Source organism: Salminus brasiliensis, chromosome 3 (assembly GCF_030463535.1).
Source record: "Salminus brasiliensis chromosome 3, fSalBra1.hap2, whole genome shotgun sequence".
NCBI classification, from domain to species: Eukaryota; Metazoa; Chordata; class Actinopteri; order Characiformes; family Bryconidae; genus Salminus; species Salminus brasiliensis.
The window spans coordinates 26,285,808-26,429,986 of NC_132880.1; the positions used below are offsets into that span (position 1 = coordinate 26,285,808).

At 39.0% G+C, this 144,179-nt stretch overlaps 6 protein-coding genes across 15 annotated transcripts; 1 reads left to right on the plus strand and 5 right to left on the minus strand.

The window, feature by feature from the left end:
* Positions 1-9,933: 9,933 nt before the first annotated feature.
* Positions 9,934-27,990, minus strand: LOC140551926 (zinc finger protein 646). 8 transcript variants are annotated; one of them, XM_072675730.1, is made up of 5 exons: positions 27,511-27,786; positions 20,041-20,125; positions 16,738-19,438; positions 15,143-16,282; positions 9,934-14,027 (listed from the first exon to the last, which is right to left on the minus strand). In XM_072675730.1, exons 3-5 carry the CDS (start codon positions 19,221-19,223, stop codon positions 13,031-13,033), a joined length of 4,623 nt encoding a protein of 1,540 aa, XP_072531831.1. In that variant the 5' UTR covers positions 19,224-19,438; positions 20,041-20,125; positions 27,511-27,786; the 3' UTR covers positions 9,934-13,030. The 8 variants fall into 8 exon arrangements, with proteins under 8 accessions (XP_072531831.1, XP_072531830.1, XP_072531834.1 ...); XM_072675729.1 differs by having other exon boundaries at positions 20,041-20,128; XM_072675733.1 differs by lacking the exon at positions 27,511-27,786 and having other exon boundaries at positions 9,934-11,918; positions 13,057-14,027; positions 20,041-20,914.
* Positions 27,991-36,462: 8,472 nt separating this feature from the next.
* On the minus strand, positions 36,463-39,819 carry LOC140551928 (keratin, type I cytoskeletal 13-like). Its single transcript, XM_072675737.1, has 8 exons — positions 39,289-39,819; positions 38,435-38,517; positions 38,148-38,304; positions 37,763-37,924; positions 37,398-37,523; positions 36,916-36,990; positions 36,676-36,824; positions 36,463-36,583 (listed from the first exon to the last, which is right to left on the minus strand). The coding sequence occupies exons 1-8, from the start codon at positions 39,817-39,819 to the stop codon at positions 36,463-36,465; spliced, it is 1,404 nt and encodes a 467-aa protein (XP_072531838.1).
* Positions 39,820-56,892: 17,073 nt separating this feature from the next.
* On the minus strand, positions 56,893-59,762 carry LOC140551929 (keratin, type I cytoskeletal 13-like). Its single transcript, XM_072675738.1, has 7 exons — positions 59,361-59,762; positions 58,529-58,611; positions 58,281-58,437; positions 57,995-58,156; positions 57,759-57,884; positions 57,344-57,570; positions 56,893-57,004 (listed from the first exon to the last, which is right to left on the minus strand). The coding sequence occupies exons 1-7, from the start codon at positions 59,760-59,762 to the stop codon at positions 56,893-56,895; spliced, it is 1,269 nt and encodes a 422-aa protein (XP_072531839.1).
* A 13,853-nt stretch (positions 59,763-73,615) lies between these two features.
* LOC140551930 (keratin, type I cytoskeletal 50 kDa-like) lies at positions 73,616-76,149 on the minus strand. Of its 2 annotated transcripts, none has more exons than XM_072675740.1 (7): positions 75,594-76,149; positions 75,086-75,168; positions 74,838-74,994; positions 74,525-74,686; positions 74,311-74,436; positions 74,001-74,224; positions 73,616-73,839 (listed from the first exon to the last, which is right to left on the minus strand). In XM_072675740.1, exons 1-7 carry the CDS (start codon positions 76,098-76,100, stop codon positions 73,710-73,712), a joined length of 1,389 nt encoding a protein of 462 aa, XP_072531841.1. In that variant the 5' UTR covers positions 76,101-76,149; the 3' UTR covers positions 73,616-73,709. The 2 variants fall into 2 exon arrangements, with proteins under 2 accessions (XP_072531841.1, XP_072531840.1); XM_072675739.1 differs by having other exon boundaries at positions 73,616-73,836; positions 75,594-76,129.
* A 4,764-nt stretch (positions 76,150-80,913) lies between these two features.
* On the minus strand, positions 80,914-83,398 carry LOC140551931 (keratin, type I cytoskeletal 50 kDa-like). 2 transcript variants are annotated; one of them, XM_072675742.1, is made up of 7 exons: positions 82,891-83,398; positions 82,384-82,466; positions 82,135-82,291; positions 81,822-81,983; positions 81,608-81,733; positions 81,298-81,521; positions 80,914-81,137 (listed from the first exon to the last, which is right to left on the minus strand). In XM_072675742.1, the coding sequence occupies exons 1-7, from the start codon at positions 83,371-83,373 to the stop codon at positions 81,008-81,010; spliced, it is 1,365 nt and encodes a 454-aa protein (XP_072531843.1). In that variant the 5' UTR covers positions 83,374-83,398; the 3' UTR covers positions 80,914-81,007. The 2 variants fall into 2 exon arrangements, with proteins under 2 accessions (XP_072531843.1, XP_072531842.1); XM_072675741.1 differs by having other exon boundaries at positions 80,914-81,134; positions 82,891-83,391.
* Positions 83,399-113,634: 30,236 nt separating this feature from the next.
* Positions 113,635-116,943, plus strand: eif1 (eukaryotic translation initiation factor 1). Its single transcript, XM_072674721.1, has 4 exons — positions 113,635-113,789; positions 115,420-115,583; positions 115,924-116,025; positions 116,243-116,943. Exons 1-4 carry the CDS (start codon positions 113,759-113,761, stop codon positions 116,285-116,287), a joined length of 342 nt encoding a protein of 113 aa, XP_072530822.1. The 5' UTR covers positions 113,635-113,758; the 3' UTR covers positions 116,288-116,943.
* Positions 116,944-144,179: the final 27,236 nt, after the last annotated feature.

Below are 144,179 nucleotides of genomic sequence, written 5' to 3' on the forward strand. Positions count from 1 at the left end.
AAGCTGATAGCCGGCCGTGTCAAAATTGGTACTTATTCAGTGGATTTGCGCTCATTGTGTGACGCATAGCAGTGGACAGCAGCGGGGCTGATGACGAGGGCGGTCTCGAGGACTGGTCTTGAGAATAGTCTCTGCTAGAAGGGGATGCGGAGTGGTCTTGGCGATTTATAAAGAGCGCCACAGTCATTCTTGGAATTTGAAGAAAGAAATGGTATGGCTGGTATTAGGAATTTTCAGTAAAGGAAAGTAATAAATCTGTGCAATACAAAGTAAAGGGCTTTCCACAACCACGCAGAACGATTGACCACAGATTCGGTGACCAGGAAAGACTTCACGGCCTGTTAGGAACGTCAAAGCGGCTTCAGCTCAGAACTGTTGCGGTGCCACCTGCAGTCTTTTCTCTCCCATCAGGGCAAAGGGGGGTGGGGGGCTGGGGCACAGGGCAGGAAAAATAATAATAATAATAATAATAATAATATACAAAACCCATTTCGTTCCATGGCGAAGAGTCTTAAGTTGTTTATAAAGGAGTTGAATCGATTGCTGCAACTTTGACTGGAATTGCAACTCGTGTCCCTTTTTTTTCCTGTGTGTGCGTGTATGTGTGCGTACTGTATTGTTCAAAAAAAGAGAGAAACTAAAAACCTATCTGTCTCTCTCTCTCTCTCTCTCTCTCTCTCTCTCTCGCTCTCGCTCTCTCTCTCGTACTGCTGTTTGCTGTTCTGTTTAGTTAGTGTGACGTGCCAGTATTCCCCAAACCCCATCCCCTAAACCCCTGCGCTATCTACTTCTACCCTTCTCTCTATCTCACTCTCTCTCTCTCTCTCTCTCTCGCTCCCATTTCTCCATGGATCTTTAAGATGACAACTCTATGCAGATGCTGTCTTTTATAAGTGTGTCAAAATTTTAAGTTGAAATAAGAGGAAAAAAAAACATGGAAAAAGACAAAACCCCGTCCAACAGACATTATGAATTGAAAAAAAAAAGAATAAAGAAAAAAAGGATTGTTCAGTGTAAAGCAGCTGTCCTGGTCTTTCCTGCTGTCCTCTGTCTCTCAATCTCTCTTTCAGGACGTCCCAACAAATGGGGAACTGACCGACTTGGCTCAGGGTTTTACTCCTCAACTCCAACTTCCGCTGTTTTAGCCAAGACAGCACCAGAGCCATTAACCATGCCAACGTTTTCTTGGTAGCTGCGGATCATGAAACATTCATAATTATACTACGTGATATGAAGTGATATCAGAGTCAATGTTTTAAATCAGTCTTTTGATGACTGATTTCTTTTTGTCTGTGTCGTTATCATTTGGTTGTTAAGATAGCTACATAATTACGTACAGCTGGATGACTTTGGCATTCTTTCTGTGTGCTGACTAACTTTATCCGTAGCCTTAGCCTCATTATTTTGAGGAAACGATTGACTATGCTTAGCTAACACGCCTGGTCATGTTGCTGACCTCATCCCTAAACCTTTTTATTTAGACAGGAACTTTATCTAATGTTGTTGGAGGTGAAGCTAACCCTCTTTATTTGCTACCTAGTCAGCTCGCTTGCTAGCTGGTGAGGTAGGTCACCTTTTGAGACCACAAGGAAAGATTTGACATGAAGCTTATGTGCGAGACTGCAATTTAGATATTGTATATATATATTTATATAATTATTCAGACAAATTTGACCTGAGCTATAGACGTACAGTGGTACAACTTAATAATTTCATTACAATTTCATATTAATAGCTTTAGTTTTCCCCAAGGTTTAAAGCCTGGATGAACTGGCCAATAGGAATGCTCTATGTAACTCTAAATAAATCTCTTATTTGACATTAACTTCCTTTGAAAATTTAGCAGAACATCTTCGCCTTCGTTAAGCCACCATTTTGGAGATACATGTTTTTCACCGGACAGCGACGGTATGTTTAAATGAAACACATCATTAAAGTTTACATTTGAGTTACTTTTTTTAGCAGTTTGGCTTCATTCACTCTCACCCAATGAGGGTTCACTTGCAAGTCCTCCCCTTGGTTTGCTGTCAATAGGGTGTGAATGCGCAGAACTGCGCCATCTGCTGCTTGTGCTTAAAACGCCGCCATTCAATTCACCATGGGCACGTTTGTCATAACAGATTAAACTGGACATTTTGTGAACTGGATGTTTTGTAAGCTCACAGCAGCTACGAACACAAGACAAGCAGGGTGTTTTATTGAGACGTATAACTGGGCAGATTAAATGTACTTACATATCCCAGTGCTGGGATGATGAGGGTTACACAAAATAATAAATGCATTAAATAATAAATACTTTTACCCCAGCTATTTTTTTCCCAGATGGGTAATGAATTAGTCTCTCAGCCACTGTATAAACTGTGCGTCTCCTAAAGGCTCCCTCAGTAGCTAATGTTGAGTTAACAGCAACTTTGGTGAGTCAGAACTGAATAGGGGGCAACATAACACCTTATGTACATCGTCCCCCGGTTAACTGTTAACATACATTTTAAACACAAATAGCAGGGTGTGACCTGACTGCTTTCATACCCATGATTCCTTAAAACTGGCTCTGCTGTTCATAGACAGCCACATTCATCATTTGTGTTGGACACAGATGGAATTTGGCCTCCGCCTTTAACACACACACACACACACACACACACATATACACTACTGAGCAAACACGCAGTGGACAGTAAGCACCTGTGCATTGAGCAGTGGGCAGCAATCGTTAGGGCACCTAGAGAGCAGGGAAGGCTAAGGGCCTTGCTCAAAGGCCCAACAGTGGCAGCTTGCTGAGCCCAGGAATCAAACCCAAAATCCTGTCATAAATAGCGCCGTGCTCTAAACGCTGAGCCAGCACCGTCCAATCCCTAAAATCTGTCCTTCACCACTGCCCTTCAGTAAGCTTCACTGTTACAGTTTTTCTTTAATGGCAGGGGAATGGCAACAAACTTACTAATTCCAATATTTTAGATGTAGTAGGTCTGCAGATCTTTGCTGCAGTCACAGTCTTCTGGGAAGGCTTTACACTAGATGAGGCCATCCCAACAATGGGCTTTTCTCTCTGCTGCGGTCAGAGAGGCCCTGTCACTCCCTGAAGGCGAACACAGAGAGGATAAGGAGCAGTTTCTTCCCACAGGCTATACAGGCTCTGAACCAGGACTGTAACTGTAACATCTTCACTGAATATTCTTTAATCACTGATAATGAATGTTATCAAAGCATTTCACTGCTAGTTGTACTGTGTGTGACTGTGTATGTGATAAACTTTGATTTAAATGGTTGTTGAAACACTGCTGTGAAGAGGATTTGATTGAAGTCAGCTCCACAAAAATGATTAGTTCCATTACTACAGCTCATCGTCCAAGGTAGTGGATGGAGCTTTATCTCTCCAGAGAACACAGTTCCACTGTTCCACAGTCTAATGTCAGTCACCTTATAGTAGCTCAACTCACTCATTAGAGGAGCTGTTCAGATATCTTTGAAGGAAAAGTGTACATAGCAGTGCACTTTCTACAGTCTAATAGCACTATAATGATACAAATAGAGGCTCATCAAGAAGAAATAGTCAAAGAACAATCTGTTATTCCTTCAAGACAACCTAGGTCCTGTTTACACTTGATCACTTCATCTATCTTGAGTATTAGGATTATATCTGGATTACAAATGCAGGTGTAAACGCACCCAAGGCGCATGCATCCATCTCAACAAAAGCCAGAGCTCCTTCATTACAAAGGGAACTTCTGGCCTCTAAAAATGAGCTAATTATATTTATCAAATGATGTTGAGGGGGGCCACTATAGTCAGGCTCATAATTTGGAGGATGAAGAGGCATTCAGGAGAAACAAGGTTTGGAACATGTGTTTTCCACAGAGAAAACACATGTTCATTTCAGTCAGGGAGAAATCCAGTTTAAACCTGGACCTCCTAATAGAGGAGTGAAAACACTCCCAGAACCAGGAGAAAGGCTGCTCCTTCAGTTCCGTTTGTGTGTTAAGCTAGTTAGTTTAATGAAGCACCAGTGTGGTTAACCTTCACATCCTCTTATCGGGTTTTAACATCCTCTTATCGGGTTTTTACGGTGCCAACCTTCTTTTTAATACAGAAACAGAAAACACAGGTAATTTGTCGCTGTATCTGAGCTGATGTCCGTATAACACACCATCTAGCATTCCTGTTTACAACCTGGGAAAAAAGGCTTTAATGTTTGGTTAATTTAGATTTTCTGTCGTCAACGAGAGCAGGTTGATTTAGCATCGTAGCAACAAAACAAAAAACAGAAGATGAGCATTGAGCACCAGAAGTGACATCTCATTCCTTGTGAACCAGAAATTTTACTCAGCGCTTGGCATTTCACATCGGATGTGACACCTGCTGCAAGGCCCAAGAGGTTTCTGTATTTCCTGTGATGGAAACACTGGAAACACATGGCTCTATTGTCCATGCCTTGCCTAAACAAACTATATGCACTAATACTGGCCACAGCTAACTATGCTAGCTAAATGACCTGTGAACAGACCTCACTGCTACTTACACGTGTTGATTTGGTTAGCAAGCTGTTGGCAAAATTGAGAAGTATAGGAGCGTATTGCTTATTGGTCTGGTGGAAAATGAGCTTTAGGGACGCAAAATGATAAGTTAACAGCACACACTCATATGAGTGTTTATTTTGGGTGAGAGTAATCCATGTAAAAAGAAAAAAAGATTTGAAGAACTCAAGAAATCAGGACTCATCAAAAAATCCCAATAGTTAATATGTCAACATAGTGGTGTTCATGTGCGTTCTTCAAATAAATATAATATTCCTGACTTGACTTAATAGCAGCCAAACAATTCAGTCGGACTAACCAGAGACACATTAGATTACGGAGTGTAAAAGCATGTAGTAACAATCCAGATACTAGTCAATGCTAGATGTACACAGTGTCATGGTGGTCTACTGTATCCAGTTGCTATCAGTTAATATCGGTATTTTAGTACATTCAGATCTAAATGTAACCCTACTCTAATCCTTATATAAAAAATATATCAGTAAATATCAGCAATGAATTTAATCTACATGAATGGATAACTAATTACAACAAATCAACTCATTTCCATAATTGTTTTAAACAGCATTCAAGACGATTTGAGCAGAATAGCTAACTGACATGATAATTATGATAATCATGAAATTGAGAGGTTGTGGGAATTCACTGAAAGAAATGGTGCCTAAATTAGACTACAAAAAAAGCCATCTTTCTGATTATGAGATTGTATGAGAATATCCTATTATTTTTTGTTTTTAGTGTAAATGTAAATGCTTAAAGCATCATCTTAAACAAGACAAATGTATCAATTGTACCGGATCGGTTATTTTAAGGGTGAGCGAGTTCTGACCCTTTGTTGGTGCTGCACCACTGGTATATTTCCAGAGATATTATTCCCAGTCTGCAGCAGTGAGGAGCATGCCGAGGCTAATCCATGATGGAACACAGGATGAAATTTTGTAGATTGCCTTTTAAAGAACCTTTACAATGGTTCTGAATAGCACCAAGTGTTCCACTACTGTATCGTAAATCAAATAACCTGATTTGTATAGAGTAAAATATAGCAGGCTAGAATGGTACGTTATATACACACATGGACAAAATTGTTGGTACCCCTTGGTTAATAAAAGAAAAACCCACAATGGTCACAGAAATAACTTGGATCTGACAAAAGTAATAAAAAATAAAAGTTCTATGAAAATGAACAAATGAACAAATGAAACAGGCCTGGACAAAAATGATGGTACCCCAGAAAATAATGTGACCAAAGGGACAAATCAAGATGTGTCCACTAATTAGCATCACATGTGTCTACAATCTTGTAATCAGTCAGTGGGCCTAAATATAGGGCTACAGGTAGTCACTGTGCTGTTTGGTGACATGGTGTGTACCACACTCAACATGGACCAGAGGAAGCAAAGGAAAGGTTATAAGACCATCTTCAAGCAGCTTGATGTTCCTGTGACTACAGTTGCACATATTATTCAGAAATGTAAGATTTTTGTAAGAGATTAACGGTGAACTTCAAGCTCAAGGAACATCAGTGTCAGATCGCACCATCCGTCGTTGTTTGAACCAAAGTAGACTTCATGGGAGACGACCATAGAGGACACCATTGTTGAAAACAAATCATAAAAAGCCAGAAGCCAGACTGGAATTTGCCAAACTACATGTTGACAAGCCCCAAAGCTTCTGGGAGAATGTCCTATGAACTGATGAGACAAAAATTGAACTTTTTGCCTATGCTCACAGATAGAAAAATGAAGCATATCAAGAAAAGAACGCTGTCCCTACTGTGAAACATGGAGGAGGCTCTGTTCTGTTCTTGGGCTGCTTTGCTGCATCTGGCACAGTATGTCTTGAATCTGAGAGGAAAACATTGGACTATTCTGAAGTGGCCTTCTATGAGCATCTTTGGAAGGAGCTGAAACATGCCATCTGGAAAAGGCACCCTTTAAACCTGAGACAACAGGAGCAGTTTGCTCATGAGGAGTGGGCCAAAATACCTGCTTAGAGGTACAGGCAATGTCAATAAGAGGTAGAGGTCTCATTGACAGTTACAGGAATCGTTTGATTGCAGTGATTGCCTCAAAATGCTCAACGTGCAACAAAATATTAAGTTAAGGGTACCATCATTTCTGTACAGGCCTGTTTCATGAGTTTATTTTTTTTAAATAATTCTGTTGAAGCATGGTTGAAAAGCAATGTCTGACTTTCATTGGTTAATTTTATAATTTTAAATAGCATTTATATTTATTATTACTTTTGTCAGATGTCACATTTCTGTGACCATAGTGGGTTTTTCTTTCAGTAACTGAGGGGTACCAATTTTGTCCATGTGTGTAAATAGTCACTACTACTAGCTGTGAGGCTGTATAAACATTTGACTGGAACGTTTCCAATCCACTTTTAATGGTTCTGCAGTAGTGGTCCACAGTTACACTCTTGATGGACATAAATATTATGGCAGTATTTGGGCTTTGAATAATTTTTGAGCTGTTCAGAATGAGGTACAACATACAACTATAATAGAAATTGGTGCACAATTTTTTTTTCTGAAATCAACACATGATCAATATAGAGACACAGCACACTTATTATTTGGTTCAATGCCTGGGGTCATATTTCAAGCATCTCGCTGGTTTGAGGTTATGCTGAAGAATTCAGAGGTAGCCCTTATTTATCCTTCCATCCCCTTTGTGCAACATAACAGTTCTGCGGATAGCAAAACCCAAAGCATGATCCTGCCACCATCATGCCTAACATTTTGTACAGTGTTCCTGGATCCTTGAATGCCTCACCTTCACTTCTGCAAACGGAAAGCTTTTTCTTTGTCCATGTGGTGCAAATCTTAAGCTTGAAGGTGCTGATTCTAGAGAGAGGGTGTAGACAGTGGCACTGGTGTTCCAGCAGTTTCCAGTTCATGGCAGGCCTGTGCCTTGAAGGTTCTTGGGTTGTTCCTGACCATTGAAACCCAGCTCTTCTCAGCTAAAGGTGACCATTTGGTTCTTATTTAAGACCTTGGCAATGTGGCTACACCTCCCAATAACGTGAGACATTTCTACTTGTGTAAATCTACAATCAATTCTTAGACTTCCCTATGCTGTTTTGTCAAACAAGCCCTTTATAGGTCATTTAAACACTGCCTTTAAGTCACTTTGTGTGTGTGTGTAGTGGTGCACACGCTGGACTGATATCTCTTCTTATTTGTTGACTACTGATATGAAATAACCTGACGATGATTTTTAAGCTTCATCAGTAATGTTTGCCATCTGGCAACCTCTGCCCCAGAAAGCTCTTCCCACCTTTAGTTTGTCATTAAAAGGTGGGCTTCCCAGTCTAGAGCAGGGGTGGGCAACGTACAGCTCCACCATATCCTAATGTTTGTAATTGCTGTAATGCCACTTTCACTGCTGGTCTCACAGCAACACAGACATGAGAATTTTGCGTCATTCGAGGGGCAATGGTCCTGAAAGGCACTGGACAAACCACACTAGATTGTGCAGGGCCTGAAAACTAGAGATGTTCAGATCCGATCCAGTGGACCGGGATGGGGGTCAATCCAGGCTCCACATCATATTGGATCCGGTATGGACTATTTTAATCCCAATCCAGTTCTGAGTCTTTGTTTTAACCATGGTGTTCGGAGAATCATCTGGTGGCCTCAAGGCGTCATTAACAGACATTATTCCCAGCCCGCAGCAGTGCGAACGTTCTCAGAAGGTAAGTACAAGAGTTGAGAGTCTGCAGTGTGGAGCTATTTTACAGTGGAACATTACAACAGACCATAATATCTGAAACTTTTATAAAACTAATCACTGAAGCGCTCCGTTTTACCAGCGGGAGAACCGCTCACTAGCACTGAGGAACGCATTCAGAGCCGAGTGGAGGCTAATGAAGATAATGCTAACACACACATGCTAGAGAAACCCCAATCATAGCACATTCCCCTGCGGATATTTCATATCAGCAGACCAACAACCCCTACACACACAACGTGACTGGACTGCAGTAATTTAAAGGAGCTGGGAGCTGATTGGTCAGGGAGGAGAGTCAGAATGAATTAGATGATTAAAACACAGTATAAAAGACATTTTTAGAAAAGTTTCTACTAAACTAAATCAGTCAGTTCAGAATGTCGCATTATAGAAACTGCTACTAAAAATAGAGATTTCACTGAATGTATTAATCAGATGATCATCCTATCTAAACTGTGACGGTAATATTTATACAAACAGAGATTTGGAATCAGATTGGATCAGGTTAAAATAACCTGATCAGGAAATCCCTCCCAAAAACTCATTCATTTATGAAAGAGTACACACACACACACACATGCAGTGAGCCTGCTGTGGCGCTCTGTGAATTTCAGTGTCTCTCAGAGCCCCAAATTAGAACCAAATTAGCCAGTAAATTAAAGTCTAAAGATAAAGTCTTTAAGATAAACAGGGAAAGGTTAGTGATCTGTTACCTCAGCTCATGACGAGCCATTCCAGTCTGTCCTTTTCACCCATGATTTAACCCCGAACACTCCAAGACTTATTACACACTAAGGTTTATTATTCAGCAACTGCAGGGACGTCTGTACAAACAGGCTGTTTAAGAGATTTGAAAGGGGTTATAGATTTGGCTTCCTTCTTTATCAGTCAGCTTGTAAAGAAAAACATGTCCAACAGACCCCCCCCAAAAAAAACACCAAACACTTCCACTGTTGGCCTCACAGCAATGAGTTTCACATCTTTCAAGATGCAAGCCGACAGCCACTGTACGCACCAGACCAATACCAACCGATAAATTCACTAAATGCTGAACTTTTCCAGTCCAATCCAATAAACATATACAAGTCGTGTAAATTAAACTTGACCTTAATGTTTATTAGCACTTGCATTCTGTCCTCTGCTATGCAGTGATATGCAGGGCAGTGGCCTTAAAACAAAGCAGAGTGCTTTATAGCACTGGATGAAATTCATCCAGTGTCTATTAGCGCAATCGCTGCTGTTTTCTATTGTAGCCTTTGAAGAGATTGGACATGGAATGGTATGATAATCCTAACACCTCTGAAGTTACTGGATCTCCTCAGGTTTAAAAGCATGCACAACCTCTACAAAACAAATGGTGAGATTTTTGTTGAAATCAGTTCCCTCATATGAGTTGCTGACCCTTGGCCTAGAGTCTACTGAGGCACTACTGCCTACTCTTAGCAAGAAGGGTTCTATACAGCACAGAAAAAGATTTGTTGACCCGTAACAACAGTGGAACCCTTTTTGGTGCTATACTGATAAGTTTTTTTTTTTTTTTTTTTTTTTTCAGTTTTTTCTCCATTGTAAAGAAACTCAATTTAACCAGGACACTTAAGAGGACATTTAAACATTCAAATGGTTCTTAGGATTGTAGGATGTTTTATTAAAAAATAAATAAAATAAATAAAAAGATTTGTATATATATATATGATAAATTTTGTTATGGCGACAGTATGCTTATCTAAGCACTGAGGATACTGTTAGTGCTTAATGAACACTGATCAGATGCAGGTTTCATTACAGATACTGTAATTAGACTGGATTAATTAGATGAAGAGCAGCAGATGTTGAATAAAAAAACAAACAAAAAAACCCTGTACGGGAGAGTTTCTGAATAGTAGTTTTTAAGTTTAATCATCTTTAAATATCGTGATGTAGTATTTGTACCATATCGCCCATCCCCAACCACACAGTTGCTGTCGTGGAAAAACCTTGTTTTTTCTATTTTCGCATTCTGACAATGGGAATTCACCATTTGTTCTTTGTATCGGCGGAGAATTTCCTGATAAAATGGACTGACAAAAATGTTTTTAATTGCCGCGGAAAAAAATATTACGTTGACTTTCACTAAAGATTTAGAAGGTTTCGCCTTTCTCCCGTAAAGCTGCCATTTGAGAGTTTTGTGTTAGTGTCAAAAATATTTACCAATCACACAACAATGTGAATTATGTTTTTTTCAGCTATTTATTTTCATTACTTGAGAGCATTAAGGTTATAATCCAAACAAGTTCTGTTAGGAAATGAATTATCAAAATGTAGTTTAAAAAAAGTGTATAGTCAGCAGTACATATATATGCATGAAAGAGGGAGGAGGAGAAAAATAAAGAGGGAAAAAAAACAAAACAAAAAAAACAAAAGGTTAAACTTACATAGTTCTTATTTTCGTTCAAAATCATTAATCCTTCCCAGATGAATGCACCTAAGTTTGTTATATAGTTTAGCTTCTTTTTCCACCCTAATCGCAGGTTATAAGAACATACATATATACACAATCTTCTTCCTGTGCTCTAGTCATATCACTTTTCCTTACGACTTCACTTTCACTCAAAATAGAATGGACTTACTAGCACCAGTGCTCCCTGGTAATATAGGTTCAATGAGCTTGAAATAGTCAAATGCAATTAAATAAAAAAGGATACTAATAAATATAAGGGATATTGTAAGGATGTAACAAAAACAAACAAAAAAGGGGTTAAAATAAGATTGCCAAAGTGATTGTAATTTTCACAAAACAAAAATAAAATAACAAAAATAAAATCATCCCTTAAAAATGTGAGCTTAATAGCACGAGACAGAGGCACATCCAATCTTGATGTGAGAAAAGGAAGGGCGGGGGCAGAGGGCGGGACTTTCACGACATCACGTGAGGAAGGCATAACAATACAGTGATATCTTTACACTCATCATACTGCAATCGGAGAAACACACATTGTTACAGCTCCCTGTCTATTGTACAAGGGGTTTAAAAGCATTTAACCAAAACAAAGATAAAAAAATAAAAATAAAATTAAAAAAAGAGAAGTGGAGATTACAGTCACTAAAACGAGTGTTCTTTAGGAGTCCTGTCATATCCTCGACTCCATGTCAATCATATATGAAGGATTCACCGGTCAAAACAAAGAGAGAAGGAAGCGTGTGGAACAGAGAGCTCCTACGACGGGCAGGTCCTAAAACTAGCGTCTTCGGTTATAAGGGTTAATATAAATAAAATGCATACTACAGTGATTCTTTTTTTTGTGGTTTTGTTTATATAAAAGTCTTCCTGTAAATAATACAGTCAGAAGTACGATACAATACAAGTTAAAACCAAATGCCAGTACAAGCCTATCAATATACATCGTTTTGCTTTTTCTTTTTTTTTCCCCCCATTTTTTTTTTATTCCTCAAAAGCACAACCTATTATTTCTATACACTAGCTACTCAGGTGCGGTGTTTGAAAAATAAGGGTTCTGAGCAACGTCTTGAGGGGAAACTTTATAGGAGGGAACACACAAAAACAAAAAAAAAACAAACAAACAAACAAAAACAATGCCGCAAAGAAGAGAACCCATATAGCGCAATGCTGTCATCTGCTGAATAATAAGGTTTGAAGCTCATCTTCGTGCTGCAAGAAACACACAAGTTAGAAAAAATTAGAGAACATCAGATGGGAGAACAAAAACAACAAAAAAACTAACAAAAAAACTAAAAAAACCAAAAGCAAAACACCCTTGAGAGTTCTACACAACATGGTGACTGCAGTCAGTTTTCAAATACGATCTATATACTGTCAGACCTAGCTCCTACACATACAAGTTGCTCAATGTTTTTTTTTGTTTGTTTGCTTTTTTTATTGTTATTCTTATTTTCTTTTTTGGGAATTTGACAGTGAATATGACTTCTTTGTATAATATAGAAAATATTGAACATTTTGCAAGGTGACCAAAGGGAGGATGGAGATGAGATGATGGAGGAGTCTTCATTTGATTTCAGATGCAAAACTAACCTCTTTGCCTCTACTGACCTTAATACTGAGGGTGTATAAATGGATGGATGGGTCTGATTCACTGAAACCAGCTGAATCTACAATGACCACTCTGGTTCTGCGAGTACTGACTCAAAATTGATCTTCCTCAATTCTGCTCACTGTGGTATAACTGAAAAAAAATCTGACCTATTGAAAGTCCAACATGAAATGCAGTCCTCTGTCAAGCAAGAGTTCAAGTTCGAGTTTAAAACTGTTATTCTTCAAGCAGTTTACGCTACATCGAGCGAGCAAATCACCCTAGATTCCAAAAAAAAAAAAAAAAAAAAAAAAAAAAAAAAAAAGAACAGAGGGTGGGTAAATCAAGTGAACGCCAGAATGCATGTAGGGTCAGCCGCAGTGTTTAAAATGGGTGTGGGGGGTGTGGTTTCTGTCTGTCTGAATGATGTAAAATGGTCTGTGTACCGAGTCCTCGTTTTACATATGCGAAAATGGAGGGACAGTCCTCTAAACCTAGACAACAACCTGCTCAACCGAAGGAAACAGAAAAAAGAAATTATAATAAAAAGAAAATGGTAGGAATAATTCACAGCCACGCCTCACATACTGTGCTAACTGCAGATGAGGTGAGAGGTGAGAGGAGAGAATGGGGGGTGGGGGGGGATAGGATAACTATTTGGCACCTCAGGAAACCTTGGCATTAAATCTCCATAACAAAAACAAGTCCTTCCTCCCCAACTCCAACCACTAACTTATATAAAGGGGCCCGAGGGCATACCCAAGAAGCTGGTGGCGCCCATGGAGATGGTGCTGGTGGGCGCCGAGCTGTTCCAGTGGACCTTCTGGTGGTGGCGCAGATTGGACTTGCTGGAGAAGCGCTTGTCGCACTGCTGGCATGAGAAGGGTTTCTCCTTGGTGTGAATACGCCGGTGGCAGATGAGCTGTGTTGAGACTCGGAAAGCTTTGCCGCAGTCCGGGCACTGGTAGCGCTTGGGCTCTGTGTGAATGCGTCTGTGGTTTTTGTACGCCATCAGGTTGGAAAATTCCTTCTGGCAGGAGTTGCAGAAGTAGGTACCCGCCTTGTGACTGTTCTTGTGGTTCAGCAGGGAGCTGGCGTGCCTGTAGCCGCGCCCGCACTGGTCGCACACGTGCGCCTTGCGTCCCGTTTCGTTACGGCCCTGCTGCTGGTGGCCGGAAGACCGGCCAGAACCGGGGCCGTGGAAAGATGACGTTTTGGACACATCGTTTGGGTCCAGTCCCTGGGCCTGCATCAAAGTTAGATCAAGTCCCGAGCCCCAACCCAGGTCAGAACTTCCGGACGAAACTGGTGGATGATGATGATGATGATGATGATGATGCTGCTGTTGCTGTTGTTGTTGCTGCTGGTGGTGGTGGTGGTGGTGATGGTGGTGCGAGGACTTGTGGCCTCGTCCGTGCTGCATTTCTAAGTGCAGCCTGAAGCTGGACTGGCTGGGGAAGCTCCGCTGGCACAGCGTACAGGCAAACTCACGTTCCTTCTGGTGCACACGGCGGTGGTTCTGAAGTTGGGAGGAGACGCGGAAGGCCTTGCCACACTCAGGGCAGCGGTGCCTTCGCGTCTCCGAATGGATGCGGCGGTGGTTTTTTAGGGCGAGCAGGTTGGAGTAGGTCTTGAGGCACACGGCGCAATGGTAGATGCCAACTGTGTGGGTGTTTTTGTGGTTCAGGAGGGAGCTGGCATGCCGGTAGGAACGGCCACACTGCTCACATCTGTGGAAAGACAAAACACAAAGGGGAGGGGCGAAATAAATCTCTCTTGCATCACCTAATTGTTTTCTCTTTTTACAGCATCTTATTAGTTACCCAGCTTTATCTGAATGCAAGTGACCCGTCATTAGACACTTGACTGAAATAAGGAACAACTAGTTGGAGAGATGAATACAGGTATATGATCTTGAATCCAAGCTGCCAAAACAAACAAGAGAACTGGCAAAATGTGCCAAATAAAAGGCACTGAATGGATTCAATTAAATTGCTAATATTCATAATAAACCCATTCTTTTTGCTGTTGACAAGGCAGCCCTTTAATCAATTTAGCTGGAAATGCAATATATGTACTGTTATTGTTGCAGCCTGATTTACACAAACCTGGTCATGAGAAACTGAACAGGACAGCCTGAAACAACACTACAAATTACTTGCTTGTATTTTAACTTACATTTGGTGTTAGTAAAACATTCACCAAAAAGTACATTACTATGTAAAACAGTATCAGACCTAATACGAACGATTCCACATTTTCGTCTACATACCAAATACAATGTGTATGAATAAAGCATTAAATGTGAGATTTTAAAATGAATTTGCACTCATGAACACACTGAAGTCCCATGACAAGGTCTGCTTGTTACTGACAGGCTTAAACCAACTGTTATGCCTGGGACCACCACATCCATAATCATACTGTCTCAGTGCCCTCCCTTATACCAGGTATTAAATGCCAAACATCAGTGCTTAAAAAAAAAGTGACAAAAGGTGACAATAGCAAACAACACACATTCAACAAGACATCAATAAGGAGGGATTCAGTGAGACAACTGTCTGTAGTGTAACACAAACACATCTAATTATTCAGTACATTGTTTACCAATTAAAAATGATGGTAGCCTAATATTCTAGAGTATAATGCTAACTGAAAGCAAAATGGGGTAACTTATCTGGTCTCCACTAATCATACTGTCCAAACTTCAGAAAAATCCGAATTCCGGCACGCGAATGGTCCCGAGGAAGCCGGATTGGAGATCATATACCTGTAATAGACATGTAGAAACCTGTGATCTTTACTAGTTCACTTCAAGAATCACGAACAACAGACGTAAACTCACGTGAACCGGCACTCTTCTCCCTCTCTTGTGCTTGAAGTGGCCTTCCTTCTGCCCTCGATGCCTACCTGGTTGTCCCCGCAGCGGTGCCTGGCCAGCCCAGAGCGACCCTGGAAGCTCTTCCCGCAGGTGGGGCAGCCGAAGCGTGTGTGGCCCTCCTCATGGACCCTCTGGTGGTTGCGGAGGAAGCGAGCCAGCCGGAAAGCCTTTCCGCAGGTGGAGCAGATGTGCCGCTTCTTCTGCGTGTGGATGCGCATGTGGTTGCGCAGCGCCATGTAGTTGGTGTAGGGCTTGTCGCAGTAGGAGCAGCTGAAGTTGCCGGTCTTGTGTGTGTTCTTGTGGTTCAGCAGGCTGCTGGCGTGCTTGTAGGAGCAGCCGCAGAGATCGCAGGTGAAGGGTCGCTCCTCGCGCTCAGGGGAGCCGAGGTCGGCAGCGTCCATGCTTAAGCTGGAACTGTTCAGAGAGGCCGAAGAAGAAGGGAGCTGGGCGCTGCAGTTGTGGGAGGCTAGATCAGTCGCAGTGGCAAAACGATCCGAACATCCATTGCATTCATAGCTGGGGGGAGGTGGGGGTGGCACGCTGGGGCCGGGAAGGTCCTTGCACAGCTGGTTGGAGGTGTGTGTTTCGAGCTGCCTCTGGTTTCTGAAGCCCCTGCCGCAATCATTGCAGGCAAACTTCTTCAGAGCGAAATGCATGCGGAGGTGGTTCTTCATCGCCAGCCGGTTTGGGTAGGTGGAGTTGCACACGTTGCAGTGATACTCGCCAATCTTGTGCAGGTTCTTGTGGTTTGCCAGACTGCCGGCATGGCGGTAAGTGCGTCCACACTGGTCGCAGGCGAAGGGGCGCCGGCCGCTGCCATCGTCCACCTGCTGAGCCCTTGCCCCGGCGTACGGCTTCTTGTAGCCTTGAGGTTGGCCGTAATTGGGTTGCATTTGTGGGTTTTGCATCTTTTGTGGGTCCCCCATCCTCATGGGCTGCATCTGGGATGGTCCCCCTTCATAGCGCGCACCGTTATGCTGATTCATGCTTTGCACTCGTTGGTCACGGACCCCAGTCTTGGCTCTGTGCTCTTCGTGCAGACGCAGGTGATTGATCAGCTGCTTTTGGATCTTGAAGGCTTTCCCACACTCCTCACACTTATGCCTGTAACACAAAGAAAAACACACAAAACCAGAAATATGAGACAACAATGTCAAAATCCTCTGTACCAAAACAAAACAAAAAAAACCCAAACAAACAAACAACCAAAAACAAAAACAATGCAGCACACAGCATGAACACTTTAACACATACAGAGATGACTACACAAAGACTCCAATGGGACAGATGTTATGAAATACAGATTCAGTGTTTGTATGTGCGCGTGTGTGTTTGAGAAAGAGAGAATGACTGACTAAGTGTGTTGCCCTCATCTTGTTTTTAATGGGAATATGAGTTGTACACACTGTTTTAACAGTCACAATTTGATTCAAATCTATTTCTTTTCAGTGATGACCTGGATAATCACAAGTGGGGAACTCATAATACATACACAGTCAAAGTATGCAAAGAGAACTACACAGTTAAAGTATAATAGGGCACATGCAATGCTGGCTAACCTCTTTAAGTCAAAATGAGTCCTCTGGTGGTTCTTGAGAGCCAGCAGGTTGTAGTAGCGTTTTTGGCAGACAAGGCAGCGGAAGACCCCAGTCTTGTGCGATTTCTTGTGGTTGAGAAGGGAGCAGGGGTGCCTGTAACCTCTTCCGCACTGGTCACACCTGTGGGGACGATCATCGGCCATCTGCCGGTGGTCCACACCACTGCTGGTCCCAGCACCACCAGTCATCCCTTTGGCTCCATTCATGTTTTTGTTCAGCGCTCCGCCTCTTGCCTTGCCTGGACACAGGTGAGTGATCAGGTGATGGCGATCTGCAAAGAACATGCCACAGTCAACGCAAATGTGGTTCCTTCCATCCATTTTGCCATTAGCATTAGAGCTGTTGCCCCCCAAGCCCTGCACGGATCCGTCCGGCCGGGGAGGTCCATGGACCAGCTGGTGATTGAGCAGGTCCTGCTTTCTGGTAAAACTCTGGCCACAGATACTACAGATTTGTAGACCGGACTCACTACCTTCTTGCCGCCTCCTCCACTCCTGCTCACCTAAGGGCGAGAGGGCAGAGGAAGGCCCTGCGCCTTGGTTCACACCATGGCTGCGCAGGTGGCTACGAAGAGCCCGAAGGCTGGCGTAATGGTTCCCGCAGACCGTGCACTGGTAGACTTCTCCGTCGTCATCTTTGCTGCTCTCCATTCTCTTGCCACTTCCCTGACCTCCTCCGTAGTGCTGGTCTTGTCCACGTCGCTGGCGATTGCCTTCTTTGAGGTTGGCGCTGCCTGCTGGCAAAGAGGCACCCCCTGAACCGTGGAAGCCCATGCCGCCGATGTAACCGTTGGACATACTGCCCTGATCAGAGCACATGTGCCTGTCTGCCTGCCGATGATTCTGTGGAAGCGGAGAGTGGCCGGAGTTCCCCTGAGCAAGCGAGCCATCAAATCGGTCGTGGAACTCGAGAGAATCCAGTCCACTGCTGTGGCCACCATCTGAAACAAAGTGGGCCGCGTCACCAAGACTGCCAGGCAGTGAGATGGGGGTTGTGGTGCCGTTTTCTTGGTTTTGAGAATGCACAAAACTTTGCTGGGAGTCAAGTCCTGTCATGGGCTCAGATGACAGCCAGTCGCCTTCGGAGTTTAGTCCCTGGGAGTTTGGCCGAGATTTGTGACTGCGGAGGTGACTTTGGAGGGCCGCAAGGTGAGGATACTCCTTGCAGCAAATGGTGCACTGGTAATGGCCAGTCTGATGGGAGCGCTTGTGGTTGACGAGACTACCAGCGTGACGATAGCTTTTCCCACACTCTTGACACTTGAATCTGCGGTCGGCGTCATCAATGGATGACGACTGCTGCGATCTGGACTCCCCACTGGGTGATGACACGGATGGCTGAGAGTTGGACCCTAGGCCATCAGAGCTTAGAATGGAGGGACCCTCTTGAGCATGGGTTGGGGGATGAGGTTCGTGGGTCAGATAATGAATTTTGAGGCTCTCCAAGTCAGGCTGTCCGGACCCACAGTAGGCGCAGGTGTAAATCGCATTATTGACAGGAGGCCCTAGCATCTGATCGTAACGTTTGTCAGGTAAGGGAGGAAGCGGAAGGGGGTCGCCAAGAGCAGGGGTGTATGGGTTGACTGCTGGGGAACGAACAGTGCTGAGATTGTGGGGTACTATCCCAGGGAAACTACGCGCCAGCCCCAGCGACGATGATGCAGCATTATGCAACAGAAGGTGTTCTTGAAAGTCACTCTTATTGGGCAAAGAAACCTGGCATAGATGGCAAAAGCAGGCGGCCATGTCATCCGTTTGGGGGGCAGGGGGGCGGGGTCCAGATGTCTCGGGCAGCAGGCTTCCCATGGACATTCCAGGGGGTTTAAACTTTGAATGAGTACGCTCATGAGCGTTGAGCGCTGCCAAATTGCTGAACTGCTTGTAACAGATAGCACACTTATAAGTGCCTTCCTGATGAGACTTCTTGTGGTTGACTAAGCTGCCGTGGTGTCGGTAGGTCCTGTCACACTGGTCACACTTGAACGGTCTGTCCCAAGCATCTTCGGATCCCGGCGATTTTTGCTTGTCGTGGTCGTGTCCCGTCATCATTCCGCTGCTGTTCAGGTGGCCCCGGAAACCTGTGTCAGAAAGATCTTGAGCTAAACCATAATCCCTATCTTCATCAACACCATCCTCATTCTCCTCTTCAGCTTGTGCACTAGGAGACAGAGTGTGAATGCGGAGGTGGTTCTTCAGCGCAACTGCATTGGGCAGTGTTCTGGTGCACACTGGGCACTGGAAAGAACCCATCTCGTGGGACTTTTTGTGTGAAGCCAAACTACTGGCATGTTTGAAAATGCGTCCACACTGTTCACATTCAAATCTGCCATTCCCCTCTTGGTGATAGTGGGCTTTCATGTGCTCCAGGAGGCTAGGTGTACTTGGGCATATCATGTCGCATTCTTTGCAAGGGAAACCCTTGGCACGATTCATATCATGCATAGCCATGATGAGAAAATTGAAATGGAAGGGGGAAATGTCCACATAAAATGATCCTCGAACATAGAAGAAAGGGGGGGCAATGTGTGATGCTCAGCTCTCTGCTTCTGTGGTATCAGCCATTTTACCTGGGAGGCAGATATTCTCTCCAATCAGCCTTTCAAATCCACTCGGTCACAGCAGTTCATAGAGCGTCTGGACAGATGTAGGGCACCAGATGGGAGCTGAGAAGATACAAAAGAAAGAAATACATCAAAACATTATTTTGAGGAATTTACTCACTTCTACAAGTAGCTGTTCAGAGCATTTGATAACAGAAAGTATCGTTGGCCGGACTGCAGAACACATGTTGTAAGATGTAATATGTGACAAAGCAGTGTTCAGGAGGATGCACCATAAACATTGAACATCTACAAGAAAACAAATCAAAGATTATTGTGCTAGTCAACTGAACAGAGATTTCACTGTAATTTAATTCAGTCATAGACTACATTTCATATTTACATTTCTACTGCTTTTCCTTCTTCCAACACCTACAAATACATTTTTATTAACAAGGACTGTAATTTATCTTTAAACTGAACCACTGAAATTAAGATTGTGAGAGTGGGAATGGTTCATTAACTATTTAGCATGATATCTAAATGTTGCAAAACTGCCTTAACATTTTCCTTAAAGACTGCGTGATTTCAGAAGAAGCTAAGCAATGATCACATTTCACTAGAATTTTTGATGTTCTAGCTACGTCCAAATGCACCATTAGTCCAAACTGATCCATGAAAATCCTATTGTGATAAATTACTTATTAACTTTCTAAATTTCTTACTTTTTAACTTTCTCCTCAAACCCACACGCACAATCCATGTCAAATCACTGGGGTTCGACACCGCGCATCACAGATCTGGAAGCTCCTACTTTAGAAAAGACAAAATAATGTCAAAGGCACTGTTGTGTGTAGTATGCATTATTTATAGCTACGTGTAAACATACTTTGGAATGAAAAGAAAAAGAAAAAAATTTATAAAGATTTAATCTGCAAACATTCAACAGTTTAGACGACCACAGCCAGAAACAAGACACCTTACAAATTCTTTATTGTTTTCTGAAAGCAAGTACAGCTAAACATTATTACATTATGAATAAATCAATTCATTACAAACCTGTATTATTATGCCTATCACTTGCCCAACAAAACATTATGTATGCCATACATTCATTTAGTCAATTATTTCAGACTCGGTTTTGTGAACAGTTCTGTGGAGTGATGCCAAGTGACACTGTTTTTTTAAGCCACTCAATCAGATATGTGAGAAGTTCTTCCAAAAGTTCCTAAAAATTCTTTAAAAATCTTGGCATAATGAGGACTAAAAACAATAAAGAAAATGAAAAAGAAAAGAAAATAATAATAAAATCACATTTGCATATTTCACTTGATTCTTTACAGGACTAGGGTTCTTCTGTGGCATTAGTCTAAAAGAACCTGTTGCGGTCTTTACCCCTTAACTGCACAACACTGACAAGTTGCCAAGTGACATTTATTCTTGCACTTTGTCATGAAGTTTGTATGTATGTATATATATATATATATATATATATATATATATATATGATGACTCCACAAACTCTTTGGCATTGGTATAAGCTGTAAATAGTTCTGATGTGAACAAAATCCAACTGCAACCAGCTATATATATATATATATATATATATATATATATATATATATATATATATATTCATCTGAAATGGGACGTGTGTGGTAAAACAAAACAGCAAAATGTGTTATAAAAGCTACATTTCCTTATTTTTATTAATTATCTTAGATAATGCTGATCCTTTAAAAAAAGAAAAAGAGTGCTTTGCATACCCCTCCATCGCACCCACAGCTAGCCAGAGTTCATTCACAAAAAAGTCAATTAAATACATCTGGCTTCAGCACTGTATAAAAGGATATCTCCCTTTTAAGACCATCCAAGCTACCAATGAATGCATCTTTGCATTGATTAACTTGGCCAAAACAACGGCTCAAGGTGACAGTGCTACCCCAAACACATTTCCAAAGTGGAATCTGTAAACTCAGACATCAGGCTAGCTAGCTTTAACAGTCCCTGGCTATCAACATGCAGAATATTTTGCATGCTATATTTGCAGCAAACATAATATTCATGCATTTTACATGCCATCATTTAATTGGAGCCTTACTGCTTGGTTCATGGGTTCTACAACAGAAACAGTGGTAAGTTTCATTAGACTTTACAATTCCTTCTGAAAACTTACAAATGGCTAATTACTCAGTATAAAGTTTTGTGCAAAAGTATAAGTCAGTCTTTAGAAAGTGTATCTCAGCAGTGAGCGCTTTCACCTGTAAAACATTAGAATAAACCCAAAATAACATACAGTCAGTGGTCAGAATGTGTTGTTGGTCAATAAATGTATGGATATCTTGGTTATGACCGTTAGAAGAACTGGTTAGGTTCCTGACTTCTCTGTGAACTCCAGTTACTGTATGGAATTGTTCAGTTCCACCAGCAGCTCACCTGATTGACTTTAATGAAGGACTGATTAGATAAACTATGTGTTTGGACAGGAACTGGAAATCCTGGCCTTCCTCCAGGTGGGAGCTGGAAATGGTTAAGCTATAAATACTCACACACTGAAGGCTCCTAATGGAATTTTTATTTATGTTTATTCTAATGTTCTACTTCTACTGCCCAGATAAACAGCTTCACAGCCTCTCAGAGAGACCAAGACTTCTAAAGTCATTTAAAGGTTTGCTGAATTTATGTAAACTCTGGAGAAAAGAATAAGTCATATACTAAAACCATCCTCAATTTATGCAAATCAAAGAGCAATCAAATGACCTGAACTACAGCAAATGAGAAATCACCTATTCATCCATATTAAATTATTTGATTTAAAGTGTACAGTTTCTCAAACCATCATCCTTGGGTCCTTGTTGCTGTCTCACCAATTTGCTGCATGAACACCTGCATGAACACCTGTGGTTTGTCAGGGAGCTTAGAAGGAAGATATAATTTGTTAAAGCAGTCAATGTTTTAGGAGTACAAAGTAAAATAAAACTTACTAAACAAATTGCAACAGAAAAAACCCTGATCAACTGGAATATTGCTGTGATTAAGCACTGAAACCACAAGGCAAAGGTTTTTGGTGGTATGGGGAAAGCACACATTCATTTAGTAGCTCTTAATATGCCACTTCAAAAAGACATAGGTTCCTCTTTGCTTATTTGTAGGATTAAATTATTTAAATCCACTGTCATTATATAATCCCATTAGAAGTTCAGGAGCATTACACAATAATTACAACAATCAAGAGGTAATAATCATAAGCAAAAAACAAACCCTCACACTCATGAATGCTTTGATGCACAGGTCCAAGCTGAGAATCTGCAGTATTAGCTTTCAGGACTACATTAGCCTTCAAAAACAGAATTGTTATACTGTTATGACTGTTATACTGCCCTTATCTTATTAATAACTGCCATATTGATTAGCAACCAAAATATACGGCCCATTAATTTTGTGAAAATTTGTGAATATTTGGAAAGGACACTGTTACCGCTTTTTTTTTTTTTTTTTTTTAAAGAAAATTAATTAAGTTCAGAGGATGCCTGTGTGCTCTCTGAATCTTTGGTCAGCCACCGCGCACTTTGATGCGCCCAAAATACAACAGAGACTGTTTGGTCGTTTCACATTTTGTTGATTTGTGCGTAATTTTAGCTTTCAGTTTAAAAATATTTTGTGTTACGGTTAAGTTTGTATTAGTGCTGTTTAACTGGATGCATTGCAGAAAATTGTGAATGAGAAAAAACACTGTACAGTGAAAATGTCTAAATATCACGATAACTTAATTAAGCGCAATTTGCCGTTTTCAGGCAAGGAATATAGTCCAGGCCCTTATACAGCCTTTCATTGTTTACAGGGTTAAAAAAATAATAATAATAAAAAATAAATATTTATGTTTACGTGTGGGTGATGCAGTGCTGCCAGACATCGAAGAGAGGTTCTAGCTAAAACGGCTTTCTGTTCCTGACGTGATGACACCTACGTCATACGCACTTCCGATTGAAGTCGGGGGGCGTCTCGCAGAAATCGTGTGAAAACAAAACCCCGCTGATGGAGCCGGAGGCTATGCAACCTGACCTGTAGTCTCAGTTTCCAGACCATCTGGATGTGTTAGCCTCATCAAGTCTGTCAAGATCCATGCAGCGAAATGCCAGATGGGTCCAGCTTCACAAAAATATTTCCACTCTTGTCCTCTGCTGTTTACATTCACCCGGAAGTTATACGTGGCACTAGAATGTGTGCTTTTCTGGGTCGCGGGACGCTGTCGTTCGGTTTGCTGCATATGGAAGCACAATGATATCACAGTTATATCAGCACTGGAAATTGTTGAAGACAAAAAAGGCATTGTAAAGGAGAGGTGTTAAGATGTGAAGCGGAAATTCAACGTATTTAACCTTCTAACAAATGCCTTCCACTACACTAAGTTGCACCTATTGCTGACAAAGACGTGCAAATGCACGCACAGACAGCTTGTTTTATCCATGTGGAGACATACTGTCAATAGAATAGGACACGATTAACGTGCACCTGTTGGCACTATGCCTAATGCCAGATGTGAGCTAGATGGGTATAATGCCCTCCAGCATTGAGCTATAGGGTAGTGTAACTGTATTCTCTGGAATAATGGTTCTCCATGCAAAGATTTTTGGCAGTTGGCAATGAAGTGAGGTCCTCACTACTTTTTGCTTAATGCAATCAAACCCTCACAGCAGAGCTCCAATAGAGAGTAGAAATCCTCCCCTGGACAGTAGAGACAGTAACTCTGACAAAGGCAGGAGTGATTTCAGACAAAACAATGAAAGAGATGTCCCAATGGTGCAATGGTTCATTTCTGTATAAACCCAGTGAAACGCATAAAACCCATTTTAGTTCAGTAGTTTAACATCATGTAAACATTCCGTTTACCAGCTTCAGATAGCTCACAGATCTAAATGTCTTTGCGATGTAGAGAATTGTTCTTAAATGATGATCTGCCGATACTGATATGTACACCCCCACTTATGTAACACTCTATCCATAATTTATTTCTCTGTAATGCTGATCCATTTGGATTCGGTCCCAATTTCTACCGTTTTAGAAATGTTTATGTATCACCATCTGCAGATATCTGCATTAATGACATTGGATAACGACATACAATTCCCATATTAGTGAATCCCTGCATTCAGCAATGTATTTTATTAAGAGTGAGAGGGATAAAGTGACATACTAACAACTGAAAATGTTTACTAAAACATACTGTACTAACTGCATTACTATTAGCACTGAGTGTGGAATGGGTTTCGTTAGAGGTTGATTTACATACTGCATTGGTGTTCTGCAAATACCAGTATTGCCATAATACTTATGAAATGATTACGGTTTGCACCCGTACTGGATCGATTTTTGGAAGCGGAGGAAAAAAAGCATTTGATAAAATTCTGTTACAAATAGTCTTATGATGTAAAGTAAAGATGAATATTTGTCATTGTGTGAAAACCGTAATGGCGGAAGAACAAAATGTTAAAAACATATAAAAAAAAATATATATATTAGTGATAGAAAACTACAAATGATAGATTGTGCTGGCCTACACGTTAAAAAAAAAGGTTCTTCGTCTGGGTTTTTTTTTTTAGGATTGGTAAAAAACTTACAAAAATAAAGTAATAGTTCTACATATTGCAACAAAAAGGGTTCTCTGTAATATTAATTTACATATTGTGATGAAAACACTTTCCACACCACAATATGCTGGATAACCGAACCTGTCAATCACAAAACTGTTTTTACAGAATTGTGTATCATGGTAAAATAGTGGAAAATCTAAAACAATGTTTTCTTTGGGGGCATTTTTGCTGCACAACCTGCATGTGCAAGTACCTCTTCTCCACTTTACAACTTATATATATATATTTGTATAACAGTGTCTCAGGCATCAGGCAGCTTATTCATAACTATAAGGTGTAACCGTTCTGCAATGTATTTGTAAGAGGCATTCAACAACTCTTTACAAGGTTCTCTAGAATGGAGCGTTTCATATCAAACCCCATCTGAATGATTTTGTTTACATCTTAATTATTTACTGACGCAGAGACTTTAGTCTCCTTATGTGGAAATTCTCCTTTTCAATGAACAAATTACAGATGAACAGAGGCTGTTCTGTCGGTCATTAGTCAGTCATATGCATCAGATTTACAGTAATGCATGGTTTACATATGTACAATAGCAGAAAAAAAAATTTGCCATGTGTCTATTGCTGTTTATCTGTTGTAGCTTGTACATGTAGATCCTGAGCAGGGCTGCAAGACAAGGACAGAGTGCTGGAGTTGCGCCTATAACATGACTGCGTACTCTTTGTAACAGACTGGTCATGCTGATCACGACAGATAGTAAACAAACACTGTGATTGGTCAGAGGTTGATGTGCATACTGCAGCCACCTGTGAAGGCCAGTATTGCTATAACCACTAACAGATAATCAGACATGGTACCGATCCGAACGAACTCGACCCGATTCTCCCTAAAAATCACACATTACATTGTAAATTAGAGCAAATTAGATCAGGTGTGGGTGATCAGTCAAACACATCACAAAACGTTACTATACTTTCAATGCGCGATGTCAATATTTCTCTTCTCGAAATTTAGGAAGTCGGAACAGAGAAAATAAATAAATAAATAATTTAACATAAAAAATATTTAAATAAATTCTTTTTTTAAAATAAATAACATAATGTGTGTGTGTATATATATATAACATATATATAAACTCTATTCTCTAATACTGAGGAAAGTACTTAACACGATAACGATAGACATCGTCATATTGCCCAGCCCAGCGTTCAACCATCACTAACGACATTACAACGTCACATGAAAACAGTAAAGGCTGAACAGTGTGTAATATATAAATAAACACACACTCTCTAAATGTCACGCTTAAAAACACTATAATATGCTGACCAACGGTCTTCTGGCATTGCAAATAAAAAGCCAGAGGCTCTGGGAGATCAGGGCTGGCGGTATACATGGTGTAAATGCAGGGAACGCGCGGAGCTGCAGTGTTTACTTTTCTCATTTGCCCAACAGCAAGGAGCTCGGCCCCACTTCGACGAATTAAACACTACAGCAATTCATACGAAACACGTCCAAACTCCAACTAAATAAATGAACACCGCCCAATCATTCATTATACACAGAAATGACACATCTAACAGCTGTTTGTTGTTTTTTTTTTCTATCGCTAACACACTGCGGGGGGAAACGCACGCATGCTTAGCGGCTGTGCACGGGATAAAATAGACAGCGCACTTACAATGAAATGCTCTGAAACTGCGAACTGTGCAAGTTCGGAAACGGTGTATTTTTGTCTAAATTGTGCTTATAAGTGTGACCTTGGCCTGGCCAGATCCACACCCGTTAACATTAACGCCGATTTTTTTCTGCGGGGACAAAGCAGATGCAGCCCGGCCGGCTAGAAGCGACGAGCTGGAGCTGAAATCCGCAAATTGAGTTTAACGAGAAACGATTTAGAGCGCTAATAATCCGAAATTAAAAAGCGGGAGACGGGATGGAAAAAAAAAATCGCGATTCCTGCACTGAGGGGAAAAGCAAACGTCTAGCTAGCGCTGGCTAACTAGCTAGCTAAATCAGCTAACGGTGGGCTGAGGAGAAAAAAACGATTTACATCGGAATAACGCGTAAAAGCTTGAAGATGTCCAAAATAAACGTAAGACTGGCTTCGCAAATATCTTAAGTCCATCTCATAGCACCGAGTACGTAAAACCGTAAAATGTGATTTTTTTTTTAATCAAGTTTTTTTTTTTTTAGCGCGCAGGCTTTTGTGGGTGTAGCTATACCCGCTAGGCTAGCGGGCTAGCGAAGCTATGCTAGGCTAAGCTATGCTAAGCTAACACCCCCCACGATGCTGAGAGGAAAGGAGCTGTCAGCGTTTATGAAATATCGCAGATTGTACACAATTGTCGTCATTAATAAATCGAGGGATGTTAAACGCGCTGCATTTTCCCGCTTAAACCGATTATTCTCGAGCGAATACAGGCGCGATAACCCGTTAGCTTAGCCGAGCGGTTAGCCGGCTAACGTTAGCTTTGAAGCAACACAAAGATCTCGGGCCAAATAGGAAAAAAAGAGAAAAAAGAAGAGGAGCGGAGCGGTGTTTCTCAGTGATGGTGACCGTTGTGTACCAAAAAAATATATACTGCTTTGACTTACCCGGGCGGCGGAGGCGCGCAACAACAAAACCGAGCAGCTCGACGATGCTTTTCGAAATTCGAGCACGGTCAAATATATATGAATATTTTTTTCAGGAGGAGTTCATATGCTCGCCATAATCTTTTTCTCTTGTTTTTTTCCCTCTCTCTCTCTTTCTTCCCCGGGTTCAGCAGAGCGCCGTGCTTGCTCGCCCAGCCCGCTCACTTCCTGCAGGCTGAATGGGGCTGAGCTGCAGACGCCTCGCCGCGTCACTGCGCACAATGGCTGCGAGAAGGGCTCCATACACTCAGTCCACACAGACAGAGCAGAGAGCAGACAGCAGCCCAGAGCTCCAGCGAGCCTCAACACCACAACACCACACCATTTCAAACAACAACCCACCTCCCATCTGCGGTCTACTGCTGCCTTCTCGCCCTCCTCGGAAGTTTCTGCTTAGGACTTTGAGGGTCGTCAGGACGAAGTGATTGTGTTCCCGTTGTTTTGGTCGGAAACGGCACGAAGAAGCTGAGGAAATCCTTAATATTTTTTACTTTAGTTTTTCTGTCGTTAAAGAGAACAGGTTTATTCGCCATACCTGAAAGAGATTAATGAGAATTAGGTAAGAAATATTTTATCCAAAAACAAGCATGGCAGGAATATTCATATCTGTTTATTTCACGTGCAGATGAGGCATACAGTATTATAGTCTGCAGTGATCATGTGTTTATGCTGCTGAATAAGTCAGATACAACCAGGTCTCGACTGAATTCGCATCAGACAGATTGTTTTGGAAAGTTGGGGCTAATTGAAGAATCGGAATTTCCCACTATAATATCTGACACTGTGGTGGTGTTCATGTGCGCTCTTCTTCTGAACACTGTCTTTCCAACGTGGTTTACTACTAACAGTGGAGCGTTAGAAGGGTCTAAAAGAGGACCATCCAAACTGGTAAACAGTGTCCTGCAAAGGTTTGACCACCCCTGGTAGTCAGTTATGTGGCTAATACTAACTGATCTGCAAAAGGCTTGAGGTTAAGATAGAACAGTGCTTTTTGACAGCAAGGCTGGTGTTTTTGTTTTGTACAATTATGGAGTGAAAAAAAAGTAAAGATTTAGCATTCAGAAAGTGATTTGAATTGAAGAGTCAGAAAGAAAATCCTGGATCATCACCACAAAACATCTAAACAAGCCTTAGGCGTTTAGTTAAGGTATAATTTTCTGGATGCAAAGGTATGTTTGAAAAAACAAGGATTTCATGAAAACAACGGCAGGCTAACAATCCTAAATCAGGATCAGAATCAGAAATACTTTATTGATTCCAGGAGGGACATTGCAGTTGTTACAGTTGCAACCGTTCAAAGAGAGAAAAATCAAGAATTTGAAATATGTACATATATATATATATATATATAGTATAATGAATACAGTAAGTGGTATAGTGGTTATAACTGTGATAATAAATATGGAAAATTATTGCACTCAAGTTATTGCACACATATTACATTGAATTACACTACTATTATTAATGCACATAAACACGCCTAAAATCTTCAGTGGACTACCTCAAGATGTGCATGCTTTTTTTTCCAAGATGTGAAGGTTGTGCCGTGCCCCTAAAATCCAAACATCATCAACAATTTGTGAATGGACCTCAAAAGAGCAGTACATGCAGAACTATAAGACTTAGAAAAGAAGCATGGAAAGACTCTGATCTGGCTACTATGATACTTGCCAAAAGTGGTGTTACTAAGTACTGAGCCTGCAGGGTGCCAAAACTTTCCATGCTGCTGCTGTGTGTGTGTGTGTATGTAATCCCAAAACATTCAGTCAGAAAGCAAAAGGGGAACTTTATTAACAATAACTACATTAAAGTATTTTTTATTGTCTACAAAACCCTGTAATATTACAGAGAGATAAATATATTCAAGGTAATGGCTAGAGATTGACCGATATGTTTTTTTTTATGACCGATGTTCAGAGATCAGGGTCAGACAATATCTAAAAGTTTTCCACTTTATTTGCATGCTAAAATAATAACAAGTGGATGCACAACATTTCTAAACTTCATCATTAATTGAATACTAATGTGAACCATGTTTATAAATAAACATCAGTTACTTCAATCAATCAAATCAATCAAACTGAAAAATATAAAAAACACAACTTTTTGCATTTTTATATAAAACAAAGTACTCAAGTAACCAACTGTGAATACAGACTTTTAAAAGATTTAGTGCACCTGGCCTACCAGCATCAAAAACCTCTTTTAGTGCAAATAAAAGCAGTGACCCCCTCATTTTTGAATGAAAGAAATTATGTAAACATTACAGAACAATATAAAAAGGAACATACTTTAATTTGAACTCAATTGCAGACCCTGAGTCTTTCTCACTCTACCCATCTTTCACCAGTAACAGAGGGCTGCCCGCGGACATGCCAGGCTTCAAATAGGTACTACTAAACATGGATATCGACCGATTCTAATATATTTTAAAATGCCAAATATTGGCCCGATACACTGGAAGAAAATGTCAATAAAGTCAGCCAAATGTTTATCTGTTTCTGTGTGTGTTATAATAACACTGTGCATTAAAGAGCAGGATTAGTTTCACCCATAGACTGCTATTTCAAGCTGTTCCACCACAAGCCACATATCCTAAAAGTTTATGTATAAGGCAAGAATACTTTTCAGTTCTTACTAGAGCAAAAAAGTCTTGAGCAAAAGATTAAGTACAAGTGTAAGTACAAGTATAGGCCAAATATACTTTGCCATACAATGTTTAGTTACAACATATTCTTATAAACTACTATTCAGATACTCTATATTGTACTAAATAGTGATTTTTATTCAACATCTGCTGAACTTTATTTAATTAAACCAGTTTAATCACACTGTTAGTAATGAAACCTGCAGCTGATCAGTGTTTATTAAGCACTAACAGTATTCTCCATATTCCTAAAAAAGCATATTGTTATCACAATACGATAAAATTATGTCATATTGCCCAGACCTAGTTTCCACCTTAAAACAACATCTATTCATTTAGTATAGTAGTAGATATTTATGTATAAGTGAGTGTTTTTAGACTGTTTTACCCTGAAATGGGACAATACTGTCTTTAGTGTAACTAAACCTGCAGCAAGAGCCTGCCACAGGGTGGCACTGGAGTGAAGTAATTAACCCAGTTAAACACTGGTTTTCCAATCACTGCTTAAATCGTGTCACCTCAAACTAACTTTTTCACTAACAATATATGTCTGTGTTATTGTAACTTGTTCAATTTCAGGAGTGGATTAAACTATAATCTGAGCACAAAGCTATAATGAGCTTTAGAGCCAAATGGAAAGTGCCACAACCTAATGACTGTTTGCTAGTTCTAGCAAGTTCAGCTTAAGAGCATACCACAATATATGTAAAGAAGTCTCTACAACAATCCTAAAATATCCTCACACATCCTAGAAGTAGGTTTTGCTACAGTATGCAGGATGCATTACATGCATCTACAATCTAAATAAGACTGCATACATTTGACTTTCATGGAAGGTTTGCATAGAGGAACTCTCTGTCAAGTAAAAATATTGGGGCAGGGAGCGCTTCTGGAACAGTTTGCTTTGGACAGATGGATCCAAATTTTATATTTTTTGGACCATGCAACATGACAATGACTCAAAACATTCCAGTAAATCGACCAAAGAATGACTCAGAAGAAAGAAATGGAGAGTTCTGGAATCACCAAGTCAGATCTTAATACTATTGATATGCTGTGGAGTCATTCCCTGCTGAAGCCACGCCGCTTCTCTCCTCATAAACCACTACCATGCCAGAGCTAAGCACCAGGGCTGTGTCCTTACTGGAGGAGCCATCTGCAGGTGATGGCATCTGGATAATTGGGGCAAAGAGGTGCATCACCAGCAAGCTTTACAAGTGACTTACATGCAGTAAACTGTGTGGAAGGACAGCAGCAGAACAGAGAATGGCAGATCTCCCATCTGATCGCCTGAGTACTGATGGGCCAGCTGGACAATCAGGTTGATATCTTGTGTGTAATCCAAGTGGATTAGCCCTTATTTTAAAGCCTTATTCCAAATTTAACCACACTGATGGACACAACGATGAATCCTTACTGTTTTTCCAGTATTTTGGTTTGAATTAAAATAGGCCTACAAACAGATGGAGATATATGCATGGATGAAGAGTGAGTCTCTGCAGATAGATAAATGTGGCTGCATACATCAAACGGCAATGTCCACCTACCAAGGATTATAAAGTCCAGATTTGAAGACCTCTGACAGACCTGACCTAACTAACACATAAGCAATCACCATCTTCACAAATACTGATGGCATAATTCTGCATGTGGTCACTTTTTGCAAACATAAGCCACACTCAGCAGCAGAGAAAGTGGTAACTTGCTCTAACAGCCTTCACCATTAAGGCCGGGGAGCTACAGCACTATATAGATAATAAAAACACACAAATGAAATGCACTGATGTTGAATTTAGTCATTTCTCCCATATTGATGTTTCTCAACAAGTCCGCTGTGTCAGCTGTGCTGGTTCAATTACATACTAGTTCTTTTAGGTTTTAGAGAAAGAATGTGCACTGGTTAAGGCTGTAGAAATTTATATATATATTTGTGTGTGTTTATATATATAATATATTTTTTAATTATTTATTTATTTATTTTTTTGTACATTTCTAATACACTCAGCAATAATGGTGGTTCAGTTAAATGCAAGTGTATGTACAATATCTAATAATATAAGTCTACCTAAGAAAACTTTAAAACAAGTTGATTGGTTCATTTTTATACGGATGGTTGGTTATTGTTGATATTTTACTGCTTAATATCAAACTACACACTGTAGCAGCTACCTCAGATGGGACTTCACAATACTAGGTGAGACAAACTGCAACTTGCACGAATGTCTGTTCAAAATCAACGAAGAGAAATCTAGGCTTATGCATTTGGAGGTTTTTAGTTACTTTTCTCCCATTGTACCAAACGTCTACAGAGCTGTGATCTCCAAACCATGGTGTAGATCAAACCATGTCTTCTGTCTACATTACTCCCCAAACAGAATGATTGACGAATAGATAGACAGACAGACAGACGGACTGATAGATAGATAAATAGATAGATAGATAGACAGACAGACAGACGGATTGATAGATAGATAGATAGATAGATAGATAGATAGATAGATAGATAAATAGAAAGAAATGCATTGGTTCAGAGGGAATTGATTTGTGAAACTTGAGCTACATCTTGTGGTCCAAGGCTGGTACTACAAATGTGTTGTGGCAGAAGGTGAGAAGAATGGCACGCTGTGTTCTCTGCAGCAGGGAAAGTAAGCTGTGGTCTTAGAGGGGCTGGTGTCCAGCGCAGTTTGGTGATTTTCCTGCTCCAGACACTCCCACTAAATGAGGCAGCTACTGATCTGAATCAGGTGTGTTATAGCAGGAGAATCACTGACCTGTTCTGGAGTCCTCCAGCACTGGAGATCACCACCCCTGCTCTGAACAGCAAGCTCTTTTCATCTAGTGTACAGACTAACGGGAGTGCTGTAGGAATGGTATTAATGCTAAGACATGTTTTTATGTTTATTTAGATATGTAGCTCCCAGCTCACATGTCCATGTGGACCCTGTATGGACAGCCCACCTAGGAACCAGAATGCACAGTGCATATTGGGGCCCTAGATGTTGGACTTATGTGAGAATAAGATGGGCTGTAATGATGGGGCCCATTTGGAAAGCCCAACTGGATCACATTAAAAAACACAAGCATTAATTAAGGTTTGCAGTTAAAATAATAATCTATTATTATTTATAAAAAGTGATAGCATAGCTATTGTATATCCAGTGCACACCAAGCACCTGGCACAGCATAGCAATAGCTCAGCTGCGTATCAAGAGCATAGCAAAGACCTAGCAACTGCATAGCAACCACCAAGGACTATAGCAACCACCTACCAACTGTATAGCGACCACCTACTAGATCATGGCAAGTGCTTAGAAACAGCACAGCAACCACCTGCATGGCAATCATCTGGGACACCATAGCAACTGCTTAGCAACAGCATAGCAACTACCTAGTAGCAGTACTCTGCACAATGCACCTTTTCTTGTTGGGAATTCATTAGAATAGTAACACAATGTACACAATAGCATTACTGTACTGTACTGTAACAACGGTGCGCTGTGTTTAACCTCTGTCAGAACTATGAAGGCAGAACACACCTGAGCTTGATCCCACTGAGACTTACGAAGTAACCTTCGGGCAAGAGAAGAGAGCGACTGTAAATGAAGCAAAAGAAAGGATTCATTCTTCTCTGAGTTACATAACACACTTTACACATCACTCAGAGCGGACTCATACACATACTTCCCTGAACAGCCTGTCATTAATCTCCCTTCCTCACCAACCCCTCCCCATCCACCTCTCTCCCAGCGAGTGTGCTTTATGGCCTGAAATCTTTCATCACTGCAAAAAACACTGGCTGGTTCTCAAATGGTTCTTTGCATGTATGTCTTTAAAGTACTAAATATATGTATAGGGTTCTTAGACTCAATGAAACCCTGCTTGTTTTTTAAGTAGTTCTACTACCTAGATTTCAACATGTTTTCAACACATTTTCAATATGTTTCATTCAAATGGGTCTTTGAGTTGCCATGGTTCTAAACAGACCTATTGGCTTCTTCAAAAGGGTTCTGAAAAGGGTTCCATGGCTCATGATAGTGGAAGCGTTTTTTAACCATTAATTAAATATTTCTATTTAGAACGTAAAGGTTTTCCACTAAAGCAAAGAGTCCTTTAACAAGGACAGTTTAAGCATCCAAATGTTTTTGTTTGTTTGTCGGTTGTATTTCCATGATTTTATTTACAATCATTGCCTTTAAAAGAAGTAAGCTAGAAGAGCCATTTTTAAAGGAGTGTAAGATCACACAGTGCGCGATCTCTAGACTATTGCCATAATCTCTCTCTGTTTCGATTTCAACACCACCAAAGAAATAAAACTTACAGCTTACAGACTGGTTTAGTTTTTTTAGTTTTAGTTATCAATGTTTCATTAATGTTAAATCAAAAAAGCTGTAAATATGACATAATTTATGGCTGAAATAAAAATGAGTAGCTTAATAGATATTGAAACTGCCTTTATGGTAGACCTCATAAAAATTTAGAAATCAACCTTGTACATCCACAGATGTCTAAAACAGATCAAGATCAGACATTCAGATGTAAAATCTGTATTTTCTAAGATATACCAAGTAAAAAAAGAATCATATGTTGATTTAGTTTTACAATAACAATATTATACATAGAAATCACCCCAAAGACCCTTTTTGACTTCAAAGATTTGTAAGAGTAAGAGTTCAGATTTATCTACATGGCCATGCTGCAGATTCACATCTTTTTATTGACACTGAAGCTTGTGTACATGTGTCAAAAGCAGCTCAGTCACCTTGAATGCATGCCGATTACCTAGAAGGTGTTCAAACAGTGCTCTTAGTACAAACACCAGCAAAACTGACGGGTTTGGCAATGACACGCAGAATCAATGAACAGCAAGTTGAACAGTTTGTCTGTTAGCAGATATGTTTTGGGAATGGTGTACAGGGACAGGGATGCATCACATTGCACACCATAGTTAATGCATATTTTAAATAATAATAAGTACAACAGCAAGATCTGCAAAGTGATCTGGGTGCTTGTCAAATATTCACAAAATTATTCATATTAATGTGTGAAATCCTGTAATTTCAACACCAACAATGTGAACATGAGACAGCATTCTTCATTTCTTTAATCAACCCAGTCATCAAGACACACTCAAGTGCAGTGTGTTTACCTAATGCATATACATGCAGTGGATTGTCAAGTTTCAGGCTTCAGCCCTTTTGGGCCCAAGGGCCCTGGTGATCAGAAACCCCTGGGAGCTGACCCTAATGGTCTGGTTGGTAATCCATCCCAGTATAGATGCCTGGTTGAGAGCGTTTTATAATACATACCATTGATATAGTAGGCTCATGGTTTCCAATGAGGCCAACTGCCTACATTTGTAAAACTGGCTGAGGACATCACACGTGAACCACAGAAGGAGCTGTCTGAGATATATTTGCTGTGGGAGGAGGAGGAAAGCTCAGAGGATCCTACTCATTCTCTTTTTGTTGAATTTGGTCTGCTCCCCTCCGGGTACCTAGAGCGACACACCCACACACCCACTTTTGGATTGTCTTTAATGAATACCTGGAGTGTTTGGAGCTGGTGTGTGTCCCCTTGTTGTATGTGTTTAGTATATTATATGTTTTAATTTAATATTTTATTCCTACTCTGCTACTGTGCAACCTGGTGGTGGTGAAGCCAATAGCAAATTTCCCAGTAAAATCAATAAAGATTCTATATTCTATCCTATTCAGTTTTTTAGGTTCTTTTTAGGACACAAACAATGTTATAGTAAGAAATTCAAAAATTTTGTAAAATACGTAGCGTTACTGACCAAGATACAGTAAAAACAGAACATTTTCATTGATTTGGGGAGTGAATAATAAAATACTCAGATGACAAGTTTAATCAGTTCTATGCTCCGGACATTGCTGTTGTTGATGATATTGCTGAAGCTTGTGCCTTCACTTTCCCTCATTAGGTTAGCTCTAGAGCATCTCTACTGCTTTTATAAGATGCAAAGCACGTGTCATATAAACCTGATTCTGGTTGTTTACAGAGTACGTTTCCTCATGTTCCTTTCAAATGAAGTTGCTTTCTGTGGCATACTAGAGTATGTGTACTCATACAATGGTGTAACTGGCATGAATAGGTGAGCTATAGTTTGTAGGAGAAATGAAAGATCTTTGCTGCGTAACAGAAATCACACATGCACAACAACAGCATCACTGAAACAGACTCTTTATTTTGCTCAGCGGACTACATTCTGTTTTCTCTTTACTTCAGAGGAGCGAGTTCCAGGGGCTTCACTTGCGAGTGATGGAAGTTGAGGAAGAGGAGGAGACCACTTTTCCATCCACCACTTCCTCCACCACGGTGATCACTGCTGCTTTGGTGCTGGTGCTGGTGTTGGCAGAAATGGAAGCGCTGGGAGGACGCAAAGAGAAAGAGCTTCAGTTAGGTTTCGTTATGTTAGACAGCAGGTTATGCTTTTTTATGGTTTTTAAGGTTAGACATACCTGCCGCTGGCCTCTGCGTCCAGCAGTCTCCTGTACTCGGCGATCTCCATCTCCAGTCTGGTCTTGATGTCCAGCAGCATTTGGTACTCTTGACCCTGGCGCTCCAGATTAGCACGGAGCTGCACCAGTTGCTCTTCCAGATTGCTTACCTGCAGAATAGCAAGTTTGTACAACATGTAAAGTCACATAATCTCCTATAAACAGAAACTGTATGAGTATGAGATGCTCTGCAAACCTCACCTGCCCTTGGTATCCTGACAGCTTCATGGAGTAACGTGCCTGAGTTTCAGCCAGAGTGTTCTCCATGGAGGCTTTCTGTGGTAAGGAGAGGTGGTTCAAATTTACAGCGTGAGAACTATGCTCTGTAGCATGATTCTACATCGAACCGTAACAAAAGGCTAAAATTCTCTTTGGATAGGTGGTAACCTTCTAAGATAGTATACAAAAGGACTTTCAGTCTATATTGATTGGCTTGGTTGTTTTAATTTACTCACTTTCTTTTCACTTATCTCTTTTCTACATCTTAGAACTGTTTCTGAGCTCTACCAGTGATCATAGGAGGCCTCATGCCTTTCGTTTCACTAATGTAAATCTCCTCTGTTCTCCTAGGTTCAGGTACCTAAGTCACCTCCCCACAGTCAATATTTTTAATCTACATTAAAAACATATTTGTCCTCTCAGACTTTTGGAACAGTCATCATCAGTCATTTGTGTGGTCTCACCATGGCTAACAGAGACTGGAGCTCGATCTCCAGAGACTGCGACGTGCTCTTCACTGTGTTGACCTCTGTTTTAGATGTCTGGAGGCTCTCTGTGCTCACAGCAACCTCCTGCTTCAGGGTCTCAGACTGTTTGGCAGAAGACAGAAAAGAGTTAAGGAGGCATTGATTTCTTTTGATATGTGATCATATGGTATTAGTATAATATATTATGTGATGTGTACAGTATTGTCTTTAAAATATTTTTTTAACAGATGTTTTATTTATTACTATCAAATGCATGACGAAACCACAGTAATAAATGCAGATGCAGATGCAGGGTTAATACTTTGTATGGGACATTTCAATAATATGTCGGAGGAACTGACCTTGGCCTGGAACCAGGTCTCCAGCTCTCTCTGGCTCTTGGCAGCGACGACCTCATAGTGCTCGCGAATGTCTTCCATAATTTTGGTCAGGTCTTCCTGTGGTGCAGCATCCACCTCAACATGGATCTGTCCACTCATCTGAGTACGCATGGTTACCAGCTCCTGGAGACAGGTAATGTAAGATTAAGATTAATACAGTGCTTATATCTTTAAAAAAATGTCCACATACATACAGAAATGGCAAAGGAACTGATGTGTAAAAAGGACATTACTGGACCCTTCTTTTTCTTTTCAGAATGTCTAACCATGTTCTAGACGTAATATGCATCGATATAAGAGTCTACGAATATGGATTTAGCATTATTTGCTTGGAATAGTTCATCACCTCCTCATGGTTCTTTTTCAGGAAGACCAGCTCCTCTTTCAGACCTTCGATTTGCATGGTCAGGTCTGTCTTGGTCAGGTTCAGCTCATCCAGCAACCTCTTCAGCCCAGCAATATCGGCCTCCACAGACTGACGCATGGATAGCTCATTTTCGTACCTGAAAGAAGAAAAAGTATGTTGATTATTATAGTGCATTCTTCACATTCTGAATTCTTTTAATGCTCCCTCATCCTCTTCAAAACGTAAGTCTACGGTGACTTCTGTCTGGTTTCCTGAACAACACTTACTTTATCCTGAAGTCATCGGCTGCCAGGCTGGCATTGTCAATGCTAAGGTGAACGGTTCCTTTCAACTGGATGGCATCCAAGATCTGCGGACATCATCAAAATATATATATAAACCTTCGCCAGAAAAAAATGGTCTGGACTAAGTTTCCTAAAAGCTTTGCAGTATTAACATCCTCCTAACTGTTAGAATGAGAGTTTACTGTAATGTTTAATGTAATGTTTGCTCTACTATTAACCAATGATCTATGGACTTAGAGGCATTTCAGAAACCTAGCCCTAATTGGTCTGGAAGCTTCACATTTGCAAACATACAAAGCTAAATGTATTCTCGTAATTGCTGTAGGTGCATCACTAAGAATGTAATATTCAGGATTTCTTGCAAGGAGGAAAAGGTGATAGTGAACACATCCTAAACACAGATTGCATTGACAAAATTTCTGGTTATGGAAAGTAGAAAGTGCATATTTCATGTAAATGCCACAACAAGCTTAAGGACAGTTCTCAATATGATGAGACACTGCTTTTTTTCACAAAGACACTAAACTTGAAACTAAACTGTCTGGTAAAATGTCTAGTTTTACAGTGAAGCAAAAACCAGAGGTGGAGTAAAACGTAATAATGTGGTGTTGAAAAGTTCAATGAGAAGCATAAGTATATGGTTGCAGAAATAGTAACATTCAATTAGAATAAATAGAAGTTTTAGCAGATCAGAATTTGTAAAATTCAATCAGCAGCATAAGTATTAAGACCAAAACGTGTAAAAATAAGTATTGGAACGTATTTTTCAATTGCAATTGAATTAATTAATTATATCAAACCAAGATTTTACTAAAGTTTGAATTTAAGTTATTTACTTTGGCCTGGAGTTCAGAGATGGTACCGAAGAAGGCGGTTTGATCACGTGCGACAGGTGAGGTTTTGGACTCCAGGAACTGGCGGATCTTCAGCTCCAGCTCGGCATTGGCCTTCTCCAAGGAGCGCACCTTCTCCAGGTAGGAGGCCAGGCGGTCGTTAAGATTCTGCATGGTGAACTTCTCATTGCCAAGGATGCTGCTGTCTGCTGCGCCAGCCGCACCAGCACCAAAGCCACCACCAAAACCAGCACCAGCACCAGCACCAAAGCCACCTCCAAAACCGGCACCTGCACCAAAACCACCACCAGAGCCAAAGCCAAAGCCTCCAGCGGAGCTGCCCAAGGACACAGAGCGCGAAGCCTGGGAGATGCGAACTCCAGAGCCTCCAGCTCCTCCATAGACACTTCCGGCCCTCATGGCGCTGATCCGGCTTCCTCCTCCCCCGATGGACATACGGGAAGCTCCTCCTGCTCCTCCAGAGAGGGAGCCTGCAGATACAAAGCTGCTGCGGGTGGAGAGTATGGTGGTCATGGTTGATGGAGGCTTTCTGCTTATCTCTGCTCTGAAGAGAGTAAGTGGGGAAGACAGATTCAACCTCCTTTTATATGCTGGTCTGTACGCCCAACCATCTAAACCGAGGTGGTACCTATGGACACAAGTTTCATTTGCATATTATGAAACTGCAGAACTGCTGACACTGCAGAACTCTATCAGCACATATGATCATTTTTGGTATGAGGTCAAGCTTTCAGGCTAGTTTTTATGACACGATGATTGACAGTGGAAGAGTCTCTCTCAGGCAATCACCTGGTTCTGTGTGCACTTGATACACTGTACCAGCTTTCATTCTCAAGGCTCTTTCCTTCAGGTCCTAAATTCCTTAAGCTTGAGGACAGTTCTCAGCATGAAGAGACCCTGTTTTTTCTCACAAAGAGACTGTTAAACTGAGAAACCCTTTGGCGAAATTTCAAGTTTTAAAGCAAACACTGCAAGAAGCCTAAGTGAAGTAAGACTTAAGAAACTAAATGAGAGTAATAGCTGGTTACACTAGTAAAAAAATAAACAAGAACCATGAGTATTAGGAGGTAACAATGTAAAAAAATCAGTAAGATGCAAAAGTATCAGAAGGTACAATTATGCAAATTCACTAAGAATCATCCAAGTTAGAATTGGTTGAACTCATTGAGATAGATTGAGAGATTAGATTTGTAAATCCCAATACGAAACAAAAGTACAAGGAGGTGAAATTGGGGTTTCAATGAGATGCATAGATATTGGAGGGTAAAAGTGGTAAAAATCAATGACAAGCAAAAAGTATTGGAAATAAAACTGGTCACATTTAATTTAATGAGAATATTGGGAGGTAAACCTGAGTCGAAGCAGGAGTATTGGGTGGTATAATTGGCAAAATTTAGTAAAAAGCATGGGTATCGAGAGGTAAAATAGGTCAAATTCAATAAGAAGCTTTGGGAGGTACAATTGGTCAAACTCCATTAGGGTCTTTAGTATTGGGAGGTAAATTGAATAGAATTTATTAATAAGAATAACTATTAGGAGGAAAAAATATTTAATGTTGTTTTTAGAGAATATTAATTAAAATTGTATGTTATAATGTATTTCAGTATAAATGACTAATTATGCAAGTACATAATGACTTTTGAGATATTGCGTTTCATGTAGTTTACAGGGACAGTTATGTTTCATCTCCTAGTTTCAGCTGATCAGACGTATTTAGACATGTGAGCAACTGATATTCTAATTGCTGATTAGTGTTTAATGGAGCCATAATTACAAACATTCTGTACTGTACCTGGTCATTGTCATTATAACATTGTAATATTGCATTATCCAGTAGCCTACTCTGTCATACAGTTACAATTTTTCTTTTAAGATGTTCTGGGCAGTAACATTCACTTTCCAAACAAACATTCATATTGCAGTTCCACACTTCCACACTCAGCACATTGAGTATGGTACATTGAATTTCACTTAAAAGAACACCTGGCATAACCAAAACAGAGCTGTAAAACAGAACATTTCAGAAACTCTGGTGGCTCATTTTAAACCTCCCAAATTTACATACATTAGCAGCTAAAGTTGTGACACAGAAAAAGGCCTTTTGGGAAAACACAGTGTTTTTGATACTTACCTTTTTTTCATCATCACTAGACTCTGGTAGCTGCCAGGATCTGTAAAAGGGTAGCTTTAATTCTGTGAAACTTGTGGGTGCTAGGCTAAATGCTAACCTTAGCTCATGGATGCACCACTAGTTGAAAACGCTGTTTATCCAAGCTGTGTTCAGAGAAAGTGCTAATTAGAGAAAGCTCTGTTTGGAGAAGCACAGCCATGGAAAGTGTCCTCTTGGTGAAACACAGATGACAACCATGGAAAGCTTCCCTCAGAGAAGCTCAGGCAGGAAAAGTGTCCCCTGGTCAAGAACAGTCAACAGCTGGGAAAGGTCCCTCTTGGGGCAGCGCTGTGGGTACCTAGCTGGGTTATCCTTTTGATTATTCACCAGGAGGACAGACATATTCTCCAGTAAGACTTGTAATTACAAAAAAAAATTACAATGTTCTTATTACAGTGCCAGACTAGGCCATGTGGCTCTTGTGAGCCACCGCAGTGCCATTAACTAGCAGAGCTCATCATTTTTCCCCCAATCCCATCATAAAAGCAAAATCAGCATGTTTTGTTATAATAACAATGTTTTTAATGGCTGTCCAAAACATCTGGGCATTTTCCATCCCACTTAAAGTCAGATTCTACTTATATATCACAGAACAACTTACATACAGAATACATGCTTTCTACACCACCTTTACGATTGTGGTATTTACTACAATCAAAATATAAATTGAATGGAATAAATATAATAAATACATTTTATACAAAACAAATATACTAATTCTTATTTAATTCAATGAAATGTACAGTTATTTATTTTTGGCAATTTTATGCTAATCAGTTACTAAGACAAATACATTTAATAAATGTCAGCATATTTACTTCCTAGGTTAAGACTGAAGTCCTTCCTTTTTTTTATTTCGTCTGAAGAGATCTAAAGAGATTAAGTCTTTTCTTTTTATTTAGTGTTTAAGCCAGTAGATGGGACAGATGAAGGGACTGAACTTCTTACTCAAGGGTGGGTGCCACACCTGTTTCCAGTGATTTTCAATTGCTTTGAGTGTGATGATGTGCACTGAATGTGGGCTGAAACATCACGTTTTAAACTGATGTTGATTTTTGACTGCTCCTTAGCTCGAGTTGGTTATTGTGAATGAACAGTAAGCCAGTTTGTCACACTTAAAAAAGGATTCTTTAGGGGTTCTAGTAAAGTCAGTAGCTATAGATCCAGATTGTATATAACATGAAAAAAAAAGATTATATGTTGTACTGACAAAGAGTTAATGGACTCCAAACAATGACAAACCATACAACTGTTTTTAAAAGTGTGATAGTGTGGGTTACTACTGAAGCTAATGAAATATATAAATAATAAATTAAAAACAATAAACAATCATGGTTGTCACTGTTCTGTCTAGACCCACAGCAATTTCTAACGGGTTCTTGTGTTCTGACTCTCAGCAAAAAGTAGTCTATATAGTTCAGAAAATGGATACTTGACTTGTAATGCTAAAGGTACCTTTTTAGTGCATTGTTGTGACAGGCAGTCATTGGAGTCACTGGAGCTGGTTCTTAATAATAGCTCTTTTAGCTGTTATAAACCACTGCCCTCTATTAAAGGACTCCTATATTGGAAAACTTAAATACATTAACCTAAAATCATAAGTAAAATGTTGCCATTCAGTCCCCCAGTCCCAGAGGTCCCATGCCTTAGTAAAAGTACAAATACTTTCAAATAAAGGTTGAAGTATGGTTTACATTTTTTTACTTAAGTAAATGTATAGGAGTACTTCTTAATGTACTTAAGGCAAACAAGTAAACATAGTTCTTTTAAAAAATGTAATTCTGTAATTAATGTAATTAATAAATGATACATGTGAAAGTAATTTTTAAATGATGCATGTGTACACAGAATCATCTGTATCATACAAATGACATTTGAATCTTTGTTTTTGATCTAATATAAACTAACATAATTAAAATACTACATTTGTACAGTTTTGAATTCAGCTGATGGATGGTAAATGTGGTTATACATTGCATTCTCAGGTGTGATATCCTGAACATGTAATTAATACTAATAGTTTATTGCTGTTTATTGCTTTTGAATACATTTTTATTCTGTTTTGGTCCTTTTACCACCTCATTTTTGTCAAATCAAAAACATTTTAAAGTAGCAAAATATAAAATGATGACACCCATCTAAAATCAACACCACCTTCTCTTCTATTTAACATTTTAAGGTCAGAGCAGCTGTTTGCAGTTAATTACTGGGTTTAAGAGACTAGTGATAAAGATACAGTTTATCCAGAAAGCTGGTAATATGTTTGCCACTGTCAGTGTCATCCAATCAGATTTGGAAATCTGCTTCTCAGACTACTAAATACACCACTAACCATTAACCAATAACCCTACTAAACTGGTGAAACTGATAAGCAGGATTAATCAGTATTAAACACTGTTAGTTTACTAGAAATATTTGACTACAAAAAGTATAATGGTGGGAAAAACAGAAGATTCAACATAGTTTTATCAGACTGTTCAATTCAATAAAGCTCCTCAGTCTGATGGAGCAGGTTTGACTACACAACTCTAATAAACACTTTTTTTTAAACAAGACAGATAGTAATCTGGGCTACATAAAGGTATAAGGCTAAAGAACACAACTGCAGGCATGGTTTATTTGCAAATATCTGGAAACTGTAACAGATAAATTAACGCTATTACACACAGTCAGCACAGAGCTGTGGTTTGGCACAGGACTACATTGGCTCATTTCTGATGTCTTTGCTTTTTTTCTGCCAAGAACAACATCATTGATATACTCATTCAGCCACAATCTTGTCAGTGAGCTCATCTCTTAATAATATTTGCATTTAAGAACCTACGTTTGCAATTACACTTTCATACCAGCAGCATTTCTAGGCTGGTATATCTTTGAGGGCTTCCATGCAGTTTAATTTTAGTCATTAATATTAATTTGTAGTCACAATCATTAATTGGAAACATACATAAATAAAATATACAAAATGACAATCAACAAACAGTGTTATACTACCCCTATTAACCTACACCCACACCCATATCATCCCATCCCACCCTTTATAACACACTTCTATACCTTACGTCAGCATGTTTGCATTGTGGTCAGTGTAGTTTCAGGATAATAAGCCTTGGGATTTTAAGGGGTTAAGTGTTGCCAAAAAACATGTTGTTACATGGAACACAGGACGATAGTGAAGACCCTTCTCTCTGTGGGCAGGAAAGCGTTTTTCCTCCCGGAAGGTGGAAAACAAGGAGAAGCTTCTTCCCACAGGCTATCTGGGCCCTCAACCAAGACAAGTAGGACTATTCACATGCACACATACATAGCACAGGACCTTTTACGTACACACATACATACATGTAGTATCAGACATTCTACATTTAAAAACAGACTTTCTATTGTCATATTAATATTCATCTTACCACCATATTACTATTTATTATTAGCTACTTTATATTCTCTTGCTAATTGCACATACACTTTCTTGCACAATCTTGCACATCTGCACTTTATATTCAATATATTATTGCATCCTTATTCTTTTAGATAGATAGATAGATAGATAGATAGATCACTTTATTTATCCCACGGGGAAAGTCAGTTTTTACAGCAGCAAAATCAAACAAGAGAGCAGAATAATAAAGGCACTTAAAATAGTAGTAAGAAGTGGCAAATAGGAAACAGTAAACCTGACTATAAATACAGCTATATTAATAAATACAGCTATAATATACATAATATAACCAAATTATATAAATAAGAAGTACTAGAAAAAGTGATTGCAATGCAGTAATTACATTAATATAATGTAATATACAGAATGATATACAGAATTTACACTAGACTAGGCATTAAACTGCACATTAAAACTGTTTAAATATTTCCCCAATGGCTATGAAGAACGTGTTAGTGAATAGAACAGTTACTATGCTTATGTGAACTGTTACTGTTACTATGCACCACACTATATTATTGGAAGATATAGGTGCCTATGAAAACATGCCATGAAAAGATTAAAACGGTTGGTGCCATCTCATCCTTTTCCTTCAACTTCCATTCCATCAAACACATCAATGTCATTTTTTACATTAGCATAAATTATAATGTATACATGATTTAAGAATATGGTAATCTAATCTAATCTAATGACTTATTGTGTAGTGATATTATTGGGTTGCCTATAGGTTTTATAGGGTGTCTTGGTAATTTTTTAACAGGTTTATTCGACTTAAGTTGTGAGTCTTGTGAGTCTAAGGCAAGGAGGTACTGTATATAACGTTTTAATCCTATATATTTATCTCTACAAATTTCTATGAATACATTACTATATCTCCATATGCATGGGTTTTGCATTGTCATAACTACACTATTATTTAAGACACTTAATATGAAGGGGGACTGTTTAGTTTGATTCTATTGTATTGAATTAAGCAGATAAGGGGGCATTTACTTTTACTTTTTCCCTTCAATAAGTTAATTGATCATTTAATAATGAGCAATGAATTTAAAGACAGAGCAACAAACAGAAGGAATCAGATTGGCTTAAAAGTTTGTTTCATGTCATTTACAGAGCGTGCTTAACCCTTGAATTTCTCTCTTTTATAGTAATGCAGTAGGACAGATTGTGATCTGGTGGTACGCTGGGAGCAATTAAGGGCTGCAAGGCTTGGTATGTAGCTGGATTGTGTTCGGACCTGCACAGCCTGGGGCTCCAAGGGCGGCTCTGCTGACAAGATTCAGATTTGTTGCTGTGAGTTTTACCCTGAAGCCTAAAACTAAACATACACTTTTTAACCCTGAGACTAAAAGCCTGCTTGCGCAATAAAAGGTCATAGCTTTATGACTCTTTCTATGATTTACTACGCTGTCATTGACTGATACATATTGGATTAATGTTGTTACATTATATTATTCATATCTATCTCTATTATCAATGTTTTAGCTTTTTCAGTAGTATACTAGACTACTGGACGACCTAAAACCACAGCTGAGAGAGAAGACCTTGACTAGAACTGTAACCTGTCTTAGCTTCATTGCTTTGGCTGCCTGCTTCTTTTACTGTTTCTTAAATCTCTTAATGGCTTAGCACCAATACATTTGAATATTAATGCAATATTAATAATAATTTAAACATTTTAGATTATAGATAACCTGTACATTTAAAGTGCAATGTTGTGAATAGAGAGTATGTATAGTGTATGTATTGTGTGTGTGTATGTATAGAATATCTATAGTGTAGGTTAATTTGTATATATTTTGTATTTTGATTTTGTAAATATCTGTGTTGCACTACCGTGAGGGATGATGCACCTACGTTTTTCACTCACCTTTACACCTGTGTAATGCAATATGACAATAATCCTGATTTGATTGGATTTGTAATGCATTAAATCATTAATATCATCAAATGCTGCTTTGTAAAATATTGTCAGGATGAAGAACAGAAAAAGGGCAGAGCCCTTGTTCTTACACCTAACAATTTATATATTCATCAGTCAGACACCAACTATAATTTTAAAAAACATTTTGTTTGGTTTACAGTTAGTTAGTTCATCATTTTTTATTAGGGTTCCTAACATCAAAGGTGCAGAAACACTACTGTAAGGCACATACTAGCTTTCTCTTGGAATTGCTAGAATTTCTAAGGAGTTCGAGCATGTATTGCTGTAATGATATTGTTGTCTTTAAATTTTAAAAAATCATTTAAAAAAAATCATGCATTGCACAAACTTCACTTCAGTACAACCCCAAGTCTTGAGTCTGGATTCAACTAATTTTCACAAATATATTTTAGCACCACCAAGTTACCAATTAAAAACATGCATTGCACAAATCGTCCATATCTAGCTTTAACTCAGAAACATTTTGATGAACTGTTGCGAAACACGAGCACGTACACTGAGTGAGTTGTGTGCAGTGTTTAAATATTGGTGAAACCTGAATCAGTTTTTATGATGTCACATTTGAAACCTCACCATGCACCTTGAGAGATATATATCTCTGGGAATGGACTCTGTTATAGCCTTTGGAGGATGACAGACATCTGCCTCTAGGGAGCCTTACTCATATTTCACACTAAAACAAGTGAACCCCTTATGCTGTTTAACTCATACTGGGCTTGTAATGTCTCATCTATATCTTCTGAAATTGCTTTTTATTACATAAAACTAGTCTCTGGGTTTATATTCAATCATCCAAAAATTGACCATGCAACAATATCTACTAGCTCTGTTAGCAAATAATGGACAACAAGAATACCTTTGATTAGCACCACAAATGGAATACCCCCCCCAAAAAAACAAACAAACAAACAAACAAACAAAAATTCCAATAATTCCAGTTGTCAAATGTATGGTGCATTAGGTATAATTGTACTGATAAGCGCTGGGACCCCACACATTGCAGCTTGCGACTGTAATTCTTATTATTTCTGTTCTTATACAAATACAAATGTGCTATAATTCAGGAAATGAGAGCAAGGGGTGGATCCTGTCCCGACCTCCAAGAACTCCAAGGTAGGAGTTGTCAATAAAGTCCACCTGGATTTCTGAGCATCATCTAGCATCTCGCAGTTGCATCTAGCAGTTACTATACATGCTATAATATCTGTTGCCATGTTACACTGAAATAGGGCCAGAGCACATTACCGTATTAGATTTGTTATTACTCTTGGCAAATTCTGACTGTTGCAGGCAAAAGTCATTAGAACCTTCATGAATTAGTATTCTAGAAAACCTTCGGTTGGCTAACATCTTCACGTTCAGTAAACACCTGATAGAATCAATAGAATAGAGATAGAGATAGTTCAATAGAATCATCTATAACCAGAGCACTTTCATCAGGCTCTTTAGTGGGTGTCTCACTGAGTGGTGCAAACCTGTTAGACATGTGAATCAAAGATGAGTGATGCATGCATGGGAAAGTAGAAAATAGTTGCGACTATGCCACCAAACGCCACCTATTCCCTGTGCTCTGTTGGATGTGCTATCACTCCCTGGGGCACCCAGAGCTTTTTACAGCAAATTTGAACCTAGCTTGAGAACCCTGCTCTTCTTTTATGCATGTACCTGTAACTGTAAAAGTGTCTCCATCAAGGGAGAGAGTAAGAAAGTTTTTGCATAGTTATCACTACATTCATTGTATTTAGCTGAAGTTCTTGTCCAGAGCGACTTACAATGTTATTCGCATTAGAGAGGTGGGCCAAGGCAGTGTAAGGAGTCTTGCCTAAGGACTTATGTTACCGAAGCACAGCATAGTAACCCAGACCGGGAATCAAACTTTGTCTTCCACATGGTGTGGTTGCGCACTGGCAAGTAGTGGTCTTAACCATTGCGCCACAACAACCACATTTACACATTTACATTTACTGTGAACATATTTATTCATGCTTTCTCCAACACTATTACTAGCATGAATAAACATGTTCACAGCAATGTTCACAGAATGGGTATTTGTCGCTTTGTCTCTCATTGTGTTGTGAGTCTTTTCACCATGTTTATCTCTTGGACTGGATAAAACAGTTGTATTCATCTAAATGTATGATTTCAATACAATATGATGTGTGCAATACTATAACTATACGATACAGCTATACAACTATACTTCCACTGAGCAATTTGAAACAACTGGAGTAATTGTTTGCCTTTCTATGGCTTCCCTCACAAGTTTGAGGAATGGCCTTCTTTAGGCAGTGCCTGGTTGGTGTGGTTTTGATTTTTATTTTAGCAGCAACCTCTCGCACTAATTACTTTTTGCCTATATTTCTTTATATTGTATGTTCAACAAATTGTCTGTCAAAAGCTGTACAAACCTAGCATTCAACGTACCATTCGCTGATCCCACAGTTGACGTTGTTATACTCATTGTTAGACATTGTTAGCCCAACAACGGCCTTGTCTCAGACCGGAGACACAGACAGCGAGCCAGCCTACTTCTCACAAATTTCAGGTCGCTGGAGAACACTTTGAACGAACTGAGACAATTAAACTGAGACCGATTGTGGCCAGCTCATTGTGCTCATTGTGCCAACCACACAGCTGACTATAAGAACAAAGTCTGCAACTCAGTATCCACAGACGCCTCATTTTCTGCTGAACTGAACACTAGCTATGCTGGCTTTGAGACAACTTCTCAAGTGCAGCTAACTACAGCAGTGGTGAAGAGAGCGGGTCTCAACTCGGACAGCGGATGGCCCAGATGGAATCCCAGGTAGAGTCCTAAAAGCATTGTCCAACCAGCTGGCTGCAACCTTTACGGACATCTTCAACATCTCCCTGACACAGTCTACCGGTCCTGCCTGCTTTAAAGCCACGATCATCATCCCAGTTCCAAAGAAACCCACCCTCTCTTGCCTGAACGACTACTGTCCCATCGCTCTCACACTCATTGTGATAAAGTGCTTTGAGATGCTGATCTTAGCTCACATAAATGGCAGTCTTCCAATCACTCTGGACCCTCGTCAGTATGCCCACCGTGCTATAACAGAGCTATTGATGATGCATTTCCCTGGCAATGCACTCTGCACTCAACAACCTGAAGAGAACTAACACTTATGTCAGAAGGCTGTTTGTTGACTTCAGCTCTGCCTTTAAACTGTAGAGGGGAATTCCAAACTTAATTCCCTCAGAATAAGTTACAAACTCTGTAACTAGATCATGGACTTCCTTGCCGACAGAACAAGGTCTGTTAAAATGGGTGGCCACACCTCCCCCACCCTCACACTCAGCACTAGATGCCCACAAGGCTGTGTTCTCTCACCCATGCTCTATAATCTGTACAACTACATTACAAAACACAGCTCCAACACCATCATCAAGTTTGCAATGACACAACAATAATCTGCAACTTCAACAAAGATTAGGGACCATACAGGGAGGAAGAAAAGCTTCTTGCAGAGTGGTGCACTGACAACAACTGATCCCTCAATGTCAGCTAAACCAAGGAGCTGAGCATGGAGAAGACAAAGGTGGAGAGAGTGAGCAGCTTCAAGAAAAGGTAAACTTTTATAATGACTCCCAAGGAGAGGCTGATTGTAGGCCAGCTGTGTCCTTCCTAGGTCATTGTCTTTCATTTATGTACACTTGGAGTTTCTAATGCACAGGAGCACAAGAGTTCAATTCTTATGCAACCAGCATTTTTAGTCAGTAATTATCAGAGAGGATTAACATAAACTCAATGAGACTTTAAATAAATTAATTTTCAGAGTCAGTCTCTTTTATATAAAGTTTGATAGCACATCATCTCATCATATCATATATGATGAGGTAATTTTTAGTTCAGGTTGAATATTAAGATTAAGCTAGAATATTAAGTGAGTTGGGCAACACTTTGTAAATAAGTTTGAAACATTTTTTGGAGCAATATACTGTATATACCACACCTTTTTCATTTTTTTTATCAATTGTTTTCAAATAAAGTTATTAAAAACAATTATGCTAAATGTGAGGTTTCAATTGTATAGTAATAATTATATTTACCATGATGAGTTTTTCTTAGCAGGCCTTAGCAGGTCTTTCTATATAACCTAATTACTGTAATAAAGGTAAACTACTGATTTGATTTAGATTTGGACATAAACACAAAATCCACTAAAATGTGTAATTCTGATAATTTGAAGCCAGTTGTGTGTTATGTGGACATAAATCAGTTCTCACAATATATAATTGTTCACTAATTTTGAGTTAAATTACTTTGTAGTGCCTAAACTAAGAATTTAAGTATTATTCTGATAAAATATGTGCAGCTCCTTTCATTTCTTAATGATGAACCTTTTATTTCTTAATGATGAATTTAACTGAACTCCAGGGGATGCAAAAAAAGTTTAAATTGAATCCATTATTAATGGAAGGAACTGTATATGTACACATATGTAAATCTGCCTAGAGCAGGCTGTCCTCTTTAACTGAGTGATCGTGCAAGAAGGGGACTAGTGAGAGAAGCCACCACAACACCTGAGTAACCAGTAACTAGCACCTAACTCTGTTGAATCAGGTCAGTCAATTTATATTGATTATGATTCCGTTTATAAAAGCAGCAAAAGGGGAAAGCATCCATTGGGGTGAATACTTTTATAGGGACTATATATGTAAGTAACCATAAGACATTTTAACCATAGAAATTCTTACAAACCCCTGACATTTATTACATATTTTTAATAAACCTAAACATATCAGGTAAACTGTACAAACCTGTACAAACAGTAATAGTCAATATAAAAGTCTCTCAAAATGGCTCAAATAAAATCTTACTAACTTACTTACTTACTAACATACTAACTTACTTTAAAAGTTATAACAGATTTAGTTTTCTTCATTTTTGCTGTTTTGGTGAAAGGTTTTGGTCCAACAACAACCCTATGTATGATGTAAGAAAATGCCATGCATTATAAAATACAACACATTGAGTCAGCTGTACAACTGTGTCAGACCTGCAGAACTTGCTTTCTCACTATCAGACTGAAGGTGGCAGCAGAGAGCTTTTCAGGGGAGAGACATCTTCAACTTCAATCTTCAATTCAACTTTCTTTTCCATTAGGGTTTCTGTTACATACAAGAATTACATATATGCCATATTGCCAGTTTGGCAAAATGCTACACTAAACATCCAAGTACACCCCTTGAAATAAAGATTTGTTTCTTAGGGTACAAACAGTGTGGGTGTACCCTTAGAGGTATAACATGGTTGTTAGGGTTTAAGGTTAGGGATATCTGCACCTTTTCCCAGCTGAGCTGTCTATAGTAGAACTATAAAATAATAGTCTGGAGGCAGTCAGAATGCACAGGAGTCCCTCTCTAATGGTGCTTTCCCATTGAGAAGTACCAATTCAAATCTGGAAATATCTTTACTTTGAAAAGAATATAAATAAAAGTACAAAAGGAAAGCTAAGCATAGAATATTCAAAAACTATCTTTTGAGCTGTTTATCTAAGGATTTATTTTAATCTGATAAATACAATTAAATAATTTAAGGTGATCTAGAATTTACTCTGGGTAGTTAAATAATGGGCTCCCTCTTTAATGGTGCTTTTCCACTGGGAAGTGCTAATTTAGATCCAGTCTCAGATCTTTACTTTGGTATAGTACCCATGTCCCTTTATTTATTGCAAAACCATAGCCTTGAATGTATGAAGGATTTTGTAGCACTGTGAGCCTCCGTGCAGGGCAATACACTTTTTTTTACATTTGACATCCATCATTGTTCATCATTTAACTAAATTGCTTTTAACAGCTGAGGACTCAAGTCAAGTCAGGTGGCTTTTATTGTCATTTCAGCTCTGTACAAGTACACAGTGAAATGAAATTACGTTTTTTTCCAGAACAAGGGTGCAACAAAACGAGGACAAAACAATACAGCACAGGACAGACTGCAGAAAATACAACAAGTGCAAGACAGTACAATAAATACAATAAATACGTATTGTGTGTTAGGCGCATAGAAATTTTATATGTAGGTATTGATATTAAGGTGCATAGAAATTTAACATGCTGTGACATTATATGCAGACAGCATACAACGCACCTGAAACACAGCAGGTACTGAGACAGTAAAGTGTGGAACGTATAAATAAGATAAATAAGATGCAGACAGGTTAAAATGCTATGGGTTGTGGGGGTGGGGGAGGGGTTTAGTTCAGTCTCTGTTGTTTAAAAGTCTGACTGCTTGTGGGACAGAGCAATTGCAGAACCGTGCAGTGACAGCACGGATTTACCTGTACCTCCTGCTAGATGGCAGCAGTGAAAAAAGTCCATGTGAAGGATGAGTCATGTGGGGTCCTTCACAATGCTGATGGCCTTACGGGTGCAGCGTGTGGTGTGAATGTCTGTGACAGAGAGGAGAGAGACCCCTATGATCTTCTCAGCTGTCCTCACTATTCGCTGTAGGATCTCACGGCCTGCGGCATTGCAATTCCCAAACCAGGCGATAATGCAGCTGCTCAGTCCCTCTGTAGAACATGGAGAGTATTGGAGGAGGAAGATGAGCTTTCCTCAGGAACCACGTGAGGTTCTCTGTGATGTGGACACAGAGGAACTTAGTGCTCTGGACGATTTCCACAGCCATTGATGTTCAGGGGGGCGTGGTCGCCTCACACTCTTCTGAAGTAAACAACCATCTCTTTAGTTTTGTCCACATTCAGAGACAAGCTCTTGGTACTGCACCAGTCTGTTAGCCGCCGCACCTCCTCTCTGTATGCTGTCTCGTTGTTCTTGGTGATGAGGCCTACTACTGACGTATCATCTGCCAATTTCACGATGTGATTCGTGTTGTACTTCACAGCACAGTTGTGAGTCAGCAGAGTGAACAGCAGTGGGCTTAGCACACAGCCCTGGGGGGCACCGGTACTCAGTATGGTGGTACTGGAGATGTTGTTGCCTATATTGACTGATTATGGTCTATTAGTCAGGAAATCCAGGACCCAGTTACAGAGGGAGGTGTTCACGCCTAGTGTTGAAATGCTACGCCTAGGAATGATGGTGTTGAAATGTTTAGTTACAGGTTATGTTTAAAAGAATAATGATGTTCTACTCAGCTCTTATATAGTGCTCTAAAAGTAGTTTTTCTGTTCAGAACAAAGTAAAAGGAAAAAGTGTACAAAGTAAACAAAGTAAAAGTCTATTTAGTTTGTATTCCTCACTGTCAAATCAGAGAGCCCCCTGTGCTGAGACTACTACTCTACTCGCACAACACATGTTAGAATTATAAGAACAGTTCCTTTTTCTCCATTGACTGCTTGTTCTGTTTCATGGCATGTTGAGAAATGAGCTGGAAAATCTGTTTAAACACAACACCAGTATGTACAGTAAATATGCAGCAGGAGTGGCAGCTTTTTGACTCGACAGCTGACTTGCAATGACTGTGTTTACCTACCAATGTCACGTATATCACGTTGGTCTAGCCTATGGTTAATGATGAGTGGCCATACTGTGCAAAAAGAAAAGCTAAGCAAAGACAATTAAAAAATACAATTGTATTTCATCTGATGAATACTGTAGATGGCTAAAATAATTCTAGGTACCAGAATTTACCTGGGTAGGTAAATAATGAGAGTTTCATAGAATTTATAGACACACTGTGCCTTTTCCTTCGCCAGTGCTGAAGCCGATATAGGTTTAAAAGATAATGCTTGCAGAGTGGCTTTTACTATCTCTTCTCTCCAACGTCCATTTCCTTAAGAACTGGACTAGCTCAGCTGACTACCAATCTAGAGCTAAGCACACATTAGAAGGGAAAGTGTTGCATGTGAGAGCCCAAATACACTCTCTTCAGCAAGCTTTTTTGCATACTGCTCCAAGAGGATACCTAGAGAACACCCTAAAAGGAAAATCAGTTTTATTCCAACCCAAAATACTGGGCAACCAAAATCATCTTCTATTTATATATCAAAGAACAACTTAAAGTAAATGAATTCTATGGTACCGTAAATAAAATCAGACCATGCTGTTTCCATTTATTTCACAGTCTCAGAAGTGTTCATTTTAAATTCTTTACAGTCTCATTTTAATAACTACAGTCTTGTTCAAAGTCTGAGTGAGGTTGCCGTGTGACAAGTTTCTACAGAACTTGTGTTCAGCCACCTGTGCAGTGCACATCCACACCCACTTTATCAGCTTATCAGCTAACTACGTTGAACAGAGGACATCATGGCACCTGCGTTTTTTTTTTTTTATTCCAGCTGGATGCCGTGTCACAAACATGCAAGAACAAAAACAGATGGTTAAGCCCTCTGGCAGAGGACTATACAATCTAAACACTCTCAGAAAAAAAAGGACCAAACTGTGACTGGGGTGGTACCATTATTGATATGTCTTCATGTTGGGTAATCTAAGGTTACATTTACACAGCAAATAAAGTGGCCTAATCCCATTGGGCTGTTCACACTGTCTTTTTAATGCGACCCATATTCAACATTCAGCTGAACAGTTCACGCTCATCATTTATGAGGTCTGTCACTCTGTCACTGCTGTCCACCATTTTCTCTTCTCTTCAGAGAAATGTCGAGTTGGATTGGCATAAAAGTCGTATGAACTTGCATTGCCACATATCAGATATCAGATTTCAGTATGACATATGAAAGTGGCCCAGACTGGAAGAGAAAACGTCTAATTCAGTGTTTGTCATTCACAAGGCCACACAGATAACACATCCATTTCACATATGCTAAAAAAGATCTGCTATGTAAGTGTAGCCTAATTGTACTAGATTCCAGGTCTTTTAGATTGAATTGCCTTCATGTCCTGATTCCAGGTTTTATTTAATTTTTTATTTATTCTATGAAACAGTTGTGAAAAATAACAAACACTCATAGCAAAAAAAGGTTTTGTATAAAGCTGAACTGAGTTCTTTGACTTTTAATAGTGGGACACCCACACATTACATCTACAGGAGCTTTTATTACATTCATAGACCTTAATATGGAGTTGGTCCCCCCTGTTAAAAACTCTGCAGTTATTGAATCAGCAGAGCGTTGGACACTTTTATGCACTATGTGCTTCAACACTCTGTAACTTTGCGTGTTCTGACACTTAGAGTCTGAGTTGCTGTCGTTCCTAAACACGTCCAATTTTCAATTATACCACTAATATCTAGGAAGGAAACATTTTTGTGAACTACTTGTTGCAACGGTGGCATCCTATTACAAAACCACGCTGGAATTTAGGGAGCTAACAACCCATTATTTCACTAATGTGTGTAAAGGCAGACTGCATGGCTAGGTTCTTGATTTTATAAATACATGGGTGGAATAAAGTCTTACCTTATCTTATATATGAAACTTAATGATTAATGATGTTAAACATTTTTCATAGTATCTTTAAAGACCCATAGACAACAGGTTTTCTGACATATGGTAGAACCATTTAACCAGGCAAAGATCCATTTAAACATTCAAAGGTTTGTTTGAGTTGTTTGGAGTTCTATATAGATCTGTGGGCTTTACTAAATAACCCTTGAGAATGCTGTTGGACACATGCAGTATGCTTTTTTATATTGCCTTGTTTCGTTTATCATTTTCCTAATTTTAGAATAACAGTGGAGGCATCAAAAATATTTAATAACACATATTGCTTTGTGCATTGATGAAAAAAATATTCTCGATTTTAGATTCTCTTTGCCCTGATGCAGCTTCAACACAATCTTGTGATTCCTTCCAACAGCTTGGCGAGGGGAACACCTTGAATGGTTTTTAACTGCTGAATACAGCATTTAACTATAAGTCTTTAGATTAAAATTCCTTGAATATTTTGAAAGATGTACATTCAGTGAAGTTGGTCCAGCATTTTAACTGATACTGTAGTGGCCTATTAATCAAGCAAGTCTGAGAAACAGACGGCGGACAACAGTTTATCATTTAACCTCTTTATTTTATTAAACTCTATGAGCACAGAAGATCGACTTCATAGGGCTTGAGGTCTTCATGTCATTTGGAGTTTACAGGATCCTCACTTGCTTGTTTTGGTATCACTAGATGTGGTGGAAGATGAACTGACCACCTTGCCATCCACCACCTCTTCTGTGACAATCACCACCTTGCGAGTGGTTGACGTTGTGGAGCTGTAAGAGTAGAGAGAATTGTTGTGAAATGGTGCTGTAAACAAACATTTCCATTTGCAGAGACATCCTAAATGACATCTAATAGGTCAATAAATGTAAATTTTGGCTTCTTTCAGACTTCATGAGTGATCATCAACATCATAAAATGTTGTGCAGGACTTTTAACTCTGACTTTTCATTGCTTTAAGTATCAAATCTGTCTTGGTGTACAGGCCCACATATTAATCATGGGAATCAGTTGTAATTGTAACTTGTTTGTTTCCACTTGTTTGTTATAGATATCAACCCCAAATCAAAGGACATCTCGGTCATTGTGTGAAGTTTGTGTGAAGGTCTTACGTGCTAGTAGTGGTCTCTCCATCCAGAAGCCTTCTGTACTCTGCAATCTCCAGCTCCAGTCTGGTTTTGATGTCCAGCAGCATCTGGTACTCGCGACCCTGGCGCTCCAGATCAGCACGAAGCTGTGCCAGCTGTTCTTCTAGGCTGGTTACCTGCATCTGATAGTTTGCTAGCATTCTGGCGTAGCGGTTTTGAGTCTCGGCGAGGGTGCTCTCAAGGGATGCTTTCTATAGAGGAAAAGAGGAGGCGGAAGGTTTAACCTCACACAGTGACTTTCTGTTTCTCACAATTCTTCAACCATATTTTTAGAGGTGATAAAATAAGACAGTTAAACACTTGATGATCCTCTTGATGTAAAATCATGGATGTTAAAGCTGCTGTTAGTAAATGTGCAACTGTGTGGGACAGCACTTACCATACTGAGCTGAGATTGGAGCTCAATTTCTAGACTCTGAAGTGTGCGCTTGACTTCCGTTACTTCAGATCTGGACGTCTGGAGGGTTTCTGTGCTGATGGCGACTTCTTTGTTGAGAGCATCGCTCTGTTTAGAAACAAATTGTATAGTTACACACTCAAAATACTACACCATTGCATTCTAGGTTAATTTAAACGAGGCTGGTAAACATGTGATGTATTCCAAGGTGAATGTACCTTGTTCTGGAACCAGGCCTCAATGTCTTTGCGGTTCTTGGCGGCAACGGATTCGTAGTGTTCACGGATTCCAGCCAGGACAGCAGTGAGGTCTTCCTGTGGTGCGGCGTCCACCTCCACATTGACCTGACCACCCATCTGAGAGCGTGCTAGCAGGAGCTCCTGAAATAAGACCAAGACAAAATGTTAGAGCCATTGACTGGAAAACCTTCTTGAACTTACACACCTCTGCATTCTAGGTTTCTGAGCAACTGGAATCCTGGAATCATGGACATGTCTAATGTACCTCCTCATGGTTCTTCTTCAGATAGATCAGCTCATCTCGCAGCCCCTCAACCTGCATCTCCAGGTCAGACCTGGCCAACGTCAACTCGTCCAGAACCTTCCTCAGGCCAGCAATGTCAGCTTCCACAGACTGTCTCATAGCAAGCTCATTCTCATACCTAGACAGATAATTAGAAGGTTAGACGAAAGGTTGACATAAACCTTGTGGTGTGTTTAATTGGTTATAACACTCTGAGATCATTCACTTACTTGACTCTGAAGTCATCTGCTGCCAGCTTGGCATTATCAATGCTGAGGTAGATTCCACCGTTCACTGTGATGGCCTTCTGGATCTGCAAAATACAAAAAGAAAAAACTCATTGGTTAAACTCTAAACCTGTGGTTCCCAGCCCAGTTCTTGGGGAGATCAAGGTGGTCCATTATTGGGTTTACTCTAGCTCCCAGAACACCTAAACAAGATATCTGGTGCTAGATTGCTTGGTTTGGGTGTTGTGGGAGCTTGGATAGAGCACACTGGAGTGTCCCTAAGGAGCTGAGCTGAGTTGAATGGACACAAACCTTTCATAAAAGTTCCCAGCAGCATAAAAGCTATTGCTTGGATTGTTGTATTCATAGCTTTTATTATGCCCATTTTCTGATGGCTTTCTGATGCCTCTATTGGAAGGGGGTATCAGGTAAAACCCTTTGAAGATGTTTTTGTTCTGTACAATGTGAATGCGAATGCACTGAACAATATGACAGGGTGTGGCCATGAGGGAAGGTATGCTTCTCTACACAGCTGCACAGCAAAAATGAAAAAGAAAGCCGCCAATGAGGTAATGCAATGAAATCTGTCTAGTTCTAATTCTCCCTTGGTGTATATTATGATTCATTCATCATCATAGTTTGGCTTCTCACCATTTGACACTAAGTTTTTTGTAAATATTTCATTAGTAAGTGCCTTCTATGAGAAGTATATGCAGTAAATTAAAATAGGCAACGTAAGAATCAATAGACATTTAAAGCTTCTGGAGGTATTGAATCAACAATACCTTTCCCCTAAAGAACTGAGGAAAGTACGATAACAGTAAACTACATATACCTTGGCTTGGAGGTCGCTGATGGTGACCTGGAAGGCAGAGTAGTCACGAGCCTTGGGGGAAGCCTTGCTCTCCAGGAACTGGCGGATCTTTAACTCCAGCTCAGCATTGGCCTTCTCCAGGGAGCGCACCTTCTCCAGGTAGGTGGCCAGGCGGTCATTGAGGTTCTGCATGGTGGCCTTCTCATTTGCAGACACATCTACGGCGTCGGCCAGGTTAAAGCTACCTGCGGCGGCACCGGCTGTGGAGATGCGAACCCCAGAGCCCCCAGCTCCACCATAGACGCTGCCAGTCCTCATGCTGCCCAGACGGGCTCCGCTGGAGGAAGAGAGCAGAGGGCTGGCCCTCATGGAACCAGTGGAAGAGACAAAGCTGCGGCTGGAGAAGTTGGAGAAGGTGGCCATGGTGCTGCTGGAGATTCAGGTCCCTTCTGCTCAGGCTGGAGGGCTGTGAGTGCAGAACGGAGGGAAGCTGGTCCCTTTAACCCCGCAGGGGAGGATCCAGAAGGGGGGTCGAGGGGAATGTTCCACCCCTTAGGCAAATTCCGCTAAACCAGACAAACCTGTAATGAAGAAAACGATCCAGCAGGGACTTGACAGGCAATGAGTGGAATTTGTGACTTGTTGATGTTAAAACAGGATTAAAGTTGCAAAACTCTTTACCTGCCTCGCTTGACTTAAAATACTTAATCTATGTCACATTTTCACTGTAATAATTAAAAAATTTACAAGCAATAGGTAAAATTTGCACATCCTGTGATATATACATTTGAAATGTATTCTAGAATAAGTTATTAAAAATACAGAAATTAATTGTTACATACTGCAAAACAATGAGCTCTTTTGCAAGTGAAATCCATTGAAGTCTGTCTTAATATGTCATGTTTTTCATATTGGTGACTGTTGTGAGAACGCTGTAACATCGTTGGAACTATTTTTAGACACCTTTAGTTGTTTAAAGTCATTTGTCAACTGAATGTGTTTTATTTCATTGTCACGTTTTGCTTATTGTAAAACACCTACCGGCAAACTATGGCTACAAGCTAATTGAACTGTCTTTTTAGTAGTGGAAATCTACAGGAAGTGGGATGGGCACTTCCTGTTTATAATTTCTAATGTTTTATTGATTGAAGTTGAATTTTCCAGTATAGTGAATTCAGAAAATAAGTACTTGACAATATATTGGTTGCCTAAATTATATTTAAATAATTTTTCCTGAACAGACAAGGGCCACTGGGGTTTAAAAAATTTTTAAAAGCTAAGAAGCTTTGACCACCATAGCATATACAGTATTAGTCATCAATGTATTTAGGCCATGATACATATAAATATGCTTATGTGTAACATCCCTTCTCCCCATATGTCTTATTATACATTATTTAATACTGCCTTAATACTGACATTCAAGGCATTCAGCACCACTACTATACGAGTATTCTGCCCAATGCTGGTGATTATCTCACTGTTGAATTAGGAACTAAATGCTCATGGCTAACATTGAACGTAGGAGAAATCACCCACCAATATACTTAAGTAGAACTAAAAGTGTTAGCATCAGTAAAAAAAAAAACATTGGGATGACACAAACCCATTGGAATCCTACTGAAGTATATATGGATATGAATAGAACATATTAAGGAGCTCTGCTTTTACTCAACTGTAACATGACATTAGTCTAGAAATATGTTGAATAATCATAACATAGGTTTGCAACAGTTTTTTTGTAAGAAATACTACACATGTTGACTACATGTTTTTTCACCTGTTAAGTCTCTAGTAAAATGTTCTTTACATACCCTTGCTTGAATTGATCATTACTAATATATTAATAACATTTCTAGAAATACCCTTGCATAAAACACATTATCATCAATGGAACCAGTCAAAGTCTTTACATATACTTACTCAAAGAAGAGTTTAAACATGAATAAAGACAGTGATCAAGCAGGGGCTTGACATGCAGTCAGTGGAATCTATAACTTGAAGATGTTGAAAGACTGTGTTGGTGGACAAACAGCTAAAGGAGCCTCAGGCTGTTCCTTTTGGCACCTGCATTCAGGCATGGACTTGTAAACCCCCAGCATTGTCTATGGGATTTGCACATTCTTCATACACCATTAAATGTATCTGGAAATGGTAGAATCATGGATTAGAGTTGTATAAACATTTAGCTGCGTAATGATGATGCAAAACCCCAAACAAATGGCAATAAATATTAGTAATGACCGGTTTAAGCAAGGGTATCTGTAGAACATTTAACTAGAGAACAAAAACAGGTGAAAGCATCTTAGATGTAGTCAACCTGTGTAGTATTTCTTATAAAAAAATGTAGCAAACATATGTTATGATTATTTAACAAATTTCAGGATTAACTAGTTCCATTTAGTCAGCATTCCAATGGGTTTGTGCCTTCCCATTTTTTCCCAATGCTAACACTTTTACTTCTTCTCAGGTATATTGGTAGGCGAGTTCAATTTTAGACATAAACATTAAGTTCCTATTTCCTTTTGAAAATCTAGAATATCTCAACAATTAAATCATCTTAAATCAAGTCTACATATCCAATATTCCTTTTTTAAATATTTAAAGCAAAAAAAAAAAACAACTATAAAAACATAAAACTCAAGTGATGGCTTCAAGTTTAATTTCATTATGTTGTGTTGGTTCAGCTCCTGGACTGCTTATTTCTTTTCTCACTTCTCACTAGAGCTTTCATATTTTACTTGGTATCATGTCCATTGTGATTTTAACCAGAGTATTTGTAACTAAGTGGTAGTGATCAGGTCAGACCTGTGTGTATGTAAATGAGCTGAAACTGCCTTTGTCTCCTTAAGTACTGTCTTTAGATGCTGTCAACAGAAGTCTTATCAATAGGTAATTCCGGTGTCTGTGAGATACATACAGGTCAGCTGTTAAAACACATCACACAGATAAGAGAAAGAGTTCTGCTTTTAAAACTGTGTAGGAAAGCACATTGTAAAAAAATACTTTATATGATAACATGCAATTTAACTGTGTTCACTCAACTCTTATTTTAAAACGAGACACTTTTTGCAGGGTATAAAATATGTTATTTTAGGATGGGGGATTGTTTATGCAAACTCTCTTTGAAAATGTAATAAAGTTTAAATGGTTATGTATTTAGCAATATGTTTACTGAGAACTGCAGCATGAAATACTCTTTAGCTGTTACACTCACACTGGACAGTTCAGCATTTCCCAAAGCAAATCCCAGCCTCACTTCAAGCAATGTCAGAACAATGTATGCATTCTTTTCTTATGTCACAAAAAAAAAACTCTGTTTTGAAAAATCAAATATTTTTGAAATATCAATAAATATTGAATAGTTTGAAGTCATTGGGAGACTTCAATTTCTTGAAAGAATGAAAAATGAATTGCCAGTAGAGTGAAAATTTTCCTGGTAAATAACATCTAAAAATATGTTGCATGAATGTATTGTCTCTTAATCATCTCATAGTTATCAGAAAATATTAGATATATATTTAAAATCACCTTAATGGTGTTTAAGGAAGCTTTTCGTTACATGCTAGCACTTGCATTTAATAATTATTTACGATCTGGCACAGAATCCCCTCCACAGATCTTAAAGCACTTGCAAAATGATTAAATGAGTGAATGGAAATGTGAGTGAATAGTGTTAACTTTTTCTCTGCACATGTCTTGCCCTCTCACACTATCTTGTCATCAATCATTTTGACTAAAGAAACCGTCGGTCTCTTGACCTCGTCCTTTGAGAAGCGTTTTCAGAGAGCTAGAACCTGTGAAACCAGTCTAATGTGGTAATCGCCAGAGGGTAGAGCTCAGATAACGCTTTCATTTACAACACAACCCTTTCTCTCCCTCACATAACACACCCGCTCCCTCCGCCCACTCACAATCTCTCCATCACCCTACCTCCCCACCTCCACGTCTCTACATTTCTCTCATCTTTCTTCACAGATCAAATGAAGTCAGAATGTAGTAAAATGCTGTGCTGCACCCTTAAGAAAAGAATGTTCCTCAAAGATTCTTTACTTGAGCAATGGCAATGGCTCTATGTAGAATCAGGATAAAAGAACAATGATTGGATGCTTGGGTCTTTGCTTGATTAAAGGGGTTCTATTGTAAATTGTTCCCTTTAACCTTGTTCTATATAGCACCAACCAGGTTTTATCATTATTAGTTAAATAACATTTTTTCATTACAATGCACTCTATATCTCCAACTCTTTCTTCTTATTCTTAAATTTATATGTCGTGGTGTTCTTGGAAGGACTTCTTCTTGAAAGGAGACTCGTGACCACTGTCTTTCAATTGCAATGATGAAACATTTTATTCTCAGTGCCCCTCTGCTCTCTCTCTCTAGACAGAGGAGCATCTCACATTTTATACCCTTCTACAGGTCATGTATTGTTGCACTATTTCCATATATAGGATGTCACTGTTTAGCTCCATGAGGGGTGTAAATCAATTGTCACATACTATGTTTGTTCAGTTCATGTATGGCTTTACCAAATTAGGCCTGGAAATGGTTCATGCTCTCCCATTTACGGCTAACCCATGGGCCTCACCATATTGTCTCTCGACTCACCATATTGTCTCCCATACTTCTATTTCTTTATTTCTATTTTTAAACCTTTATACCTATACACTTTCATTGTGTTTTATTTTGTTCATACGATTGGATAGTCACCAAAGCCTTTCACTGCTAGTTGTACAGTTTATGAATGTGTGTGACACAAATACGTTGATTTGATCAATAGAACATAATACATCAACCTTAAAATATCACTGCTGTTTAATGAAAAACATGTATCTCCATTTTTGTCCAATTTTAGTTTTCTTCATCATTTGAACCCTGTAGCTGCTCTGTACACTTTGTGAGTAATTCTGAATAAAAGAACCAATAGAATTGCTCTAAAATGACTTGGAATAAAATCCTGTAAAATCACCATTTTGGAGTTATTTTTTTATTGGACAGCAACGATATGCACTCTTATAAAAGGATTCTTCGAGAGTTCTTTAAAAACTTAAACAATGCCTTAATTGATTAAATTGTTTTTTTTTTTGCCTGCTTAATAACTTCTTCAGACTGATTAAAAACATTGAAGGTGGTCCTATATAGCACCAAAATATTTGACACCAGAAGAAATAGCCCTCTTTTAGTACAATATGAAACCCTTTTATTGAACTAAAATAAGTGTTTTGTTAAAGTTTTCCAAATGAGTATTTATCTAATAACACAGTGCTATTGATTGTAGCCTCTGTCTTGACCATTAAAGACTAAGTTGATAGTAATTTTTGCTTTTATAATACTTTTGCAGAAGTGCCACACCTAACACTCAACTGATATCCTAGAGGGGAAACACACCCCATGCTCTCTCTGAGCTGATTGGCTGCTGCTTTCACTTACCCTGACAGAAAACTCACCTCCATAGTGCCTGTAGAAACACAGCTTACAGCAAAAAGAAAAAGTGCTTCTAATTTTCTTCAGTGCAAAGTTCTCTATGTAGTGGGAAGTTTCTTTTAGAGGCAAAGAATTCACACTGCAAAATGAGATCTAGTAAGAAATCTAGTCTAAATATGAAATATCTCATTTTGCTGTAAGAATGTTATGAAATTAATTACCTTAAACTATATGTCCAAAATGTTTGTGAACACCCCTTCTAATGTATGTATTCAGCTACTTTTGGTTGTACCCATTACTGACACAGATCTGCACACAGCCTGTCTAGTCCCAGTGGAAAAGTATTGACAATTAAATAGGACTCAGATAAACAACAACCTATTGACGCCATGCCCTAATTCAGGGCCAGGTGAGGGCTAGAGGGGTATAAAGCCCCTCAGCATTGAGCTGTGGAGCAGGAGGAACCATGTTGGGGTGTTGGAGATGAGGTGGGGTGGTGATCATCCAAAACCTGCTGACCTCCCTAATGCTCTTGTCACTGAATGCAATCAAATCCTCACAGTAATGCTACAAAATCTAGTAGAAAACCTTTCTAAGACAGTAGAGATAGAATAAATAAATTTTTAATCCTCTTGATTTTGAAAGGTGTTACAATACATTTTTTCATACATGGTTTAAAATTATTTTATATAGTTTAATGGTAGGTAATTCTGCCTGTTTCAATAATATTTCTAATATAAATATAATAATATAAAGTAAATAAAATAATATAAAGGAAATTTCAAGTAGATAAAATGATAAAATATATGAGATACAGTTTTGAAGGTGCATTGTTTTAAAAGGGAGAGTGTTTTTTTTTACATGGTGTGTGTGTGTATGTGTGTATGAGAGAAAGAGAAAGAGAGAGAGAGAGAGAGAGAGAGGGAGAGAGAGAGAGAGAGAGAGAGAGAGAGAGAGAGAGAGAGAGGAGCTGAACAGCAGGAATGTGCAGAGGAGAACCTTCCAGAACAAGCTTATTTCACATAACTGCATAACTATAGACCTGCTAGAGAATGCACTCCTGTCTCGTAAAGAAGAATGAGGTCCTTTCTGATTTACAAGTTATATGTGTGTGTGTGTGGAGTTTATGTAAAAGAGCAGAAAATAGTAGAAACTGTACTACAGTGAAAGTATGGGTGCCGTACCACAATCTAACTCAATGAAAAGAGCAGAAACTGCACTACAGTGAAAGTATGGGTACTGTACCAAAACCTAACTCAATTAAAAGAGCAGAAACTGTACTACAGTGAAAGTATGGGTACTGTACCAAAACCTAACTCAATTAAAAGAGCAGAAACTGTACCATAGTGAAAGTATGGGTACTGTTCCAAAACCTAACTCAATTAAAAGAGCAGAAACTGTACTATAGTGAAAGTATGGGTACTGTACCAAAACCTAACTCAATTAAAAGAGCAGAAACTGTACTATAGTGAAAGTATGGGTGCTGTACCACAATCTAACTCAATTAAAATAGTAGAAACTGTACTGTAGTAAAACTATGGGTGCTATACCACAATCTAACTCAATTAAAAGAGTAGAAACTGTACTATAGTAAAACTATGGGTGCTGTACCACAATCTAACTCAATTAAAAGAGTAGAAACTGTACTCCAATGAAAGTATGGGTGCTGTACCACAATCTAACTCAATTAAAAGAGCAGAAACTGTACAATGGTGAAAGTGTGGTTACTGTATCACAATCTAACTCAATTAAAGAATCAGAAACCACTATCTAATCTGATAATCTAGATTGGATAGTAAATAAAATAGTTTGACCACTGTAAGGGAATTACGGTCAGCAAGTTTCTCTGCAGTGGTTTACACCAAAACCAGTGTGTTCATCTCAACCACCCACCCACAGTGGGTGATATCAAGAAGGGGTTGTGAGCTAGCTGAAAATCTTCTCAGTGGAAGAGGTTTGTGAAACATCATATTATTGGTTAATATCATTTTGACCTGGAGTTGCTTGATGACATCATTAAAAATCTAAAACATGTTTTAGAGGTGGCAAAAGCTATTATATATTTAGGTAGCAGCTTAAAACAAGTATTGTGTCTTTTAAATGGAAGGTAATTTAATTAAGAACGTGTATTGTCGATTAATATATTTAAAATGCATTTCAGTAATTGGTAACCAGTGACTTATTAACAGCATAATTAATCATTATTTGTGACTCTTAATGTGTCTTTCAGATAAGAAGTTAGAAGAAATCTGCCGTTTTGCTGTAAGCTATGTTTCTGCAGAATAAGGGGATGAGGGAGGTGTGGTTTGTAAGAAAAAGAGTGAAAGCAACAGCCAGAAAGCACACCGACAGTTAAGGGGTGTGTGTACATATGGTGTGTACAATAGCAGCTTATATATAACTATTTAATATATAATATATTTACTTAATGAGACCTTAATAGTTAGAATGTTATACAGACATTTAATGAACATCCACAGACTTTATTGTGACTACCCCACACAGCTTGTATAATATCCATGGAACAGCATTGACCAATAGGATAGGATGCTCCAGAGCAGCCATGAGCAATGCTGACCATAGACAAGAGGGACGTAAAGCCCCTGCACAGTGGGCTGTGGAGCACTGGAACTGCAGTATCTGGAGTCTCGGCACACCATCCAATACCTCTGGGATGAGTTGAAGAAATGGAGGAATGTATGTCTTTGACATCAGTTTATGTTAATAATAATCAGTGTCTTGATGCAGTGTTCTCTGCTAAATATGACTGGTTTGAAAATTTAATGGATTTAATTAAATTGGTTGCTTTAAAGAATGTCAGTTGGCGACGCCCAGGCTGAGACTGTTTGAGGTGTTGAGAAAAAAAAATATTTTCTCAGTTGAGTCACGACTGGCTTCTGGCAATGTGAGCACAGACAGTGTCGTATTTCCCACAGACCCTTATCTAAAGCACTCTACTCCACACCATTCAAATCAAAGACTTAGTTTAAGTGAATTTACTGATTGACTGTTTATCCATTCAACCAAAAAACAACCCAATAAAGCAATGCAAATCAAAAATGCATGAAATATGTTAATTTAGCAAAAATTATATATATATATATATATATTTAACACTTTATGATAACAATAAATGCCAACATAACTATTAATAGTTCTATAATATAAAAAAATATTTAGGTCAAAAGTTGCCTACATAGCTTTTTAACAGAAAAAGTGTTTAGGGAGAAGAAATTAGTGACAGTCTAGTCCAGTGTTTTATTAGCAGTGTTAGCCTAGCATCTCCCATTTAAACTAAAGAAGCGCATGTCTGATGCCGAACATGTCTTGGTGATCAACTGCATTTGGGGTCAGCGATCAATCATGTTCAATTGACTTTTCACCAAACTGTTTCTGTTAAAGATGAATAAACATACACAGATTTATGAGTAGATTCCAATGTGTCATGTGACTGCATGAAGAGATAAAGCAGTGCAAATGGGGTTTTTCCGGAAATCATTGCATGTGCACACACAGTGCTGTCCAAATAATAAGCTATGCACAATGTTTGAAGCTACTATTACTCCCCTTATTTATATTTTGATCCAAACTATAAGGACATAGTTTTTTTTTTACTTTTAACTTTATTAGTTTTTCAATTAAATGTGTGTCATGCTGAAGAGTACATATAAGGCTCTTCAATTATCTGCAAAGTACATGGATTATCATGGATACTAAACCCATCTGCTATGTTTTCTGATCATTGGTGATGCACACAGCTGTGATGCTGGATGACTAGACTGCTGAGTCATGTACAGCCAGAATAACAAGATCTTTTTTAATGCCATGATGTGGCACTGCATGTTCTTTCCAAATAATTCAATCTTAGTTTATTATGTGCACAAAACATTTTGCCAGTATCGTTGTGGAGTATCAGTGTGCTCTTACACAAACTTCAGGCGTGCAGCAATGTTCTTTTTTAGTAAGCAGCGTCTTCCTTCATAATATGCTGCCATAGACACCCTGCTTGTTCAAGGTTTAACGGACTGTAGACTCATGAATAGACTGTAGACTCGCCGGGATCAATGATGCGGCTGTCACTCATAGTGTTTCTTTACCTCATTGATAAGTCTCCAATGTGCTGTTGGGGTCATGCTGACTGGGGGCCAATATTATTGTTGTAAAAACAGAATATGGGTATGGAGTTTTCTTCTTATAATATATGTAATGTAGATCCTCTAAAAGCTTTTTTTGTGCGGAGCAAACTCCAAAAGTTTGAGTGTTTTTTTATTAGTTGAAGTAGCTCTAGTCCACACCTCCAAACTCATTTTCTTAAGAAGACTCCAGGTATGCTGGACTGACTCCAATTAGCTTTTTGGAGATCACTAATATCACTCAAGGGTTTACATACTTTATCCACTAGCAATATGGGTTTTTTATGGTTGTTCTAAATGAAGAAATGATTGATCAAAATTTGTTTGTGTTTTTATTTTAGGCACATTATATTTGTCAATACGCTTGACTTGAGTGAGGATCAGAATTTTATTACATTTTATGACAAATCAATGCAGAAAACCATGGAATTGCAAAGGGTTCCTATACTATTTCTTGCCACTGTAAGTAGTTTGGTGTAGTGACAGTGGTGTAGTGTAGTAGTCACAACATTCACATTGCAGACTAGAGTTTCATTCAAAATATTTTCACACCATTGATGGCATGGTCAGAGGGTTCAGAGGGTTATTAGGACAGGATGGCAGGCACACATACATACCGTATTTGCATGTGTTGCCTATACCAGATGCTGATGCCAACCACAGACAGTGCTAAAAACTCTTTGGTGAGATAACATGAACATCTGAGGTATTTGAGATGCACATACACTCTGTAACTTAATTATAGTCTTAATCCAATGGCCGTAGTCTGCTTAACCACACTGAGGAGGAAATGTAATAACCCAGACTTGCAGTCAGTGCTATGATAGAAGAAACTGGAGAAACGATGTGTTCCACTTTAAATAGTGTGTAACATACAACAAGCTTTAACTCAGGGAACAGGCCACAGAGGCTTTTAGCCAGTGGTGTCGGGTGCCCCCGTGTGGAGGATGCACATACCAAAGTTAGCATGCAGTTAGGTGACCAACATAGGTGCGATTTTATTATTTCCAGCACAGAATAGAAAAAAGTAAGACAAAATAGCAACATCCTGAAAGCTAACAGGTTAACCATCTACTAACAGTGAAAAAAGTAAAGTTCTAGTTGTATGCAAAATAAAAATCAAAATAAAAAAAAGTTTTATAACAAAAATGGCAAAATATCCTCTTTCTCACACGATTTTTCAAGACAAATTATATTAGAAAATAATAAAATAATAGCCCTTCCTAATTGCTCTTACAGTTCCTCACAACTCAGTTTTGACTTCATCCTGAGTCATCCTGACCTTTAAGTGATGTTACTATTGTTCTAAATACAGAATATGGGTATGGAGTTTCCTGCTTATATTACATGTAATGTGGGGTGGGGAACTCCCAGTCCTGGAGGGCTGAATTCCTGCGCAGTTTTATGCTCTTCCTGCTGAGGCACACCTGTTTCAAATTGCCAGGTTCAGTAGGTGCGTTACAGCAGCAACAACCTAGACATACACTTACTCTGAGATGTGAGAGAATCCTATTTCACTATTCACTATTCACTAAATCTATAAATATATTTATGCCAATATAAATATAAACATTCACTGGAAACACTGTGGGCCCCTCAAATTAATGTTGTCTATAGACTAAAATTAGGAACAATTATGATTTACATTATAGAAAACAACAAAACAAATAGTAGTAGGGCTCAAACAGCACTTATTGGGCACTGTCTTAACCAGCAGATGATACAAAGAAGCAAAAAAGAACTCTCATTGCTTATAATACAATTCACATTCAAATTATGTTATGTGAATATTTTAGATAAAGTTTCTTAGTAAATTGCCACTGAGCACAATTCCCAGAGCGAATATGAAAGACAGATAACTAAAATGAGCAACATTTGCACAAACTGGAAGTTTTGCTCTTCTGTGTGTAATGTAAAGGGTTGCACATACAGGGCAACGATTCTTTTAATTTTTTTGCTCCTGCCTTTTTAGAGCTTTGTTACATCTGAGTACTCACAAACTGCAAAACCGGAGTCAGTCTGTCTTAGATGTTTGTATATCTGTAACACACACTTCCTATGCATTTTTATTCTCTGTTAACCCTTTAGTCTTGCATGGTAACCCTTTTCCACTTAGGTAGGAAATGAACCAGATAATGATATATTCCACTACATATCTAATAAATATATATAAAACATTGCCATAACTCTAACCTTTATCTCAAATCAGAACCTAAGCAGAATTCTCACCTTAAGCCTAAATCTATCTCTGTTCCTAATCTTAATCCTTACCCTGAACCAAAACATGGTTAAGAATAAACTGATAAACTTTCACCCAGTTTGTAAACAATCTGAACATGATTCTGAAGTGCTATCCAAACAAGCTTTTTTTCATGCTTTTGTAGTTTTATCTGTTCTGCAATCTGATGTCAACCAGAAGAGGAGAAGAGTTCCCCCTTTTTCCTCTAGCTTGCTCACTGGGAGGGGTCCAAACTGGATTTCTGTAAAGCTGTTCTGTGTTGACACCCGCTGTCAAAAGCACAATGTAAATGATCAACACTCATTGTCCATTTTAGCAGCATTTTGTACTTCTACAATTACAGAATGTAGTTCATCAATTTCTAGAGGTATATACATTCTTCAGAGCAAAATAACTACACAGTAAATGCTAGTGTTAAATCAACACTATAGGTGTTAAAATGTAACACTTATAGTGTGAATTTAACTCTAATAATGTTGGATTAACACCAACAAATTGACTGTATACAGTAGATAGAACATATACTAACATGTTATTCTAGAAGTACAGCTTATGTAGTCATCAATCACATGTGTCAACTTCGGTTTTCACTCATAATTACCCTAGTGCATCTCAGTAGCAGGACAGGACCAACTGTAGTACTGTTAACCATCTGTAACACTGAATATACCACTGTTTTTACGTTGGCTATTTGGAAATGTACATGTTGTCCTTAAGTTAGGATCTTTTTTATTCTTTGTACAAAATTCTGCCAAAAGGGGGGGGGGGATTTCCACCTGCGGATTTAATCCTTTCTCTAAGATTGATTTTTCTCAACAAATACCTGGAACTAGGTCAGCTGTGCTCCAGTTTCAGTAATATACAGTGGGTATAAACTTACACCCATCCCATTGGTTCCTGGCACCAGCTATTTGCATATTCGGCGTGTCACTACACCCCTCACTCACTATCAGTGTGTAGTCATTCCCCGCAGGCTAAATTCTTTTAGTTATACATGTAAATCTTACATAATGGTTGGCTGCTTGGCCTAAGTGTTGTAGGCTATAGGAGCAAGTCGCTTTTTTCTGGGCTGCTGATACTTGCTAAGTTCTAGGCTGGTCACTCTTGCATTCGCAAAAGATAATGCTGTCAGTTTTTGGCAGATATCAGAGAATATTAGTCAGCTAAGGAATAAAAAAATAAGACATGCCTTAAAATACCCAGTCAATAACTTAATGTACCACTAAATATTTTGTTGGACTAACTAGATGTGTTTGATTCATGTGAAATGTCCATTGACACAATTTAACATTTTTAGTGGGTCCTAAATTCTAGTGTTGACAGCAGCACATACAAAATACATTTCTCAGAACGTATTACACCAACTAAAAATGATTTCTTATAGTGCATATATAATTTCTCAATATTCCAAACTTAATATTTGAAGTTTTATACATATACATACATATACAAGATAATTGATCTGAACAAAAGACTATTAGCTAACACAACTGTTTGTGATTTCCTGTAAGATGTAGGAGTTTGTGTTGGCCTCCAAAAATCTAGTGCAATAAGTTGCCTTGAAATTGAATAAGCCTTGAATGAACTTGTGTTTGACTACCACTTGTTAAAAGCTTTCAGTCTTCTGTTCACTATACTTGTTTAAAGGCAGTATTATCACACACTACAACACAGTGTCCTACTAGTCATCTGGACACTGTAAAATGAACTACCATGTCTGGTCTTTGCGTGTTCAGATAATTATTGCTTTCATATACATACATCTGGATTAACACATAAAGACATTTTAAATATGCTTGCAAATGAGGTAATTGGTACTAATAAATGATAATGATGAATTAGGTCATTAATTAATCATTAGTTAGAAAATGGGCAATATCTAATTACTAAAAAATATAAAAATTCTATTACCACAAATGATAAACACATCTACACCACATATTTGCTTATTGTTAAAATATAATACCAATAATTTATTGTTAGGATGCTGAACTTAATATTAGGTTAATAAATAATCTATTGTATACTTTTAGTTTGCTGCAGTTGTATACTTGTATGTTCGCACAGAGGTGAAGAAAGTGAGCTGGAGACTTATATCTGACTGACCCTGAAGCTTCTGACCCTTAGCCTCTTAGCTATTAGTATCTCTAGAAAGTCTGCATGCCTAGTACACACAGCTTATACTACATTTCCATACGTTAACCAATGTAATACTGAACACTGCTGCTGCTAACCTGATGTTAACCTGTATTGTGAGAAAAAGTACAGATACTGCATGTTATGGGGTCTTTATGGGGTCTGATATTTGCTCTTATATCCATTATATATACACTATTTATTTTCTCTGGAGATCACTTGTGCACAGTAAAGTTATTTAGGTTATTCCCCATATAACAGAGGGCAGTAAAGATAGAACTCTACACCCAGAGCCTGCCCACTGTATCAGTAGCATGCTTTAAAGAAAACACACTCAAGCGCAATTGATGCTTTAAACACTTTATTGATTTGTGCATCACTCAACGTTGGGCTTCTGGATGCTCAGAGTGCTCTTGTTTGCTGTACTTGTGAGTTTGCTCACAAGGTCTGACTCACAGCCTTGGAACTGGAGCTGACCACTTTGCCGTCCACCACCTCTTCCACAATGGTCACCACTTTACGGGTTGTGCTGGAGCTGGAGCTTGAGGTTGAGGTTGTGGTTGCACTGCTTGAATACAGAAAAAAAAGTAATTCGTTTTTATTACTGTTCTGTTTGAGACTAGACTAGAATTTGAGGTTAGATCTGGTTTGCTTTACCAGTCATTTGCATTTTTTTTTAAAATACTGATAATATACTACAGCATATTCCATTTTCCTGTGGAAACTCACCTGGCGCTGGCCTCTCCATCCAGAAGTCTCCTGTACTCAGCAATCTCCATCTCTAGTCGGGTCTTGATGTCCAACAGCATCTGGTACTCGTGACCTTGACGCTCCAGGTCAGCACGAAGCTGCACCAGCTGCTCTTCCAGACTGATTACTTGCCTCTGGTAGCCAGCTAGTTTGGCGGAATAGTGTGCCTGTGTGTCTGCAAGTGTGCCTTCCAGTGACGCTTTCTATTGGGGAGAAATCAGTTTGGTAAATGTGTCCCAAGACAGCATGTTTTAAGATCCAATGTGAATGTGTCCTGCCAGTTACTCACCATGCTAAGTTGTGACTGAAGCTCGATTTCTAGCCCCTGTAGTGTACGTTTGACTTCTGTGATTTCTGAGCGGCTTGTCTGGAGGGTTTCTGTGCTTTTGGCGACTTCTTTGTTCAAGGTCTCGGTCTACAAGATCAAACATTTGTAACAGTTCAATGAGACCATTCTTAGAATACTCACTAGATGCAATTGAAAGAGATGTGTTCAAATTTACCCTGCTCTGGTACCAAGCCTCGAGATCTCTGCGGTTCTTGGCAGCAACAGCCTCGTAGTGTTCGCGGATGTCAGCCATGACTTTGGTGAGGTCTTCTTGTGGTTTGGCATCTACTTCAACGTGGATCTGACCGCTCATCTGGGCACGCATGGCCAGGAGTTCCTGAAAATGCAAGGACAGTGTTACTGAACAGGTGCATTAAAGACATCACAACAAATAACATTGCTAACAGAAAAGACACAACTGTCAAACAAATCATTGAATTAGAGCAACATGCAGAAACACATGTGTGAGTCAAGACATGGACACTTACCTCCTCATGGTTTTTCTTGAGGAACACCAGCTCTTCTCTCAGACCCTCGATCTGCATCTCCAGATCAGATCTGGCCAAGGTCAGCTCATCCAGAACCCTCCTCAGCCCAGCAATGTCAGCTTCCACAGACTGCCTCATTGCCTGCTCATTCTCGTATCTGTACAAGAAATGGATGGGCACACATCTACAGGGACTTTCTGTATTAAGAGTAATATCAGGTTTTATGTTTATGTTTTTTTTGGACTTACTTGACCCTAAAGTCATCTGCGGTGAGCTTGGCATTGTCAATGCTGAGGTAGATGCCTCCATTGACACGTGTGGCATCCTGGATCTTCAGGAGAGAATAGCAAATGAAAGAAATAAGCAAAGGAATTAAGTCATTCTGCAAAGTCAGATTTTTGTTATGTTTCATTTGAGCATTTTCTTTCTATGTAGGACTGCTTTGGTTAGTATTGAATGATAGGGTGTGGTAATAGGTATGGGGTTTACACCAAAGGATACTATATTCATAGAGACGTTCCCTTTCTTCAAGGATTCAGGCACTTTCGCAATGCGCGTGTAATGTTAATTAATTTTAATTTAATTTCTGCCCTTTTAAGTTGAAGTATTGTTAGTTGGTAATTAAAACATCAGCTATTAAACTAATACAGAATGTGTAGCTCAGAAACTCAACTCTTGACCCACTTATGGAACCACCATGCTATATTTTCGAGAGTCTGAGAGGTTAATGTACACCACCAAAACAACTCAGCATACCTTGCCCTGGAGGTCACTGATGGTAGCGTAAAATACTGAGTAGTCTCGAGCCTTGGGTGATGTTTTGCTCTCCAGGAACTGGCGGATTTTCAGCTCCAGCTCAGCGTTGGCCTTCTCCAAGGAGCGCACCTTCTCCAGGTAGGTGGCCAGGCGATCATTGAGGTTCTGCATGGTGGCCTTCTCGTTGGCAGACACATCAATGGCATCACCCAGGTTGAAGCCACCTCCGGCACCACCTCCATAACCACCTCCGGCAACACCTCCAGCACCACCTCCAAAACCACCTCCATAACCACCTCCATAACCACTTCCAAAACCAAACCCAGCTCCAGCTCCTCCAGCGGAACGGAGGAGAGCAGGACCACTGGAGATGCGGACTCCACTGCTTCCAGCACCTCCGTACACGCTAGAGGAACGCATGGAAACCCCGCGGCCTCCGACTGCGGCCGAAGACAAGCGCATGGAACCAGAGGTCATGGATCCTCGGGTGGATAAAGTGGCTGCCATGTTGATGGAGGATTTCTGTTCGTCTGTTATGGCTGAAGAGGAGTGAGTGCAGCGATGAGGGATGGTGTGTTTTTATACAGGTTGAGAGGGGAGGAAATGAGTGAGAGTGAATGGGAGGGGGTGGATTATTCAACTGCCAGAGGCAAACAAGGGCATGAACAAGAGCCCACAAACGCATACACACTCCCACAGAGCATATGGGCTGCAGGTGTCCACACCCACTCAACAAAAACACAAAAAATAAGAATACATCAGATTCCAAAATGTCAGTCGTAATCCTCCCTGAATAACTCTCTCACTGTAAAATCATTGTGCTAAACAAGATACAGTCGGTAGTTAACTATTTAACCCCTAGGGATAGACAACACTCATTTACACATTACTTTCATTGGACACTAAACAATATATCTTGAATATCTGAATAATATGCATTTAGGTTAAGGTATTAATAAAACATGAATATAACCAAATGGACAAAATAGAATTGAGTTGCATAATTTCATTGCAAATGAATAAAATTTGTCAAAATAAAACAATTGCTTTCTTCACAAGTTTTGTCAAATACTCTGATAATGTAGCGCATTTTAATTATTTGTAACTACCTGCAGCATGTCAATTATGTAAACAAAGACACCAGGACACCAGTTCAAAATCTAGGGTTTAAAAAAGACTCCTGCTTTTCTTGAAGTAACTGTCTCTACTGTTCAAAAAATGCTCTACTGGATTTTGGAAGAGCATTGCCATGAGGATCTGATTGCGTTTAGAGACATCAAGAGCATTAGTGAGGTCAGGATGTTGGATGATCCCCGACCTATTCAATCCCCAACTCCCCAACTCATCCCAACAGTATTGGATTGAGCACCATCATCACAATGATCTATGTCCCATGACCTCAGTAAATATACAAGGTCATGGAAAAAGACATGAGTGGCTTAAAGATCCACATGGCTACCAGATCAAGTATAATCAAAGAGGATGTTTAACCTCTTAACACTCCAAGGGTTTTTACACATGGTGTATTATTCAATAACTACAGGGACTTCTGTACAAACTGTTGGGGCTATTCTCTGGTAATAGAAGTTTGCAATAACACCTTTGGCCAGCCGACTGGTCATAGGCTTTTTAAGGGGATAAAACATCTCCCAGTCACTTCCTGGCCCTAATTCTACCCCTAACCTTAAACAAAAGCATGGAAAAGACAATCATTTTATCATGCAAATTATATAAATCTTGATATACACATTCATTTTAATGTTCAAAGGTACTTTAGTAAAGGCCATTGAAAAGTCAAAAAAACATTTGAATGCATTAACTATATATTGTCACTTCACTGTCCCATAAAAACCATGCGTTTCCATTTTATTTTAACTTTTTGGCATACTTTTAGTCTGGCAGTTGTTTTTTATGTTGTGTCAGATTTTCCTGTTGAATGGACCAATGAAAATGCTCCAAAATGACTTTCAATGAAATTTTTTTACATTGAAATATTTTGTTTTGTGTAATTTTGTGTAAATACAAGTTTTAAAATTCAGAAATCCATATATACATAAACCGACCATTCGTATATATTCTGTAGACAAACAAATGGGATACACTCGTGGTCTTGAGTGAGCTCTTTTATTGGGGTTGGGGATTTTAATAGGAAAAAGGGTTTGCCTAAATCTTTTTAGCACATTCATTTTCCTACTTTAGACGAATTCACTCTTGATCACTGCTACTCTGCACTCAAGGATAGTTCCAAACCCTTACCCCACCTTGCCTTTGGCAAACCTGACCACACCTCCATTCTACTTTGGCCTGCATGCAAACAAAGACAGGAAACAGGAAAATGATTCTCAGATCAGTGTATTAATGGGGTGCGAAGGCTGTCTTTGAAGGAAGGACTACTTTGAAACCACAGACTGGCAGATGTTTTGTAATGAAGCAGAGACTGAAATCAATGAATACACCAACTTCATTCCAGTACATGACACCATTTCAAAATTCATCATCCAAGCATTTCCAAATCAGAAACCCTGGATGAATGCTGCTGTCTGAGGAAACCTAAGAGCTTGGACCACTGCTAATAATTTGGTGACCTTGTAGCCTACAAAAAAACCCACATATGACCTTTAGAGGACCATCAGGCTGACAAAAATTAATTACAGGGACAGAGGGGGTAACTGCCTCACTTGCAGATGAGCTAAACGTATATTATACTCATTTTGTGGCAAACCACATTTCCCCTACTGAAAAACTCTCCCGCCCTAGATCAGGGGAGCTACATACTGACCATTTCTGTGTCTGAGATAATAAGATTCTTTGAGAGAGTTAACCAAAGTATAACCTTGTCCTGATAGAGTGTCCAGTTCTGTCCTTAGATTCAACATTCAACATTACACTAATACAGGGATGTACAGTGCAACAAATCACTGTTAGGCTAAGTCTGCAGTGCAGTAATAGACAGGGACGTGGGTAAGTAGTGCAAGAGCAATAGACAAAACCTGAGACATACTTATTGTGCATAGACAATAAGTACGAATATCTACATGGGCATTGTTTGAGTGAAGGCAGAGATCTGATTTAAAGTACAAACTAAGCTACTATACTAATAGGTAAACCGGATGAATGTGTTGTCCAGTGATTACAACTGGGTGTTTGTGCGTATTAATGCAGGGTGAAGTATGTTTAGGCGTAGTATGCTGAGATAGACCAGATAATTGTTTGTAAACAGCATCAAATATGTCATGTAAACAAAGTGTACAGTGCCAGTAATGAGCTGGTGTTCAGGTAGAGAATATAGGACACAGCTTAAGCACAGAGATTGAGATCCAATTGCAATTGCCTTTTATGAGCTTTGTTGCGTCGGAGTACTCACAAACTGCAAATCCGGAGTCAGTCTGTCTTAGATGTTTGTATATCTGTAACAAACACTTACCATGCATTTATATTCTCTGTTAACCCTTTAGTCTTGCATGCTACCCTTTTCCCACTTTATGTAGATAGTACACTTCTGAAGCTTTGTATAAAATGAACCAGATAATGATGTATTCCACTACATATCTAATAAATATATATAAAACATTGCCATAACTCTAACCTTTATCTCAAACCAAATCCTAAGCAGAATTCTATCTTCACCTTAAGCCTAAATCTATCTCTGTTCCTAATCTTAATCCTTACACCTGAACCAAAACATGGTTGAGAATAAACTGATTTTCCCACAGTTTGTAAACAATCCGAACATCTATAGATCATTCACACAGAGCTAAAGTGCTATCCAAACAAGCTTTTTTCATGCTTTTGTAGTTTTATCTGTTCTGCAATCTGATGTCAACCAGAAGAGGACCGGTTCCCTTTTCAGTCTTGGTATTCCTCAGTAGTTTGTCCTCTAGCTTGCTCACTGGGAGGGGTCCAAACCGGATTTCTGTAAAGCTGTTCTGTGTTGACACCTGCTGTCAAAAGCACAATGTAAATGATCAACACTCATTGTCCATTTTAGCAGCATTTTGTAGTTCTACAATTACAGAATGTAGTTCATCTATTTCTAGAGGTACATACATTCTTCAGAGCAAAAATAACTACACAGTAAATTTTTTAGTGTTAAATCAACACTATGGGTGTTAAAATGTAACACTTATAGTGTGAATTTAACTCCAATAGTGTTGGATTAACACCGACAAATTGACTGTATACAGTAGATAGAAGAACATATACTAATGTGTTATTATAGTAGTACAGCTTATGTAATCATCAATCACATGTGTAAACTTCAGTTTAGACTCCACCTCTCACTCACCGTCAGTGTGTAGTCATTTCCTGCAGGATAAATTCTAGTAAAATCTAGTGCAATAAGTTGCCTTGAAATTAGTTTTGCTCACCTTTTTAGTTTTTATTTCCGGCCATATGTACTGAATAAGTTACATGAACTTGTGTTTGACTTCCACTTGTTAAAAGCTTTCAGTCTTCTGTTCACTATACTTGTTTAAAGGCAGTATTATCACACACTACAACACAGTGTCCTACTAGTCATCTGGACACTGTAAAATGAACTACCATGTCTGGTCTTTGTGTGTTTAGATAATTAATGCTTTCATATACATACATCTGGATTAACACATAAAGACATTTTAAATATGCTTGCAAATGAGGTAATTGGTACTAATAAATGATAATGATGAATTAGGTCATTAATTAAACATTAGAATTATTAATAATTAATTGCTAGAAAATGGGCAATATCTTTTAAAAAAAATAGAAAAATAGTATCAACACATGTGATAAACATATCTATACCACACATATTTGCTTATTGTTTAAATATAATAACAATAACTTGTTGTTAGGATGCTGACCTTAATATTAGGTTAATAAATAGTCTATGGGATAGTTTGCTGCAGTTGTATACTTGTATGTTCATGCAGAGAAGAAGAAAGTGAGCTGGAGACTTATATCTGACTGACCATAAAGCTTCTGACCCTTTAGCCTCTCAGCTATTAGTATCTCTAGAAAGTCTGCATTCCTAGTACACACAGCTTATACTACAATTCCACACGTTAACCAATGTAATACTGAACACTGCTGCTGCTACATGTTAACTTGTATCGTGAGACAAAGTACAGATACTGCATGTTATGGGGTCTTTATGGGGTCTGATATTTGCTCTTATATCCATTATATATACACTATTTATTTTCTCTGGAGATCACTTGTGCACAGTAAAGTTATTTAAGTTATTCCCCATATAGCAGAGGGCAGTAAAGATAGAACTCTACACCCAGAGCCTGCCCACTGTATCAGTAGCATGCTTTAAAGAAAACACACTCAAGCGCAATTGATGCTTTAAACACTTTATTGATTTGTGCATCACTCAACGTTGGGCTTCTGGATGCTCAGAGTGCTCTTGTTTGCTGTACTTGTGAGTTTGCTCACAAGGTCTGACTCACAGCCTTGGAACTGGAGCTGACCACTTTGCCGTCCACCACCTCTTCCACAATGGTCACCACTTTACGGGTTGTGCTGGAGCTGGAGCTTGAGGTTGAGGTTGTGGTTGCACTGCTTGAAAAAAAAAAAAAAAGTAATTCGTTTTTATTACTGTTCTGTTTGAGACTAGACTAGAATTTGAGGTTAGATCTGGTTTGCTTTACCAGTCATTTGCATTTTTTTTTAAATACTGATAATATACTACAGCGTATTCCATTTTCCTGTGGAAACTCACCTGGCGCTGGCCTCTCCATCCAGAAGTCTCCTGTACTCAGCAATCTCCATCTCTAGTCGGGTCTTGATGTCCAACAGCATCTGGTACTCGTGACCTTGACGCTCCAGGTCAGCACGAAGCTGCACCAGCTGCTCTTCCAGACTGATTACTTGCCTCTGGTAGCCAGCTAGTTTGGCGGAATAGCGTGCCTGTGTGTCTGCAAGTGTGCCTTCCAGTGACGCTTTCTATTGGGGAGAAATCAGTTTGGTAAATGTGTCCCAGGACAGCATGTTTTAAGATCCAATGTGAATGTGTCCTGCCAGTTACTCACCATGCTAAGTTGTGACTGAAGCTCGATTTCTAGCCCCTGTAGTGTACGTTTGACTTCTGTGATTTCTGAGCGGCTTGTCTGGAGGGTTTCTGTGCTTTTGGCGACTTCTTTGTTCAAGGTCTCGGTCTACAAGATCAAACATTTGTAACAGTTCAATGAGACCATTCTTAGAATACTCACTAGATGCAATTGAAAGAGATGTGTTCAAATTTACCTTGTTCTGGAACCAAGCCTCGAGATCTCTGCGGTTCTTGGCAGCAACAGCCTCGTAGTGTTCGCGGATGTCAGCCATGACTTTGGTGAGGTCTTCTTGTGGTTTGGCATCTACTTCAACGTGGATCTGACCGCTCATCTGGGCACGCATGGCCAGGAGTTCCTAAATACACAAGGACAGTGTTGCTGAACAGGTGCATTAAAGACATCACAACAAATAACATTGCTAACAGAAAAGACACAACTGTCAAACAAACCATTGAATTAGAGCAACATGCAGAAACACATGGGTGAGTCAAGACATGGACACTTACCTCCTCATGGTTTTTCTTGAGGAACACCAGCTCTTCTCTCAGACCCTCGATCTGCATCTCCAGATCAGACCTGGCCAAGGTCAGCTCATCCAGAACCCTCCTCAGCCCAGCAATGTCAGCTTCCACAGACTGCCTCATTGCCAGCTCATTCTCGTATCTGTACAAGAAATGGATGGGCACACATCTACAGGGACTTTCTGCATTAAGAGTAATATCAGGTTTTATGTTTATGTTTTTTTTTGGACTTACTTGACCCTAAAGTCATCTGCGGCGAGCTTGGCATTGTCAATGCTGAGGTAGATGCCTCCATTGACACGTGTGGCATCCTGGATCTTCAGGAGAGAATAGCAAATGAAAGAAATAAGCAAAGGAATTAAGTCATTTTGCAAAGTCAGATTTTGTTATGTTTCATTTGAGCATTTTCTTTCTATGCAGGACTGCTTTGGTTAGTATTGAATGAAGGGGTGTGGTAATAGGTATGGTGTTTACACCAAAGGATACTATATTCATAGAGACTTTCCCTTTCTTCAAGGATTCAGGCACTTTCGCAATGCATGTGTAATGTTAATTAATTTGAATTCAATTTCTGCCCTTTTAAGTTGAAGTATTAAAAGTTGGTAATTAAAACATCAGCTATTAAACTAATAAAGAAAGTGTAGCTCAGAAACTCAACTCTTGACCCACTTATGGAACCACCATGCTATAGTTTCGAGAGTTTGAGAGGTTAATGTACACCACCAAAACAACTCAGCATACCTTGCCCTGGAGGTCACTGATGGTAGCGTAAAATGCTGAGTAGTCTCGAGACTTGGGTGATGTTTTGCTCTCCAGGAACTGGCGGATCTTCAGCTCCAGCTCAGCGTTGGCCTTCTCCAAGGAGCGCACCTTCTCCAGGTAGGTGGCCAGGCGATCATTGAGGTTCTGCATGGTGGCCTTCTCGTTGGCAGACACATCAATGGCATCACCCAGGTTGAAGCCGCCTCCGGCACCACCTCCGGCACCACCTCCAAAACCACCTCCATAACCACCTCCATAACCACCTCCAAAACCAAACCCAGCTCCAGCTCCTCCAGCGGAACGGAGGAGAGCAGGACCACTGGAGATGCGGACTCCACTGCTTCCAGCACCTCCGTACACGCTAGAGGAACGCATGGAAACCCCGCGGCCTCCGACTGCGCCGGAAGACAAGCGCATGGAACCAGAGGTCATGGATCCTCGGGTGGATAAAGTGGCTGCCATGTTGATGGAGGATTTCTGTTCGTCTGCTTTGGCTGAAGAGGAGTGAGTGCAGCGATGAGGGATGGTGTGTTTTTATACAGGTTGAGAGGGGAGGGAATGAGTGAGAGTGAATGGGAGGGGGTGGATTATTCAACTGCCAGAGGCAAACAAGGGCATGAACAAGAGCCCACAAACGCATACACACTCCCACAGAGCATATGGGCTGCAGGTGTCCACACCCACTCAACAAAAACACAAAAAATAAGAATACATCAGATTCCAAAATGTCAGTCGTAATCCTCCCTGAATAACTCTCTCACTGTAAAATCATTGTGCTAAACAAGATACAGTCGGTAGTTAACTATTTAACCCCTAGGGATGGACAACACTAATTTATACATTAGGAGACTAAACAGTATATCTTGAATATCTGAATAATATGCCTTTAGGTTAAGGTTATAATAAAACATGAATATAACCAAATGGACAAAATATTATTGAGTTGTATAATTTCATCTTAAATGAATAAAATTTGTCAAAATAAAACAATTGCTTTCTTCACAAGTTTTGGCAAATACTGTGATAATGTAGCACATTTTAATTTGTTGTAACTACATGCAGCATGTCAATTATGTAAACAAAGACAAACATATTGGGACACCAGTTCAAAATCTAGGGTTTAAAAAAGACTGCTTTTCTTGGAGTAACTGTCTCTACTGTCCAAAAAATGCTCTACTGGATTTTGGAAGAGCATTGCCATGAGGATCTGATTGCATTTAGAGACATCAAGAGCATTAGTGAGGTCAGGATGTTGGATGATCCCCAAACCTATTCAATCCCCAACTCCCCAATTCATCCCAACAGTATTGGATTATAATATATAATTATTGAGCACCATCATCACAAAGAACACTGTTTCACTGCTATTTAGATCACAGCTGGGGGGCTTCATACACCTCTAGCCCACACCTGGTATTAGGCATGGTGCCAGTAAGTTCATGTTTATCTGCTCCACAGAGTCCTATTTTATTGGCAAGACTTCTCTACAGACTAGAGAAGCTGTGTATATGTGTCTGTGTGTGTGTGCATTTGCACATCTGTGTCAGCAATGGGTGCAACCTAAAGTGGGTGAATACATTCATTAGAAGGGGTGTCCATGAAATGTGTTTTTATTACAATTTATCTGCAATAACCAAGCAACAAACTGCATAATAGAGGTTATACAGTGTACTGTGAGTACTGTGAATACTTGCAGTACATCACTACTTTACTAAAGCTAAAAGAAAGCACAGTGAATGCATCATGAATAGAAACACACTTTTCAGGTTCGTGCACTCTTAATCTTATGCACGAGTAAACACACAGTTTATAGGTTGCAGATGTCCACACCCACTCAGCAAAATCTTCGAAAAGTAAGAGTAGGTCAGATAGTGCAGGTCAATTGTCATAAATAGCTCCAATTAGCTGAGTTACGTAAGGTGAAAGAGCAAAGAATGTCATCAGTCACCTTTTTAACCCCTAAGGGTCTGTATAAGGGGTCTACACTTGAGATAAAGAGCTGATAACGAATAATAAAGCCCACTCAAAGATTGACCTGAAAATGTGGCATGGATACAAACATGCTTTTTAAGTTTGTGCTCACTAGTATTGTAACTAAATACAAGCAATTTTTTAGGGAATGAACAGATAATCTGTTCGAAAGCAGACACAGGCACCAATAGGAGGCGCTCTGTTCACTGCTTTACTGCGTAGCTCCTTGTTTCTAATTTTGAAACTGGGAAACACTACCAAAACTGTACTCATGTGCTCATGTGCATGTGTGCCTGCATCCGAACATTTCCTTCTTGTCTGTTTTCCTTGGCTGTTCTGCCTGATTTATGTCCCATGACCTCAGTAAATATACAAGGTCATGGAAAAAGATCAGACTGGCTTATAGATCCACATGGCTACCAGATCAAGTACAATCAAAGAGGATGTTTAAACTCTTTACACTCCAAGGCTTTTTACACATTATGGTGTATTATTCTGGAACTACAGACTTCTGTACAAACTGTTGGGGCTATTCTCTGGTAATAGAGGTTTGCAATAACACCTTTGGCCAGTCGACAGGTCATATGTTTTTTAAGGGGATAAAACATCTTCCTGTCACTTCCTGGCCCTAATTCTACCCCTAACCTTAAACAAAAGCATGGAAAGGACAATCATTTTATCATGCAAATTATATCATTTGTATATCTTGATATACACATTCATTTTAATGTTCAAAGATTCTTTAGTAAAGGCCATTGAAAAGTCAAAGAACCATTTGAATGCATTAACTATATATTGTCACTTCACTGTCCCATAAAAACCATGCGTTTCCATTTTGTTTTAACTTTTTGGCATAATTTGAGTCAGGCAGTTGTTTTTTTACATTGTGTCAGATTTTCCTGTTGAATGGACCAATGAAAATGCTCCAAAATGACTTTCAATAAAATCTTTTTGCATTGAAACATTTTGTTTTGTGTAATTTTGTGTAAATACAAGTTTTAAAATTCAGAAATCCATATATACATAAACCGACTATTCATATATATTCTGTAGACAAACAAATGGGATACACTTGTGTTCTTGAGCTAGCTCTTTTATTGGGTTTGGGGATTTTCATTGGAAAAAGGTTCTGCCTAAATATTTTTAAAACCCTTACCCCACCTTGCCTTTGGCAAAGCTGATTCCATTCTACTTTGGCCTGCATGCAAACAAAGACAGGAAACAGGAAAATGATTCTCAGATCAGTGTATTAATGGAGTGCGGAGGTGGTCTGCACACTTCAGGACTACTTTGAAACCACAGACTGGCAGATGTTTTGTAATGAAAAACTGAAAAACTCTCCCACCCTAGATCAGGGGAGCTATATACTGACCATTTCTGTGTCTGAGATAATAAGATTCTTTGAGAGAGTTAACCAAAGTATAACCTTGTCCTGATAGAGTGTTACAACTGGGTGTTTGTGCGTTTTAATGCAGGGTGAAGTATGTTTAGGCGTAGTATGCTGAGATAGACCAGATAATTGTTTGTAAACAGCATCAAATATGTCATGTAAACAAAGTGTACAGTGCCAGTAATGAGCATAGTAGCTGGTGTTCAGGTAGAGAATATAGGACACAGTTTCAGCACAGAGATTGAGATCCAATTGCAAGGGCAATGTGCAAACAGTCCCTGAGCTAGTGAGGCTCAGTGTGTGGATATGCTGCATGAACTGGAAGGATCAGAGTGATCGGTAGCAGTCTGTGTGCATGTTCAGGTTGTGGTTGGTGTTACTGGTGTGGTTCATTAATCTGGCGGTTCTGGCTCTGATGTTCCTTTACTTCTATGTCTGGGGTGAGTGGGGTTAGAGGAGACATTCATGGCTTGACATCCATTGTTGTAGAGGTCCTGCATGGGTGGGATGACAGCAGCAGTGTTGTATTGGGTGGTTGTCACCACTCTCTGCAGGATAGTAAAGCTGGTCAGGATGCTCTCCACAGTGGACCTGAAGAAGTTGTAGAGCAGATGTTGTGGCAGGTTGACTCTCTTCAGTCTTTGGAGGAGGTGGAGGCATTGTTGGTCATCCCCTTGATGCTCAGGGTGCATGCACTCTACTCCCACTCCTAAAGTCAACAATCAGCTCCTTGATTTTGTGGTAGTGGAAATAAGTAACAGTGCCTCTGTCATTGGCCCAGAGCACAAGGATAGATAGACAGACATACAGACAGACAGACAGATAGATAGACAGAACAGACGGAAAGGGTGGGGTCAAGGCAAAAAAAACACAAAATCAGAAGTTGAAACCAGAAAGCAAACGAACCAAAAGAGCGAAGATCAGACACTGTAAAATAAGCAAGAGTTATAAACAGGCATGGCAAACTAACAACAACAGCACGCTCGGTATGCAACGGACGTTGGCAGCACTTCACAAAGGTTTAGTGAAACTGAACAGGTATGTATACAAGTACTACTTATACTAATTATAAGAACAGGTGACAGAGATTAACATTCAGGTGAGTTGGAACGAGAAAGCAGTCTGGGATTGGTTGAGGTGGATGGTGTGACAGTGACATCATGATCAGGTGGATTATGGGAGTTGTAGTTGTAGTTGTGACAAGTACATTCAGAGTTCAGTATGCAGTATGTTGTGTTTTAGTGAAGGCTAGGAATACATCCACCCAGACTGAGAGTGACCACTCTGTAGAAAATGAATTTTATGAGCCGTTAAGCCAGACACTGTAGTAGCCCAGCAGCCAACACTCATAATATCTGAATGGATCTGTTAAAAGCCCAGACTTTACCATATTTGGCTAACCATATAGCTGTTATATGAGTGGGAATATGTGAGGTTCTAGCCGACTAGAAGCATGACGAGACATGACCGTGACAGGTCAGAAAAGACAAGAAAAGAAAAGGGTGACATGCAGAGGAATATGTCTCCAGGGTGTTCTCAGGCATCAGTCGGTAGACACCAAGCGAGCGGATTCATCAAAGCGATTAGAGGGTTTACACACCTTTTTTTTCTTTAAGATTTATGACAAGGGCTTTAAAAGGCCCGTAGGGGATATAGGGAGGTTAATTTTAAGCTGTATCTATAGGAGACAGTGGGGTACAAACTATCACAGTGGTAAATGTCACTGTGAAAGATATGTGTAAATGTTAAAATACTGTGGTAAAATGTGGATATTTATGCTTGTTAAACAGGTTTCAATAGAATGTGCTTTTGGTCATCTTGCAATCCCAAAGTCACACCTTGCAATCCCAAACATCTCGCATTTTTACCAGTGGGAAAGATATTTGTCTGAATTCCCCCTGGAAACATCTTTTTTCACAGAGTTGTGTGCGTACAGCTCTCACACTCTCTCATACTGGTCACTGAAAGTTCTAACATGGCACCTCATGGCAAAGAACTCTGAGGATCTTAAAAGACGAATTGTTGCGCTACATGAAGATGGCCAAGGCTACAAGAAGATTGCCAACACCCTGAAACTGAGCTGCAGCACAGTGGCCAAGATCATCCAGCATTTTAAGTAGGGTTCACTCAGAACAGACCTCACGTTGGTCGTCCAAAGAAGCTAAGTGCACATGCTCAGTGTCACATCCAAATGCTGTCTTTGAAAGATAGGCGCAGAAGTGCTGTCAGCATTGCTGCAGAGATTGAAGAGGTCGGGGGTCAGCCTGTCAGTGCTCAGACCATACGCCGCACACTACATCACATTGGTCTGCATTGCTGTCACCCCAGAAGGAAGCCTCTTCTGAAGTCTGTACACAAGAAAGCCCGCAAACAGTTTGCTGAAGGCATGTCAACAAAGGACGTGGATTACTGGAACCATGTCCTATGGTCTGATTAGACCAAGATTAATTTGTTTGGTTCAGATGGTCTCAAGCATGTGTGGCGGCAATTAGGTGAGGAGTACAAAGATAAGTGTGTCATGCCTACAGTCAAGCATGGTGATGGGAATGCCATGGTCTGGGGCTGCATGAGTGCATCAGGTGTTGGGGAGTTACATTTCATTGAGGGACACATGAACTCCAATATGTACTGTAAAATACTGAAGCAGAGCATGATCCCCTCCCTCCGGAAGCTGGGTCGCAGAGCAGTGTTCCAGCATGACAATGACCCCAAACACACCTCTAAGATGACCACTGCTTTATTGAAGAGGCTGAGGGTAAAGGTGATGGACTGGCCAAGCATGTCTCCAGACCTAAATCCAATAGAACATCTTTGGGGCATCCTCAAGCGGCAGGTGGAGGAGTGCAAAGTCTCGATGATGCTCCGTGATGTAGTCATGGAGGAGTGGAAAAGCATTCCAGTGACAACATGTGAAGCTCTGGTAAACTCCATGCCCAGGGGAGTTAAGGCAGTTCGTGAAAGTAGTGGTGGCCACACAAAATATCACTTTCACTGAGGGGTGTACTCACTTTCATTGCTGGTGGTTTAGACATTAATGGCTGTATATTGAGTTATTTTGAGGGAAGAAAAAATTTACACTGTTATATAAGCTGCACCCAGACTACTTTTCATTGTGTAAAAGTGTCATTCAAGTGTCATTTTGTCAGTGTTGTCCCATGAAAAGATATACTTAAATATCTGCAGAAATGTGAGGGGTGTACTCACTTTTGTGATACACTGTAGGTTGATAGGTTGATGGTAAGGATCTCTCATTTTACTATGGCTAAGGTTAGGTTTAGAATAAGGGTTAGGATTAGGTTTAGGGGTAGATTAAGGTGTAGGGTAAGGTTAGGTTACGGTTATGTTTAGGTGTAGATTAAGGTGTAGGTTAAGGTTAGATTAATATTAGGTTTAGGTGTAGATTAAGGTGTAGGTTAAGGTTAGGTTAATATTAGGTTTAGGTGTAGATTAAGGTGTGGGTTAAGCTTAGGTTAGGAAAAGCTTTAGGTGTAGATTAAGGTGTAGGGTAAGGTTAGGTTATGGTTATGTTTAGGTGTAGATTAAGGTGTAGGTTAAGGTTAGGTTAATATTAGATTTAGGTGTAGATTAAGGTGTAGGTTAAGGTTAGGTTAACATTAGGTTTAGGTATAGAATAAGGTGTAGGGTAGGGTTAGGTTAATATTAGGTTTAGGTGTAGATTAAGGTGTGGGTTAAGGTTAGGTTAGGAAAAGCTTTAGGGGTAGATTAAGGTGTAGGTTAAGGTTAGGTTAATATTAGGTTTAGGTATAGAATAAGGTGTGGGTTAAGGTTAGGTTAATATTAGGTTTAGGTATAGAATAAGGTGTGGGTTAAGGTTAGGTTAATATTAGGTTTAGGCATAGAATAAAGTGTGGGTTAATGTCAATTTAAGATTAGGTTTAGTTGTAGATTAAGGTGTAGGTTAAGGTTAGGTTAATATTAGGTTTAGGTATAGAATAAGGTGTGGGTTAAGGTTAGGTTAATATTAGGTTTAGGTATAGAATAAAGTGTGGGTTAATGTCAATTTAAGATTAGGTTTAGTTGTAGATTAAGGTGTAGGTTAAGTTTAGGTTAATATTAGGTTTAGGTATAGAATAAGGTGTGGGTTAAGGTTAGGTTAATATTAGGTTTAGGTATAGAATAAGGTGTGGGTTAAGGTTAGGTTAATATTAGGTTTAGGTATAGAATAAGGTGTGGGTTAAGGTTAGGTTAATATTAGGTTTAGGTATAGAATAAGGTGTGGGTTATGGTTTGGTTAATATTAGGTTTAGGTATAGATTAAGGTGTGGGTTAAGGTTAGGTTAATATTAGGTTTAGGTATAGATTAAGGTGTAGGTTAGGGTTAGGTTAATATTAGGTTTAGGTGTAGATTAAGGTGTGGGTTAAGGTTAGGTTAATATTAGGTTTAGGTGTAGATTAAGGTGTGGGTTAAGGTTAGGTTAGGAAAAGCTTTAGGGGAAGATTAAGGTGTAGGTTAAGGTTAGGTTAATATTAGGTTTAGGTATAGAATAAGGTGTGGGTTAAGGTTAGGTTAATATTAGGTTTAGGTATAGAATAAGGTGTGGGTTAAGGTTAGGTTAATATTAGGTTTAGGTATAGAATAAAGTGTGGGTTAATGTCAATTTAAGATTAGGTTTAGTTGTAGATTAAGGTGTAGGTTAAGGTTAGTTAAGGTTTGATTTGGTTGTAGATTAAGGTGAAGGTTAAGGTTAATTTAAGATTAGATTTAGTTGTAGATTAAGGTGAAGGTTAAGGTTAATTTAAGATTAGATTTAGTTGTAGATTAAGGTGAAGGTTAAAGTTAGGTTAAGATTAGGTTTAGTTAGTTTGTATGTTTAGTTTTGCACCACCTCTTACACACACATTAAAAATTACAGGAACATAGCGCTTTAAGCCACTGACAACAGCATTCTTTTGGAAACTCGAATATAGCTTCTCTGCATAGTATAATAAGTAAAATTAATTCTTTAATAATGTTATGTTCTTTAAAAAGAACAAAAGTGGCAGCAAAGAGATCCAGTTCCCCTTAAACTTCACTGCAACTCACAAGCTGTATGAATCATAGTGAGAGGCTGCAAATGTGGAGGAGCTGAACAATGGATTGCATATAGTTGATAGTATGCAGATTCATTATCTATGTCACCATCATAAACAAACACAATCCAACTTAATTAATAACACACAAACAGTTGTGCTGTTCATGTTTTCTATTGAGCACAATGAATAAACCTATTCTGCAGCCTAGAAAAAGTATGTGAACCTGTGTTAACAACTTCTCCAAGAGCAAATAGTCAAAAAGGTGTTTTAAATAAGAAAATGAGATTGGATGCAAAGGCCTCCCAGAAATATGGATGAACTAAAACACATTTCCAAAATGCCAAACATTTCTATGGTTAATTGTTAATAATTATAAAATTAATTAATTAATTAATTTAAAGTGATTGTAATTACATATATTAATGTAAACAATCATGATTTAATTATATAAAATGTTCTTTAAATGTTATTCATTATTATCAGCATAAAATTATCCAATTAAATATTTTATCATTTGACAGCCCTTGCAAAAATCTGTCTCAGTTGAGGTTTATTATATATAACAGAAGATAGTAGTAACTTTTTAAACAAACTTAGAAACCGTTTTTTGTTTATTTATACTTGAAAGACACTTCCTCTGTGTTGATAGAGATGACACAGTCAGATCAAATAAACCAGTATCATCTCAAACATTGCAGTATTAAAGAGATTAAGGTAAACTCATTGTGTGGTCAGAGGAAGGAAAGGGTGATGTAAGATCTCTAAATGTAACTGACTGAGTGTGTGATAATGTTTGGATGGGCATGTTCTAACATAGCTCAATAAACACCCCAGGTTCTTACTGCAGTGTAAAACTTGGCACATTCTGCAGTCTTATATTAAGTATTGACATATTCATTCACCTTTTTATCTGCTTCTTCGTGGTCACGGTCATGGCAGGTCTGAAGCCTATTCAGAGTCATTTGGCACAAGCTAGAAATACTCCCCTGGGCAGGGCACCAGTCCATTGATGGGTAACTCATTCATTTAGCGTAGCCAATTCACCTACACCATGTGTTTTTAAGAAGTGGGAGTACCCAGAGGAAACCCACACAGACCAGAATCCTCACAAAGACCAGATTAAGGATCAAACCCACAAACTCAGAAGATCTGAGGTGCACACTACCTGCTGAGCCTGTGTCACCCCTAATATGGCTTTTCTCATAGCTATGATTAGACACAATACTGCAAAAAAAGTCCATCCATGCATCCTTATTCATATTCGCTTCTTCCTGGTCAAGGTGTCAGCAGGAACACCCCCTAGACAGGGTGCCAGTCCTTGGTGCAATTGACCACAGCCAACTCACCTAATATGTGTTGTTGGGAGGTGGGAGGAAACCGGAGCACCAGAATGAAACCCATTTGGAAAACGGACCAAACTCCTTACACTGTGCAGCACACACACACTACCTACTGTACCACTGTGCTGCGTCCTGTGAAAACGTGTTTAACATTAAATACATTTTCTTGTTTATCAGTTAAAAAACTGCAAATTAAATCTACCTTTCACTATATAGAACTATTTTTAAAGGTTCTTTACAGATAATTTGGTGGACAATTCAGGTGGAACTGATGCTGAGGGGTTTGGCAGTATGTCAACAGTATTGAAAGAAGTGCAAGCATTACTATTAGTGTTATTGTTATAATGTCAGAGAAAAATAACAGCATTACTATTGCTACTTGAAAAGGAATGGTTGAGCAATGACTTTCTCTAAATTAGCGTGTCCTAATCTCAGATGTAGTTCATTAAAGGACAAGTAAAAAGGTTATAGATAGTTGAAACTTATCTAGAACTTTCTGCTCAGTGCTAATCACTGACATTTACATTGCCCTTATTTATCTTTCAGCAGCTTGAGCTTTGACTTATGCCGATGCTTGGTGAGTGGCCATAAATCCACAGCCTTTGGAAGAAAAAAAGACAAAAAAGCAGTGGGGTATGGACACCTGAGGGCTGCATTACGGATACACACCCAAAAACACCAGCCCCAACATGCTCACTATTACCACACACACCCCTGAGCATAACATTAGGACCGCAGGGCTTTTCACATTCAGCAGGTACATTCAGAAAGTTTGGATACAACCACTCACATTTATTTTATATATTTTAATGAAGCAACAGAACTATGCAACTGATTCTCATATAGGGTATGTGCACATACATGCACACACACAGTCACTCCAGTTCAGTCAGTCATCATCGGGCCTGTATGCAAAGTTTTTGGAATGGGTCCATTAATTCCAATCACAAGGTGTGCATAACTACATAAAGTTTCTTGCAAAAGTTTTCATTCCCCTTAAAAGACATCTTATTTTTACTTTAAAATGTCTGGCCCTCAACATTAATTAATTTAAAGTGGGCTTAAGTGGATTTAAATATTACTGACTTAAAAATGCTGTTTGCATAATTATGTAACCCCTGTACTGAAGGGGTTCCATGCTTATACAGATAAAAGATATCACAAAAACAAAAACACAGCAGGCTTACAATTAGCTCCTACCTGGGCTACCTGTTTTTTTTTAGCTGCTTTCGTTATATGGAAAAATAACTTGTAATTCAAATAATCTTAATTCAAGTACCATTGGTCGGGGTGTTAAGAAAATCTGTGAAAAAGAAGATCAAAGACCATTCTAAGGAAGAGATAAAGCTGTAGAAATGTGTGGGTATCCCAGTAAGTGCTGCTGGATCAACTGTCCAGACAAGGCCATCTTCCAAAATTCAGCATGAACTCAAGAATGGAATTTCTTGAAAGCCACAGAGATGCCAACAATCACTTTGAAGAACCTACAGAGTTCAGTGGTTCAGTGAAACTGGAACGAAGGTGCACCAGTCAGCGACATCAAGACGCTGTTCAGAAGCTTAGAAGTGACCGAAAGCATCAGAGTGATCCAGCTAAAATGTTGGATTTGTGGTCCGATATAAATTGAGCTCTTTGGGCAAAATTCTAAATACTATTTGCAGCATTACAGTGTTTGCTGAACACTGCCTAAGTATGGTGTTTGCAGTATCAGATTAACATTAGATCACATTAAATTAATCCTTATCCACACACACACACACACACACACACACACATATGAATCAATGAATTTCTTCAAATACATATGCGACTATATTTTAGTGTTTAAAGTTTTAGCTGTAGTAGATTGTAAGCTAGCTGATTTACACTTCTCACTTCTCTTGTACATTAATTTACCTAAGAACAACCAGCCATATGAAAATATTTTTCCCAACAGCTATCAATCCATAAGTCACATTACAGTCATTGATAAATTAATGATATGTCAAGGAATAACTTGCCCTTACAGACCATACCAAAAACATACCATTATGAGTCAAAATTGCATAAGAAATGTGTGTGGATCATTTTGACCCCTTTTCCAAAGACTTTAGAAAAGATTTTTTATAAACTGTTACCAGGAATCATGGAAATGACACTGATAAAGCTCCGCAACAAGATTTCTGAGGAATAGATACATTATATTACATAATCATAACCTTCTGAGTCAAATTAACAACCATTGTTATATAGTAGATTGCGACTTGTGTGTTGTGATTTGAACTGTAAAAATATTAGTACAGTAGATGTTTTCAGACCTGACTGTGCTTTACAATCTGTTTACTTCTAAAAAAAATGTGATCCTTTCAGCTGCACAGGTGTTCCCACACACATATTGTATGTATCTACATAGAAAAGCATTGAGCGATAAAACAGCATGCATTTGGAGCAGCCATAAGCACAAACCATCGCGCCCTTGCCAAGCAAGTGAACCTGACCTCATTTATGCTCTTGTGGGTCTGAATGCAAGTGTAAAGCCTTCCCAGAAGACTAGAGGCTCTTCATTACCTCAGTAAATGAACTCTTTGATTTCAGACAAAATTCAGAGGAGCAGCTGTCCACATACTTTTGGATGCATAGTGTGTGTATGAGTAGGAACTGCATATAGTTTTCCAACAGTATAAAAGTAAGAAGTTACTGAACTTCTTTTAGGGTGTGAACTGTGTTTTTAAGCATGTTTAGTTTGTTCAATCCTCTCTGTAAATATGGTCCTTTATGCAGCTTAAGCAAAAGCAACCTGGGCGTACCTGGTTTCAAACAGTGTCCAGGTGTGTGTGTAAGGTATGTGTTAAGTAACAAAAGTCACTGGGACAGAGAGTCCACTGTTCTTTGCAGGGTGTGACAAGTATGAACATGTTCACCCCTAATATGTATTTCTGTCAATTTCCCCGCCCCCTCCCTCCATCAGTCACTCACTCCATTTGGCCCTGTACTGCCGGCTTTGCTGTCAACACATTGTCTTTCAGCTCTGCTCTGAATTAAAAATTCCTCAATGCCTCAATGCACATTAGTGTGTTCAGGCACTCAGGCGTGAGTTTCATACAGAGTGAAACTGTTACCTAATGCAGAAATGCCACAGTAGAAGTATTTTTGGAGCTTGAGAACAATATGCATGCCAGCTTCACCCTACTTGACTCAGACAAAGGAATAAAAACAAAAAAATGTTAGCAATGGTAGCAGAAGCCAGAATCATGTGTTTTATTAATACTTTTAGATACCAGTGTTAGAAACAACATAAGCAAGCCTGTGTATAGCTTGATTGCTATCCAAATGAGGCTAAAATTGAATGTAAACGTGTAGCAACCAGTTACCATGTTATGGTTTGCACCATGCTAACTGGTGGCAATTCGTTTTCATGTACTCCTAGAAACATTAGACTTTTAACTGTTTCTTAAACAACTACAGGCAAATGACTGTTGATGTATGCATGCAGTTAGCCTCATGCAATTCCAATAATTCCATTAATAATTTTGAATTAACCTCAGAGGCCAAACATGTCTCAGCCCATCTGGTACACTGTAACAAACTATCGCTTTAATGAGGTGTGGAAACATTCTGTTTGCTATCAGAATAAACCGCAGTCTTTTGTTTGTGTGTTTTCTTTACAGACATAAAGGCCCTTGGTTACAACAGGTTTTGGCTTGCATTTATCCGCTGGTTCAGATGTTTGCTCTTTAGTCTGAGCAAAACACTCTGTTGCTTGGGCGGCATGCAATAATTTAAGCTTAAATTCATACTGGAGACTGCAGCTAATGTGACATTGTTGTTACCATTAAATGAATGCATATTGGTGGCTTATTCTGTAAAACTGTGGGCCCATCCTCAGGGCAGCATTTTCCATGTTATTTTTGTGCCTGCATGCCTAGGTCTTACATGGCTAAAAACTTACATACATGTAAGACCTTTTATTTAAGTGTGGCGGTATCTGGAAAATGGTTTTCTTCAAACTTCATTGTACGTCTTAATAAATTACAGTCAGGTCTATAAGTATTTGAATGTTGACACAATCTTTGAAATTTTGCCATCACAATATATCAAAGCAACCAGGATGTGATTAAAATGTGGACATCTTTAATACTAGGCACTGAACAAAAATATTGTAGGAATCATTTACAAATCACAGCCATTTTTTCAAATTCTTCAGTTTTTACAGGCTCAATTATTTAAAACTAACAATTGTAATTATAAGGATTACTTTTAATACTTGCATGCAAATCATTTGCTGTCAATTAGTCCCAGAATGAAATCCATGGTACGTGTAAGAGCATGCTCAATTGGGTTGAGGTCAGGTGACCGATTTGGCTATGTTAGAACATTTAATTTCTTTGCTATAAGAAGGTCATTAGGTACTTTTACAGTGTATTCTGTGTCATTATTATCTGTACTGTGAAGCACCTCCAATCAGTGTTGCAGAATTTGACCAAATTTCTACCTCATCTGACCTTTCTGTTGTTACGTGTTACCAGTAGTTTGTATGGAGCCCCCGCTAGGGATAAATAAAACTAAGCCGTGGCCACAACTTAGTAAGGCGTGGGAACAAGATCATTTATTGTAATTGTTTTTTTGGATGTTTTTGGACATTTATGCTGCACCAAAAGGGAGACAATATTTTCCACCTTTAAATACTTTAAACACTTACCTAAACAAAGATAAATTAGGTAAGAGTTAATAGATGAGTTTTCTGCAAGTCAGTAACGGAGTGAAGAGAGTAGAGTACGGCGTTGCAGGCTTTAACTCGCCTGTGCATGTTCCTGGATGTGTGGAGCAAAGACATTATTGAATACCTAATTTGCCCCTGAAGCAAAGGCTTGCACTCACGCAAAAAGAGAATAAAGCCCATAATCACTGTCAGTTATGGCCATTAATTTACTCTTGTTCTCATATTTCTCATTGTAGGTTCTCATAATATTTTTACAAAATTAAATTTACAGTTTATTTAAGCCTAAAAACCATTATAATACTCTGTAAACACCACTACAAGTTCTTTGGAAATAAATGCAAATTTTCTGGATTATGTAAACATGCATTTTGGCCCTCAGCTATACAGAGTAGCATGTATTCTGAATACAAAGTAGGAACATTTTAAATCAGTTCTACAGCTCACTGGAGGCCAATGTAAAACACATAGAAATAAGAGATTCCTTTTTGTAATTTATTAAATTGGTTAATTTGTCTGCTATTTCAAATCACAGTCCCCTCAGAAACTCCTGGTGCGTTAGATTTCAGCTTTGATTCTAAGGAATGGTTCAGGAAGATTTGTTTGATAAGGGTGTTGGCTCTGATGGGGTGGACTAAGGATGGTGGTGATTTTGTAATAATAATAATAATAATAATAACAAGAAACAGTTGAGCTCAGTGAAACCAGTGAGCTCAGTGGTGGTGCGATCTGTGGTGCGATGTTTTCTAAAAGCCATCTGAGATATCTGTGGAATCTTGCAACGCTCTCGGCTACCTGCCATTGGGTGCGGCCTTAAAGCTGTGGTGGTGTTGAGGTTTTAGGTGGTGCAGTGCCAAACACTGCAGGAGTTCCTGCCTGTGCCTGCAGCTGCCAAACCTGCACAAATTGAACAATATTATGTTGTGTATTTTGTACTCTTGAAATAGTTCGCACTATTGGTTAAGACGAAAACCCAAACTAAACATTTGATTGTACAGTTAAATCCACTTCTATGTGCCTATAATAATGAAGGAACTGACTTGCTATTCAGGACGATGGATAACTCATACTAATTCAACAGCTGTGGCATATCCAAGTGTAACTAGAGACACACAGAGGACCATTGACTCTGTGTTGTTCCATATGTGTATTCCACAAAGTTTGGAGCTCAGTCCACTTCTCTTTTCTCTTGATACCTGATGGTGTAATATCTTCATATGGCTTTTCTTACCACTACTACACTGAACTAAGTTTTCCCATCTTTAGACAGTCTAGTTTCTATTTAGATTTGATCATTGTTGGCAACCCATCACCGGATGCTAAATCCCATCAGGAGCTATGTCTAAAAAAGCCCAAGCCCCTGCTGCCATCTTGTTATCCACTTAAATAACCTTCTAGCCCCATGGTTCTCAAAGTAGGCAATGTGGCACATATCGAATGGGTTTACAATCTTTTTCAGAGCCAAAATAAACGTTAACATTACATTTATCACTCTGTAAAGTTAGCCAACTGCATCAACAGCACCAAAACAACAGCAAGGCAAACGAAATTGTCAATAACCTGGTGCTCCAACCGCTGAGCCACCACTGTCGAACAGTTAGAGAGTATTCATGAAAGAATTGTGTGAATATCTGCAGATTTTGTTTTCACGCAAAAAAGGGGTCCCATACTGCGGGAAGCTACATACTGCGAAGACTAGTTCTAACCAACCTGTGAAACCGCAGGCCCCCTATTGGCAGCAGAACGGAAATTAATGAGTTAATTATGTGTTTACTGATGTAAATCTGACTCCATAGGAGCTGCAAAACAGATCAGTGTGTAGAATACATCCGCGCTTTCTGTGACCCACCATGTTTTTATTGCTGTATATGCGATGCCATGCTTGTCATTCTGAAACTACAGCAGTCACTGCAGGCTCCTCAACTGATCCAGAATGCAGCAGCACAGCTCATCCTCAATCTTTAATTCAGCCACGACACTCCACTCCTGCACTAGCTTTCTTTAGCTTCCCCTCAGAAGCCAAGAATGAGCCTGTTACCCTAATTGATGGCAATGGTCACATCCTGCATCATTCCATGAGCCTTGTTAGCACCTATTATATGTGAGCACCTCACATATAGTAAATATGTGTATGCAATATTAGGCAAGTGCAATGTTCATTTAGTTATTAATCACTTTCACCAAATTATTAAGCCTTGCAAACTGTACAGACTCAAATACTAAATAAATGAAACTACAGTTGAATAAAACAAGGGTAAACTGTGCTTCCTTGAAACTCATTGGCACAATTCTGGTACTCATGTTAAGAAAGCCAACAAGACTCCAAATGTGACCAAAAGCCTAGAATCAAGACTAGATGCTGAAAGCTCTCTTCTAGCTGCTAATGAAGCAGATAACACATCTGAGTCACAAACCCTACAGTGCTCATAAACATCTACACAGCCCTACATGTTTTGGTAGATTTTTGGGAGTCAGTACTACTACATTTAATGTGAAATTGCAACCTATAAATCTAATAGAGGAAGCAAAAAAGAAGAAAGATCCGGGATCAGCTAATCACATGTAAGCTCATGTTAAATAGCAGCTTGTATACAGCTGTAATCTGATGAGCTCTAAATTATGATTATATGAATAAATTTGAATAAATTAATGAAACTGTCCCATTTAAAACTGTGGAGTTGAGAGTCAAGTCGATGTCTTTGTCCCAAACATTTCAGAGGACACATTCATGTATAGTTGTTGATTAACAGTTCTGACAGTATAATGACTGGTTTGCTGTTTGCTGTGTTAACACAAACACTAGCTCTTCAGGTCTCTCTCGGTGTCAGAAAGCTAAAACACATTCTTCTAAACGCCCAGAAATCTGCTCCGACCTGTTTCAGCCCTTTACCCCTGTCACACACTTACCCAGGGTCATTTGTTTTGTATCGATGGTTCCTCGGGCTGTTTCATGTGGCATAAAGAGAACAAGCAGAAACCAAGTTATCCACCTGAATGACAAATAACAAAACTTCACGCCCACCTGTTACAATTAAAATAACTTAAAAAAAAACAGTCTCTTAAATCAGGAGACATTTCGGCTCAGTAACTGTGATAAATTCACTCTAAAGGTCACAGTGTCATTATGTGTTATTTTATAGTCACGTAAACGCCCTGTGTGCACTGTTAGGCAGATGAGTTTCCCCTTTACAGCACTGAACACACTTTGCCCATTTGATTGTAAGCACTGATGTCAGAAGTGAGGAGAAGTGAGGAGTTCTCTTGATTAGATCGATCATAAATTGCTTATTACTTAGAATATTTTGTATGTTTTTTTTGTTATGATCGAGAGACTGCTGGTTATTATTTAAATGTATATTTTACTTGTTGCTTGTATTATAAATGACATCGGTTTCCAACAACTACCTACATGAACTGTCAAACTTCAAAAAGGAAGCTGATATTAGTATAGATCGTAATATTTAATATTTACTTTTATCTATAATTAATTTATTCTATTCATTTATTCTAAAATAAAATGATCACAGACACACATATTTCTTTTTATTGACAGATCTATTTGCTTACATGACCGTAGCATTAAAAATGAAAAGAATACATCAATAGGTTGCACAGATTGCCAGTATGCTTTTAGCTGCTGTTCTTTGTAATCAGAGTGCGCTTGCTAAATTGGCTAACTCTCCAGACCAGCAGTAAACATATTCGGGCAGTGTTAAGGGTGTGCTCCAGTTGCTCCAGCGGAAACACATGACTGTCACGCATTAGCAAAATGGTCAATTTGAATCACTTCATAAGGTCATGCATATGGAGAAAGATACAAACTGACCTAACTGGATTATACCAGGATAGATTATCATCAATCTGGTTGTTAGATAAGAACAGAAAAACATTTAGAAACAATGGCTTTGAGATTGGCTCATGAGATTGGTCAGGGAAGACTGTTTGGACACATAAGTGCAGTAGAGTTTGGGGTGGAGGGAGTGTGTCATCATTTTTGTTTTCAACACTACACACCCTTGAAACAACACTAACGAACTAACTGGAAGTCAACATAAAAAAAATAGATACTTTAGAATCTATTTGTCCAATTTTCATGAATCTTTTGACACAATGTAAAGAAAAGCTGCAAGATGCACAAATCAAGTGAAAGTGAAAAAAAAGGAAAAATAGAGATACACAATTATGAGTGACAGAGATGAGACAAGATACAGTTCTCTCCATAATGTTTGAGACAAATGCATATTTTTCTTCATAAGCCCACCTACTCCATAATTTAGCATTTTAAATCCAACCAATTAGACGTGATTAAAGTCCACATTCCAGACTTTCATTTAAGGCCATTTGGTTTTACCATGGCAAAATGACAACACTTTTCTACACAGTCACCCTCATTTCAAGGCACCATAATGTTTGGGACATTTGGCCTCACAAGTGTTTATGATTACTCAAGTGTGTTCCATTGCTTCATTAGTGCAGGCATAAGATACCTAAGCTTGCTTCTACACTTTCATTGACCTTTGGAGCCTATAATTAAGAGCAAGAGGTATGCATTTGTAAGAGACTACACTCAAAGTCAAGTTTATTTGTATAGTTCTTTGTACAACTGTTGTTGTTACAAAGCAGCTTTACATAATTAGTAAAAGACAGAAAAAAATAAATAACATAGGAAGACATGAAAATCCAAGACCCCCATTGAGCAAGCCAACAGCGACAATGGCAAGGAAAAACTCCCTCAGAGCTAAAGGAAGAAACCTTGGGAGGAACCAAGACTCACAAGGGGGACCTGACCCATCCTCCTCTGGTCAGAACTATTTAAACATTATTGATAAAAGTTACCAAACCATCTATACTGTTGAACTGCTCTGATCAGAATCATAATATAGTAATCATGGTGTAGTAGAACTTAATATAGTCATGGTAGTGATGGTCAGAGTAATGATAGTTAATAGTGGTGATAATAATAGTGGCAGCTAGTTGAAAGTCCATTTAGGTTTTAACATGGTCAACGGAACGTTGAGGAACGTGAATGTTCTTCCATTTGAAACTGTGAAGGAACCTTTTATGGTGGTTTGAGGAACTTCTAGGTTTTTAGAATTTAATTTAAACAAAATTGATTTATTTCTTATTTATGCTCCTTCAATTAAACCTCTTGAGACCCTTCATCCTCAAATGGGGACAGTACATTTCTGCTTCTCTGCACCATGATATAGTTTAAAACTTAAACTTTGTGCAAAACCAACTTACTGAACAAAGACTAAATATAGTTTTTATACTTGTTAGATCCTACTAATCCCAAACAGGAGAAATTAGAAATGCACACCAAACAAAAGTCTGGGTCTCTTAGGAGGTTAATCACAAGCAATATCGGGATTACTAATCTGACTTCTATGGACCATCACACTTTTCTTGAGCAATAGTGCCTCAGAATTGTGTGCAAAATGCATTTCAGTGATTTTTTAGACGCTAAAACTGAAAAGGCAACAATGCAGAATCATTAGAACAGAAACAATCAGCATTGCTGGCAATAAAGATCAAGACACAGCTGTCAGTGGCAATATATGTTAGTTTTGCATGTAGGTCACATGTAACTCTTTCCTCTGTATCTACTGTAAAAGTCTCGCATAAAAAGCAAGTGGGAAAGGGGCTATAGACTTACCTTCTGGTTTTGTTTTCTTACGTCCATTATATTTTCTGTAATAACATATACCTGTCCATTCTCTTGACTTCCAGATCCTCCTCATTCACATTTGTCATTTGATGCCTCTCCTTGAAAAAGACTAAAAAGATACATAATGACTGAACAGTATATAATATTGATAAATGGACACCATAATAGGTTATTTGATCACAAAACATTTAATCTGTCTACAAATCTATAACCTTTTAATTTTGCTCCAACAGTAGTCAAGCAAGAACAACAAAAAAACTTTATGTCAAAAACAAATTGTAGTACATCAGTCTTGGATCTTTTATTGTTGGGGCATTGCTTACTTTAAAAATATGCTCTACACTGATTATTGTTTGTGGCTCAGAGATGGTAACTCCATATCCTCAAAAATCACAACAAAGTAGAGATGGTGCTTTACCAGTTTACTGGTACTCTTCCACCTGGCAGTGCAGTCCAATGCAGTATGGGTGCCAATCTAAGTACAGAACAGATCTGTACCAGGGCTTGACAAAGGTGCAGGTATATCTCCTTATTTAGACCTTTGAGAATATATTTATATTTGGTTCTATACCTGGTTTGTGTATTTACCCTAGGATTTGTGCATTTCTAGTATGCAGTCAATCCCTATCTCACGCTCTCCTCCTTTCCTCTCTCTAACAGAGATGCATGTACATGTAGACCAATAGTGATGACAAGGAGGCGGGACTTAAACAGATGCGTTAAAAGCTGGGGGAATCTGTACACAGAATGTAAAAACAAACACTGACAAGAAATTGTCAGTGAGTTGTGATATCCCAGACATTGTCACTTTTTTGTATTTGTACAGTCGCTGAATATAGGGTCATTACGAATCACCCAGAACCTGATATGGGGAGGGCAGCTTGTGAGAGATGCCGGTACATGGGAAAAAAAGTCCCAGTATGTTCAAGAGTAAAATGTGAGAGTGCCTGAACTGCATACTGGTGAGTACCCTGGTTTCCCCTTCAAAACAGTAGCCGTAACAGTAGGAGGGGTCTCAGCTCTGTGCACGGCAATCGATGGCGATCAACATATTACGTCTATTATCATTTATCATTTATCCATGTTTAATGATGTGCACAGTTTTAAAAGTTAATGTTGTAGAAGTGTCCCAATGCTATCCCTCTTTGGCTTACATTAGCCACATGACTAACTGATTGTCGTGACTAATGTAGTTGTTCATTTGTTTAATTTTAACTGAATAAACAGCTGCTGAGCTAAGCAGCTACAGAGGGCAGCACAGAGCTCCGGAACAAGAAGAGAAAAATACTGTCTCTGTCCAGACGAAGTAACAAAAATATATTCTACTTAAAATCATCGCTGCAGAATCAGGAACTCTCTGTGCTGTGATGCATTCAAAGTGCATAATACTGTTATATGTACTGTTATACTGCAGACACTCCCAGCATCTTTCAGCCCAGTTATTCATACAGATGAACGAGTGTCTTCATTAAATATTTAGCACTTTTTAAAGAAAGATAAAAGAAGAAAATGTAAAATTGCAATGCATAATTTATTTATCAAAAAAAAAATTAAATAAAAAGAATTCAAAAAATGAGAAACCAGTTAGGACACCCTAGGTCTAATAGCTGGCAATTTCCACTTTGTCAGAAAGAACTCGATTTGATGTGTTCTATAACCATCTACCAGTCTCTAAAGCTGACGGGGGAGTGTTTTTCCCACTCCTCTATGCAGAATTCTTTCAGCTGTGTGAGGTTTGAGGTTTTTTTTTTTGTCCATGCACAGTCTGTTCAAAACACAGCATATCAATAGGATTCATAGGATCGAGACTATGACTTGGTCATTCCATTACTGTTTTCTAAGACCATTCTTTGGTGAATTTTCTAGAATGTTTTGGGTCAATATCAATGTTTCATGGTCCACTTATGCACATATACATCCATATTGTACTGTATTCTTTAACTTTCTTTACTAAAAAGTAACCCCTACTAAAGTAACCCCTAAACCATGAAAGTTCTCCATCCATTCGATACAGTTAGTATGGGGTCCTGGTTCTCATAAGCTCAGGTCTCTGTTTCCTAGTGTTCTCTAGCAAACCTTTTCTTGCCTTCAAGCGTGTGTGGTCTCTTTCTGATGCTGTACTTTGATATTAACTTTGATATGACCTCTTTATACATTATATTATCTGCTCCTAAGCAGAACTTGTTCAAATGACCTGGTAGTTTTAGATGTTTTCAAAATGTTATTTTTCCTTATTTTCCTTTGGATCTCGCTATGATGATATCACTCACTTCAACAATAAATCAGACTCTTCAAAATTCTAACCATCTGCAGCTGGTGTGCTGCACCTGCTTCTGTTGTAAATAAGTGAGGTCCATATGTTTAAATATATTTAAAACATTAAAATGTGTTTTCTTTAATAATGCATCCTGCAGATGTTTAGCATCTGAGCCACTCTAAATGAAATGATGGGTTTACCTCTAACAGGAAAAGACAGCTACTCTCTATGGTCTGCTGCAGATGACAGACTTTACCCTCAGAAGTCAGCACTCCCCCTTCCACATGCAGTTCTCTGTAGTGCAATAAGCTGATAATCATGCAAAATTTATGCACATATAAGCACTTAGTTTAGTGGTGTGGCTAAGTGGTGATAAAGTCTGAAGCCACATGTGTTAGAGACTTTCTTTGCCCAGCCATTGACATCATTCCTGCAGCGATTTGCCTGATGGATTATATGGAAAAGTCACTTAAAAATGTAGATATAAGCATAGGTATTTATACCTACAACAATCAACAGCAGTGATTCCTCCATAGTACAATCATTATTTGAGGTTCACCCTTATGCTATTTGAAAGACAAGAAGTACTGTAGTAATCCTGTTACACTAAACTCTTTCCAGATGTTGTTTCGACTGTGGCACTTTACACTCACTGGCCACATTTAATGTACAGAAGAATTACGCTTATAATTACTTGTAAATGTGTCCCTACCACTCTAACAATTCTGCCAAAAGACTCAATTAATACATTTTTCAAGTCCCCTGGCAGTAAAAGGCCTATAGAATCTTCTACCCCATATGATGATATGATTTCATTAAGTCTCTAATCACATATAGTAGAATTTACAGTCAAACTCTGCACAGTGTGGACACGCTTACAACTGAGCTTATCTGTGAAAGACTTTGCTTTTGCTGCCCTTTGCTGGCCAGAGAAAAAAGTGCATAACAAGAGTAATGAAGTCACTCTCGCTTCTCTTACGAGCAGCCATTTATTTATTTACCAATAACTAACTGAGGAAACTAAATGAGGAAAAATGCTGCAGAACTCTGAAAGGTGTTGGATTTGCACCAACCGTGTCTTCTGGTTCTGTGCCCAAATATTTTTAGCTTTGGATTCATCTGTCCAAAGACAGACACATTGTTCCAAATGTCCAGTTTTTTGTTCTCTAGAAAACTGTGTTTCTAGAAAAAAAGTGTTTCCCTGATTTTGTTTTTACAGCAAAGGTTTCCTCCTTGCACACCTCCCATGAAAATTAAACTTGTGCACTTGCTCTGTGATAAAAGAGGCATTTACTTTGACATTTACTATGGGATTACCTATTACTCTGGTCCCTTCCCAGAGTCATGCATCTACAACCTTTTTTTTCTGAAGACCTCAAAGAGTTCTTTGGATCTGAACATGGTGATACCACTCACTTTAACTACCAACAGCAAACCAACCGAAATATCTGAGGTTGAAATAAGACAGGCTGCTCCTAAATCCTTTCTAATGTTATCCTAATCATCTGCTGCTAATGTGCTGCACCTCATTCTAATTGTAAGCATTGGAGGCAGTAATATGGGAGTGTGAACCTTTTTCCTTTCAAGATAATTGTATTTCTATATCTAATTTTATAAATGATTTTTACAAATGTGCGTGTCTAGTCCATTTCTCAATATTGTTCAAATGAAGATCACATGTTCCCATGTTTACATATATCAAACAAATACTGCAGAACAGATTTGGAAGAAAAGACATTGTGGTTAGTGCACACATAAAAAGGCAGCTTTTGGTAGTTTGCTGTGCCTAGTACTACTGCAAATGATGCTGGGCAATACTGGTCTCAGCTATACTCGCCATATACCGACTCAGATGAATGGAGCGTGCCTGAGAAATTTCGGCATATGGAACTTCATTCACAAAGCTCTAATATTACAATTATTGTGGCAAGGGATGCTTTATCTCCACACATTTGGATCTGTGTCTCCAGTCCCAACCAAAAGCAACATAGTAAAAAAAGAACCCTAGAAAATGTATGGAATACAGAGCAAACAAAATAATTAGGACTGTTGACACTCCGCAAGTATGCACTGCAGTAATGAGGGTTCCTGGTGAAAGGTGTTCAAAAAGAGCCCTTGCAGAGTTTCCACTATGTGGTGCTGATGAGCCAGAGTTGTCAGTGTTGATTGGTGCAGACTTTTACTGGCAAATTGTATTTGGCAGAGTAGAAAGACTGACCGAAACATTGGTGGCTTTAGAGAGTATTTTTGGCTGGACTTTCTGAAGCCCAGTCTCTGTGTCCAGTATAAAGGAAACTGCATGCATGCACAGCAGTCTAGAAGAAGACACTGAAGTCTTAAAGCAGTTACATGCATTTTGGGAGGTGAAGTCACTTGGCATTATTCATGAGAAAACAGCTTTGACAGGACAGTAAATTATATGAACCAATGGTGTCTAAAGTATTTATATTTATTACTCAGGTAGAAGTGTAGATATTTGGGTTTAAAAAGACGTCTATAGAAGATGAAATATCAACTTAAGCTTTGTACTCCAGTAAAAGTGTAAAAGGACTGGTTTCAGAACTACTTAAAGTGTAAAAGTAAAAGTAATGTAAGAAAAAAACAAAAGGCCAAAAGCTTAGGCCGCACCACAGGGGCCTATAGTGCACTACCCCACCTCCGCAAAAAAACATTTTTCTAAAAGCCATAATGACTATAATGTTCTATTAAAATGTTAATGTTGAAAAATGGGCTGCACTAGGCTGTCTGTTTCAGCTGCAGATCTGCCCATTGAAAATGAATGCATTTTAGTAATATTAAATATATTAAAGGAGCATCTATGTGCACTACTGAGCATTAACATGTGTTTCATGGAGCGGAAAATATGAAGAGTAGTTGCCTATAAGGATTGTAATGCTGCAAAAAGTCAAACTTCAGAGGCATGTTATCAATAAGCTTTATTGGAATGTAAATGTGGAGCTTAGTTGGGACATTTCACTCGAGTTCTCGTGAGTCTCTGCCACAGATATCTTCATACTAGGTTACATACATCTGCTGTGTCACTCTTTTCGGACGGGCGTGATTTATCTGGATGTTTTTTTCTTTCTTTTTTTTTTGAAACAATGACAAACCAAAATGAAATTGGAGTAACGAGGCTATTTTTAAAATGTACGGAAAAATAATAACTCCAGTAAAGTATAGATAACCAACATTTCGACTTAAGTAAGGTAACAAAGTATTTGTACTTTGTTACTTGCCACCTCGGATATGAACGGACCAAGCTGGGTTACCATGGAGACATAACAAGATTTATCAGACAATATTAGAGGTGCAAAAGGTGCAAAAAAAGCCTAAGAAGAAAACTAAATACAGATGTACAAGATTCATAATATCCACAATGCAAGATACAACAACGTAATACAGGATTTTCTGCATCAGGGTATATGCAAGATGGTGTCTGATGACAACGCAGCAACCCAGCAGACAGACACTGCAGCATTACCTACCTCGTCATATAGTGTTCAGAGAGGCCAAGTCAACCACCAAACCTGCCTGCTTACAGGACCAAACCTGAACCCAGATCTACTGAGTGTATACAAAGATATATACAAAAGGTAGCTTTCATGGCAGACATTGCCATGGCAGCAGGAGTGAGATGGCACAGAAAATGTTCTGTGAATGTAGGAAAGACATGTATCGAAATAGTTGGAAATTCTATAGTCTATGTCATGTCACCATTTCCTATATTAGCAGGACATCACACATCATTGTCCAAACATTTTGCAAGGACCATGTTTTTGGCTTATGATGATTTGACAGAAGACTGTAGGAAAGTGGGGAAAACTGGGCTGATTTTTGTGGAAGAAAGCCAGTCCCTCCTCTGATAAGTGGAGCCAGAAAAGATAGATGACGGAGTTAAAAGGGAGGTGATGGGGTAGCAGAGGGTTGTGCAGACGTGTTGTAGACTCTTGAACAAGGTAGAGATATAGGATGAGAATTTATATGATGATCCCAATATTTTCTGCATCCCTAAAATGTAAATTTAAATGCTTACAGAAAAATGTGAAGAGAAGAGTTAACAGAGCATTTCTCAACCTGACAAACATGTCATAAACATCGGGACAGACATACGTTTGGAGGCAAAACTGCTAAAACAAATTCAGTTATTCTATGGCAGATATGTATTATAGAAACCTTTGGTGGATAAGCAATAAATGGAGATTTTCTTGTCGTTATGCAGATGATTTATGATGCTGTGGTTTAGCACTCTAAAACTATTGGATCCAGCAAATCCTTATGACCAGTCATGCATATTCCCATAGCTTTTAGTTTCTACGGGCATTTAATTTCTTCTCAACATCGGCTCATAACATCAATGCATGTTTACACTGTGACATTGTGTCTGTCTTTTTCTAAGTTAAACAGTGTACGCATTCATCTCACCCACAAGGGTCAAACTTGAAGCAATATCAGAGACTTGTGTGCTAGCGTGAATGAGCATCCTGTAAATAGTGTTTGGTAATGTCACCTAGAGGACACCAGAGGGTGCTCTTCTAGAACCCAGAAAAAAATGGATCACCACTCGATTAGGTTTGTAATATCTGGCACACAAGTCATTAAAATAGACCTGTATTGGCCCTGATCTAGAACCACTAGATTGAATTGGGACACTACTAGATATTTCTTCTTGCTGCAGTGGGTCAGCCTGAAAGAAAAATAGCCAAGTGGTGCTAAAACAATCTTGTGAAAGTTAGAAATTAGAAAGCCAAAAGTCTTAATGCACTGCAGCTTATTTTGCTTTCACAAATTAAGAATGGGACTCCGGTATGCACAAATAAGACTAGCAAAAATTAAGACATCCAACTTAGCTGTTGCAGTCTGTCCTGCGATAAAGACCCTAGCATAAATGTTGTGTGCTGTGTGTTTTGTGTGCTGATCAAACTTTTTAGCTGTTTTACATGTACCTGAGATCCATGCCTCGTGGTATCTGGCAAGAGATAAAGCAGCAACGACCTTCAATAATGATACACCAAATTGATGATGCTATCAACCACATGTCACCAGATAACCATATCTACAATGTACAGCAGCAAAATAATGATACTTTGCTAAAGTCAAAGGCTGAAGGAAAAGTAGATGTCAATAAGCTCTATACCAAATCATATAAAGAAAAGCAGATGAACTTTAGCATAACACTATACTCTGATCGTTTAACGTTATGGAGCATATAAAGACGTCAAGCCCTCCTTTGTCTGTGTGATTTTTGTTTATATTACTGAAACTGAAAATGGATATATGATGATTCACAATAAAAATATATTTACAGTGGAATACAGGTTCTGATGTTTACCGCTGGTCTTCCATTCACAGATGAAACTGAGACTTGGACCCAGTTGGTTGAAGCTTTGCTACAAGGTGTTGTCATGTGAGCCCATCACACAAGCTGTTAACTTCGTTAAACCGTACATAAACAGCATCTTCTAAAGCTTCTAAAGGGGTTTTGGTCAGACAGGCCTCTTCCTGTACCAGACGACGGCATAGGAAACTGTACTCACAACACTGGCTTTATTTGTAATTTCTCTGAAGGAAATACCAACACTTTTAAGAGTTATGATGGTCTGTCTGTATTTCTTTGGTACGTGCCTTTTTTTCTAGTCATTATGATAGCAGTCCAGACATTCAAATGTTACTACATACTACCATAGAGTGTGAAGAAACCATCTGCTTATACATACAAAGGGTTTGTAATTGGCAAAGTTTTGGCACCTGAATAGTTTGTATTCATTTTCAAAGCTTAATTTACTTCCATTGCTTCAGACCAGCTGTAAAAAGTCTTCCTTTTTAATGCACAATTGACTTTTTTGTTGTTGTTTTTTTTTTAGTTTTTTTTTTTTTTTTGCTATAATAGTGACAATATTTCCTGTTATGATATCACTGTTAAATATTATAAACAGATAATTTAGCTTGAACAAGCAGCATTAGGTTGAATAACTTTACACAAGACACACGAGTATCCCCTGTATGGAACCAAACCCATGTAAAGGCTGGGCTTATTGACAATGATGTCATTCCTTTGCTTCCAAAATCCCCTAGAACTTTTTTTTACTACAGTCACAGCTATGTGGCTCCATCTGCTGGACAAAACATGTGCTGAACAAAATTACACCTCAGAATCTTGGAATTTGCCAAATCCTCAAGGGATTTTTGAAAAAAACAAACAAACAAACAAACAAAACAACAACAACACAATCCACAAAATATATGTATATATATATATTTTTTTTTACAAATTGTAGTCTCCTATTACACATTACCATGTATTGTTACATATTGCAGTCTGTTATTATTCTTTGTATTATTACACACAACATTCTAGTATTACTTTTTACAGTTAATTATTAAACAATATTGTCGTTATAGTTATTAAGCATTGTTATGCATAAGCAATTGTTATTACACAATGCAGTCTGTTATTACAATACAGTTTATTACACATTACAGTATATCACACCTTACAATATACTATTACAACTTGCACTCTTTAGATTGCTATTACATTCCAGGTCTATCTTTTACATATTACAGCCTGTAATTTCACATTACAGTTTGTTATTCAATTCTTAGTAATTCTTAGTTATTTACTATTTTACTTCATTTATAGTTTGCTTTTTTGTTCTCTTGCTGTTATAAAAAAATGAGTTTCTTATTTTATTTATTTATCATTTAAATAAAAAAAGAAGTAAAAAAAGAAGTAAAAGGAATAAATATCAACATCACTATTATGATATTCTTTATACCTTTTTATATTGATGCTGTTAAAGCGTCCACAATCACAGACTTGTTTACATGTTGTGGTAAATGTGTAAAAAATAAATAAATAATAATAATAAATAAATGATTATATATCATTAAATATATATATATATTAAGAACCTCTGCTGAACTGCCTGTGCTCCAGTCAGACACTCTTCTCTTCACACTTCTCTTTCTGTTTGTTTGTTGCTGTTGTTTTGTTCCCGGTTCTTCAGTAAGTTTAGGTGTGATGTTCTGAGGTGCGTTTCCTTTATGGGAACGTTATCCTGAACATCTCCATAGAAACGTTTCAGTCATTTCCTGAAAGTGTTTGTTTACCGGCGACAGCGTGATTGCGTAAAGAAAATGACGTAATGGTTTCGACAACGCGGGGCGGGGTTATCTGGAATGACATTTAAATGGGCGTGGTTAACTAAAAAGCGTGGACAACGGGAAGGGCGGGGGCTAGAGAGAGAGGACTTTACAGATCACCCAACCACAACACCTGCTGCTCTTTACTCTTTATACACTGTACATGTGTTTGATGTGCGCTGTAAAAAAAAAAACATATCTGATTACTTCTGAAGTAGTTTTATTAAACCAAACACTTTAAGTTAGTCAACTGTCCCTCCAAAGTTTTGATTCTTACCACATGAAATTTAAATAACTATTAACTCGGTTAGGTAACGCCAGTCTGTGTTATTACAAATGAACACTATTATCTAGGCTTATCTGGAGTTAAGCGTGTTAAAAAGAGTTATCAAGAGCCTGTAAGATAGTGTTAGCCCAATAGTCTAAGTTAAACCTGTAAGCTAGAGTCAGTCTGTGTTACCCTCGGTTAAAGCCTTGCGTTAAACCTGTTAGCCTGGGTTAGCCAACATTATAACCACAGTACACCTGTTAGGTACAGTTAGGTACAGTTAGCCTGAGTTAAAACTGTTAGATCATTTTTTTCTGTCAGAGAAATCCCGTTGAGATCCGGATTTGCTAAAATGGGCATGACACCAACTACAGAATGATGTTTCAGTGGAATAATAAACATCATGACAATAAGCAGCTACAGTATTTCTGAAAGATCATACATGAATCATATGAAGATAAAAACAAGAAAACAGATGCTGCTGAGTTAGTTGTCTTACAAGGCAAATAAAAAGGTACAGTTATTTTACATGAAAACTAATTTACTTAAACACAGTGATTAGCTAGATAATACCTCTGTCAGCTGAACTATTATCTAGAAAAAAACTGCTAGTAATAATTTTCGAAAATACAATAAACAAAAAAAAAAATCCAAATGTTGTTTGTTAGCATTATACTTGTGTACCTGATTATTTATTAAGACGGAAAGTCAGGTCACCAACGTGTTATGCAGTCATAACCTAATACTTTCCTGTCTTTTGAATGTTGAATAATTATATTCATTTATTTTATGATACATTTTTTACAGTAGAACGGGGTTGCATACCACACGTCACGAAAGGGCGGCGCTACAGAGAGGATCGTGCGGCGGGGAGGGCGTGGCCATGCAGAGTGTGGATTTGTGTCGGGGCGGGGCTGCAGAGGGGGCGGGGCTACGAAGCTGTTTTTGAGTCGTTACTTCTGAGCAGTCGCCATCTTGTGCGTGTTGGACGCTGAAAGTAGCGCAGCTTAAAGCAGCAAATTAAATCCAACCGGCAGCGTAAACTCCGTTACCATCCGAAAGGAAAAGGAATCTTATCGTATGTCCGCTATCCAGAACCTCCAAACCTTTGGTAAGATCATTTCTTATCGACAAACCGTGTTTATTCCAGTCACAGCTTGTGTGAGCTTTGCTGAGCTAGTGCTAAAACTAGCTGGGTGGGGGAAGGGCGTTGGAGTCTGAGGGGAAGACGTTGAAAATAGTGCTCCAATTTGGCGTATAGTAGCTATACGTCCTATATTAAACGTATAAATACTGTTGATCTAAAGGGGTGCTAGTTATTTTGGGGAATGTGGTCGCGGTTTGAGGAGAGGGGTTGTTTCCTTTGGGTTTTCCGTTCCACCTTAAACTGCCGCAGTTACACTTGAGCGTTCAGCTCGAAATAACACGACCGCAGCACCGCTTAAGGTGGCCTGTCGGATTCAAATAAGGAGGCCGCTTAATCCTCGGTAGACAGAGCTGATTAATGCGGTTTACTGTTGAATTTATTTCTGTATTTCTGTCATTAATTTAACCTTTTCTACTAACGATGCTCTTATTAGAACGCTTACTTGGATAACGTTGATAGAAAGGGTAAAGGCAACGAATGAGCCCATAAAACGTCATTCCTAAATCTCACCTTCCTAAACCAACATGTCTCTCTATACTAAAATGTTATTTATAGCTAATAAAAACAAAACTACTTCAGTTAGTCGTAAGATGTAACTATAACTTCGTTAGTTGGCTTTCTACCTTTTTAAGCTACGACCTCTATAGCTAGTTATCTACCTAGTGCTAGCTGGCTGTTTGTCTGCTTGTTGGTCACTGTGGCTAAAGCTAGTGCTAACCCCGCAGTAAACTCGACGCCTTGCTTCGTCTTCTTTCTTTCTTTAGGTCCACGGTCACGCAGTCAGATCACCACCTATCACCCTGTTGTATTCCCCTGACTGTTATGTGACATTTATCTATGTATCTCATCTGATGGTAATCCTTTGTAAGTAGCTTAACGGCTAGCTCGGTCTAGAAAACGTCTAGGGGGCGGTTCAAATGGTTCTGTTCACTATGTAGTGGACTTGTTAGGACGTTCAGTTATTTACAGATTAGGGGCTGTAGGTGATGTAAAAGTAAACAGACGGCTGTCATTTTAGCACGTCGTTCCGTTTAGTAGATGTTGAGGCTTCGGTTTCATGGTTTAGGTGGCTCACTATGTAGGGCGTATGGAGCCATTTGAGACGTAGCCTCCAGTTTGGCCTTCACAAAATGGAAGCAGCAGCTCTGCTTATATTTAGCCTTTGCGCAGTCGCTAAGAAATATGACTCCGTCTTCTTAGTGGTTGGCCTGAAATGGGGGGTCTAAATGTGGATCTTGCTCAATCATGATGACGTTCACAAGTCGAAAGTTCGGGATTGTTTTTCTGACCGTTCTTCTTCCATGACCTTGTTAAATGAAGTGGTTTACCAAAACTCCAGTTCGCAGTTTTGCCCCTTAATCGATCAACATGTCAGAAAATGTACTTTTCGTTTTTGATATGGAGCTGTGAGGTCAATGTAATATCTTCTTGATTGATTACTATTTACCTTTGTTGGCCATGTAATGTTGTAATGCATGTTGTCCATGCTAATTATGAACATGGCTTGTGATCAATAGTGTTTCCCCTTCCTTTTGCCTTTCCCTGTGCCCCTTTTGGTTACATGCTTTAAGCTCTTCATTTCTTATTTCTTCAGACCCCTTTGCTGATGCAACTAAGGGTGATGATCGGCTCCCAGCTGGGACTGAGGACTACATCCACATAAGAATCCAGCAGCGGAACGGCAGGAAGACTCTGACCACTGTTCAGGGCATCGCCGATGACTATGATAAGAAGAAGCTAGTCAAGGCCTTTAAGAAGGTTAACACCTTAATTATTTTAAAAGTCTTTAGCTTCGGATGCATGAAACTAGAGCTTGACTCCAGTTATGTGTTCAAGTCTAAAATTATGCTTAGGGCGTAAGTCTTTTTAAACCTTAAACTCTGCGTTCTTGTGGTTAGAACTTGCTGGTAAAGTTCTTTATTACTAATTTTTACACTTGAGCATTTATTTGCTGTTTAAAATTAGGCTTCTGCCCTGAGCTCTCTTTATTGAGTTCCCAAGAGGTACCCACAATAAAATAAACATGTATAACTGTGGAAGCCAAGTTACTTATAATACAAGTAATAGAAACTAAATATTGCCTCCTTTTTATTTGCAGAAATTTGCCTGCAATGGGACAGTGATTGAGCACCCTGAGTATGGTGAAGTGATTCAGCTGCAAGGTGACCAGCGCAAGAATATCTGCCAGTTCTTGACTGATGTAAGTTGGTTTTGGTACTCCTTGTGTGCTAACTTTAATACCTAGATCAGACCTAAACCTTGACTAAATGTGAAAATGCACATTTTTAAATGTGGTCTAAATGCTCATTGAGGTTTGGTCCAAGTCTATGTTGAGGCTTAAGTGCTGTCCACAAAGCCAGCCCTGTAAGTTCACCAATGACCTTTAATATTTTTCCTTTTTAACTTTCTCCCAACAGATTGAACTGGCCAAAGAGGAGCAGCTCAAGGTCCACGGTTTTTAGAGGCTTCGGCGAAGTGCCCCCACCCTGACCCAAACACTGATTCCCCTCCCCTCCCTCGTCCCTTGCTGGTATTTCCCACCGACCCCTACTCCCCCATGAACGTACATAGCAAACGCTGAAAATGAAAGTGATTGCGTCTGATTTAAGACTCTTCAGCAGTAGGGCTTCTTTATTAAAGAGCCCAGTCCAGTTACAGCATGGACAGTCAGCAACACAAACGATACGGGATGAATGGTAATTTATTTTAATTTTCCCCCTTCTCCCCTTTTTCCCCTCTCCTTTTTTAGTTAGACTTGTGCTTTCAAGCGCAATTCCATGTCCTTTTCTTTTTTTTATTATGGTTTTGTACAAGTTTCAATAAAAATCCTCAGATGCTACGTTTTGCACAATTGTTGGTTTAAGTCAGGTGGGGGGGTTAAGGTGAAGACTGGTGATGTACCCCAGGTTTTGTTTATTCTCCACAATAATGGATCGCATATGTGCTGTGGGCCGGCCTGTTACAGGATTACACTGGAGTGCTGCTGGAGCACTGATCATGGCGAGCCCACCTTAACTTTTTAATATCTGCTTTCCCCCCCCCCCATTCTTTTAAAATACACTCATTTCAGTTTTCTAATCTTGTATTTTTTTTTGACGAATAAACAAAATATCCCTTACCTGCTCTTGTTCTGTAGTTTTCTTTTTTTTGGGATTAAATGAAAGTTATTGATTAGTGTCCCAGCCAGAAATGTCGGACAGACAGTCTTGTCCCTGTAGAGAGGTATTGCTAATGGGTTAGGGCTCTGAAGGTGGTTCGTCTATTAGCACCCTGCCTGATGCCAAGGGTTGGCTTGAGGGGTGTAAAGCCTCCCAGCATGGTGCTGTGGAGCGATAGTTTTCTCTCCAGTACTTTTTGGGTGAGATTGGGTGGTGACAATTCAGCATTCTGACCTCACAAGTGCTCTTGCTGCTGAATACAGTTAAGTCTTCACAGCAATGAGCCTAAAATCCAAAATCTAGCAGAAAGCCTTTCTTTGGTAGTTGCTCCAGCGAAAGAATTATGTCCAAATACATGTGCCTGTTTAGTGTATTAGCTGCTTGTGGCCTTGAACTGACAGGGGCCCTTTATGTATTTATGTTTAAGATTGTTTATGGCAGAATTGTTGAGTTTGCCCTGTGTAATCTTTTCATGGGTCTTAAAATCTGCCCTTGGCCATGTGTCTTCCAGCAGCAATGACCCAATTCTTTTTGGCTGTGTTAAGGGACTGTGAACTTTTTCCAGTCTACAGTAGTAGGTAGTTTTTCTTTAGCTGAATGACCCACAGCTTAAAATGGTTTGATGGTGAAGAAAAAAATAAATCCAAAGTAAATATTCCAGCAATTTGGAGAAGGCACCTTTCACATCTAAGAGACCTGGCACTGTCGGGAAAAGAGCAGTCCAAAATTGCTTTAAGAAACATAATTTGTTACAGGAAGCAACTGGTTTCAGTTTTTGTTTCCAAAAACTGCGCTACCTAGTGAGTTTTTTTTTTCTTGGCGCCAGAAATTTTAACTATGACTAAATGAGCTGTTTGGACTTCATACATTTTGAAAGGAAGCAAATAAAAAGAAAATATTCCAAGTTGACTACAGAACAGTGATTACTGTGGCTAAAGCAAAATGAATTTAGTCTGTTAAGACCGGCTGATTTTTATGCAATAGAAGGAAACCCTGCTGCTCATGTTCTGTTGCATTACTCAAATAGGGAGTGCATCCTGACAGAGGCACACGACTTGAAAAGCTAGCTTCCTTGCTTAGTGTGCTGTTCAAAATAGAAAAACACGCAAAGCCTTGGTGGACTTGTTATCATTGTCATGTTGTAAGGTCCAACGACGCCCGAGCTTCTGCTTTCTCACAAAAAGGATGGTGTTTTCTCTGAGGATTTTCTGATGCATCTGGCTCTTCCACACGCCGCAGGTTTCCAGTGCCAGAGGAAGCGAAGCAGCCCCAGAGCATCACCGAGTCACAACCATTCCTTAGTGTAGGCAGGGTGCCTCCTTCTTCTTCCTGGTGACATACACTGATCCACAGGCCTGGACAGGTCCTGTGACTTATTTATCTAATTATGAGCAGATTACAGTCAACTGTTCTCGTGCTTTTGGGTCAGTATTCTTCTTATCGTACGCAAACTGAAACCTCAGTGCCAGCTGTCACGAAATATTACTGCAGATCTTTTGCAGTCACACAAAGCTTTTTGAACACCTGGATCCTCATAATGTGGTGGCAGCCAGGGAAAGCTTCCTCTTTCTGCCACATCCAGGTAGTGTTTCTTTAAATCTGAACTTGTAAGATAAGATAATCCTTTATTAGTCCCACAGTGGGGAAATTCTCAGTGTCACAGCAGAAAGGGATAGCAAGACACTCAGTTACAAAAAAAGGTAGATAATTAATTTGCACTATATACACAATATAAATAAGAATAAAAAAAAACAATAATATTATTTACAGGTTACTGCACATGTTGCTGTCCTCATTGGTTATGAGGCCGACGATCGCTGAGTCATCAGAGAACTTCTGGAGGTGACAGGTCGGTGAGCTGTACATGAACAGCAGTGTACAGGGTGAAGAGGAATGGTGCCAAGACCATTCCTTGAGGGGCTCCTGTGCTGCTGACCACCAAATCAGAGACACAGTCCAGTGCCCTCACATACTGTGGTCGGTTGGTGAGGTAGTCCAGTATCCAGTTCAAAAGGTGACTGTCCAATCCACAATGTCCCAGCTTGTCCTTTAGGAGCCCTGGCTGTATGGTGTTAAAAGCACTGGAGAAATCGAAGAAGGTGATCCTCACAGTGCTGCCGGGCTTCTCCAGGTGAGAAAGAGCTCTGTGTAGAAGATAGATGACCGCATCATCCACCCCGACACCAGACTGGTAGGCAAACTGGAGAGGGTCCATGGATGGGCTCACCAGAGGGCGGATGTGGTTAAGGACCAGCCACTCCAATGACTTAATCAGATGAGAAGTCAGTGCCACCGGCCTGTAGCTGTTTAGGTCCTTCAGGTGCTGTGTTTTAGGCACAGGTACCACACATGAAGTTTTCCACAGCTGTGGTACTCTTTCCAATTTCAGGCTCATGTTGAACATATGCTCAACTACCCTGCACAGCTGATCTGCGCAGGACTTGAGGAGCCTGGCACTGATTCCATCAGGACCTGTAGCTTTCTTTGCCTTGATCTTCCTCAGATCTTGGAAACTCTGCAGTCTGGGTGTTTGATAGGTTGTATCTCATGCACACCTGATGCAACTAATGAAGCTCTTGACTTGCCACCTGATTTGCAAATGTATGCTCTGATGAGGGACTCTATTCAGGGGGATGAAGCATTCGGAGACTGCAGTCGTCATTACAAGTGGTATTTTGGAGAAAGCACTTGTTCTAGAAGTTGTGTTGAGGTTAAATAATTCTTGTTTGATTAATTTAATTATTGCAAACAGCTGACAAGTTTGTAAGTTGTGCTAATAAACCGAATTTGCAATGAGGGAGGAATCATCTCTAACATGCTAACTTGAAAACTCCAAATGCAAGCTCTTTAAAAATGTTATATAATCTTTACAAATCTTTAAAAAAGATTTTAAAGAGCCAATTGTAGGTACAATATAGAACCATTTCTGCTATTGTGCATTTAAGAGCACAAAAATAACGCAATATATTGTGCAACATGTGACATTGTCTGCACAAACATTTAAAAAAACATTTTTTAATGTTACTTAAAAAGTTACTTAAAAGTCTTATCAGTCACATTTTACATTTGCTTTAGTGTGTTTAGCCTGTCCGATAAACTTCTGTTTTTGCTCAAACAGCAACAATAAAAAGTTAATAATAGTATCAAATAATAGGAATCTGAAATAGTACTATACAAGTACATTAAGAACACTCATAAAATTTAATTACTGAGTAACATAATTATCTAATTATGTAAGGGACACATCTTTATGCAGTTTGTTCAGTGTGAGTCCAGCAGGGGGCAATGTAGGAGTGTATTATCAATGAGTAAGCCTGAGAGAGCATTCTCACCTCCATCACGTCTGCACTGTTGCTCTGCACAGGAAGCAGACTCAGCAGGTGTGTCAGACATAGGTATTGAGGTGATGGTAAGTGTTCAAGGACTGGTTGGGTGAAGATCAGATCCCCCAGTTTACTATTCTTACCCTAGTAAAGTAGAACTCAGCTCCACCCATTCATGAAGACATCATAAGGAGTTTTTCAGGCAATTAGAGTGGAGAGCTTATTTGCATATATATCAGTATTAAAAGCTCTAGATTCTTCATTCTAAGGAATATATATTTTTTTGGTTTGGAAAAAACACACACACACTTAGAAGTGGAGCTCAGTGGGAAATATAAGAATAATGTAGGCTAAGGGCTCTTGAAGATGTCTGAAGGAGGAGCAGATTTCGCTAAGCTGCATATTGTCCAAATACTCCCATCTATATTTAATCTTTACAGCCTTTTTTTCTTTTTCTTTTACATATTAATAAGATACCCAACCGCAGAGAAGCTTTAACAGTGTAATGGAGTGAAGTGGAGGATGCTTAAGGGACTAAAATTCCTTCAGGTGATCCAGAAGCAGCACTAAATATATTAGCTCTGGGTTTTCATCCTCCTGCTTGCCAAATACACACAGTTTTGTCAGTGACATTTAAATACCAGATGGCTCATCGCATTTGATAGGAATTACCTTCTGTTTGAAGCTGCTGGAGGAAAAGGCCACGGTGGACAGACTCTGTACGCCAAGTGAGCGAGGAGCGAGGGATTGAGGCTTCGCATGGCTTTTTAGCTGAGATTGTGAATAGCTAAGCAAATAATAGATGACCTGGTTTTCAAAAGGCAGAAAATTAAAGATGGCATACTTCTCAGTTTTATAAATGCAAAATTACTTTTACAGTTTCAGTTTTTTACAGTTTCAAAATCACAAAAAAAAAGGAAAATGGCCCAATGCAGAAGTTTGGGCACCCTGCATGCTCAGTACTTAGTAAGACACCCCTTGGCTGCTTTGTGCTGCTCTTTAAAGGGGTCTATCAGCAGGTGTTTAGATCAGGGGACTGAGAGGGCCATGACTAAATTGTCAGCTTATGCCTTTTGAGCAATAAGATGAAAAATGAAATAATTAAATCGTACATGACTAACAGTGTATTCTAGTATTGGTATGTGTAGGGTTAAGTTAAGTGTTCTGTTACGTTTAGGTTAGGTTGAGGTTAGAATCAGGGTTAAGTTTAGGTTTAGGTTGAGGTGTTGGTTAGTTTAAGTTTAAGTTAGGTGAAGGTTAGAATTAGGGTTAAGTGTAGTAGGTTATGTTTGGGTTTAGGTTGAGGTGTAGGTTAGGTTTGGTTTAAGCTAAATAAAGGTTAGAATCAGGGTTAAGTGTAATAGATTAAGTTTAGGTTGAGGTGTAGGTTAGGTTTGGTTTAAGCTAAATAAAGGTTAGAATTAGGTTTAAGTGTAGTAGGTTAAGTTTATGTTTAGGTTGAGGTGTAGGTTAGGTTAAGTTTAAGTTAGATGAAGGTTAGAATTAAGTTTAAGTGTAATAGGTTAAGTTTGGGTTTGGGTTTAGGTTGAGATGTAGGTTAGGTTAAGTTTAAGTTAGGTGAAGGTTAGAATTAGGTTTAGGTGTAATAGGTTAAGTTTGGGTTAGGTTGATGTGTAGGTTAGGTTAAGTTTAAGTTAGGTGAAGGTTAGAATTAAGTTTAAGTGTAATAGGTTAAGTTTGGGTTTGGGTTTAGGTTGAGATGTAGGTTAGGTTAAGTTTAAGTTAGGTGAAGGTTAGAATTAGATTTAGGTGTAATAGGTTAAGTTTGGGTTTGGGTTAGGTTGATGTGTAGGTTAGGTTAAGTTTAAGTTAGGTGAAGGTTAGAATTAAGTTTAAGTGTAATAGGTTAAGTTTGGGTTTGGGTTTAGGTTGAGATGTAGGTTAGGTTAAGTTTAAGTTAGGTGAAGGTTAGAATTAGGTTTAGGTGTAGGTTAGGTCTGAGTTTGCTTACTTGCTTGCTACAAACAATTCTCTCCAAAGGTTTTCTTAATCTTCCAGGCATTTTCTGAAGCTCTAATGTAAGACTACATTAGTTCCTGTTTAAGGCAAATGTGCAACAATGTAGGTGGGCAATTAGCACCCTGATTAGTGGGGTATGGAGGGTGGGGAAGACTAAATTGGAGAGAAAATGGGGACACAAAAACATATCCTGTTGTAAATCAAGCAGAGCTGTTAGCTCACTAATTAAGCTAATGATAATTGTTTCTCTCCATCTAACAATTAGCAGTTGTTAGATTAATGTGTTGACTGTTTGGCCTTACAGGCTTACAGAGAGACGTGTTAACACACTTTTAGAATATGCATGTGTTCTTAGATTCCTTGTTGAAAATTGATTAAAAATGATTACAAATAAAGTTGAATTTTTAAGGTTTACAAAGGGCTAAATGGCACCCCAATCACGGAATCTCCTAGAAGCCTCCACTACTTGTAGCTGCAAAAACTGGAAAAGCAAACTTCAGACACCAAACAGGTCTTGGCTGATCAAGTGTATTTGGATTAAAGGAGGGGAAACTGTATAATTCGCTTTAGTCTTTTCATTGTCAGGGAGTCTGGATGCTTCTGTTTCTGAATTCTGTGATTTTGTTCTGTTGCTGAAAGCTCCTCTGAAGTGTTTCTGTTTTTTTCTACTTCCACAGACAGAGCAGCAGGGCCGAAACTGTCTTTAGGCCATCGCCAACTCTCTCCGCTGAATGAATTGCGATTCAGACAAAAAGAGCAGAGTGTGAGAAGTGTCTAAGAACCCACAACAAATCGGGAAGCAGAGCGTTTGCTTAAATGCACTTCTTTATTTGTTCGTTTGATCCCCGCTGGCAGCGCTCTCTGTAATCTTGTCATCATGGTAAAGCTCTTGCAGATCCGGGCCCAGTCCCATTCTCAGCTCCATTCTCTCTTCCTCATCGCCCGAAAGCCTCTTGTTGCCATGGAAACGGGCCATTTTGGCCCCCCGCACTGGTTTCGGACATGCAGACTTTTGTAGCCGTGCTGAATTGCTGAATCGTTTCCTACGGATTGGCAGCCGCCGTCTCAGAGCTGACGAGGTGTTCTTTGGGCTCCCAGTCTTTGTTTGGTGTCCCAGATAAAGTCCGGCCAGATTTACTCCGGCTCCTGCAGCGTGTTTCAGGCCTCAGTGCTGATTCCACCGGCTTAGCTCTCATTTCAGTTCTGTATAATCTGTTTCATTTGCTAAACCACAACCTTAACATTTAGAAAATGATACAGAAACAGAAACTGTCCCATCAAATCTCCGGGTCATTCTACCTTTGCGGGGGCATATGATGATGTACTCTGAAGCCATTAAAACGAGTTCAGTCAAAGAATCAGGTTAAGTTTGGTTTTAGGAATTTGTAGTTATAACACTATTGTCACAAATCCTGAAGTATGGCTTTTTAGTTCAAATACAAAACAGTGAAGTTATTGTCTATTGCATCTAAAAATTAGAATACCATCAAAAAGTTTATTTGTTTGTTTATAATGTAATTAAAGAAGGTGAAATGCCAGTTTATAAAGTTTCTATGAAAATTATTCACCCACTTGGATGTTTCCCCCTGTTGTTGCTTTTATAAACGAATCATGGTCAATGTAGTTTCTCTTTTAGAAGAATTTACAATAACATATATTTAAGGTCTAAGTACAGAAACACAGATTTTTACAGTAATGTTGATTAAATTATAATACTTAAAGTAAAATAATTGACTGCATAAACTATTGTGTATGTGTGTGTTCACTGCACAGATGGGTTTAAGGCGGAGGTCAAACACAAATGTTTATATGTAAAATATGGTTATCTTGTCATGCTTTGGTGTAATGATGATTAAAACATTGAGGCAAGTCTCTTACCAGTAACTTGGAGCATATTGCGGCATGGAGTGAGTTTTGTCTGGATGCACCGTCTCACCTTTTTTGGAATAGATTTGTTTAATAAGTACTGAAACACTTCTCAAAAAGAAGGTGTGCTCATGTCTTTTTCAACACCATTTTCCCACAAATACATTTTAAACTGGTTACTGACATTCATGCTGGTGTTAACCAAATCTTTTGCTAGTTGAAAATCAGGAGGACTACCTGTTGACAGGGGCGATTGTAGGCTCAGAGGTTTAGAGGGGTTGAGCACCCAATATATATATATATATATATATATATATATATATATATATATATATATATATATATATATAATCACTGGTACACAGATCTTGTATCTACACTCATTATCCATTTTATCAGCTCCGCTTATCATACTGGTGCACTTTGTAATCCTACAATTACAGACTGTAGTTCATCAAATCAAATCAAATCACTTTTATTTGTCATGTCACATTACACAGGTGTAAAAGTGGGTGAAAAACTTGGTGTATTGTCTTGGGTGCAATAGAAGTACTGAATATTTACTTAATTTACTGAATATTTACTTAATAAGTCTTTGTGAGTGCAGTGTGACTGTGCATCTCATGTTTCTCTGTATACTGTATACTGTATTATCATTTTTAAAATAATTGGTTTAACCATATTCACTTTATGGTTTTAACATTTCCAACTTGTCAGAGACAAATTAACCATAAAAAAGTTTTTTTTCTTTTTTTACTATCTTCTACTAAAGGCTTCTGGGGTATTAAGCAAAGGCTAGCTATGCCCCTGCCTGTTGATCTAATACAGAACAGCAAATTCAAATTTATCAGATGTTCATTATGTAGTAAATATTGTATATATGTAAAATGAAAAGAATAATAATTGTTGTTGAAGACACAGAAATTGTTATCCTAACAGAAATATATTTACATTAACAAGTAAATGAAATAAATATAGTTTTGCCGGTTATGCCAGGAAAAGATCAATGACACAAATATACAAAAGTTGGTGCAATTAAATAACAATGTAGATATGTTACATATTACTGTATACAGCACTGTGAGTCTATCACTAAGCAATCACTCATCACAACTTCAAACCTGTGTGTGATACTCTTTCCTGATCAGGCACAAGGGTAACTAGGGGACTAGGGGAAACTCAACCTCACTGTGACCAGACTGACTTTTGTTACTTGATATTAATAAACTGTTGCCTGATCATTATCTTAGTCACTATTACTGACAAACACAATCTAACTAAACTAATAGCATTTAGCTTTTATTGAGCTCATTGAGTAAACATCCACATATTGCAAGTTAAAAAAGTAAGTGATTCCTTAATTTAATAACCCCCTCTTTTTTGAGCATTTAACTCAGTGGACAGCAGTCAGAATATAGCTGTTCAGGAAAGTTACTGATATGTAGGTTAGAAGAACACAGTTACCAAAGCACAAACATGGTTACTCATCTTCTCTGTAAACTCATGATGGATTTGTTCAGTTCACCTAGTTTACTTTAGTGAAGGACTGTATGTACTGTTTAAAACAAACCTGGTAAAGATGTTGAAATAAAGATGAAACCAAATTGGAGTACAAGAAATTGGAGATGTGATGTATGGAGAGGCCTGAATGACATCATCCAACACAATTCAGATTAGCAGAGGGCAAAACCGTTTATATATATATATATATATATATATATATATATATATATATATATATATATATATTCACCACCAACATATATACATGTTTTTTCTTGTATGATTATGACCATAATACACAGGAAACATATACATATATGCAATAAACATACAGTTTAAGAAAATGTCATTCATGGTTCATATATAATGCTCCCATGATGCTTTGGAGTGTTCCCCTTCATGGTTTTCTCATCTGTGTGCAGATCTTTCTGTCTACTCACTAGAACATCACCTTTAGCTCCTGAAATAGCCTGGATAAGGATAATTGCGTTAGTCATCCTCACACTCCAGCTGTTCCCTTAATGTCCTAGAAGTTCAGGAAACCCCTGTGCTTCCCTGCTGGCCTTGACCCCCCACCTCACACACTTGATCAGTTATGAAGATATTAGAGCTTCTTGTACAGTGGGGAAAAGTATTTAGTCAGTCACCAATTATGCAAGTTCTCCCACTTAAAAAGATGAGAGAGGCCTGTAATTGACATTATAGGTAGACCTCAACTATGAGAGACAAAATGAGAATTTTTTTTTAGAAAATCACATTGTCTGATTTTTAAAGAATTTATTTGTGGAAAATAAGTATTTGGTCAATAACAAAAGTTTATCTCAATACTATAACTACTGTTATATATGTTGGCAATGACAGAGGTCAAACGTTTTCTGTAAGTCTTCACAAGGTTGGCACACACCGTTGCTGGTATGTTGGCCCATTCCTTCATGCAGATCTCCTCTAGAGCAGTGATGTTTTGGGGCTGTCGGCAGGCAACACAGACTTTCAACTCCCTCCAAAGGTTTTCTATGGGGTTGAAATCTGGAGACTGGCTAGGCCACTCCAGGACCTTGAAATGCTTCTTACGAAGCCACTCCTTTGTTGCCCTGGCAGTGTGCTTGGGATCATTGCCATGCTGAAAGACCCAGCCACGTTTCATCTTCAATGCCCTTGCTGATGGAAGGAGGTTTGCACTCAAAATCTCACAACACATGGCCCCATTTATTCTTTCATGTACACGGACCAGTCGTCCTAGTCCCTTTGCAGAGAAACAGCCCCAAAGCATAATGTTGCCACCCCCATGCTTCACAGTTGGTATGGTGTTCTTTGGATGCAACTTAGCATTCACTCTCCTCCAAACACAACGAGTTGTGTTTGAACCAAACAGTTCTACTTTGGTTTCATCTGACCATAAGACATTCTCCCAATACTCTTCCGGAACATCCAAATGCTCTCTAGCAAACTTCAGACGCGCCTGGGTATGTACTGGCTTAAGCAGGGGTCTGGCACTGCAAGATCTGAGTCCCTGGCGGCGTAATGTGTTACTGACGGTAGCCTTTGTAACGTTGGTCCCAGCTTTCTGTAGGTCATTTACTAGGTCCCCCGTGTGGTTCTGGGATTTTTGCTCACCGTTCTTGTGATCATTTTGACCCCACGGGCTGAGATCTTGCGTGGAGCCCCTGATCGAGGGAGATTAGCAGTGGTCTTGTAGGTCTCCCATTTTCTGATTATTGCTCCCACAGTAGATTTCTTCACACCAAGCTGCTTGCCTATTGCAGATTCAGTCTTCCCAGCCTGGTGCAGGTCTACAATTTAGTTTCTGGTGTCCTTCGACAGCTCTTTGGTCTTCACCATAGTGGAGTTTGGAATGTGACTGTTTGAGGTTGTGGGCAGGTGTCTTTTATACTGTTAACGAGTTTAAACAGGTGCCATTAATACAGGTAATGAGTGGAGGACAGAGAAGCCTCTTAAAGAAGAAGTTACAGGTCTGTAACAGCCAGAAATCTTGCTTGTTTGTAGGTGACCAAATACTTATTTTCCACCATTATTTGCAAATAAATTCTTTAAAAATCAGACAATGTGATTTTCAGAATCAGAATTTCAGAACATAGTTGAGGTCTACCTATGATGTCGATTACTTGAACTTGCACAATTGGTGACTGACTAAATACTTTTTTTCCCCCACTGTAACCAAGTGTCTAATGCTCTAACATTTTCTTTGTGTTTGAGGGGTGTGTCCACTGGCCCTGTTGCCTCTGATTCTGATCCATACCCTTACCCATACCCATCACTATTTATCCTCATGCCCATTCCCATCACCATCCGCACCCTTACCTATACTGTCACTGTCCATACCCTCACCTTTACCCATACCTGGCACACCCATACCCATAGCCTCACCTACTCTGTCAAGCAGTGTGTTGTAGACATGATGAATAATTGAAGATATGATGTTGGGAAAGAGATTAAACATCCCTGCATTTTCCAATGGACAGTATTTCCACAACCAGACCAATCTAACCAGCAGTGCCCCATGGGTGCCCCCTAGCAGTACACCCATGCTTTTGTGATGAACTCCTTGCTGTTTTTTTTTTTTAATTCTTTACTTTTTCTGTGCTGCAGGCCCAGCAGTGATCTGTGGCCAGCCCAGCTACAAACTTCTACTCTGGAACAAAGCCTGATGATAGTTCCAGAGTTGATGAAGATGCAGGGGCTGTTCCGACCTGTCCGCAGCATCCATAACAAACTGACTAACAAAAATAGGAGGAAATTGTCCTGCAGGATCTGCTTTATGTTGCAGGTTGTTTTGAACCATAGACAGGTGAATGCTTCACCTTTTACTGCACCTTTGGTCTTTTTGTCTTACCTTTTATATCTTACCTTTGTTTCCTGTCATATCACTTTTATCATTTTTCTATGTCTTTCTGTTTGTTGCAATTCCATAATTTCTTTCTTCCTTGCCTTTCTATCCTTTCTCTTCTCTCTTTATAATGTTTTCTTCTTTCTTTCTTGTCTTCCCTTCCTTTCTGCATGACCTTAAATATGTTTTCCTGCATTGCAAATACAGTTATTAGTAATAATCACAGTAATTCAAGTCAATTTATTTGGTTGCCAAGCAACTAGTTGTCTAAACTTATGAACATCCGAGTCTGAATGGTGACCTCTGTGTGTAGAGATCAGTTGATTGAGCATCAGATTGTAGAACTGTGCGTTTCATATTGTGTACTTTAGCAGTCAGTGTAAACATGTGGCCACTTCTGTTTCTTTTTCTGTGTAATAGAATAAATGGAACCCCAGGAGGCCCAAGGACAATAAATCAAATCCATTAAGAGGCCAAGCTGGAGCAGATGAAAGTCCAGCTGCAGCTGCTACTAAACTCAGGACTGTGGACTTTGCGGGCCACATTCCAGCGGCAGAATAAGCCAGACTTAGCTGGGACTGTTTTTTTAATGGGACACAGTACAGGACAGCCAATCAGGGTCCGTTTACATACTGTATATCAATGTTAAAAGCACAGTAACAGACAGTTATTATCAGTATTAATTTTAGGAGATAAAGGGGCGTTGGTAAATGGGCATGGAGAACTGGATTATGCTGCGGAGCTGAGGAGAAGCCTGGGACCAGTGCTGAAGCCATAAATGAACTTGAGTATATCAGCTTCATCAAGTATTTTCAACCCTGGTTTTAGGGTAGGTGAAGTTTTAGTGAAGTTGATTTTGATCATTGTCTTTCCCAACTGCAGAAAGATGGAAGCCTATTAATCTGGAGAAGAAGAGGCAGTTTGGTTATATTTATTTTCTTCTTGCCTTCGTGTCTTTTTATGTGGTTTTGTCCTTAAAGGGCCACTGTACTGTCTTCTTTAAGCTTCTTAAATCCAATAAGAAGGTTAAGTTTTGTTCAAAGACCCACCAAGCTCTTTTGTTCTGTTAATTGAACCAGCTTATTATTGGTTCAAGCACAAATCTTAAGATTACAACCTCAATGACCTAAGTAAAGACCTTTGATATCTGTCTTCATAGATCTGAATATGCCAGCTTTTCTCACACTGGCTATGCTTCCTACCTAAAAGTGTATGTGCCTCCAGGAGAGTTTGACGTCTTGTGGAAACGAAGGCAGATCCATTCATGCACAATCCTATAATACTACTCTACCATGTCAGTTCTTATGCCTTTTTCTCAATGACGGTTTTGTGTCTATTAAAAGTCCAGAAATGCATGTGTCCTGAATGTGTATCTCAAGTTGCGTTGATTTTAAAGGGGACATACTGGAATAAATTAATATAATTCACTACATAATGTGTTTATTCTGAGTAAACAATCCTACTGTTTAAATGTGGCCAAGCAGTAAGGAGACTACTGTACTACTAAATGCTGCTGTTTGTGCACCTTTAAGAGAAAGAAATATTCATCAGTGTGACTGATTTGTCTGGTAAGACATCATTAGATGATGTTGACCTACCCCCAGCAGATGTCTGAATCATTCAGGGTTCGTTTCACACTCCAATCCATTCTGCAAGGCCACACATTCATGCTCGCTTAATTACATTCTTTACGGATCAATTTTTAATTAGCAGACGTTTATCCATGAGAGAGTTTCATTTTGGATGGTGCAGTAAAGTTTTAATGCCACAGTCCACATATCTGTCTCACTTGATAATCTCAGAGTAGCACAATATAAAATGGTATAAATAATTCTGAATAGGAATCCATTAATAATGTAATAACATGCAATAAACCAATCAGTGTGTCACTTTGTCAATTGCCATTCCCTTTAAGCGGATTCCACTTTGACAGATTGCTATTTCAATGACGCATCTCCCACAGCCTGGGAAGGCTTGCTGAAGTGGTGGAGCGCCTTGTCTTTGGAATAATGTTTTTGTTTTGTATTCTGCTTATTGTTGATGTAAAACTTTGCCTTCCAAGATAGCAATGAACATCTGACTGTGGACATCTGCCACTCCTCATTTCGAGACCACCACACCCATCGGCGTAGATATATTCGCAAGCACCGTTGCTATTCAACGAGCATCGCAATGCGCCTTATGCAGGGTGTAAGATAGGGTCCGTTATGGTATTGTGGGTTTGATTTTGAAAGGTTAGAGTTATTACAGGGATTAAAGTTCTCTGTTTCTACAACAGATTTCTGTCACAGCCATCCATTACCTGGTCAGTTGCATCATGCTGTTGATGCTGCTGCTATGTGTTCTGATGTGTATACTTTAACTGACACATGTGGATTTACATGTTGATAATTCTCATGTTTGGTCAATTATAAACCACCTCTCTTCGTGTCAATTCCTTACAAGCCTCACTATTCCATAATACTAATACACTATATACTAATACTAATACATAATACACTTTTGGCAACAAATAATATACAATTTTAAAGGTTTATTTTCATTAATTGACTATGAATTGTTTAATTTATGAATTAAAATAACTTAGGTTAATAAGAATAATGTGACTCACAACTTCCTCTCTGCCATGTTGTTGATGTTGTTGATGTTGATGTTCGGCTACATTAGCTAACTTTGTGTCAACCCTAACTGTTCCCAGTTCGCCTAGCAGCTGCTTTAATTGCAAAAATGGCTGAAGGACGAAAGAGAAAGCGAAATAGTAGACAAACCTCTTCAATTCAAAACACCAATGACAGTGTGAAGGGTAGTTTTTATTTTTCAATACAGCACACCTTGGCATGGTGGCTCTGAATTGTACTGTTTTTTTATATGTGGTTGTATTTCTGTCAGTGCAGTAGCGAGTAGCGACATTTCGACACAGGAGCACTGTTAGATTTCATTATAGTTAGCCATTCATCCCGCAGGCTCATTGACATGAGAGTGTTTTACATTACGATGTACATGATCAGGAAAGAAAAAATCATTTAAAAATCTGCTATTTTTCTAATCAGGTTCTATTGTGAATTTGTACTCCTAACTTTCCAGGTGTTCCTGAAGAAGTTGCAGCATGAAAGGCCTACGCTCCATGTGTTGCTTCTGGTCAGGAAACTCCTCTCCAGGTTCATAAAGTCTGAAACCATCCCCTTAAACCAGAGGGGCATGTTAAAGTTTTATGTTCAGAAGAGAGAAACACAGTACCCTGACAAATGGTATGAAGATTCAGCTTATTTGCTTTGAACAAGGCTAGCTTCAGAAGGTCTACTATTGTCTCAGAGAAGGGCAGCAACATTCCCTCTGGAAAACCTCTCCTCAACAATACGATCATCACCTCTTTGTCTGTGTCAGGACCAGTCAGTCCAAGATGCATTCAGCACCTTGGTCAGGGCCTTGCCAAATGCAGTAAAGTCTGAGGAGATGGCTCAGGAGACTAAGTCAGATCGAGGAGCAGAGGCCAAATGCTTTGAGGAGAGTACTGCATGAATCAATGTTTACTGGTGGAGTAGGATCTTTGCTAGGAAGTTGCCCGGCGGATGAGACTGCTTGTCTTAGGGATGTTGGTAAAGACTATTCTATCATTGCTGAAGGACAATTAGTCAATATCATTGAGAAAGATTAGATAGGATTAAACTCAACATAGAGACATATGCAATCTTAGCCCTTATTAGGTCCATCATGAAGGCAACAGGTAAAACAGCCTCCAAAATGGAAATTAGCCCTGCATTGAGGAGCTATAGAAATCTGCAAATGGGTGAGTAGCAGACAAGGTGAAGGAGAATAGCGACTCTACATCAACGCTTGTTCAGTGTTAAACTTTAATTAAACGTGTTGCAGAATTCTCCACCTTGACATGAGCATTGTTATACTGGAGTCAAGCTATCTATGATGTGACGAATTCACTGTTGTCATTCACGCTTTAAATCTGAGAGTGTGTGTATAGGTGTGATACTGCAGTAAACAGACTGAACGCAGACTGAAAATATGCTCCAAACACACAGAGAGAACTGGAGACCTGTAATGCTTCAGCCCTGCTGAACAATTCAGCTCAACACTGGCTTTTGTTAGTGGTCAGGTTGGTCATGCTGGTATTTCTAATAAATGTGATATAATGCCTCATCAATTCCACCATTATTTGAGAGAGGAAATCCTCGGCAATTACGAGTTTACTGTACCAGTTTTGTTATGTTATATGACATTTATGTGTTTTGCACATATTTTCCTTATGATGCTATAATATGTTGAGCTGCTACAGATCATGCTAATGTTCAAAAAGGTAACAGGACACATTATTTCAATAGACTGATAGTTTAAGCCCATCTTACCCATTCTTCAGTGACAGCTGGATGTTGTCTTGTTCCTATTTGTCCCACAAAGATCTGTACAAATATTATGTTTCTAGCTGTCCTTTTGGTCTAATGTCTGTTTGCTCCCTGTCTATTGTTACTGTCTTATGAAGAATCTCAAGAGCCTTAGTTTGATTTTGGATGCAGAGCAGTTCAACATAGAGACAGATATCGATGAGCAGAGCTGGCACAAAGCCAAGTAATTAAACCCTCACTATTTAAACTCTTTCCTGCATCCAACATGTCTCAATTAAAATTCTCCTCAACCCAAAATACAATGAAAAACAAGACCCATTACTATCATTTGCTTGAAGGCAGCATGGAAGGTCGCAGGAATGGGAGCAAGACAAGTGGGAAGGAGGAACACTTACACTGTAAGTAATTTATTCTATCTGGTCAAATATCTGTATTCAAATGTAAGTCTTGTTAAATAAAAAAATATGTTTTCTTAAATTTTCTTTTTGAACATAATGTAGCCTTTTAGGGGTCTGTCTAGCTTGTTGCTTAACTTTATGGCATCATCCAGCTAGCTATCTAGCCTAGACCTTAAAAACAAGCAGTAACTAACAAGTTGTGTGAATGTAGAACAGAAGAATGTAAACATTGTGTTATGTGGGCTAGGTGGGTTCCAGGTGGGCATGGGCTCTGAGTGGGTTTGTACATACATTTTCACTGAAATCCAGTTAGGCTTTCCACCTTCATCTTACATGGGTCCCATCCAGGCCCCTTTTGTAGTGTACATTCCAGATGAGGCCCATGTTTATCCCCTTCTGGTCCCATCACTGACCCTGGTCAGTATTCAAATGTGGGATCAACATGGAACCTGAGGACAAAATATTTTGGTTCCCAGTTCGGCTATTCATACAGACTACACATGGGCACGTTAGATGGGAAGATAATAGCTACTTTGAAATGTGAATAAAATGGGGTTGTGTGACATTAAGTTAAAGAATGGCTTGAATGTTTGAAGCAATGCTGTCATTGCAGAACCTTATTTCTACCATGTATCTACATTCACCAAGCACCAAACATTTTAGGAACATCTAAACATCTACTTGTTTAAGCAAGTAGCTAGTCAGCCAATTGAGTGGTAGCAGTGCAGCACAAAAAACTCATGTAGATACAGGGCAACAGCTTCAGATAATCTAAGTCAACATTTGGTTGTATAGGTTTACATAGTAAGGCTGTTTCTTAATACAAGACTTAAAGTGAACGATCTGTTCTGTATATTATTTTGGAATTTGTTATATATATATTTGTTATATATATGAGAAAATATATCTAATATAAAAATATATATTTAATAAATTTAAAGTTTCATAATACATCAACAATTATTTATGTATCAATCTTGTTTATGTTTAATAAACCATCTCTTTTTCTACTTACAGACACTTATGTTGAATGCATGGAAGGTTTACAATCTGACGTTTTCATACAGTTTCTCTACTTGTTTCAGTGAAAATACCAGTCAGTAATTTATTCTATCTGGTCAAATATCTGTATTCAAATGTAAGTCTTGTTAAATAAAAAAATATGTTTTCTTAAATTTTCTTTTTGAACATAATGTAGCCTTTTAGGGGTCTGTCTAGCTTGTTGCTTAACTTTATGGCATCATCCAGCTAGCTATCTAGCCTAGACCTTAAAAACAAGCAGTAACTAACAAGTTGTGTGAATGTAGAACAGAAGAATGTAAACATTGTGTTATGTGGGCTAGGTGGGTTCCAGGTGGGCATGGGCTCTGAGTGGGTTTGTACATACATTTTCACTGAAATCCAGTTAGGCTTTCCACCTTCATCTTACATGGGTCCCATCCAGGCCCCTTTTGTAGTGTACATTCCAGATGAGGCCCATGTTTATCCCCTTCTGGTCCCATCACTGACCCTGGTCAGTATTCAAATGTGGGATCAACATGGAACCTGAGGACAAAATATTTTGGTTCCCAGTTCGGCTATTCATACAGACTACACATGGGCACGTTAGATGGGAAGATAATAGCTACTTTGAAATGTGAATAAAATGGGGTTGTGTGACATTAAGTTAAAGAATGGCTTGAATGTTTGAAGCAATGCTGTCATTGCAGAACCTTATTTCTACCATGTATCTACATTCACCAAGCACCAAACATTTTAGGAACATCTAAACATCTACTTGTTTAAGCAAGTAGCTAGTCAGCCAATTGAGTGGTAGCAGTGCAGCACAAAAAACTCATGTAGATACAGGGCAACAGCTTCAGATAATCTAAGTCAACATTTGGTTGTATAGGTTTACATAGTAAGGCTGTTTCTTAATACAAGACTTAAAGTGAACGATCTGTTCTGTATATTATTTTGGAATTTGTTATATATATATTTGTTATATATATGAGAAAATATATCTAATATAAAAATATATATTTAATAAATTTAAAGTTTCATAATACATCAACAATTATTTATGTATCAATCTTGTTTATGTTTAATAAACCATCTCTTTTTCTACTTACAGACACTTATGTTGAATGCATGGAAGGTTTACAATCTGACGTTTTCATACAGTTTCTCTACTTGTTTCAGTGAAAATACCAGTCAGAAATATTCCAGATACAGGTACAGCATGCTGTTGTTGTTATATGTGATTACCGTGACCTCTAAGGGTTACTGTATGAATATATGTCCACAGGCAGGACTAACACATTGCCCTTACTTCATAATAATAAAAAATGCATCAGGGTAACATTGAGCTTTTAACACCTTCCCTCATCAGAGCTGATTTATGGACAGGTGTGAGGTCACCATTCTGAGCTCTCTGGACCAGATTAGTGGTGTTGAAGCAGCTGCTAACTAATAATAGGGGCTTAGTGCAGTGCTATTATGTGTTCCTTGAGTTTTGGACCAGAAGTGGTTGCGGTGAGTCCTTTAAAGAATATATTATTACTGGCAGGCAGGCAAAACCTTGTATCTCATTTTTGACTTTTTGACATAATTGGAGTTGCCAGTTTTATGAGCAATGGACCAATTAAAATGTTCCATTGTTATAAAATCTTTGTACTTTGACTTCCAAAATGAAGATTTCTTGTAGTTAGTGTGGCATGACCCTTGGAGAAGGGGTGTGGCCACTGCAACCCGGTACTCAGACAAGCACAGAGATGAGCTCAATGCTAACCCCAGAAGGGACCTATTAACAACAACTGTCATCAATACGAAAACGAAACTTAAACAAACATAATTATAAGGCCCAAAAAATCTCTACGAGGACTTTTTCCTGACCTTGCCTAGGGACAAACTGAGCTCAGTGTTTCACTACAGTAATGCCTTTTAGCAGATGTTCTGATGATATTTTTTATTTTATTTTTATTTTAAGCTTGTCTTAATCCTATGACACCTTAGGAAAGTAAAATGCTGTAGGGCTTCATAGTCATTTAGCCCACTCATTATCTGAAAAAAAAGCTACCTCAAGTATTCAATGACTTTTCTATAGCATAACAATGTGGTATTTAACAAATACTAGGCACTAACAAAGGTGTCAAAAGTATTCACAATAATTACTCAGGTAGAAGTGTAAATACTAGGGTTTAAAAAGACTTATATAGAAGTTGAAGTATCAACATGCCAAACGCTTAGCCTGCCCCACAGGAGCCTATAGTGCACTACCCCCCCCCCCCAAAAAAAAAACAAAAAAAAAACAAAAAAAACAATAAAAAACATAATGACTATAATGTTTTATTAAAATGTTAATGTTGAAAAAGGCTACCTATTTCAGCTGCATATCTGCCCACTGAGTTCTCTCGAGTCTCTTCCACAGACATATTCATACTAGGCTACATACGTCAGCTGTGTCCTTGCTGGAGTGTGACGTGACATGTGCAGGTGCGATAGATCGCTTACACGCTTTTGAGAAATGACAAGCCAGAATGAGACATACTGAAGTGATATAGGAGTTACGGGGCTATTTTTAAAATGTAAAGAGTAGAAAGAACAGATAATTGTGTGAAAATGTAAGGAGTAGAAGTAAAAAGTCAGCTGAAAAATAATCACTCCAGTAAAGTATAGATAACCAACATTTCTTCTTAAGTAAGTTAAAGTATTTGACACCTCTGTCTACTAATTGTGCTGCTTGGTCAGTACTTGAAGGCTTGATTATGTCTTAGTGTAACTGTCTATTTGCACAAAAATATTCACAAAGTACAATGCCAAATTTCAAGCATATAAGCATAAACCTTTCAGTAATGTCTTTAAGATCCTGAAAGACACATTTGATGTGTCTGGACGATTGACAGATACTTTACTGTAGCAGAGAGTTGCCCAGTCGAAAGCAATTGTCTTCACGTTTCCATGCTAACTACAGCGATGCACACAGCGGATTTCTAACAGCAGGTTTGAGGTGATAATGAGTGCTACTTTTTAGCATTCAGCTCCTTAACAGTCAGCTCGTCTCATTTTTCTTCAGATCTAATGAGAATTAGCTTTGCTCCTGTCAGGGCTCAGGGATGTGTTTGCAGTGAGAAGAATCCACCAAAATCACTGACAGAGAAATTGTTCAGTTTTATGGAGATTGCCTCCCACAGAGCTGCCAAAGCTGTCATTCCCCCGAGCACTGGAACACGCTTCCTTTCAACCTGCTACTCATTCATCTTCCTGGCGAGAGGAAGCATAGACATTGAAGAACTGGAGAATTTGGACGGAACGGCATGTGGCCACTGAGAAAAGGCTTCTCCAGTTCCTTCATTTGAAGTAGATGAAAACAGTAACAATCATCCAGAAGCCTGAGTTCTGCCCATAATTATAGATAACAGTGTGCTAGCAGTTCTGCCTGCTTGGATACCGTCTATTAGTAAAATTATCATTCGGTGTCTGAGGCTCGTTCTTTAGTTTCGCAATGGAAGAAGCTAATGCAGCTAACCAGTAATGAAAGCCTATACCCCACCAATTTACATGGTGCAAAATGCTAATATAAGCAAAAGTACTTTATCAACAATTTAGGACTTTGTGTACTGACATTTAAATATTTAAACATATTTTTTAATACTATAAGATATGTCGCAGAATGAATATTTACCAATGTTATATTCAATATATATATATATATATATATATATATATATATATATATATATATATATATATACACACACATATATATATATATATATATATATATATATATATATATATATATATATATATATATATATATATATATATATATTAATGCAGTTTAAGCATAGAATCATAGAAGGATTACAAGTGGCATTTGGCAATGCAAACAACCCCCACGTAAGTAGTGGTGTCGGTGTTGTAAAAGACAAAGTGTATCTAAAATGTTAGTTAAGCCTTTTACAAGTGAGTTCTGCCAACAGTCAAGTGACGGTCTGCCTACAGTGAGTTCTTTTGGCATCAGCGCAGCTGGCAGTGCTGGAATTTAACGCTTTACGTCATGCTAAAATAGTGCCACAATCACATAACTGCCTTCTGTAAGTTCTGAGCCATTTAAGGTGGAACAGAAAATTTCAGTGCCACAAATCACCACATATTGAATTTAAAGATAGAAATATTATACTGAGGTTATGTGATAAGATGGTTACATTTCCAGAAGCATGGCTGACAAAACAGAACATTGTTACATGTTGTTTTAGTGCTTAATGAGGTAAAGACATCACAGTGTATGTTAGTGTATGTTAAGCAAGGAGCTTAAACGAGCAAGTGGCTGGTATGTCTAGCAGACAGCATGTGCCAGGGAAGGATGTTCCAGTCTTGAAGTCAGCATTAAGTCATGTAAGTCTTGCTAGAGGTGCAGTGCCCTCCCGTCATCCTTGGCGTTCCGATAAAATCAACCGTGTTTAGTATTAGCACAATTTGTTGTGTTTTGGCTAATGCAATTTGTGATGTGGGTATTGTGAATAACCAATAGGGGAGCTCTGTCCAGCACCAAACAGAAAACAGCAAAACGAACAAAAAAAAAAAGGTAGTAATTTTTTAATTGTTCAACATTTTCTCAAAATGTTCACCAGGAACATGATGGGGAAACAATCTAAGAAGGAATCTAGTTGCAGAGTCTTTAAGTGTATAGTTAGTTTTAGATGAACTAGTGGAATTAAAGCTGATTGCTGCATCAAGTTCGAAGCTAAGCAAAGATGTTAAATTTGAAAAATCTCTCCACAGAAAAGTCAAAAGTATTTTTTTCTCTGCTAGTTTATTGTAGATTTATCACAAAAACTATTAATGACATAATGGAATAATGAATATGAGTAGAAAGGGGCCTTACTACACACTAACATGAATTATTCAGTAACTACAGGGACTTCAGTAGAAACTGATGGGGCTATTCTTTGGTAATAGACATTTGTGATAACACTTTCAGCCCATCGGTGGGTAATATGCTAGCAACGCTAACCTCTGGGGTATTAGCCTTCATTACCAACCAGTATCTAAAGTTTGGTTCTTTAGTTATGCATTGGACAAGGCTAATGTAGATAACACAAATTGGGAGGTTATACTCCACCAGTTAGCATGGTGCAAAGTCCTTAAATGTATTTTCTATAAAAATGGATTAATGTTATGAAACAGTTCACAGTTATGAAATGAATTCAGTGATATTTAATTCTTTTTTAAAAGGACTCCCAGTTATACCTGGCACACTCACCTCCTACCATCCGTCTTAGCATCCTTAACTCCTCACTTTCCTCCTCGCCTCTCCTCCTCCTTGCCTTCTCCCCTACACTCTCTCTCACCCCTGCCCTCCCTAAACTCCTCCCCTCCACTCTTTTCTCCTTTCTTACTTCCTATCCTCCTTTGTCAACAACTTTTCCTTCCCCCTCCACCCTCTCCCTCACCTCTGCTTCATGTCCTGTCCTCTCTATCTGCCTTTACCCTAGCCTCCTCTCCTTCAAAAGACTTTCTTTGAGGAAAAAGACTTTTCTTTGAAGAAAAACAGAAAGCATGATGGGGCATCTTTGAATCCATACTGCTCCTAAAGCTCACTTGACATTCTTATTTTTTACAAATATGCAATAATTTATTTCTGGTCCATGCATGGCATCATCATGACAGACCTTTGCTAGAATGTCACAAAGTAAACCTCTAAAAGTACATGCAGTGAATCCAGTTGCTCACAGCTGGTCTGAGCATGAAATGCCGCCACTTAGCAGCACTTATACAATTGACAATTTCTTGTACATTATTCATGTGTCCCTGAGGAGTCCTCCTATATTTAAAGTAAAAAAATGGGCAGAACAAGGATGAGTGACTAAAGTCATTGCTGAAAGTTCATCAGCATTTTAGGCTTGGAGAGTCGACATGGGGCAGGACTGTATGCCTGAAAACGTCAAAAGGGTTAAGAGAAACCAGCTCTGGGGCTGATTTGGCACAAAAGATGACTTTGTAGTCAGTGATCTTGACTCTTCCAGATAATAGAGAGGATGTCAAAACGTCACACTGTCCACTCCTTGCCAGTACAGTAACAGACATGACTGTTGTGGCTGTGTAAGTACAATATGACAGTATTTAACTCACATCTTCTCCATATAAGCCTCTGAGAGTAGGAGTGCTGGTCTGGGATCAGTCTTCTTATCTAGTGTTACTGACTGACAGAAACCGATCCTAGATCCCAGCACGCTTACTCTGAAATGCAGGAGAGGGCAGTCAGATGTTTTTTCTGCATTATCTGACATGTCTGACATGATAATGAGTGATAATTGATTTTAGGTCTGGGGAGCAGTTTGTTCAGTTGCTGAATTCCAGGGTACACTGTCTTAAGGTTAGAAGGGGATTATGTCTACCTGTTTTAGTTGAGTGAGGCATCGGGCAGGGCTACCCTTGTCAGGTCAGCTTTACTTCTTAGCCATTAGTCTTTTAGTGTTTATTGAGGCAGCTGACAAAGAAGGTTATGGGGGTCAAGGTTTTAGGGTGGGAGTCCGTTTAGCCTTTTCTTTATAAGCCTATGCTGATGTAGCTGTGATATTGAAGGATGTGGTGGGATGTACAAAATCTGCAGGACAGCCTTCGTTTTTATTGCCAGGCATCTTTAGGCAATAGAGGGCACCAGTGTATGCTCTTATGAGGAGAGCTGAAGCTACAAGGCTGGAACTTGATCTGTTTTTTATGAACCCATAAGAGCTGAATATTCAAGGAGACTGAAGAAATAGGAACAGGACATTGTCTTCCACAATCCAGGGCATGGTTTCTGTTACTGAACTGAAGTCAGTAGGCTGAACCATGTGCTGATTCCAGGTAGAGAAGCATGGAAAACAGCACAGCTGCACAGCAGACATGGCCTAAAAAATCCATAAGACTTTATGATTCAGGTACAGCAGGAATGTCATCCAGCAGCCAGAGAGATGCTTATCCAGCTGCCAGGTGACAATCGGTGCAAATGTCTGCAGCTGCTGGGGAGTGGTAGGAGGACAGAGGTAACTGATGTTCTCGTCTTCAAACCTGGGTGAGTTCTCCACAGACAGCAACAAGGCTTTATGTAATATGGTGGTGAAGGTGAGGAAAATGGGGTCCCTAAGAAAGGTGTAAGATTACTGGGAATGATAGGAGAGTGCCTCATGGCCAGTTTTAGATGGAGGATTTTGTATAAATGACCTGTACTATAGGTTTTTATACTGTTCTATATACCCAAACTCTTCACTCCTACCAGAAAAGTCACCCTTTTGATAATGTGCTGGTCAAAGTAGCACAGCAAATGCTGAGTCTGGAGAAGAGTGATCAGGAGTGATCTGGGGGGGGGGGGGGGTGCACAGGGATCAGGGTCTGACAATTGACAGGAGTGGAGGAGGAGTAGTGTGGCACACCATGACCTGGTAGGCAGCGAGGCTCAGAGAGAACACAAACACAGGGCTCGAGTGACTCACCAGCCTTTATTTTTACTCACCCACCACACCCAAATAAAAACTCAACAGAGCATAATAGCCCAAGTGGGGCTCTAACAGTCTCAACACACTCGATAGTAGTTTTATGTCACTCACCTGGGCCTATTATACTGAATATTAATTAAGGCAGAGATTCAAATAGAAAAGCACAGCTGTTTGAGCTGATTGATGGAGCCTTTTGTCCGTACTCTGCGTACAATCATCCATATTTGTGCATGAAACCGTGGGGGCAGTGTAGCCAACAGTTTGGGTGAAATACGAGCACTGCCAAATGAAAAAACTTATAGAGAAATTTTTTACACCGGTAACACCAGTAAACGATTACACCACGCCCTTTTTTTATCTTTATTTATAGATGACTTTATAGTATTATATATTTTTTTAGTAATTTAAATACATTATTATAACCTCTCATCTTTCATCATCTCTGTGTTTGTTGGTGTCAAACGTTTGACTCTACATTGCCCTCTAGTGGATGTTTTGATTAACATCAGTAAGGGACACATGCAAGTATGCAGTGACAGTTGCATCGTCTGAAATAGACATCCCAATTGTCCTACATAACAGTAGTATAAATGAGCCTTAACACTGTGAATGGCTCTTTTATTTTGCAACAGTTTGGCAGCATCTTCTCTATGCCACAGGCTGATATGTTTAGACCCCCCTTCCAGTTTCCAGTCTGTCATCCTACAATAGTGGAATTCTTCTACAACAAGTTGCAGTGGATTCCTTTAGAGTGTGCTTTTTCTGCCCAATGAGAAAATACATATATACATTTGGTGAGCACAGTCGCAGCATTCTGCCTCCGGTTCCTGCAGAGGTTCCTCACTGTACTGGACAACCTGGGGTGGAGGACACTGGCATGCACTCTGCTGCAGAGGCTATACGATCTGGACATGGACCTTCCTTTTTTATTATTAATGGAGACTGTCGTTGCAGAGAGACCTGAGACCTGCTGTCTTTTTAGCAGGGACCGTTTGTGTTCAGCTTTTTGGAATCTCAACAGTGGCTGAACATAGCTCTTTGACACTGGCTCTTGAGGGAGCCACTGATAAAACGGGCATGTCTGAATGTGAAGAGTGGAATTAACCTGCCCTCTACAAAGGGACCTGGTAGAGCTAGAGTGCTGGCTTGGACAAAGTAGATCCAGTGGCTAAACGTCTGATGATCAGGTATACATATTTTGTGTTGCACATGCTGCACAGATGGAAACAGAAGAAGACCTTGTACCTTGAAGATATTCTGTTGCTGAATCTCACATTTGACTTTGGTGAATGTGAGGGTCTGCTACTGCAGTCAACAGATGCTGGCTCTTTGCTCTTTGATGGGACAACTGAGATGATGTTTTATAAAACGTGTATCAAGATTTTAAATGAAGCTAAGCCTGGTTCAAAGGCTGACACACCATGGCATGGCAAATTTGTTTTTGGTGAGGATTATAAACGAGTATGGAGAACTTTCTAGTAACCACTGTTAACTAAGACTAGGGTGACTTAGAGTAAAGGATTGTACATTGCACAATGGCTGTGAATACGTTTATCCCTCCTGTCCCCAAAACAGGCATGGGTCAAACCCAAAATACCAATAAAAGCAATATCTTGCAAGTATGAAGTGAAGCAGGTAAGAATTTATACAAACAGGTAAGACTAGACTCAGGTATTTTGGATTGGTTAGACTCAGGATTGGATACTTGATGGCATGTGTGATCGTAATATAAAAAATCTGGGGCATCATGGGAAATGGAGTTTGTTATTGTCTATCTTACTTTGGGTTTTAAGTACTCATATAAACAAAAGACACAGTTCCAAATACTGAATTGTATCATTGGTGTCTTCTTGGGAAAAGCAAATGTGGCACCATAGATGAGCAGAAAAGGCACTGATGGGATGAGAAGCGGTTCTGTTTAGAAAATGTTGGTGCTTTTTAAAAATCTTATGCTGTGTATATAGTGAGAAGGTTCTTGAGCTGGACAGTTTTGTGATTTCCTTTGTGATATGCATCCTGTCTCAGAGTTATGTCTGTGTTTGCTTTGATGCTTTTATTTTCTTATTCTTTAATTAGTGCCTGTTGTTTTTAGTTGACGTTTGAAAACTTGACGTCTAAACGTCTCTATATCTCTCTGTCTCTCTCTGTCTCTATTTCTTTCTCTCTCTCTCTCTCTCTCTCTCTCTCTCTCTCTCTCTCTCTCTGTTTCTCTCTCTCTCTGTTTCATCTCTCTCTGTCTCTCTCTCTCTCTCTCTCTCTCTCTCTCTCTCTCTGTTTCTCTCTCTCTGTTTCATCTCTCTCTGTCTCTCTCTCTCTCTCTCTCTCTCTCTGTTTCTCTCTCTCTGTTTCATCTCTCTCTGTCTCTCTGTCTCTCTCTCTCTCTCTCTCTCTCTCTCTTTCTCTCTCTCTCTCTCTCTCTCTCTCTCTCTCTCTCTCTCTCTCTCTCTCTCTCTGTTTCTCTCTC

Bases quoted from the DNA above. Each gene is read 5' to 3' on its own strand.
- LOC140551929 (XM_072675738.1), bottom strand. From the start codon at position 59,762: ATGGCCACCTTCTCCAACTTCTCCAGCCGCAGCTTTGTCTCTTCCACT. The intron at 58,612-59,360 runs GTATATGTAGTT...TGTATTTTGCAG, and splicing joins TCAGCGACCTCCAAGCCAAG to ATCCAGAAGGCCATCACAGT. The intron at 58,438-58,528 runs GTAAGTGAATGA...TTATCTGTCTAG, and splicing joins GCAGATGACTTCAGAGTCAA to GTATGAGAATGAGCTTGCTA.
- eif1 (XM_072674721.1), top strand. From the start codon at position 113,759: ATGTCCGCTATCCAGAACCTCCAAACCTTTG. The intron at 113,790-115,419 runs GTAAGATCATTT...TTATTTCTTCAG, and splicing joins CCAGAACCTCCAAACCTTTG to ACCCCTTTGCTGATGCAACT. The intron at 115,584-115,923 runs GTTAACACCTTA...TTTTATTTGCAG, and splicing joins TAGTCAAGGCCTTTAAGAAG to AAATTTGCCTGCAATGGGAC.
- LOC140551928 (XM_072675737.1), bottom strand. From the start codon at position 39,819: ATGACCACCATACTCTCCACCCGCAGCAGCTTTGTATCTGCAGGCTCC. The intron at 37,524-37,762 runs GTCAGTTCCTCC...TCTGCCAAACAG, and splicing joins AGACCTGGTTCCAGGCCAAG to TCTGAGACCCTGAAGCAGGA. The intron at 36,825-36,915 runs GTGAGGTTTGCA...GCTATTCTGCAG, and splicing joins TGTCAGGATACCAAGGGCAG to GTAAGCAATCTGGAAGAGCA.
- LOC140551926 (XM_072675732.1), bottom strand. From the start codon at position 19,223: ATGGCTATGCATGATATGAATCGTGCCAAGGGTTTCCCTTGCAAAGAA. The intron at 16,283-16,737 runs GTTAGCCAGCAT...TTTGTGTTACAG, and splicing joins ACTCATTTTGACTTAAAGAG to GCATAAGTGTGAGGAGTGTG. The intron at 14,028-15,142 runs GTGAGTTTACGT...GTCTTTCCACAG, and splicing joins GGAGAAGAGTGCCGGTTCAC to ATGTGAGCAGTGTGGCCGTT.
- LOC140551930 (XM_072675740.1), bottom strand. From the start codon at position 76,100: ATGGCAGCCACTTTATCCACCCGAGGATCCATGACCTCTGGTTCCATG. The intron at 74,995-75,085 runs GTAAGTCCAAAA...TTTCTTGTACAG, and splicing joins GCAGATGACTTTAGGGTCAA to ATACGAGAATGAGCAGGCAA. The intron at 73,840-74,000 runs GTGAGTTTCCAC...TCTGTATTCAAG, and splicing joins GATGGAGAGGCCAGCGCCAG to CAGTGCAACCACAACCTCAA.
- LOC140551931 (XM_072675742.1), bottom strand. From the start codon at position 83,373: ATGGCAGCCACTTTATCCACCCGAGGATCCATGACCTCTGGTTCCATG. The intron at 82,292-82,383 runs GTAAGTCCAAAA...TTTCTTGTACAG, and splicing joins GCAGATGACTTTAGGGTCAA to ATACGAGAATGAGCTGGCAA. The intron at 81,734-81,821 runs GTAAATTTGAAC...TTGATCTTGTAG, and splicing joins AGGCTTGGTTCCAGAACAAG to ACCGAGACCTTGAACAAAGA.